This window comes from Ceratotherium simum, chromosome 21 (assembly GCF_057802395.1).
Source record: "Ceratotherium simum simum isolate JZ-2026a chromosome 21, ASM5780239v1, whole genome shotgun sequence".
Lineage (NCBI taxonomy): Eukaryota > Metazoa > Chordata > Mammalia > Perissodactyla > Rhinocerotidae > Ceratotherium > Ceratotherium simum.
The window spans coordinates 5,836,633-5,977,070 of record NC_141920.1 but is presented as its reverse complement, the minus strand read 5'-3'; the positions used below and the strand labels follow the sequence as shown (position 1 = coordinate 5,977,070).

General features: G+C 56.1%; 2 protein-coding genes and 1 long non-coding RNA gene across 8 annotated transcripts; 1 reads left to right on the top strand and 2 right to left on the bottom strand.

The window, feature by feature from the left end:
* Positions 1-12,662: 12,662 nt before the first annotated feature.
* ZBP1 (Z-DNA binding protein 1) lies at positions 12,663-24,498 on the bottom strand. Of its 3 annotated transcripts, XM_014787547.2 has the most exons (8): positions 24,198-24,493; positions 20,842-21,063; positions 20,139-20,204; positions 19,537-19,710; positions 18,093-18,260; positions 16,743-16,946; positions 15,443-15,676; positions 12,663-13,407 (listed from the first exon to the last, which is right to left on the bottom strand). In XM_014787547.2, exons 1-8 carry the CDS (start codon positions 24,286-24,288, stop codon positions 13,271-13,273), a joined length of 1,296 nt encoding a protein of 431 aa, XP_014643033.2. In that variant the 5' UTR covers positions 24,289-24,493; the 3' UTR covers positions 12,663-13,270. The 3 variants fall into 3 exon arrangements, with proteins under 3 accessions (XP_014643033.2, XP_087301214.1, XP_087301215.1); XM_087445088.1 differs by lacking the exon at positions 12,663-13,407 and having other exon boundaries at positions 15,204-15,676; positions 24,198-24,498; XM_087445089.1 differs by lacking the exon at positions 12,663-13,407 and having other exon boundaries at positions 15,204-15,676; positions 20,139-20,201; positions 24,198-24,498.
* A 21,710-nt stretch (positions 24,499-46,208) lies between these two features.
* On the bottom strand, positions 46,209-103,133 carry PMEPA1 (prostate transmembrane protein, androgen induced 1). The gene is made up of 4 exons (XM_087445087.1): positions 102,477-103,133; positions 53,719-53,873; positions 47,467-47,520; positions 46,209-47,001 (listed from the first exon to the last, which is right to left on the bottom strand). The coding sequence occupies exons 1-4, from the start codon at positions 102,583-102,585 to the stop codon at positions 46,453-46,455; spliced, it is 867 nt and encodes a 288-aa protein (XP_087301213.1). The 5' UTR covers positions 102,586-103,133; the 3' UTR covers positions 46,209-46,452.
* A 7,738-nt stretch (positions 103,134-110,871) lies between these two features.
* LOC147914176 (uncharacterized) lies at positions 110,872-131,691 on the top strand. 4 transcript variants are annotated; one of them, XR_015555547.1, is made up of 3 exons: positions 110,872-111,114; positions 112,996-113,041; positions 131,497-131,691. It is a non-coding gene; the product is annotated as an uncharacterized LOC147914176 (long non-coding RNA). The 4 variants fall into 4 exon arrangements; XR_015555546.1 differs by lacking the exon at positions 110,872-111,114 and adding an exon at positions 111,250-112,245; XR_015555545.1 differs by lacking the exons at positions 110,872-111,114; positions 131,497-131,691 and adding exons at positions 116,711-116,859; positions 117,957-118,526 and having other exon boundaries at positions 111,250-113,041.
* The last annotated feature ends 8,747 nt before the right edge of the window (positions 131,692-140,438 follow it).

Below are 140,438 nucleotides of genomic sequence, written 5' to 3'. Positions count from 1 at the left end.
AAGAGGGGCACCTGAGCTGAGCCCTGGAGCCATGTGAAGAAGCGGGAAGGGTGTCCCAGGAGAGGGAACGGCATCATGCAGAGGCTCGGAGGCCAGGGCGAGGTCCAGGCGTGCCCAGAACTGGATGCAGCAGTCCTGTCTGTCTGTCTGTCTACAGAGCTGGGGGAGGGGGAGCAAAGAGACGAGGTGGAGGGGCTGGAGGGCCAAGTTCAGGGGGCAATGGGGAGCCACTAGGGTTGCAGCAGAGGAGTGGCAGGACCGGAGCTGCATTTCTAAGTCTCCTGGGTGCTGAGTGGAGAATGGACAGAGGGGGCCAGAGGGGAGGTCAGCGGGGAGACTGCTGCTGTGTCTGGAGAAAGATGATCATGGCCAGACGGGGGGCAGCTCTGGAAGGGGGGGAACAGGTGGGTTTGAGGGTGGTATCTGGTAAGCATTGTCGGGACCCTCCCCAGGGAGACTTCTCTAGAGAGAAGCTCTGCTTGGGACCTGGGGAGGACGCGATGACCGGGGGTTGGGGACACCCAGAGCCACCTGGCTGGGCCGTTCCCTGTGCCTGGGGCACTGGGTGGGCCAAGACCCAGAAGGCCTGGTTCTCGCCCTCCGAGGGCTTCCCCTCTCACCCAGGAGGAGGTAGGACTCCCTCAGCGGGGTGGGGAGGGCAAGGAGCAGGTGGCTCAGACCCCAGCCCCCCCATCCCTCACAGGGGCACGGTCGGGCCTGCGGCCGGGGGGCTGGGATTGAGGTCCGGGCCGAGGGCAGAAAGGAGGTTTGTCTGGGCCTTGAATGTCAGCGGAGCAGAGGGCGGGTCGGGGGGGAGGGGCAGAAAAATCTCTGGGCCATCTGTGCCACGTCCAGTCCCCGGCAGGTCCCTTAGATGTCCCTGCCCAGAGCCAGAATCAGCCAGAAAAATCAGTGCTTAACCGGGTGACTCCAGCAGGGACCTCGGCCACCACGTCAGCACTGGACCGAGACCTGAGTCTCCGTAAATGCCCCAGCCTGGAGTGGAGCCCCGAGCAAAGTCCCCCGGCTGTCAGGGGGACTCAAGTCCACACGCTTGACTTTGTGGGGGCGCCTGGCAGCTGGGGCCCAAAGGGACATGAGTGAGGAGACTTTGGCGTTCACGGGGCACCCCGATCTTCCTCAGACCCGACTGGGGCCCCCCTGTAATCTGAGATGCAGCTCGGCTGTGATCGCCTCATCAGGGGATCACAAGCCCCCCGGGGGCGAGGGGACAGAACCCTCCGGGACTGGGCAGAGGGACAGGGAGGGGTCCCCCGGATGAAGGGGCGGAGGTGAGGGCAGAGCCCCTGACTTTAGGAGTCTCCGTCCAGCAGAAGGAACAGGCTGAGAGCTAGTCCCTCACTCCCGCCCGCGTGAGGTGGGAGGGACGAGGATCCCGGCACAGACGAGGAGACCGAGGCCCGGAGGGTCACTTGCCCACCTGCCGCCTCTTCCTTGTGCCTCACACAGGCCAGCAGAAACCGGCCTCGCTCAGCAGCGTGCGCTCTGCTCCCGGCTGACTTTTTCTCCTCTGATAAACGACCCTCACTTCTGCCAGGCCTGTCAGGTGTCTGGATCCCCGAGCCCCCACAGCAACCTGCGGAGTCGGTGCAGACGGGAACCCAGGCACAGAGAGGGTGCCCACTTGCCCACGGCTGCACAGCCTGGGGGACGGTTTGAACTGCTGAGGCAGCTCCGGGGCTAAGTCCCTGCCCTGGAGACACGGTGGGTGAGGACGCCTCGAATTACGCTGCAGCCCCGGGTCCTGCAAAGGGCAGAGGTCCAGAACTGCTCCTTCTCGATTCTGGGCCCCTGGCCCAACTGGCCCCGGGGTTAGTAAGACGTGAGGCACGGAGTCCAGCTGGACACAGCGGCATCAGCTCCCGGGGAGCGGGCTGCTGAATGCTGATTCCCAGGCCACATCCGCCCTACCTGGGCAGCACCTCTGGGCGAGGTGCCCTGGAGCCGGCATTTTATAGAGTCCACACTGGCATCTGAGGATGGTCAATACAGGCCCGGCCCTGGGGTGGTGCTGCCCCCGCAGAAGACAGCAAATGCCTGGGGCTGAACCCCAAACAGTGTGGGGTGGAGTTTATAAGACAGAGAGATAAATGTTGACTCAGGGAACCCCAGGGAAGGGCCTCCCCATCGTGGAGGTGGAGGTTGGCTGGGGCCTTAAGAGCCAGAGTCCAATGAGTGGAGTTGAGGGGGAGGGCACCAGAGAGGGGGCACTGCCGTGCAAAGGCTGGAGGCAAGAAGGGTATTCCTGGACTGGGGGGAGCAGGTCTGGGGACAAACGAGGGGGAAGGTGTAAGGGAGTGAAGACCCATGGGTGGGGCCAGATCTTGAAAAGCCCTGAATGACAGACCAATGGTCCAGGTTTCCAGCCCCATCAGTCACCTGTGGGAGTTCATTCACTCATTCATTCATTCATGAAATGTATATTGCATCCCTATTTGTGGGCCAGACATTGTTCTCGACACCAAGGAGACAGTGGAGGACCAGACAGATGAGATCTCTGCTCTGGTTAGCTGAGAGTGTCCTTTGGGGAGAGAGACTGTAATCGACAGAACAAGGAAATAAAACAATGGCAGTTTACCCTGGGTGCTCAGAAGGAAACAGCTCAGGAGGTGTGACAGAGTGCTGGGTGACAGGGAGGGCTTCTCTGAGGAGGACACATTTGAACTCAGAGCCTGAAAATGAGCCAAGCCAAAGAGACAGAGAAAGGAAGCCAGAGGGAGTGTGTGTGCAAAGGTCCTGGGGCAGGAAGACCTGAATAAATTCAAGGCTGGTGGGGCTGGGGCTAGGAAGGGGGACAAAAAGAGGTCAGGGGATGAAGAGGGGCCAGAGGGGCTAGGTCAGTCCTCCACACCAGGTTAGGAATAATGTTGAGGGTGGGCCAACCATGGAGAGTTTTAAGAAGGGGAGATTCTGATGAGATTTACATGAAATGCAGAATCCTGGGCCCCACCCAGACCCACTGGATTGAAATCTGCAGGGGTGGGACCTGGGAATCTGCTTGTGTAGACACAGGGGTGCTCGGGACTTTGCTGGACAATAAGATGTCATCTTGTAGGAGGGGAAAGGGAAAAGAGAGACAGAGACACAGAGAGAAAATCAGGAGAAAGTTGGAGAGAGAGACAGGCAGCAAGAGACAAGAGTGTCAGGGCTCCAGGCATGCCCCGGGTGAAGGGAGGGAGGTGCGATGGGGCAGGGGTCCCGTGGGAATGAGGCTGTCAGAGAGGGCTGGGAAGTGGCCCCTGCAGGGACTGGACGCAAAGGCACCTGAAGGTCACCTTGGGGACACACACCTCTGGGAGGACGCTTAGATGTGCAGGGTGCTCACCCCTGCCCTGCAGAGGGACTGCCAAACTTGGGGGCTGGGGGTCCATAGAGATGAGACGGAGGTCAGGAGTCAGAATCTTAAGCTCCCCCTCTGGAAGGGACCTCAGGAGCGAGCCCCGCCCCAGGGGTCCGGGCGGAGAAGCGGATCCCATGACCCCGACCCACTGCCGGTTAGTTCCAAGCTTGGGCTGCTTGCAAAAAAAGATCGGGGGCGCCACCTGGTGGCCAGAGCCGTGGCCGCGGCCCAGGTCCAGCCCAGTGTCCAGGCTGGGACCCCGTCCCCGTGGTCACCCCTGTTCTTGTAGACTTTGTAGCTACCCGATTAACACCCGTGCCCTGCAGATGAAGTGGAGACCCGATAAAGCCAAAACCAACCGACCCCTGGGATTCCGCAGCCCGAGCGCCTTTCTTCCACGGGCATCGACTGCCTCCAGGCTTCTCTCCACACATCTATGCATTTTTTAACCCAAAAAGCGAATCTCATCCCTCAGAGCTCTGTGACCCGCTGGGGTTGTTCCCCGTGCACCACCAGGTGGGTCTCTCCGAGTGAGCGAATATTCTTTTACACCATAACCTGAGCAGCTGCCCACGCACCCTGGGTGTGGCCGGGGTGACGGGGCCGAGCACCCGGAGGTGGGGTTATGGGGCAAAGGGGTCTCCAGGGCTTTTTGCTTCCCTCGAGGAAGACAATCCTCAAAGCCCTCGGCGCCATGACGGGAAGCGCGTTTGACAAATCCACATTCTGGGACAAACGTCGTGGCGCTGGGACCCAGCCCACCCCGGCCCCTGGGGGCTCTGGGGGGCAGCGGCACCCGAGGAGGCTCAACAGTCGCCCCACGACCCGCCCCAGGCTCGGCCTGGAGTTGGAGGGCCCCACTGTCCACAGTGGACACGCAAGGGTGGACTCGGTCAGAACCGTGGGGACGGGGCAGAACTGGGTTTGGTCTGGGCGGTGGGCTTGTCCTCTGAGCCTCGGCTTTCTCATCTGTGCAGTGGGCAACGCCCCAGTTTGTCATCTCACGGGGCTGTTATGAGGGCGACACGGGCGACCGCCAGAGAGCACTCCCCGCAGGGCCCAGCGTGCGGCCAGCCCGGGTAAAGACCACCCGGGGAGCCACAGGGGCGGAGGGACGAGAGCTGTGGGCCGGGCCGACTCCGCCGGCTGGCTCTCCTCACCTGCCGGAGGCGTCAGGATGCCCCTCGGAGGTCGTGGGGGCTGAGTCACAGCGTGTCGCTAAGTTACGCCACACGAGGGCCACCGCTGGCTGTCAGGGTGGCCGTGGCTGTGGGGGGAACCACGAGCACAGTGACGACAGCAGCCACGTCCACCGGTGTCCACGGAGCGCTCACGGAGTGCCAGGCAGGCTCTGGGGCTTGCCATGGAGTATCTCGTCTCCTGCCCGTTTTGCAGACGGGGAAACCGAGGCTGGGGGAGACTGAACAAGGCTTCCGAGGCTGCACATGTGGTAAGAGACGGAGGCCCGAGGGGCCAGGCCGGCTGCCCTCGGGGGGGATCGTGGGGTCGGGCTCTCTCCTCCGGGCCGGGCGGGAGGAGGCGACGCCACGCAGTGTGGCTGTGGTGTGGTGGGTGCGGGTGTGTGCGTGTGCGTGTGAGGCCGTGGGAGGGGTGCCCTGTCTGGGGGCCCGGCCCACCTCTGCCCCGGGGCTGACTGTGTGTGTTGGGGGGTCGGGGCACTGAGGTCTGAGGTGGCCGTCACTCGGGGCACGCCACAGCCCAGAGGGCGAAGCTGCTGCCCATCCAGCCTAGACCGGGGCCGGCGAGGGCCGCATGGCTTCTGACTCCGTCGTGTCCGAGCGGATGGTCAGGTTGACACTGCGGCTCCAGCGGGAGTGGGAGGAGGAGGAGGGAGGCCAGGAGGGGGAGAGGAGGCGGCAGCCCGGGGCGCGGTGTGGCGGGGGCACGCTTATCACCAGCTCATGCAGGGTCTCCTGTGGGCCGGACACGACTCACGTCATCTCGAAAACCATCCCTGAGGGTGGAATGATGGCCCCGCTTTACACACAGGGAAACTGAGGCACAGAGTATCCTCCCAAGGTCACGCGGCCGGCAAGTGGTGGGGCTGCTCTCTGAACGCGGGGTGGCCCTGGGCTTGTTCTCTTCAGCCCCACGCCGTCTCGTCGACCCGGGGCGTCCCCGTGGAGGGCCAGCGTGAGGACATGTGGGCTGACTGTGCTCAGACAGGTTGTCAGCCTTCGTGTCCTGCATGGCTCATCAGGGGGGCCCCCAACGCCAGCCCCCACCTCCCAGACCCCGGCAGGCCTTCCCAAGCACGATGGGGGCCTGCCACGTAGGAAGGTTTTCTCCCACCCCCGTGGGGGTTGTCTTCACCCTCTTTGCCCCCCGGGGCGAAGCCTAGCGGGCTCTTCCCCGGCTGTGCGACCTTGGGCAGCAGGTGGCCTCTCTGTGCCTCAGCTTTCGCACCATGTGGATGGGGTAGGAATCCCTCTCCTCAAGGACCGGAGGGAAGGACTGGGGGAGTTAGTGCAGGTAGGAGGCCAAGCCACAGCTGTTGGGGGGCTCAGGGCCGCCACGCCGCAGGAGCCGGCCTGGGGCCTTCCGGGGGGCCCAGCTTACAGGGCTGCTCCCCACGAGGGAGGAAACGCAGCCCTTGCAGGGCACAGGGGAGCCGGCCTCAGCGGGAGGGGAGACCCCGCGGCGGGCGGTGCGGGAACTTAACCGGGGCCCGTGGACGGGCTTGGGGTGCTGGCAGCGCCCCGGAACCACGCGGAGAGCGTTGTGTGGCTGCACACTTTTGGGGGAGGGAGTGGGGGGCGTCACAGCACCCCACCCCGCCTGGCCCGGGCGGGGACCCTGGAAGCGGGCACGCCCCGCCTGGTGAGCGCGGCGGCCGGCCGGCGTCCTGGTGGCCAGCAGGGGGCGCTCGGCCCAAAGCTGTGACAAGCGGAGACCGCTCCGCGGGCGGCTCGGCGGACGGAGGCCACTGGGGCCCCGGGCTCCTCTCCCTGCAAACGGCCTCCCACCACACAGACCTGCCAGAGGGGGCTGGGGGGGCGGCTCCTGTCCGTGGGGCCGCTGGGGTCTCACTACAGCTGCGGTCCATCCGTGCCCTGGGGTGTCCCGCTGGGCGCAGGCTTGGACGTCTCAGCCTGGGGGGATCCTTGGGACCACGGGGGGCTGGAAGCGGGGGGCGGTGTAAAAATACCCCTGCCCAGGCCCCACCCCTGGCCATCAGCATTGTTCGATGCTCCAGGGCCGAGAGTCACGGTGCAAGCTCTCCCTTAATCCACGATGAGCTCCATGGGAAGGTGCCGTCCTGGTTTCTGCCCATTTTACAGAGGAGGAGACTGAGGCCCAGAGGTGACAGACTGACCCCGGTTACACTCATCACACCCAGGGCTGGGATGCCAAGACCACTCGTTCCTTCATCTTGACTGCAGCTCCCTGAGGCCGGCGGGGGACCTCTGACCCCCAGAACTCCGACATCATAAGCTGGTGTTGTTTTAAATCACCTCGTCTGTGGCAATTTGTTACAGCAGCAACAGGAAACTGCCCTCCCCCCATGACAATAAAGAATGTCTCCAGACTTGTCACATGTCCCCCGAGGGGAGGATGTGGTAAAATGCGCCCCAGCGGGCACCGCTGAGCGGGTTATTCTTCACTGATTCCTCGTGCGCCCGGCGCCCGCACCCTCTGGTCCGAGCCTCGGGCAGATCCCACCGTGCACTTGACCGCCTCCCGGCCCGCTCGGCGGAGGGGGGCTGAGGCGCAGAGCCGTTCCGGGGCAGCTGGGGGTGGGTCACTCAGACGGGGAGGGCGCCACAGGACCCACCTCCAGAACCTCACAGACCCCGCATGGCGCACCCCAGGCTGCCGCCCCACCCGGCCTCCCTCTGCGCCTCCCCCCGCCCCAGGGACGCCAGGCCGGGTGTGGGGGACAGTCCAGCGAGGGGCAGCTGGGCCCCCACCCCGCCTGACACCCCGCCCTCTGGGCTTTTCCCCGCTGGGCTGCTTCTCCAGCCGCTGGTGGAGACTGAGCTGATGGTGGCGAAGGCCGAGGGTCCAGGGTGCGGGTGGGGAAGGGAATGAGTGAGTCACAGAAAGTGGGGACAGGCAGCCAGAGCCAGGCGGGTTAAGGCCCAAACAGCTTCTTCAGCAACATCTTGTGAGCACTGGCTCAGGAGCCCGGTGGCTGGAATCCAATCCTGTCTCTGTCCCTCGGGCAACTGCCTAACCTCCCTGGGCCTCAGTTTACCCCTCTGTGCAGTGGGGACCCTGAGGCTTGTCCGGGCTGTATCTCCAGTTTATTTGCCCAGGGAACCCTTATTTCACAGGCCTCTTGCAGGAGGAGTATTTTCAGGATACAAAATGCTGGTCCTGCCCGTCCGTCTTCTCATCGGATGCAGCAAGGCTGCCCGTGGGTGGTGGCATTCTGGTTTCATCCCTCCGAGGGAGGAGCCTGGTGATGTGAGTGTGCTTCTGGCCGACAGGTTTATGATCAGGGCTGGAAAAATCGGATTCAGAGTCTGGAAGGCTCAGCCCAGCATGGGCTCCACTTATCAGCTTGGGCAAGTCATTTACCCTCTGTGGTCCTCACTTCCTCATCTGCTTACGAGGAGGATTACAGGATGTTTAGAAAAAGCCTGATGCTCAGTAGGTCTACATGAGCCTGGCTCCCCAACTTCAGGGTGGGGCCCAGATTGGCTACAGCTAATGACTCTCATCCTCAAGGCCAACTGGAGATGGTGAATCCTGGGATGGTTTAGAAGCTACTTTTGTCTCCTGTGGGGATGTGAGGTCTGGAACCACAGCAGCCTCTTTGTCACCACCAGGGCAGAACTCCTTGTGGCTGGAGAGTCTCCACGTGGGGCCTGAGAAAGCTGAGTCTGTGGGAGGCCAAAGTGAGATGGAGGGAAAATAGGTCTTTGGTCACATTGTTTGAGCTGCTGGCAGGGGCCTTACCGGAAGTCTGTTGTTTACAAGAGCTAAAAAACATCCTTATATATATATATATATTTTTAGAAGTACTGCTTTTTTTAAATTCAAAAATTCCAATAGATGTGCAATATGTCCATCTACAGTTCTTAACAAATCCATAAATACATTTTTTAAAATCTCAGTTTCATTTTCCCACTTGAAATTTCATTCCCGTGTTCAGGCAGCCGCTCACCCCGGGCCAGGTGTAGTTGTTTCATTGGTTTTCTGTGAATCATCAGGCTTCAGACCCTTCGCCCCTCCCCCGCACTGAGTTCCTTTTCCCCTGGGGTCTTTCTCACTGTGCCCCTTGTTTGGGGAGAGAAAGGCTTTGAGCTGTTTTGTTGGCAGAGGTCCTTATGACCCTCTCTCTCACTGAGTATTCTGCAGGGTAGCAACGCCAGGGGGAAAGTATTTTCCTCGAGAATTCTGAAGGCGTTTCCTCTACCCTCCGGTTGCTGTAGAGCCGCCCTATGTTGTTTGAACATACTCTTTTGTATGTGACATTTTTGTTTAATCTCCAAGCCTTTTAGAATCGTCTCTTTATGCCGGGTTTTCCGAAATTTCATCACAACAGGTCCCTGGGTTGAGGATTTTGTGGTCACCTGCCAAGCGGTAGGAGGGCTTTGCCATCTAGAAATTCATGGCCCTCCATTTTGGAACTGGTTTTTTTTTGTTTTTTTTTTGATAATTCATACCCCCACTTTGTCCACACTCTCCATGTAGGAGATACAGGGCTGACTCAATGAATCCTGTAAATTCCTCGCCTCTGTTATTGTCCCCTTGTTATGGTCCATTTTATAAACAAATCTTTATCTCCTATCTGGGAAATTTTTTCTCAACATTTTCTTCCAACTCTTCTATTTTTTTTTTTTAATCCCAGCTTTCATAGTTAAAATGTCCAGGAGTTTGTCTTCGTCTTCCTAAACTTCCTTTTTTTGAGCAAACCGTTCTTGTGTCCTGGTGGAGCCGTCCTCTCCTCCTCTGGAGGGTGTTAATGACAGAGCTCTGCAGTCGTCTTCTGTTCTCTGCATTTTCTCTATTTCTTCATAATTCCCTTTTATGTTTGTTTGCTTTTTGTTGACCCTCATATTGGAAGCTTTCCTCAAATGTCTTGTGAATGTATCTTTTTAAATAAAAAAGCCAACTTGAGTAGGGCTTTCTGTAACTGACTTGTAACTAACTGGTTTGGGGAACCCTGGGAAGAAACACTCACACACCCTTCCTGAAGTGGACACCTGACTCTGGCCAGTGCAGCGTCCTTCCCTCTACTTCCTGGGGAACAGGTCCACGTGGATGACCTCACCTCCCCCCGCCATGGGGAGCACATTTGACCCCACATTAGCCAGTCAAAGTACTCCATTCTCCCTGATTGGGTCAAGGATCAGAATGTGACACATGCTCAACCAATCAGAATCTTCCCTGGGACATGCTACCAGTAGTATTTGGCTTGAAGACTTCTCTTTCTGCTGGGGTTGCTAAATTGGTAGCCCATAAGCCTTGGGTGGCTGGCAGCCACATGGAGTCTTTCAGAGAGAAGGAGAGAAAGACGCCTGAAAAGAATGCCTGAGCACCTGGATCCAGCCATTCCTGAAGCTAGGTATCTCTTGATTCCCAGTGGCATGAGCAAATAGATTCCCTTTTTTAAGCCTAGGTGAGCCAGGTTTCTGTCACTTGCAGCCAAAATGCTCCTGAATTACTCCCTAGACTCTTTTTTGCTCAAAGCCTCTAATCTTGGTTGTCTGCTAAAGCCCCACAGGTGAGGAGTCCTGTCCGGGCTCAGCCTGACACGAGTAGAGAAGCTGCGATGAGAAAATAGAATTGCATTTGTGAGCAGGTCACAGTGGTTTTGGAGAATCACGTCTAATGCATGGAGCCAATTCCTTCCCGCTGAGCCCCCGCCCAGGCCAGCTCCAGAGCTGCAAGTTCTGTGTGTACATGTCGTTCCTGGAGGGAGAGGGTGGCTGAGCTAGTGTGAGCCGAGGCCTGGGGGGTGGACAGACTTAATCATTCTCTGCTTTTGATGGTAGCTGCTTAATTTCCTTCCTGAGGAGACCAGCGTTGACCTCCAGCCTCCATTAACCGCGGGCAATGCTTTGTCAGCGTGTTTATGACAAATTAATTACACAGATGGGGAAATCGCGCAGGACAAATGAGTATTCCGGCTTGGGCTGGAGGTGGGAGCTGAGGCTGAGTTCTGAGCTGCATTCTGATCCTCCACTGACGTGGCCTGGTTAACCGCAGACCTCGGGCAAACTCTGAGGGAAGCGGTCGTTTTTCAGCTCACCACAGAGGGAAAACAACCCCAGAAACACGAACCTAACCAGATTTCAAGCCTCTTATAGCTGGTGGCATGTTTGCAAGCCGGACATCCCGTGACGGAATGATTTGGGGGCCCCAGGTCACCACGGTGGCCGAGATAGTTTTGCCCCCAGTAGGCCGGGCAATTCCAGCCTCTGGGACGAGACCCCCGCCGCCCATAATGCATCCAGCTTCCTTGCTGTGTGGACCTGCCCAGTTCTCCCCGGAATACATGCGCAGGCGGGGCTGGGCTGGTTCAGAACCCAGTGTCAGGTCCGCACGCCCAGGCCTGTGTGGCCTGGCCCCCGCTTCCCTTTCCAGCCGGCCTCCCACGTCCATGTTCTCTGTACTCTGCTTTCCACGGCCCCCGACGGCTGTGGTGCTCTGAATAGCTCGTCTTGTTCTAAGCGGCACGCCTTTGCCCTGCTGTGCCCTGCCTGGAGCACCATTCCCCTCCCACCCGAGCTCCTCCCCCGGCCAGTGTGGAAGAGTGAGCTCTAGGGTTTTCTGCCCCTGGGCAGCCTCCTGGCCCCCAGGCAGTGTCTGGGCTCCCTTGTTCCTGCTCAGGCCCCGCTGCCCGTGACCGTGCCCGCCTCTCCCACTGACTGTGCCCTGCTCCCTGAGGGCGGGGCTTTGCCTCCCTCTGTCTGCAGCCCCGGGGCCTGGCACACAGGAGGGGTCGGTGATGGGCCTGTCGGGCACACACTGGAGAAACAGAAGTGAAAGGCCAGGCCCCTGAGCCCAGTGAATCCACTGGCCGATGCTGGGAATGCAGCGGACTTCTGAGGTTCCGGCCTGTCCGGCCGCATCCCTTTTCTGGTAACTTTAGAGAACTGCCCATCTCTTGCCCCGAAGCCACGTGACTGGCCGTGGCAGACCCTCCTCCTGGTTCCAGGGATAGATCATGTGACACCAGTTGGCTAATCACAACATTCCGTTGCTGAGACTAATGAGCAGCTGGGGGATGGGCACATGACCAGAGGCATCCGACATGGCTTTTGCTATTGGGAAGAGGGGCTCTCCTTCCACTGGGCAGCTGAGCTGGTGGCATGGGGGCCTGGAGCTTCCAGGGGCCATCTTTGCCAACACAGAGGCAAGCAGAGCAGAGTTGGAGAGAGGGAGGCTGAGTCCTAAGACATTGTCTGAGCTGGATCCAGATATTCCTGAAGCAGGCTTTATGCTGGGACTTGTCTACATTAGAAGAGCCAACACGTCCCCTTTTGTGCTGGAGCAGGTCCCAGCTTTCTGTCACTCACAGCCAAATGAGTCTTGATGAATACAGAGAGACAGACAAGAACAAGGCAATGACAGGGCAGCGAGGCACAGGTTTGATGGGGAAGCACAGGAGCCCTCAGGAAGAGAGAAGAGCCACAAGCTGGACCGGGAGCTCGGGAAGCCTTCCTAGATGAGGTCATGTCTCAGCTGACACCTGCAGGCTGAGTAGTGTCAAGCTAAGGAAGGGGGTTGGCAGAGGCGAGAGGGACATGCTGCAGTGGGAAACCGAGCTGACTTCCACGCTAAGGGGACCCATTGGCTCATCTAATGGACAAGTGCAAAGATAGATCCTGCTTCAGGAATGACTGGATCCAGGAGCTCAAACAATGCCTTAAGACTCCCCTTTAAGGGACACACCGTAAGTGCTATGTGTTGGTCCAGGCACTGATCAACACGTCAGGGCACCCGCCCTAGAGACTCTCCCAGTCCAGTTGGAAAAGGAGATAAAAATTTGTTTGATGACCTTCTTTACTGAGGTTCTGTGATGAGCCAGCCCCTCCTCCCCCAAAGGAGACACTAGCCCAGCAGACATGGCTCATGGCATTGGACGCCCCTGGTCCAGTGGAGGAGACACAGCAGAGGGTGAGAAAGGCCCACCTGAGGTGTGGACGTGGCACTGGGAGGGCCAGGGGACACGTGGCTGTGTGTGTGCACGTGGAGGGCGTAAGTCCTGTCCCACAATGGTCCTGCCTGGCTGACGGCCACCTGCCTCTATCCTTCTCCAGCTTCCCTCCATCTTCCCTCCCCAAGTGGACTGGTCCCCACCCCCAATCCTTAGTTCTGGAAATGGTGCAGCGCCCACACCCCTTCTAAGGGAACTCAGACCCCCACAAGCTGAGGTCACCTGACCACAGGCTGGTTAATGACTTACGCTGGGGCCTGGATGGGAGGGGTTGGTTCTCTGGAAGTTCAGCTAAGAAATCCTGAGAGATCAGGGCCAAAGTGGGGAAGGTTCTAGAAAAGTCAAGGGGTAAAGAGGTCAGGCAGCACCATGGGCCTTGAGGAAGTCAGCCCTGAGTGAGGAGGAGAGAGTGGACCGTGGTGGAAGGCGGGCCCAGGAGGGATGGGGAGAGCCTCCCGGGCTCTGCTGGCTGGCTGAGCCCCACTCCCGCCAAGCCCCTCCTCTCGGCACCCCGAGAGTCCCCAACCGACCCCTGTCAGGCTGCCCTGGCCACCAGCAGACCCCGCCTTTGCCCGGCCCCATGCCAGGCCCACCCCAATGCCGACGCACGCTGGCCACGTGTCAGGAGTCGAGACGGTCGACAACGCCGTTTATGGAAAACACGGTGCCCAGCTCGCAGGCGATGCCGCCCGGCCTCTCTCTGCGCGAGTCGGCCCGCGGGCCGTTGGTTTTGAGCCCACTGCCCCCGGACCCCGCCCTGGGGCTCCGTCCACTCAGCGGCCGTCTTCTTCGGTTTCGGGACCCCTGCTCTCGAGACTCACAGCTTCTAGGGAGGCGGCGAGCGTGGAAACGCTGTCGCGGGCAGCCTGACCCGCGCTGTGGGGGCGCTCGCCCCCGGATGGTGCAGGAGCTGGAGGAAGAGAAGAGGTTGCCAGAGGAACGCGTGAGCCGCCTCGCCTCGCACAGCCAAGGTGGTTTGGTCCACAGGGGACTAGGCCGCTGTCCCCGGCCACAGCTGGCCAGGTGGACTGGCCTTGTCCCCATCTCCAGGTCCCCTGTCCCTTCTCGCCTGGGCCATTGCAGTAGTGCCTGCTTCCACCAGGGCCCCCCTCTGCTCTGTCCCCAAACTGTCTTCAGTGAGACCTTTAAATCGTGCACCACATCACGAGGCCCCAGCTCAGAACCCGCCAGGGGCTCCCCAGCTCGCTTCAGATGAGATCCAGACTTTTCCCCTGGGCCTCCTGGCTCTGGAGACCCGGCCCGCTCGTCGGATCCACTCTCTCCCGCTCCTTAGGCTCCTGTGCCTGATTCTCAAGACGCCTCCCTTGTTCCCACCTCAGGGCCCCTGCACGTGCTGTTCCCTCCAGCTGTCTGTCTGCCTCCTCCTTCCCCTCAGCTCAGCTCAGGTGTCACCTCCTCCGGGAGCCCTCTCTGATTGCCTGACTAAGGCAGCTCCTCCCCCGTGGTGGCCACCGCCCATCCCTGGGTTTATTACGTTTTTACAGTGCTGGTCTCTGCAATGCTCAACTGCTTCCTGAGTTGACTCTATTCTCTGCTGGACTGTGACCTCCCCGAGCGGGGACTGCATCTGTTTGCTCACGGCTCTGTCTCCAGGTGAGGGAGCGTCTGAGGGCGAGTGGGGCCTGAGGCCCCTGCTGGGCCAGCCAGGACACGGCCCTCTGGAGGAGAGGACCCTCTCCATGTCCAGGACAAGTGTCCGTGGGGGCTTCGGGCACTGGCCGACGCCGGCCAGTCCACCAGCCTCCAGCCAACTGAGGTTTCCTAGCCACTGGGGGGACTGGCGCGACTCCTCAGTCCAAATCTCAGGACGTCTGGGAGCTGAACTCCCCCTCCGAATCCTGTCTTCACACTGAAGGCAGAGGTCTCATCGTTCTCTCCTGCTCAAAGCCCCTCTGCGGCTCCCCGCGGCCGTGGGATGGACTCCAAAGTCCCTGCCGCGCCTGGAGCTGTGCTCTGGGCTCTGCTCTCCCTGCAGCAGCACACTCTGGCCACGCTCACACCCCTGCTCGTCCTGTCCCCGCCTGTCGCCCACGCGCACCGGCGCACCCTCCCCACCACCACCGCCTTGCTCTGAGCTGCGCCTGAGTCCCCGGCTCAGGCAGGAGCCTGGTCTGGGCCGAGTTGGAATCTCCTGGCTCTGCAACAGCCTGGGGCAGGGGCTGTGGCCCTGCTGCTGACTGGACCAGTGTCCGTGCTCCTCGCCTCCCTGTCGACTGTGGAGCCCCTCTCCCGAGTCTCAGGGGGGCTCACGTGACGTTTCCCAGCCCCCTTCGCAGCCAAGTGTAGCCTGAGCCCAGGAGCAGAGGTGGGCTTGGTCAAAGGGGAATGGGTGGCCCTCCGGAGCCCCCCTGCACAGATGAGGACAGAGCCCTCGGGACCACCGAGCGCCCAGGTAGAAGGCCCGAGGTCTGTGCCTCCCGCCAGCCTGGACGGCCCCCTCCACAGACGTGAGCGGGACCTGCACCTTGGGCAGGTGGGAGCCACTCTCTCTGCTGCGCAGGTCGGCCTGTGCCTGAGGTGGAGCCTCTCTCGAGGCCTGGGACAGTGATGGTGACGAGGACACTGCGCGTTGTCTGAATGCGCCTGCAGGGCCGGCACAGAGCTGAGGCCGTGTCTGCAGAGCTCACCCAGTCCCCACAGGCTCTTCTCATCCTCGCTACGAATGGGGAGACAGGCTCAGAGAGCTAGGTGACGGCTTAGCTCACTCGGCTGGAAAGATCTGACCCCACGCATTCTAACTCCAGACTCTGCTCTTTGCCGTGACCCTCAGCTGCCTCCCAGACTCCGGGAAATGAATGCAGGAAGGAAGGAAGAAAGACAGAAAGAAAGGAGGGAGGGAGGGAGGAAGGAAAGGAAAAGAAAGGTAAGGTGAGGAAAGGAAGAAAGAAAGAAAACGCGCAGGGCCCACAGGGCCCCAGGCTCACCTGCATCCTCTCCGGGCTCCCCATGGTCCCTCCTGGTGTCCCCAGGCCCTGCGGGTCCTTCTGGACCCGCTGGCCCTGGACTGGCAGTCATTCTGTTGCTGTTGCCGATGGCGGTGTCCTCAAGGAAGCATGAAGTGATCTGGACTCTCTGGACCATGTCCCCCTGGGGGTGAGGTCCTGGTTCGGGCGTTCGAATTTCGAACACAGCTTCTGGGCTGGCAGAGGTGGCAGAGACTGTGGGTCGGCCAAAGAGAGACATGCCGAGAGGGGTGTGTGAGCAGCTGGCCGGTGGCCCCGGAGCCGTGACCCCCAGCCTGGCTTCCAAGTCTTCCGTGGCCAGCTCTCCTCCCCGAACATCCCCCCAGTGGCCCACGCCCTGCTCCGTCTTTAGGGAGACTTGTCCACCCCACGGCCACCCCTCTGCACACAGTTCGCCTCCTGGGGTGCCGGCTCTCTCTGCCCCTCCCCTGCTCTGCCAGCTCGGGTCCCACCTCCTCCTGCAGCCCAGCCCCGCCGACCTGGTCCTCAGCGTCTCCCCCTGGGACTCAGTCTCTCCCTCCTCCTGCTGCCTCCTGCTCCCGATCTCTCTGCTCCCTGCTTCCCAGCAGCACGGGCACGCCGGCTCCATCTCTGGTTAAAATCTTCACGTGGCCCCCAGCTGGGTCCCTGGCCCCGACATCTCGCTCCTGCCTTTCCCCCCAAACTTGGGAAAAGAGTTGTCCACACTCAATCTCGCCTCCTCCCACTCCCCACACTCCTTCTGTCCCCTCAGGACACCACCGACCCCTTGCTGCTGGACCCCACGGAGCTCCCCAGACCTCACTGGCCTCCCTGCTTCTGGAAACTCTGCTCCTGGCCTTGCTGGCTTTCCCCCTCCTTCTCAGGCCTCTCTGCTGTCTTTCTCCCCCAGCCTGTTTCGGGATGACCAGTGCTGGGGAGGACGCAGCCCGCGCCCTCTGGTCACTGTCCACGGTGCTTAGTAGGGCACCCGGCGCTCCACTTAGGTGGCTCCTGCCCCCCACCCTCCTTAGATGCCATTCCAGCCTGGCCGTCTCCTCTGTCCTCGCTTCATCTGGCCTAGCCTTTGCCTCCCCATGCCCATTGTACAGATGAGGACACTGAGGTTTCCTGGTGGGGGCTAGGGGATGGGAACCCTGAGTGCTAACTCTAAAAGCCCCACCTGCTCTACTCTGGTATAGCCTCTGGTGGAAGGCAAGGAATTTCCCATCATTCCTCTCACTGTGCAACTAGCTGGATGGGGTGGGGTGAGGGCGGGTCTGGCCTTGTGACCCCCAGTTACCTGGGGGGCTGCCAGAGGGACTGTGGGCAGGCCCCTCCGCCGGGGGGCTGTGAAAGCTCATCTCGTTGCCATGTCCCAGCTGCACCCGTCTGAGCACAGACTTCTCTATGCGGATGTCCTGGGGGCTGCAGGCTCCAGCCAGGGGACCCTGAGTGGAGGCATCAGCTGGCGTTGTTGGTGGGAGGTGGAGGGGAGCCGCCGAGCCTGGCAGGGGACACAGCAACACGACCTCTGACCTCCACTCTCTGACCACCCCCCCACCACACACACACACACACCACACACACACACACACACACACACACATGCAAATCCTGGCTGGACAGAGGACACAGGCCTCTGAATGCTTCCTGGACACCATCGGACCAGGAATGATCATTTCAGGCTCTGGACAGGAGAGCGGGTGGACCCAGCAGGACAGGTTCCCCAGGTTTTTACGGCTGGACTGGGGGTCCCTGGGGCACTCAAAGACCCAAACATGAGCATCCTCTGCTTCCTAGTCAGTCCCCGGGGCTCATCAGGAGAAAGTCCCCTCTGGGGTTACTGTCTCTTTAATGTCCCCTGACGCCGAGCGCCCAGAGCCTCCAAGACAGTTTTATTTTTTCAGCATTTATTTTTGTGGTGACCTTCCTGGTTTTCAAGTCAAGGTAATGCTATAAAAGTTTATTGTAAAATAAATTTGAGTAGAATAGAAAGGTAAACTACTTAACAACATTAAGCAAATAATCAGACATGGGCGTGGCCATGGACTGAAGCTGGGAAATGCTGATCTAGATTCTAGAACAAAGTTCCTCATCTCACAGCTGGGGAAATGGAGGCCCAGAGTGGGGAAGGGCTCTCCTGAGGTCACAGGGAGTGTCCTGACTGTTGGGCTGATGCCCTCACTCCTGGGTCCCTTGGCTGGACACAGGTGGCCCTGCCTCTCTCGCCCGGTGCCTGGCGTGGCGTAAGCACTTGTTTGCAGGATGTATTTCATCAGAACTAGGATGCCCCTGGTAAGATGCATCCCAGTTTCTGAGATGTGAAAAAATAGTGTCTCAGAACAAATAAAATACTCCAGTGACCCCTTGTGACATTCTACTGAGGGAGAGTGAAATGAGTTGTTTCTTATGGAAAAATATCTGGTCCTGTTGAAAATGAGGCAAAAGGTATTGGAATGAAAGGAAAGCAGGAGAGATTTGATCCAGGTGCAAAGAAAAACTTCTCAGGAAGGCCACAAAGGAGGACTTTGGAGATCTGAAAGCCACCCTTTCTCCTTGGAGGGTTGAACGCCCCCCACTCCCTGCCCCCACCCAAAGGGTGCAGGTGCCCCCTAGAGGTCCCTCACCTGGTGTCTCCCAGAGGACTCACCGTTCTCCGCAGAGCCCGTCTGTCTCACTATGGTGTTCCCATGTCCGATCTGGATGCCTTCACTGTTCTCGATGGATATGTGGCTGTATGGGCCGTTCTGACAGATCATGGTGATGGGGTTTTGCTGGTAAATAACTGTGGCGGACTGATTTCTTCCTCCAGAATCCTCTGCAAAACAATATTCCACTGGACCCCTCTGTGCCCCTCTAGGGATCAGGGGCTGCCAATACCAGCTGGCAGCACCAAAATCTCCGGGGCGCTTGTTAAAGCACGGATTCCCAGGCGCCCCCCGGGGGTGCTGAGTCAGAAGGTCTGAGGCGGGACCCACGGAGGGCGTGTTTAACAAAAGCCACAGGCATCCAGAGGAGCCTGGCATGTACACCGCAGCGGCGGGTCACTCCACCTGTGTCCTCTGCCACCCCCGGAGGATAGCGGGAGCCTCACTGCTCGCCCACCCTCTGCCTTCTCCCCACGGGGCACCCACAGCCCGACCACTGTGTGCCAGGACCCCTCCTCCTTTAGGGAGGCTGCAGGGTGGCGTCCGTGGGCTGTTTCCCGCCCCCCGATAAGCTTTGTTTGGCTCCCACGGCATTTCAAAGAATCTGGATTTGTCGCCAGTATTTAAACTCCAGTGGCTGTCACACGTCGTCATTCCCGGGATGCAGAGACCCCCTTGGGCACTGCGAGCAGGGGCGTCGGCCCCACGTGGGCCAGGTGGGCACCTGCCGGGAGCTTTACCAAGTCCACAGATGGGGCCATGTTCCCACCTGTGTGGGCCCTCAGCTCTTGTGCCTTCGTGGGCCCCTTTCTCCATAAAAAAAAATGTTTAAAATTACATTTTATGACTACTTTGGGATAAAGACAAATATAATCTAGGCTGGGGTCATTATTAGCTATTTATTAGTATTATAACATTCATTGTTTCTTCTGATTTTAAGAGAAATTAGAACATTTCTGTGGACCCCTAAAAGTACCGTGGGCTCCAGGCCCTGTGCCTGCTGCCCCTAATGGATACATCGGCCCTGGGCCTCCGTCCTGCGGGTGTCTGATCCCAGCCTGGCCTTCTCTCCCAGCACTTTAAGTTGGGGCAAAGTGCTTACAGAAACTGTTAGCAAACTCCAGCTGAGCCCTGGGCTCCAGGGCTGATATGGTTAGGAGTGGGCCACCTCCCCTCCCAGCCCCTTGCCTTCTGCAACTGCAGCCTCGGGCCACGCCTCCAGGAAGCCCTCCCTGGTTACTTCCGCCAGCAAGCGCCTCCCTTCTGGAGCCCCCTTCCAGTGACCCGTCAGCAAGAGCACTGCAAGCTTCCGGGAGGGTCTGACGGGCTGGAGCAGCCACGGGGCGCAGCAGGGCGCCCCGCAAGGATATCAAGTGTCGGGTGTTGGTTTCTCTTCACAGCTCCGCCCCGGCCCTCTCCGGATGTGGGCAGCAGGCCAGGGCCCACCTGGTTGGTAAACCGCCCAGGCGCTTGTCTTCTGGTCGTAGTTCAGGAGGTGTCTGTCCCTCAGAGTGTACAAGTCGCGGTTGACGTCTTTCGTTGTCCTCATTCCCAGGGCCTGCGCGATGCTCAGGGCCTTGTGGGGCCCACTGGCTTCCAGAAACCTGTAGATCTCCTCCTCTGGGAGGCAGGATGGCGGGTGGTTAAGGAGGACCCCCAGAGTTTGAATTTGCTCCCCTGCTGACCCGCCCTGCGGCCTTGGGCAGACCCAGCCCCTCTGTGCCCAGTGCCCTCATCTGTAAAACGGGCATCACAATCATGGCCCAGGGGTTGTTCTGAGGATCAGGGACGTACATAAAGTGCTCCCCCAGTGCCTGGCACGTGGTCGGCGCACAAGGGGGGTCAACTCCTGGTCAGGAAATGACTCAGCCATTTAGCTTCTTCCACCGCGAACACTGATCTTGCCTCTGAACACTTTGTGGGGACATCGTAGGGGGCAGGGAGCATGGCGCCCGAACACTCATAGCATCTCGAGTGGGCAGGGAGAGTTTGGGGGTCAGAGGAAACGGGCCCGCGTCCCGGAGCTGAAGGGAAACCAGGATGCTTACGCCGTTTGCTGAGCTGAGGGTCAGGTGTCTCCGGAATTGCAGCCACTTCTTGCTGGGGCCTCGCTGCTGGAGAAAGAAAGATGCGTCAGGGGGCGGAGGCACAGGGGAGGGGACGAGGATCCACCAGACAAGGGTGGCCCCAGCGCACGGGCGTTCCAAACTCGGATTCTAGAGTGAACAGACTTGCCTTCAAATCCGGCCCTGCCACTTTCCTGCTGTGCAGGCTCCCTGCTAATTAACCTCTCTGGGAAGAGGGAAGAACGCCGTCTACCCACCTCTGGGGTTGGGTGCGGGCAGGGTGACCCCCGGGCTCCGCACCGGCCCCTGCGAGTACCTGACAATGGCAGCTCTTTGAAGAGCTGGAAAGGAGGATCTAGCGCAATGCTAAGTCTGTTCTGTTATTATTATCTCTATCGTCGTTGTTGTCATTACCATTTTCTGTTATTACTATTAATGTTTTACTCTGCACCTACTATGTGCTGGCACCAGGCTGAGCCCTTTGCATCTAATCCTCTCGCAACCCTATGATGCAGCCCTACTGTCATCTCCGCTGGCCAGAAAAAGAAGTCAAGGCATGATGAGGGGACCTCACGCGCCCCCAAGGGGCAGAGCCCCTGCTTGAGCCCAGGTCCGAATCGGGGCTGTCCACTGCCAGGACTCAAGCAGGGTCCGACCCCCCCCTCCCGCCCCGGAGGCAGGTTACCCTGGCAGGGCTGGGCCCGCTCTGTGGGAACCACTTCTCCAGTCTGACCCTCGCCCAGGCGCCATGTCGCGGGGCCCTCGAGGTGGACTTTCGCCTCCTCCTTCATCCGGTAGAGGACTTGGTTGAGTCTCTTCTTGGGCACTTGGCAGTCCTTGGCCAGCTGGGCAGCCTTCACCGGGGAGCCAGCACCGCTCAGCACCTGCAGGATCTTCTGCTCCAGGTCTGGGCAACGAGAGGGGCAGACAGAGAACCGAGTCCCCCCACAATCGATTCTGGGCTGGGGGGGCGAGGGAGACCCCCCGAGAGGGGTCCAGGGCAGAGACCCGAGCAGACATCCACCTCTGTTCAGTGAGGGGCACTTGGGCTGGTCAGAGGTGACCTTGGCTGGACAGCCTGGTGGCCAGAGGAGGTGCCCAGGCCTTCCGAGTGTGCTCCCCCTGTTGTGAGCGCTCGAGTGTGCTCCCCCTGTTGTGAGCGCTCGAGGGCAGGTGGGAACTCTCAGCTCTCAGGCTCAGCTCTGAGAGGTCCTCAGAGCAGAGGGGAGTGGAGGGCGGCAGGACGGGGGAGAGTGAGGCGGGAGAGCGGGGTGGGGGCGGGGGAGGGAGAGGCAGGCCTGCTGGGCTCTGAGCCCCCCAGGGAAGCTGCCCCTCCTCTGGGGCTCATCATCCATGTCAGTGGTGTCGCTATTCATCCAGCCAGAGACCCAAGAGACATTCAGAAACGGCTCTTTCTCCCTGATGCCCAAACACGGAGTCCTGGAAATCCTGTTCCTGGCTCTCCTGAGTCCCTCGTCTCCTCTTCTCCACCTCCTCTTCCCCGTTCCTCGTCACCACCTCAGGTGACAGCAATTCCACCAACTCTAGTCGGGTTCCCTGTGGTCCACTCTCCACTCGGCAGCCAGAACTGGCTCTGCCGACCACCCCGCTTCGTCTTCACCCACCTTCAACTTCCCTCCAAGTGCCAACCCGTCTGCGCTCCTTCCAGCCCCACTCACCCCTGGGCCTTTGCACATGCTGTTCCTTATGTCAGGAACACTCTTCCCCCCTCTCCACCTGTCCAGCGTCTACTTAACTTCCAGGTCTCGCTCAGATGCCATCTCCTTTGGGAAGCTGTCCCGGATGCCCTGAGTGGGTGGGGTGCTGTTTGTGTGTGGGTCCCCTGCAGAATGTCCCCCAGGATTCCCTGCTGTGACTGCCTGACTCACGGTAGTACCTTTGATGTCTAGCACAGTGCAGGGCACACAGTAGGTTCTCAGGAAATGGCCCTTGAAGGAATGAGTGACCGGGCAAATGAGTGAGTGAGTGGATTTGCCCACTCCTGGGACGGATGTCTGCCCACATGACCTGGAGCAGGGTACGGCGACTCCTCTTGGGCCTCTGTTTCCGCATCTGAGGTTAACACCCCTCAGCAGGATCTCGTGAGGCTCAAGGAGGAACTCTCCGAATGGCCCCTGCTCTGCGGACAGGGTCCCACAAGCCTCAGCCAGCTGCTCCTCCGGGGGTGAGAGGACAGGGCCGCGGGGCTGGTGAGAGCCTGTGGGCAGCAGCCCAGTCTGCCGCCAGCAAATGTCTGCCCCCAAGAACCCCGAGGGGGATGCAAAGCAGGGCCCTTCTTGGCAAGACCTGGGTCCCCTTCCGGGGCAGCAGCTGGCCTTCACCTTCTGGGTTTTTCCGGGGTCCTTGGTGGCAGCACTATTGGGGAAGGGCTAACCCACCTGACTCGACAGCTGGGCGCTGTGGCTCGCCCTGCGGTCAGGATGTTTCCATCCTTGCAATTAGAGGTGCCATTAGAACACCTGGCGGCACCCGCCCCGTCACCCCCCAAATTCTACCCCAGCAGCCAGGGGATCCCTGTCCAACTAACTACACACCTGGCTCTGCATTTCTTTTTCTGTGTGTGAGGAAGATCAGCCCTGAGCTAACATCTGTTACCAATCCTCCTCTTTTTGCTGAGGAAGACTGGCTGTGGGCTAACATCCGTGCCCATCTTCCTCCACTTTATATGGGACGCTGCCACAGCATGGCTTGACAAGCGGATCGCTGGTGCGCGCCCGGGATCCGAACCTGCAAACCCCGGGCCGCTGAAGCAGAGCGCGGGCACTTAACCCCTACGCCACTGGGCCAGACCCTGGCTTTGCCTTTCTTGAAAAGAGTTTTGATTCTTGGAAAGCCTGCCCCCGGGTAGCCTCTTCCCCTCCCTCCTCCTCCACTGCCCTGACCACAAAGGGCAAGCAGGCTTGGGGAGCAGGTGTGGGTGAAGGCCAAACCGGAAGGGCGGGGCTGGCCTCCTGCACGGAGACCTCAGTGACCGGAAGCTGTGACATGGACCAGGTGTGAGCGACAGGTTGGTAAGGAAAGGGAGAAGCCAACGGGGAAGAAGGTAGATGAGGTTACCCAGTGCCCTGGACTCCTACCTGCATGGCACCCCTCCCCGGACCCCTCCCCGGGACCTCTCCCTGGCACCCCTCCCCGGACCCCTCCCCTGCACCCCTCCCAGGACCCCTCCCAGGACCCCTCCCCAGACCCCTCCCCTGCACCCTTCGCAGGACCCCTCCCCGGACCCCTCCCCTGCACCCCTCCCAGGATCCCTGCCCAGCACCCCTCCCCAGGACCCCTCCCCAGCACCCCTCCCTGGACCCCTCCCAGGACCCCTGCCTGGCACCCCTCCCCAGCACACCCTCTTTTTCTCCTTTTTGTTCTCTGATGGCTGGTTTCCAGGGTTTGAGGCCCAGCTCTGCCACCTCCTAGCTATGTGACCTCTCTGGGCCTCAGTTTCTCCATCTGTGACATGGGAATAATAGTATCAACTTCAAAGCTTGTGAGGACTAAATGAGCTAATGATAACAAACAGAACCAAACAACCGCCCTTGCCCGCAGCCCACACTGTGGCACCCTTAGCGTCAACCGTAGAGCACGGCCGCGCTCGGTGCGCGGCTGACTTTCACTGGTGATTCTTCCTGGAGGAAAGCGTCATCTGAAGACAGAATGCTACAAGGGGAAAACACGCACATGCGCATCTTATCAAAGCGGCTTCCGCTGTTTCTCAAAATGAGTATGAGGACGGGTCAGCCGTAGGCCCTGAGTCATTCCACCCACAGGGCCCGGCGGTCTCGAGCTCATTCAGAAAATGGAAACACAATTGCGCTCACCACTGAGCATCATTGTGAAGCACACACCAAGTGTGTTGCAGGGTGCCGAGGCAGAGGGGCCCTCCGAGGGGACGCTGTGCTCTCCTCCTCGTCACTGCTGTGCTTGAGGGGACCCTGCTACCTTCGCCGTGATCTGGGCCAAGAACCAGAGAGAGAAGTACAAGTCCCACCGGGGAGCTCCCACTCTTCCTTGGAGGGAAGAAAGTACCTGTGTCGGTCGGGTCAGCAGGGGCCTCGGCCATGCCGGCAGCAGCAGCTGGGAGCCCGGGAGCCTGGGGGGCAGCGGCCTGCTCCTGCATCGCGGCCTTGAGGGTGGGCCACGGTGATGCCGGCTGTCCTGGCGTGGCCGAGCCTCGTGCTCCGGCAGCTATGAAGGAATGCCAGCTTCAACCTGGCGGTGTCAGCTGTTCACACCCCGGAAGCAGAGCCCAAGAGCCAGCCCTGACCAGCCTTCTAGAGAAAATGAAACTTCTGTGTATGGCTTTCGAGAGAAACAAAATCGAAAGTAGAACTGATGAGCAAGACCGTGCAGGCCTCCGTCTAGATATTGGTAGGGAAGAGCTGGGCTGGGCAAGACGCAGCATCCCCCAGGGCCAGGAGGCTTCCCCGACCTTCCAGGCGCCCCCACTGCCCACCTGACCCCCACACACGGAAGAGACAGCTGGCGGTGCCCTGTGAGGGATCGCGTGTGTGTCCCAGTGCATCTTTCTTTAGTGAGTGTCTACTATGTGCTCTCCAATCTTTGTGTCCCCCTGACCCATCTACAGGGTGGGGGCTGGGTCCGGCCTCTCTTCTCGGAGGGGAAATCGAGGCTCGGGTGGGTGAGGTCACTTGTCCAAGGCCACAGAGATGCTTGGGTTCTAACCCAGCCCCACCATTTACTGGCTTTGTGACCTTGGGCAAGTATGTTAACCTCTCTGTGCCTCATCTGTAAAATGGGGCTAATAAAAGTAGCCACCTCAGGAAGACTAGGGGGTTAATCCAGCTAAGCAGTCTGATCACAGCCACCAGGGCCATCTACAGTCACGAGCACGGTTGGGACCTGTTTCTGGAAAAAGGACCCATCTCTTTCATAAATCCTCAAAGGGGCTGAGCAGTTCAGAGCCTCTGTTCTCTTCCAGGGAACAGAAGGGGAAACTGAGGCCCCAGAGCTGAAGAGCTTTGGATGAGGCAGCCGAGAGGGTCAGGAGCTCAGCCCCCGAAGACCCGGACTCAGGGTCCCCGCTGCAGAGGCCTGGGAGGGCGAGCGGATGTCCTCGCGCCCTGGGGGACCCTCGCCCCAGCGTTTCTGCACCCGGAGGGGCTTGGGAACAAGGGCAGCCCTGGAAAAGGGTCCCGGAGGAGGCTCGTCTGGAAGCTGTCTCCGCAGAGCAAGCAGGACAAACCCGACGACGAGTCCCCACCCAGACCCATTAACTCCGAACCTCTGGGGCGCGGCCGAGCGCCCCAGGTGATCTCACGCCCTCTGAGGTGGAGAGCTGGACAACTCGGTAAAAACAGGAAACCACAAGGATGCTTTTGTTCCCCTTTTACGTAAAACCAAAGAATCGGGTATCTCTATATGAACTGAAAATATTAATTTTAAATGCGGGTAATTGGGGGTGTGGAGGGAGATCGTGGGGGCGCCCTCGGGGGGGGGGGGGGGCTCCTGCTGAACCCAGCGGGTGGCTTGGAGCTGTGCCGAGAGTAGCCACCAGGTGGCGCCCGCTCACCAACCGGCCCGGGGCCTGGAGCCCCGTGGGGCCTCCGCGCTGGCTCTCTGACCGTCCCTCGGACCTTCCAGCAGGAACCACCACGCCAGGAGGGCCGAGCGCCCGGGAGGTGCCGCCTGGACAAGGACTCGGCCTTGCCTTCTTCTTCAGGGCAGGTCTGATCCGAGCTTCAGCCCTGCTCCCCCAGCTGTATGTCACCACCTCTCTGAGCCTCAGTTTCCTTAATTATGAAATGGAGATAGTAAATAAGAAAAACCATGTCTATCTGACACTAGGTAGGTGCTCACAAAATTTGCGTAAGTTAGAAAATGTGATGTGAGGTGTCTCCACAATACTTTAGGGGGGAAAAAAGAGCAAGAAAGAGAAAGAAGGAACAATTTAATGCGAGTGGTTCCCCCTTCCAGAGCATTCTGTGACATGTCTGGAATTCACGGAAGCTGTGAACCTGCTGTGAGCATCTCACCACACTGAGCGGGATTCTCACTTATACAGATTTGGATTATCTTGTATTTCTCTTCTCAATTTAAGAGATTTTCAAGGTAATTTTGACTATAAGGATTGTCTTCAACCCAAATATCAGTGGCTTAAACAATACAGAGGCTTCTTTCTTTCTCCCGTAACAGTCTGGTAGGTGGTCCAGGTCCATAGTGTCGAGACCCAGGCCCCTTCTATCTTCTTGCTCTGCTGTTTGTGGCCTCTGTTCTCAGGTTGCCCTTATGTTCTAGGATGGCTGCTCAAGCTCCAGCCATGATGTCTGCATTCCTTCCAGTAGGAAGGAGGAAAGAGAAGAAGGGCAGGTACCTTTCCTTTAAGAACACTTGCAAGTTGCACACACATTCCACTGACATCCCCTGAGTCTTAGGGCCTGGCCTATCTGCAAGGCAGTCTGGGAAAGATGGTCTTTATTCTGGCCCACCATGCACCCAGCCAAAATTGGAGGTTCTATTACTTCAAAATAAGGGACAACAGATATTGGAGAATTATCTAGCTGTCCCTGCGAGGCTGTGTTGTCCCCTGAAGGAAGGAGCAAGGATACCCCTCTGTGCCTTGAGGTGTGTCCATTCACGGGGGCGTGTCTATCGAACAGGCCCGAGGCTGAGCCCCACCGAGGCCGAGATCAAAGGCAGGTTCCATACTCTCAGGACCTCCTATCCAGTGTAGAAGGTAGACGGGGACAGGGAGGGAGGGATACTGGTGCCCCCTCACTCCCCCGGGATGGGCCTCCAGGCCACAGGAGTCCCAAGATGGCGCCTCCGACCCCCAGAGCCCGAATCTCTCTTTGCTTGGAAAGCACACTCCTTTTTCATGGCTTGTGTTTTTCTGGAAACTATTAGAACTCTCCACCCAAACCCGATGATAATTACATGTTACTGATCTTGAGTCTTTAAATTTCTCTTTCTCTCTCCTTTAAAAGAGAGATATTTTTACTGCTCATTGTGTTGGCAAAGCCCAGTCTCCTTCTACCAGGCAGCGTGGATGTTATTTTCACATTTCCTCGGTGAATTCACCTCAGGGGGGGAGTGGAAAGGTCTGAAGGCACCAAATGTGGGTAATGACCTGTCTTCTGTCAGGGGCAAAGGCCCGAGAACCAGAGGTGGCCAGAGAGAGCGGCGGACGGCACGAGGTCACAAGAGCTACCAGCGGAGGGCGAGGGACACGACCAGGCAAGGGCCAGCCCCGGCCCTGCTCGCTGCCCTTCACGGCAGAGCCATTGACGGGGCTCCGCCGGTCACCTGTGTCCCCTGGAGTCAGGCAGACCAGGGCTCTGCTCCCAGAGCGAGGGACTCCTCTCTCTGAGCCTCAGTTTCTCCCTTTGACAGAGGTAATCACAGCAGCACCTTCCTCTGGGTTGTTGCAGGAGTTGAATGGGATCGTGCCCATGAAGGTGCTCACAGAACGCTGAGCGAGTCGTATCTTCGTCATATGATCCCAGCCGTCCCCTCTGAGGTAGCAAAGCCACCCCGTTTATTCATCCCGTCATTCACCAAATAATTCCTTGTGCCTTCTTTTTCCCTGGCCCCCTCGCTGGGTCCTGGCTCCGCTTTGCGCTCTGGCTGCAAAAGAGGACACACTGCCCAACCTGGGAACTGATGGGTGGCTGTGCTGAGTCCTGGTCCCCACCCCCCCAGCAGCACTGGCCACTGAAGGAGACCTGGGCAGGGGGCACATGAGTCAGGGGGTGGGCAGGGGCCAGGGCATTGAAGGCCATGGTAGAAAGCTGAGATTTTCCCCGAGGGCACAGGAAGGGCCGCTGGAGGATTGTCATCCGAGGCGAAGGGGATTGGCAAGGTGGCCCTGGGTGCTGGAGAACCATTGGCAGGAGGTGCGAAGGGGAGAGGAGATGTGGCCGCCCGGCAGCAGTGTGATGTTGGGAGAGGGGGTGTCGCCATTCCCCGGCTGTTTTTACACCATGCCTCCCCTGTCCGAACTCTTTTGAGAAAGCCTGTCCCTACGTCCCAACAAATGTTTTGAAATGAATTCCCATCTAATTTTAATTTTTATGATCGAAAGATTTTTTGCTTCCAAAATTATTTGCCTACAAGAAATTCATTTAATTACAATAGGCCACAATTTCTCCACCGAGCGTCCAGCATTCTTGAGAATTCTTGCAAAATGACAAGTTTTCACCTACAAATTTGTTTCAGATATAATGAAGTGTAATGAAATTTTTATGACGACTAAATGGAACAATTAATGAACTTGGCATAATGTTAGGTTTTCTAGACTTTTAATTAAACATTTATTGATTCCGATTTTGCAGTGTTTTTTTTTTCCCCTCAGTGTTTTGGAGCACAAAAGGCTCTTGAAGCATCCGGGGGCCCGAGGTGCTAAGACTTCTCTTCCTGGAAGGTAAAATGAGGAAATGCAGACACGTGCTCCGGGCTGGCTTCCTGCTCTCTGGCGGAATGTAGCCCCACCCCCGGCGAGCTGTGCGGTCGGCAGTGGTGGGCAGGGGTGTTTCCGAGTGTGGGAGAAGGGGTGGGGCAACAGTGAACACTTTTACATGTTAATTTGTAACTTCTTTTAATTTTAGATGGGTGGCATACTCTAAAATTCCTCCAAAGATGTTTCCCAAAAGACTTAGTGACTGAACAGCAACTGACATTTATTTAGAGTTTGCTACATACTCTATTTCCAGTGCTTTTCGTTATTTCATTGAATTATTCCAGCAATTCTATAAGGTGGGTAAGTAATATTAAATCTGCATTTTACGGACAAGAAAACTGAGAGGCAGAGAGATTGCTAAGTAAACTGGTCGAGATTGTGGAGCTAGTGAGTGGAAAAGGTGAGGTTCAAACCCAGGCTTTCAGACCCCAGAATCCAAGCTCTGAGCAATTATTTCTCCTGCTGTGAACAGGTATGCCGTCACAGCACTACAGGGTCAGAAGGAGCACATTCTGTGCTAGACAGCACTATGCTCCCAGCAGGACTTCCAGGCCTATCAGGAAAAAAAGTTGACACTGAATTGTTTTCTGAGGTTTCTTTGACTGAGTGTGCCTGTCTTAGTTCAGCTGCTGTAACAAAAACACCATAGAATGGGGGCTTGAACAACAGACACTTATCTCTCACTGGTCTGGAGGCTGGAAATGTGAGATCAAGGTGCCGGCAGATTCGGGATCTGGTGAAAGCGCTTCCTGGTTCATGGATGGCATCTTCTCGCTGTGTCCTCACGTGGCAGGGCGGGGGCAGCAAGCTCTCTCATGACTCCTGTAAGGGCACTAATCCCATCATGCAGGCCCCACCCTCGTGACCTCATCTAACCCTAATCACCTCCCAAAGGCCCCACCTCCAAATACCATCACGTTGAGGGGTGGGGTTGCAACATATGGATTTGGGGGGACACCAGCATTCTGTCCATGACTGTCCACATGGGCAGAACACTGTGACAAGTACCCAGAGGCATAGAAGCCTGCCAGGTTAGTGGAAGACAGTCTGCTATTTGAGATCTTTTTCTCATTAGCAATTTTTGTATTGATTCCATGTTAAAATGATATTTTGGATTAAAAAAAAGACGTGGTGACTGTGTGTCTGCACCTGAGCAGGCACACATAGCCCTCAACACACACGCTCTTGCACACACACACGTGCGCCCATGCACACACAGGAGCCCCTGTGCGCCCTCCTGGCAGGGAGCCCTTTCCTCCCAGGCACTCTGACCTCACCTTGACCCCACTTGAGAGATTCTTGTTCCCGAGGCTGGGCGCCCCAGGTGCACACGCTGAGGCAGAGATCTGAGCACAGGTAGTTCATTCAGGAGGTGACGCCAGGAAGCACTGGGAGGGCAGGGGGCACACGGGCCAGGGGGAGGATGGAGACTACTCCAGGGCATGCCATCAGGCAGGTGACCTCTGTGAGCAACTGAGGCTCAGGGCCAGGGGAGCCCTGGGGGCTTGTGGAGCATCACCTCAGGGCCACCCACCGAGGGTGAGGGCCCCAGGGGGTTGTCCCTGACTCCTGTCTGTTACAGGTGGACGTGGCTCCTGAGGCATCAATCCCCCAGCACTAGGCCTGCTGCGTGGTGGGCAGAGAGGCTTCCGGAGGCCAGAGAAAGCCTCGGGCAGCGGGACACAGGTGCTTTCAGCTGGAAGTTGGACCCGCGTGGACAGAAATGGAAAGGGCCAAGGGGACATGGAAGGGGCATCGATGTCATTTGCTACAAGTCTCTGCACAGGTTACTTGTCTGGGAAACTGAGGCCCCGAGGGGTTAATTAGCTGGAAAGAGACAGGGAGGATTTGAATCCAGACCCAGTGGCCGCGTGGGGGCAGAGCCAGCCCCTGAGCCCGTGCTGGGAGGCTTCCCCTGCGTCTGCCGCGCCCGTAAAGAGCAGGCAGGAGTCTAACGCCATGAATTTTAAAAATTCGTTTTTCAACTTCACTCAATCAAGTTAGATGCTTTAAAAGACAAATTTAATTATTTTGAGCTCAATAAAACCCTTTTAATAAGCTGCAGATCATGATTTCAGCCCTCGGCTGTCAGGGTTGTCAGTCATGGCAAGGAGCGGGCACAAGAGGGAAGGGCACACGAGGGGACGTGCGGGGGGGATTGGCAAAGCATGCCAGCGCGCACACACACACATGCGCACACACACACATGCGCGCACACACACGCACGCGCGCACACATGCACACACGCCACAAGACACACACACGCTGCCAAGCACACACACGCCAAGACACACACACGCCAGCACACACGCCACACACACGCCAAGACACACACACGCCAAGACACACACGCTGCGCACACACACACGCTACAAGACACACACGCCGCCGCCACACACGCTACAAGACACACACACACAGCGCACACAGACACACACGCCAAGACACAGAGACATGCCGCGCACACGCCAAGACACACACATGCGCGCACACAGACACACACGCGCGCGCGCACACGCACACGCGCGCGCGCACACACACACATACACGCACACACACACTCGTGCACACACACACATGCGTGCACACACACACGCGTACACACACACACGCGCCACACACACATGCGCGCACACACACATGCACGCACGCACACACACGCGTGCGCGCACACACACACGCGTGCACACACACACGCGCGCACACACACGCGCGCGCGCACACACACGCGCGCACACACACACACGCGCGCACACACGCACACATGCGTGCACACATGCACACGCGCGCTCGCGCGCGGATATTCATTTTACAAATTTATTTGCACATTTAAACCCATCATTTGTTCCAAACCGTTTGATCGTGAAGGTTTTATAATATTTTGTTTTATTTTTAGAAGCAGTGCTTTTCCTTCGGGACGACTGTACCAAGTGTTAAAGACAACGCGCGCCGGTTTGGCACAGACCTCCTGTGTGTGTTCTGTCTCCCCCGCTGGCTCACACGTTCTTCCTCACCGCGAACGTTCGTCTGGGCCTGCGACTGAGACAGGACGCCAGACACACAGCTGAAATCATTGCAACAAATACGGACTCAGGACCAACTCGGCGCAGTGCAACTGCGGGGCGCGCAGGCGGCCGCGCCCCAGGTGGGCGCAGCGGGGACCGCGGGGTCCGCGGCTGCGGGGGCGCCGCCCTGTCCGTGAAAAGCTTTCTTTTTTTTTTTTTTTTATAATTTTATTTATTTATTTTTTCCCCCAAAGCCCCAGCAGATAGTTGTAGGTCATAGCTGCACATCCTTCTAGTTGCTGTATGTGGGACGCGGCCTCAGCATGGCCAGAGAAGCGGTGCGGCGGTGCGCGCCCAGGATCGAACCCGGGCCGCCAGCAGCTGAGCGCGCGCACTTAACCGCTAAGCCACGGGGCCGGCCCCGTGAAAAGCTTTCTTTTTTCAGTATTAACGCATTTATTGCCTAGTGTCACGGCATCTGCCGGTTTTAGCTGCCTAGCACCCAACCCCCTTTTTCTGCTAAAAATCACCCTCATTTTCTTTTGGAGAAAGAAAATTGAATTACTTTGAGCTCAGTAAAACCCACCCCCTCCAGTCTCAGTCCACATGGCTGTAGGGGAGCCCCCTCCCCTCCAGGTCCAGGCAGGGCACGTGCCTCAAACCTGGCCAATCAGAGCCCTCTCTTCTGTGGCTGCAGTGATTGGCTCAGGGGTGGGCCGGTGACCTAAGCCAGGCCAATGGGATGCAATTCTGGGACTTTTGCAGAAAGAATTGGGAATTAATTTCTTCCCACGTGAGTTAGAGCAGTCAGGAAATGAACGTGGAGAGAAGATGGAGCCAGGGGAGGAGGGTCTGCTTGAAGGAGAGATCGGGGCAGAGATGGAGACAGCCGTCTTCCTAACGACAGGGTGTGCACGCCTGGACCTGGGGGCCGATGATCCAGCTCAGCTCCACTTGTTACTTTTCAGTTAGGAGAGTTGACATTTCCCTTTTCTGCTAAAGCCAGTCTGAGTTGGGTTTGGGTCACTTATTATAAAAAGAATTAACTTATACATAAACTTTTATTTTATCAGACAGAAAACTAGAATGTTGGATTAACTAGATCCAAGTTACCGGGTGGAATTGGGGGATGGAAAGCATTTCCGAGAGAGTGTAGGGAGGGAGAGACCCCCTCTGCCACACCCTTGGCCTGTGGCCTCTCTTGTTCCCCTCAGTCTGGGCCGATCACTATGTGATGTGTGACATTGATGTTGCGAGTTTCTTTCTTTTATCCTAAGGGGATCAAATCCCCTGTGTGCTCAGGTGTCTGCCTGAGCTGTCCATCACAAGACTGTTTATAAAGGTGAAGGAAGTACAAACAACCTAGATATCCAACAGAAGGGGACCAGTTAAATGTATTAGGGAATCTACGCAATGGAATACTCTGAAGCTACGAAAAGAAATGGGATACAGAACTGTAGTTATGGGTATGGAAAGGTGTTCATACCATATTAAGGGAAAATGTTCGTAAAGCTATAGTATGATTCCATTAAAAAATACGTAGTATGTGATTGTGTATAACACAGAAAAACGCCTAGAGAGAGTATGCATTACCTCTTAGCAATAGATAGGTGATTTGTAGTCTACATTTTCTCATTTTTTTATGCAATAACCATGGATTACCTCTGTGTCTTGTCTGCTCAGGCTGCTATAACAGAATACCACAGACTGGGGGGTTTGAACAGCAAACATTTATTTCTCACAGTTCTGGAGGCTGGAAGTCCGAGATCAGTCTGAGTGCCAGCAGGGTCGGGTTCTGGTGAGGACTATTCTTGGCTTGTAGATGACGGCCTTGCAGCTGTGTCCTCACATGGCCGAGAGAGAGAGAGAGAGAGAGAGAGAGAGAGAGAGAGAGAGATCTTCTAAGGACACTAATCCCATCATGGGGGCTCCACCCTCGTGACCTCACCTAAACCTAACTACCTCTCAAAGGCTCCGTCTCCAAATACCATCACATTGGGTTAGGGATTCAACAGAAGAATTTGGCAGGGGGTGGGAGGGAGTCGGGGGGGGCACAACACACAATTCGGTCCATAGCACTGTGTTATAAAAATAATAACAAAAATCATTTCTTTATATTGAGTGGGACTTTCCAGTGCAATGAACAGTATCTGCATAGTCACCACAATGTAAACAGCATTTACTGAATTTCAGGTTTAGAATCAACTCACAGATAAGGCACAGATGGCGGAATCATGCTACAGGGCAGAACACGAAGGTCATGGGTCTTGATAAGTGGAAGTGAGAATGGAGAGAACGGAAGTAGAACGGATGTGAGAGGAGGGTGGGGGGAGGAGGTGAGCTGAGGACCAGGCTGGGGGCACAGTGTCCTCAGCTTGCAAAATGGGGAGTCTAGAGGTGCTGTACCCGTGTAGGGAGCACAAAATAGAGGTATAGACAACAGTGCTTTAAGTCACAAAGACGGTCATAAAAGGAACCCAACATAAGAATGTTTCTTAATTGGAAAGTAGGGGAAGGCGTGTCAGTGTGCTAACTCCTCGTCTACCAAAGCAGGAAGTCAGCAGGTAACGTCTCAAATCTGGTAAACCAAATGTCTGCCAGCATAGAGGTAGAAGACTATTATTTCAGAGATGAAGCATAACTCTCAGAAGGAGGAGGTGTAAGAACCCGCTGTTGCCGCCAAGGACTGGACCGTGGCTTTGGAAGGGATGGGGCAGGGGACCTGGCTTTGGACCTGTTGTTTTACTTTGATAAAAATATAAAACATACTCAATTAAAAAAACACTTCAACACTGTCCCCGCAGGACACAGATGATGAGGGGCTGCGTCCTGCTGTTCTGGTCTGCAGCGCTCAGCAAGGACACAGGGCGGGTCTTACCCACCACGCCTGTTTCCCCAGAAGGCAACCGGGACTCAAGTTGTCTCAGAAAGCTGAGCCAGCCACGGGCAGAGCCGGGTCCTAACCCACATCTATGTGGCCCCAGGACTCCGGGGTGTGGTGGGTGAGAGTGCAAATGTCGGGGTCAGGCAGCCCTGGGTTTCCGTCCTGACTCTGCATCTGCTAGATTGTGCGCGAGCCATACCTCCCCCCGAGCCTCAGTTTCCCCATCTATAAAGTAGAGATGTTGGCTCTGCCTTCCTCCGCGGGGCGTGGATCCAGGTGCTCTTAGGGAACAGTCTCAGCACAATGCGTAGCCCCGAGCCAGCGGCTGCTGCACCTGTGAGAGGCAGTACCGCGGTGGTCGGAGCCCAGACTGCAGAGCCCCCCATCCTGGCTCAGACCACAGCTCTGCCGGTTCCCGACTGAGCGACTCTTTGTGCCGAGGATTCCTCATCTGCGAAACGTGGGTGATACTAGCCCCTCCTCATGGAGTTCGTGTGGGGGTTAAATGAGCCAGTGGTGTGTCTGAGGGCTAGGCCAGCACATGACACGTGGAATGCATTAGCTGCCGTGTCGATGGACCGGAAGACCGGCTCCAATCCTCCACCCTCCCGTGCCCTCTGCCATATGACCTCTCAGCCCCTCCCGTCAAGAGGGGGTTCTATTCCTCTCCCCTTGAATCTGGGCTGGCTGGGACTCACTTTGGCTGACAGAATGTGCCAGGTCTGAGCCTAGACTTGAAGAGGGCTTGCACGCCTCTGCTCCCTGGAACCCTGCCCAGCTGCCATGTGACTAGCCGGCTGGAGGACGAAAGACCATGCAGAGCAGAGATAAGCTGGTCCAGCGGAGGCCGTCCTGGACCAACCAATCCCCAGCCAGCCCAGCAACCGGCCACGGACACACAAGCGGGTCCCACTGAGATCAGCTGAACCAGACTGAGATCCGCAGACCTGCCTGATGGCCCCAGGCCTCTGAGATATGATGAAGGTTTGTTCTTTGAAGCACTGAGTTGGGAGGTGGTTTGTTACACAGCAACAACTTAGTGATACAGCTCTTGTTGTTCATTTTTGAGTGAATTTCCCACAATACTGTGAGGGTGGCTTTGCTGACCCTCTCTCCAGAGGCCAATGACTACCAAAGGCCCAGCCGTACCAACGGTACCTGCTACTCCCCTCCTCCAGGCCTGCCTCCCCATGGCAGAAAGGAAGGTAGAAACAGACAATCAACCATGATAGTTGGAGAATTCAATACCCTACTTCCAATAATGGATAGAACAACTACACAGAAGATTACAAAGAAATAGAAAACCTGAAAAACGTTAGGAACTAGACCTAACGGACCTATTGAGAACACCCAACCCAACCACGAAAAATACACATTCTCCTCAAGTGCACATGGAAAATTCTTCAAGATAGATCTACATGAGGCCATAAGACCAGTGTCAATAAATTTAAAAGGACTGAAATCATATGAAGTGTGCTCTCCGACTACAGTGCAATGAATAAAAAAAATATCCAGAGCTAATAAACAAGTTCAGCAGGGTTGCAGGATACAATATCGATATACTAAAGTCATCGATTCCTATAAACTAGCAATGAAAAATTCAGAAGTTAAACTTAAAAAACAATTCCACTTACAATAGAATCAAAAAGAATAAATTACTTAGGAATAAACTGAACAAAGGAAGTGCAAAACTTCTACACAGAAAACAACAGACCATCACTGACAAGAAATTAAATAAGATCTAAATAAATGGAAAGGCGTCCTGTGCTCGGGGATTGGAAGACTTAATATTGTCAAGACCGTGATATTCCCTAAACTGATCTACAGATTCGATTCAATACTTATTGAAATCCCAGCTGGCTGTTTTGCAGACATTGACAAGCTGATCCTCAAATTCACAAAGGTCCCAGAATACACAAAATAATCTTGCAACACAACAACGAAATTGGAGGATATGCACCTCTTGATTTCAAAACTTACTACAAAGTGACAGTGATAAGGACCATGCAGTACTGACATAAGAATAGACATGTAGATCAATGGAATAGAACTGGGAAATGAACCAGAAATAAACCAAGACCTTTATGGCAAATTGATTTTTGACAAGGATGCCAAGACAATTTAATAGGTAAAGAAGAGACTTTTCAACAAATAGTGCAAGGAAAACTGGATATCCACAAGCAAAAGAATGAACTTAGACCCCTACCTTATACCAAATACAAAAATTAACTCATAATAGATTGAAGACCTAAATAGAAGAGTTAAACCTATCAAATTTCTAAAAGAAACAAGTGTAAATCTGCATAACCTCGAATTTGGGCAACAGTTTCTTAAATATGACACCAAAAAACAAAAAAAAACAAACAAACAAAAAACAAGCAACCAAAGAAAAAATAAACTGTGGGCTTCATGAAAATTAAAAACTTTTGTGATGGAAAGAACACTATCAAGAAAGCGAAAAGACAACACAAAGAATGGGAGAAAACTTCTATAAACTATATTTCTGATAGGGATCTAGTATCCAGAATATGTAAATAAATATTACAACTCAATAATAAAAAGACAGATCATCCAAATAAAAAGTGGGCAAAAAGGGTGAATAGACATTTCTCCAAAGAAGAGACACAAATTCTCCATGAGCACATGAAAACATGAGCACCATCATTAGTCAATAGGGAATGCAGATCAGAACCACAGTGAGATGCCACCTCATACCTACTAAGATGGGCTTAATATAATAATTTTAAAAAAGGAAAATACCAAATGTTGGTGAGGATGTGAAGAAATTGGAATCTTCATACAATGCTGGTGGAATGTAAAATGGGGCTGCCACTGAGGAAAACAGTTTGGCAGTTCCTCAAAAAGTTAAACAGAAAATTACCACATGACCCAGGAATTAATTCCCCTCCTAGGACTGTATCCAGGAGAAATGAAAATGTATGTCCACATGAAAACTTGTGCACGAATGTTCACAGCAGCCCAAAAGTGGAAACAACCCAAATGTCCATCAACTGATGAATGGATAGACAAATGTCATATATCCACAGTGGAATATTACTCAAGTGAAAAAAAGAAAATGAACACATTGACACATGCTACAACATGAATGAACCTTGAAAATATTATGCTAAGTAAAAGAAACCAGGCACATAATATAAGAAAAAGATCACATAATGTGTGACTCAACTTACAGGAAACGTTCAAAGCAGGCAAATCTTGGAAACAGAAAGTACATTAGTGGTTGCCAGAGGCTGGGGGGAGGAGGAACAAGGAGCAAATGCTAATGGGAGCGAAGTTTCATTTGGAGGTGACGGAAATGTTCTGGAATTAGTGGTGATGGTTGCACAACGTTTCTGAATATACAAAAAGCCACTGAATTGTACATTTAAAAAAGGTGAATTTTATGGTATATGAATTATATCTCAACTTGTAAAAACAAAAAAAATAGAGAGAGATGCAGGGAACTTCTGTTTTCGGTTCTGACACGTAAACAGCCCGGAAGTCATCACTCTTATCTTTACAAGAAGAAAGAGGGGAACAAACTGAAAATCAACATTCTGACACCCCAATAGCAATGAGCACATCTAGTGCCCAGAACCGTTTTCTAACATTCTGAAATAAAAGGAACCAGGGCACCTTGGAGAAGTGGCTGGCTCTAGGACGGGGACAGGAAATATGCAGGATGAGCCTGGAACACCTTCTAGTGCTGGAAAGTAAGGACGTGCAAAAGCAAACAAACAAAAAACTCACAACGATGGGCTATGTCGAAGGAACATGGGAGCCAACTGGCTAGAACCAGAGCAGTTTGAGCAAAAAAATAAAGAAAGTAGTATTGGACTATAACCCCAAGAATAAAGTAAATATGCACGACCATATGGCTATAAATAAGTGGTTGAATGAATAAATGAGAGACAAAACTCGTACGGGAAAGAATTCCAAATACCGTATGCAGCTCCTCTGCCCTCGAGGAGGTACAGCAGACCCCCCGCTCCTTAAGTGCAGGCTGCACACAGTGACGTCCTTCCCAAGAGCACAGGCTGGAAAAGGGAGCAAAGAGGATCCTTACAACAGAGACATCTGTCAATCACGACCTCAGCGAGGAGATCGAGGTCAACATCAGCAGGGATGAGTCGTGTTGAGAGCCTGGACCCCTGATATCGCGTGATGAGACGGGCACTTCACCTCTGGGGTCTTCCTCCCCGAAACCCATCACCCCAGTCTAACCGTGAGAAAAACGTCAGAAAAGTTTCAGTAGAGGGACATCCTGCAAAATACCTGAGTAGGCCTCCTCCAGACTGCCACGGTCATCAACAACAAGGAGAGTCTGAGAGACCGTCACAGCCAAGAGGAGCTTAAGGGGACATGACGACTAAATGTCATGTGTGTCCTGGGTGGGGTCCTGGAGCAGGAAAAGGTCCTTAGGGAAAAACTAAGCAAATCTGAATAAAGTTTGCACTTTACTTAATGATAATATAACAATATTGATTCATCAATTATAACAAATATACCATATTAGTATAAGATGTAAATAACAGATGAAATTGGGTTATGGAAACTACTATCTTCTCAATTTTTATGTAAATATAAAAGCGTTCTAAAAATAAAGTCTTTTTTTAAGTTTATTTTTAAAAAAAGATGCAAAGAAGGATGGCTCTTTTTGCTGTCTTTGGTTGTGACACCTGGAGCTGCAGCAGCCACCTTGCAGCCATGTTGGGGTCCAAAGCAGAGATGAGAAAAGTTTTCTGTAAATAGTAAATATTGCAGGCCTTGGGGGCCACTTGGTCTCAGTTGAAACTACTCGACTCCACCTTTATAGCGCAAAAGCAGCCATAGACAATGTGTAACTCAATTGGTGAGGCTGTGTTCCCATAAAACTTTATTTACAAAAACAGGCAGCTGGGGCCTTGGTCCACGGGCCGTAGTGTGCTGGCCCCTGGTCTAGAGGACATATTCAAACAGCCCAGGAGCCCGGCAGGACCCTGGGGCATGGCAGAGGAGGGATCGGGGGCCCTGACACTCTCGCTTTAGAAAGAACACATTTCCTTGGTGCTTAAATCACCGTTTGCCTATTTTCTGTTTCTTGTAGCCAGAGGCCCCCAGACGATGCGAGGGTCCTGCTGCCTTATGCCTGCTGTCCCCTGTGTCCTCCTGGTGCCACTGGGGTGAGTGGGGGAGGGCAGGGGAGAGGCGGGCTCTTTCTGTTGAATGAAGAGCTGTCTCTCCCTCAGCTGGACAGCTAGCCCTTACACCTCTGTCCACCCGTCTGTCCCATGAGGGAGTTTGAGGAAGTTGGTTGAGGGGACGGTGTGGGGTGGTGGGATAGAACATCTCGACTCTTGCAAGCTGATGAGAAAGAAAGCCAGCTGACCCCTCTGTGCCTCGGTTTCCCTGTCTATAGAACAGGAGTGTTGTGAGAACGAATGTCGTTGGGAAGCGCAGGCCCCGTCACTCCTGGGAACATGTAGTTATCCCCCTAGACAATGGATATGACCCTGGCTCTGACCTCAAGCAGCTCCGTCTCCTGCGGGGGACGAGCCATGAACTCCACAAGCCATGCAGTGACTCAGTAGAGGGACACGGGGATGCACAGAGGAGGGCAACTGACCCAGGCTCGGGGCATCCTAGAAGGCTTCCTGGAGGAGGTGCTGTCTGTGTCGGGTCTTAATGCTTGAAGGAAGGTCAGGACAGTGAAGGGGTTGGAAGGAGGGGGTTCTAGGCAGAAGGAGCAGCAGCGACAGTCATGAGGGCGCACAGAGAGGGCGGGCAGGATGCTGTTTGCTGGAGCATCGGGTAGGAGCGAGGGAGAATGGAGAGGATCCGCAGGGCCTTGAGGGCCTCGATGAGGCGCCTGGGCTTCCTCTGGAGGCCACGGGAGCCGTGGAAGATTCTAAGCCCTGTCAGATTTGGGGTTGACCCGCCCCACTGCCCAGAGGGGTGGAAGGAAGGCAGGGAGGAAGTAGGGGTGGTCACCCAGGCCAAGTGGGGATGGACACAAGAGAAGTAGGAGGGTTAGGAATTTTCTCCGCCCCACACACAGGGCTGCAGGGGCAGAGGGAAATGGGGGTCCAGCAGGAGCAACCCGGAGGAGACAGCAACCACCACCGAGAACAGGAAATCCCCGTTTCTCTGGCCAGATTCCAGAAATTTCTCAGAAGGCACTGGCTGCTGGGCCCTGCGAGACGGGTGGGGGTGGGGGTGGGGGAGGAAGCCAGACCAGGTGACCTGTTGGATTGTTAGGTGACCACAGAGGTTCCCGGACCCACAAGGAGGCACCTGAGCCTGCCACCCCCATCTCAGACCTGCCAGTGTCAGAGCTTCGGGGAGGCCGGGGACGGGCTCTGCCTGTCGCCTGCGGCAAACACCAGCCTGGGGGCTGCCGAGAGGAGGGCGGGGTCTGTCCTGGTGCCCTGTGTCCGAGGCATTGGCGTGGTGCTGCCACGTGGTGGGTGTGCAGTATCCGCCTATCAGATGGGCTCTAAGTGGAACCCGAGGGCCTCCTCCTGGTCACGTTCTGATGACCTCCGTGATGGGCCCAACCACGCTGGCTTCTCAGTGTCCCCCGACCCTGTGTCGGGCCACACCACTGCCTTCCAGGCTGCTGTGCAGGGCGTGAGGGGCCGGCCTGCCCCCGGGGTGGTACAGGAGCCCCGCTAAGTCGCTAAGTCCCTAAGTCCCCTGCGGCTGCGGCTCTCTGTCTCCCCTCCTTCCTCCCTAATCTCTCTCAGCTCGCAATCTAGCCTTCCACAACCCCCTGGCCGTGTCCTCCTGTGGTGCCCGTCTGGGCTCTGCCTCTAAAACCAGCAGGTGGGTTCTTTGAGGTCAGGGGTTGGGCCCGATGCGCTGGCATCACCTCTAGCCTCCTCTGCGCCTGGCACAAGCCGAGCTCAAAAAAACACCAGAGGAGTGAAAGACGAGACCTTCCTCCCGAAACCAGCTGCCCACTTCAGTGGGGAACTTAGCATCATGCCTGGTACCTGGCAGGTGCGCCCGAGAAATACTAGCCGTGCTGATTCAGTCTTCGTTCTGGACAGACACAGTGGCGTCCCTGCAGCTGCTCTCAGAGCCAGGCGTGGGGGTGGGGGGTCTCCTTTTTGATCAGAACCCAGGACTACCCTCTCTGGGGGGAAGGCTCTGTTCTGTCCTGAGCCCTGGGGGAGGTGGTGCTGTGTGCTCAGCCCAGGGCCTGCAGACGGATCTGAAAGCTCCGAGGGGCATTCGACAGGTGGAAACCCTCCCTGGGAGCCCGTCATTAACAAGAGCAGCCAGTGTGTGTCTCTTGAGGACGTACAGGCTTTATCTCATCAGACACCAGGTACCACCACCTCCCAGACGCCGCCATCCACCCGTCTACAGACGAGGGACTGAGGGTCGGCACGGTGAGGAAGTGGAGCCAGACTATGTGCCCGCTCTCCCCACCGAGGGGTAAGGAGCTCTTGGTTTCTCCCCAAGGCTTTGTCATCGTGGAGGTTTTTCTCCACCAGAGAGGGGGACAGGTAAGGCAGGTGCGCAGAGTCCCGCCCTGATCATAGGCTCTGTGGTCCAGAGGCTCCCAAGACCCCGGGGCTGAGACCTGTGTCATCCCTGCGGAGCAGCTAGCAAACTAGCTGCTGTGGCTAGTTTTTAAAAACCTTGATCAAACATTCAAGTTGGTTCTATTTAGAGAAACAAGCGAGTTTCCACAGTGGGCACTGCGGTTTCCCCACTCAGACCCCTGGGATCCCTTTAGGGTTCTGTGAGCCCTTCCTCCTGTTTCCATGCACGTTGCTCTAATGGCTGGCACCTGGGAAGGTTTTCAGGGTCCACCTGGGGCTCGTGGGACCCTCACTGCTCCACTTTTATGATGAAGAGCCAGGAGCGTGTGGGAGTCAACCTCTCTCCCGGGAGCAGCTTGCACCCAGAGCTCCCCACAGCTCCCCTTGGGATCAGGCTGAGGCTGGACTTTGCCTAAAACCAACCCCCTGGAGTGGCTTCTCCTTCTCTGTCCTCTTTCCGATTCCCTTAACTGTCTCCCCTGTAAGCACAGCCTTGATTCATCCCTTCACACGAATCCACGCCTCAGTGTTTACTTCTGGAAGGGCCCCACCTAAGACAGTTTCTTGCAGACCTTATCAGAGCTTTCGTCATGCTATAGAGAGTAACGATTTTCCAAGAGGGAGGAAAAGTAGGCTGTTTTGCAAACTCTTTTAACCCCAATACCACCCCTTTTAGCAGAACCACCTGCCTGAGCAAGTGTTTTCACTGGGCTCCCTGAATGCTGCCTGAACTAAAACAGGGAGGTTGATGAACTTGCTCAAGGCCACACAGCAGCTTCGGGGGATCACTTCCTCCCCCCTAAAAGCATCCTGGGGTTGTTGCTGAAGGTGGTGAGGGGCAGGGGAAAGCAATGCCAAAGAAGTGAAACAGCCTCGTTCCAAAGAATTGTAAAATTTATTGTGTAAGTATTGCAGCTTTTCAGAATGTCATCATTGCCACTAATGATTATTGATACACAACAAGCGATTTCATCAGGCCAGTGGATTGGCATCCAAATACAGAGTCTCACACAGCAGCAGCACAGGCGCTGCACCCAGCGTGCCACGGAGAGTTTACAGACGTTTAACTTGAACAGAACCTGGGGGACAGGGCCGCGCAGGGGAGCGGATCCAACGCCAGGAACGTGACGTCGACTGTCGCCATCAGCATGACCCCCATGGAATCAGGCAGCACATGGGACACAGTGGGTCCTTCTGAGCTCTACAGTACAGCACGATCTGAAGCGTGGTTTCCAGAAAAACAAGACATTTTCTTTCCTAATCATTGGGATGTTTTATGGATCTGCAAGCTTTGTGTTGCATGTAGAAAAAAAAATCTCTCAAACGTGTAATTCACAGGGAAGACAGACGAGGACGGGGAATGGATTCCGTTCTCTCCCTGCCCTGGTGTTTGCTGGACGTGGGAGAGAAGTTGCCTTCAGCTCTTTGCAAAAACACTGGGCTTTGGGGGACACGGATGGCTCTTAATGCACTTTGCTAAGTCCGTCTGCATAGACCTGGGCTTTGCGGGGGAAATGACTTTCCTCGGGAGGAAATGTGACGGTTGACAAACAGGGTGACAGTGAGAGGGTTAGAGAAAGCTGAGCTCTGCCACGTCTCTGAGCCCAACCTGGTCCCCCTCCAACCAGCCACTGCCGAGGGCCTCCCTAACTTCCTACTGGAAAAAGGTGGCCTCCTGGGGGGCACTCAAAGGCTTCCCAAAGACAATGGCACGACAGCCAACATCTAAAGGAGAGACTGCACCCCCAGAGTCCTGGGGTCCAACAGAGAAACGAAGAGCTCACTCCAGCAGTAGTTTCCAGAAACACACCCCACCAGTTTTCTAGGGATGCACCCCGACTTTGACAAGCCACTCCGCCATGAACTTCTGCAGCTGTCACCGCTGGGCACGAAGCCCAGGGACTCTGCAGCATGCAGACCTGGACTGCAACAGGGAGGCGTCACCGGAGGGGCTGCTCTGCCCCCGAGAGGCTGAGGTCAGTAACCCAGCCACAGCGTCCTCCTCCTAACTGCAATACAGCACAGACAGACCACCCACTGAGCAACAAGACCCACCGGTTTGGCTCAAGAGGACCCCAGGGAGGAGCGCTTTGGCCTGGCTTTCAGCGGGCGCTGCAAGGTCCACCTCCAGGGTGTCCACCCAGATGGGAGCTAAACACAGCACTTGACGAAAGAGGCTGGAGGGGTGGGGGGGGTGCCTGACCAAGCGAGGCACATGGAGGCGGATGGCGGGACAGACTCGAGGGCGCTGGGGACGTCTGAAAAGGGGCAGCCCTTCGCAGACCGTGAGCGGCGGACCCGTCCCGGCAAGGGGGGCCTTGTCGGGGACACTCGCTCAGCGACAGGAGCCCACCGCTTCCTCAGTAAGGCACTAGGGAGACGCTGCACATAAAGGAAAGCTTTAACAAAATTTCATCTATAAATGTGTCCCTGTACCTTTCAGGACAAACTCTATTGATTTCTTTGCACGATCTTTTAAAAAAAGAGTCCTCTTCGAGAGAGAAGCCAAGTCTGGGCTGAAGACCCCCCAGAGAGGCAGGCTTTATCGTCAGGGAACAAGAACTGTCTGCCGGGCTGGTCAGTGGACACTCGGACACCACGCCCATCTGCTGGTCACCGTGTTCTTAAAATGCAGATATAAATAGAGTTCCAATGGTCAGAACTTCAGAACTGTTCTCAGGTTTTTGTTTCTCAAGTAATAAAAAAGTCACTTAAAAACAATCATTATTGCCTCTTACACCTTTCTCGCATGTTACTCTGCTGGCTGGCATTGTGCCGAAAATGAGAAAACACCTCTGTGGGCTGGAGGGGGTCACCCCATGGAATACAGCAAGTCTGCAGCGGGAGGAAGGACCACCAGCTCCAACCACTGTCCCCAGTAGGTCCCAAAGGGCCCCCACCCCGCTCTCTCTCCTGTCATCTCTATTTGCACACGCATGTGCCCACTCACACTTCTTCACCTGCACATGACCACCAAGGGGTCCCGCCGAACCCAAATCTATGCAGTAAAATCCTGGTAAACGAGAGTTGTGTCTGATCAAGATGCCTATGAAAACACAGATAAACAAACACATCAGACACGATTGTTTCCAGGGGGAAGGGAATGGAAATGTGGGAGAGGAGGTAAAGAATTCTGCTTCTAAAGCATAAAGCAAGAGTCTACGTTGGTTTGACTGTTTCTTAACCCTTTTGCGTGTCCTGGGAGAAACCTGGGCTTGTCAGCTTTTCATCTCTGGTCTTCTGTGTACTGGCCTGTTAACTGAGAATCGATACATAAAGAAAAGACAGGGACGAGGTCAAATTCCTAATACTACAGGCCCTTCCTCCACGCCAGTGGACTGCACCCACCTCAGCTGAGAAATTCACCGCCAGCTGATCGCCCCCCCAAACACCCTGCACAAATAAGCCATCTATCCCCTCTGGCGGGTCCCCGGCAGCACACACGGGGACAGGCTGCAGCTTCGAGGAGTGCCTCAGCCCCTGCCTACGGGGACTTTCATGGTTAAAAAAAGTGGAGGAAAAACTAAGCTTCCTTCAGTAACGGTTTATTTTCATTTCGGGAAAAGCAAAGCCACCACTTGGAACTTGCTGCCTCGAGTAACTTTCCTATTTCGTCTGCGATCCAAAGGCTGTTCTGGCCCAGAGGGAAAAAACGTGTCTCCTTTGGGGGGAATGTATAAGGGGGTAATAACCCATCACTAGACAGAAGCTTCCACTTCACAGGAAAGCGGTCCGTCCAGAAGCCTCTCTCCAACTTCCATGCGGAGCCCACCCTCTGCCTGACACCGACAACCACGAAATTCCGACATTTCTCCCTTAAAAGTCTCGACAGACACGATAGAAGTTTCCATCAAACGAGCACTGACATATTTATATTAAAAAATAGTGCAAAAGCTCAACATTTATATAAATAACTCTAAACCCCTGCTTTGTCATTTTTTTCTTTACAAGGTAATGCACACTTTCTGAGTTGGCACTCAAAATTGCCATTTTTTTCCTCTTCTAGCTCAGAAAACAACTTTTTTTAATAGGCCTCTTCTAATACAAAAATACTCCTGCCCTCGCACATACAGTTTCTCTTATTTTATATATATTTATATATATAATATTGCAGATCTTTAAACAAAGGTTTTGTGCAAATATGTCTTTAAAGTTAAGTGAAATCATAAACAAAAGAAAAGAAGCATTCACGCACACAGCTCAACTAGAAACAGAAAAGACTAGTGTAGGATCTTTTTTTTTTCCTCTTTTGCCTTCAAGACACAGCTCAACAAAGAAACGTGGTTTTTTGCAAGCTTCCTTAGCTTGTGCATTCAGACCAGACAGAACACGTAGATATTTATACACAGAGAGGTGGGGAGAGGATGGTACGGCCGCCTGCTCTCCTCTCTTGTCTCTTTAAGTGCCGAGTGTCGCTTTCCCCACTGCCGCCCGGCCCGGATTCCTAGAGAGGGTGTCCTTTCTGTTTATCCTTCTCTTTGCTCCAGGCGGCTGTGCTCTCCAGCGGGGCGATGTGCGCGTGGTGGAGCCGGGTCCCCTCCAGCAGGGAGGGCGGCCCGCTGCTCTGCTGATGCTGGAAGGAGGCGGACCCGGGGTAGTGCCCGATGACCTCGCTATAGGTGGGGGGCGGCCCCTCCATGCGCCCGCCACCCCCGTAGCACGTGGCGCTGATGCCCGAGTTACTGCTGGGGGGACAGGGGCCGCCCAACACGGCGCTGTCCATCAGGTCGCTGTCGAAGATGGTTCTGTTCGGGGGCGCGCGCACCGACTCGCGGTTCAGCTCCAGCTGCTGCTCGGGGTCCCGCAGCTGGAGCGTGCAGGGGCCCTGGTAGGGCGGGGGCTCCTCCCCGTCCGACAGGGAGATGGTGGGCGGCAGGTCGATCTCGTGCTGCAGGTACGGGTAGGTGGGCTGGAAGCGGTGGAAACGGCCCCGCTGGGCAAAGGGGGGCACGGCCAGGCGGTCGGAGGGCCGAGGCGGGGTGTAGACCTGCGGCTGGAGGGGCAGAGCAGAGTGAGGGGCCCCTAGAAGCGCCGCCTGAGACTGGGGCTCCGCTGCAGCGACTCTGCTCTCTGGCAACGGGAGAGGGGGCAGCAGGGTGGGCGGGAGGGGCTGGGCCCGATCGCAGGGGGCCCTGGAGCATGAACACCATCAGAGTGCAAACAGGGGCAGCCTTCGCCCTCGCCTGTCACCCATGTTGTGGGCTGCTCCCTGGGGGCAGGGAGGCTATAACCCCCTGGCAAGGGGGTCCCAGCACCAAGGACATTTCTTCAGGGAGGGGCAGAGGTGTGAGCCTGCCGTAGCTACTCTCTTCCAGCAGTGGGAGGCGCCTCGGGCCTGGTGACAGGGACCTGCTGGGCGGGGGGTCCTTGGCGTCCACTACAGCAGCCTTGGGGGACAGGCCGAGACGGAGAGCAGGGGGCGGGGGGGTGGTGGAGGGGAGGCAGCTTGGGGTCTTACCTCTGAGATTCCATTGCCTGACACGGTGCTCTCCGAGGGCCAGAGGCATCCTTCCTGGACAGGGAGGAGAGGGGCAGGGTCAGCAGGATGGACACGGGTGGGAGAGCAAAGGGTCAACCGGCTTTGACTCTGAGATCTTCCATCTGGAATTAGATCTTGCACCCATCCACGTCTCTCCATCCCCACCCGGCTACCCCGGCCCGGGCCCTGGACGTTCCTCTCGGACATGACCACAATCGCCTTGGACGTGACCACAATTGCGTCACTGGTCTCCCAGCTCCACTGCTGTCCCCTGAAAATGCACCCTCCACTCTCACTTTCCGAAACATACACCTGATGGGTGGGTCCCTCCTTCTCAAAACCCTCCAGCACCTTCCCACGTGGGGACCTTAGAATAATCCAAATCAACTCGTGAGCTGGCTGATAAGGAAGCCCGGCACGATCCAGCCCTCCCGGCCTTGACCCCACTTGCTTGCTGCGAGAAGACCTTGGGCAAGTCACTTAACTTCCACGCCGAAGCTTCTGCATCTGGAAACATGGATGATTATAGTACTTGCCTCGTGGAGTTGTTGAAGAACTTAGGGAGTCGAACATGCAAACCACCTGGAGTGCATGTGGCCCTCGGGGAGCACAGGAAAGTGCTGGGTGCCACCACCGCTCTCCCTCCAGCCACGCTGAGCCACTACCTAGCGCATCAGAGTGCTAAGTGCGAACCTCAGGGCCTTTGCACTGGCCATCCCACTGCATGGCTGGCTCTTTCTTGCTTCAATTCCAGTGCTCCCTGCAGACTTTCTCTGACACCACTGTCTAAACCCTGTCCTCCGCTATTTTCCTTCACAGCACCTGTCATACCTGTGATCATCTTGTCTACGTTTTATTGAGCTCTTTACAGTCTGTCTCGCCCTCTATATTGTGAGCCCAGTTTATAGGTGAAGAAATACAGGAGCGTAATAAGCAAAGTGCCCCAGGCAGCTGCTACGCCACAAAATAACAATTCGGTCAGTCAACCAACAGGGAGTGCGGCACCTCTTCTGTGCCAAGCTCTGGGCCAAATTTCGGCATGTAGCTGCCTCCTCACGAACTTACGCCCTCTGTTCTGAGATTCCAGGGGGGCCTGTGGCTCCCCCCAGGCATCCGGGAGGCTGGCTCTGGACCCCAGTCTGCCCTGGTGGCCAGGCTGCGTGGGCTCTGTGGGGACGACTTGGCCCCGACACCCACGTGTGAGCTGGAGCCCCAGCACAGGCTCCCTCACCCCCACCCTCTGTGGGCAGCATCCGCCCACTCAGGCCACCCGACCTCGGCCTGGGCTGCGGGTGGAGCCTGGGGAGGGCAAGCCCACCTCGCAGAGGGGCCAAGAGGCCAGGAGACAGCGTCCTCTGCAGACTCAGGGCCCTCAGCTCCCCCTGAGCTGGAAACCCTTCCCCAGGCTCCAGGGACATCTCTCAATCGATGAAAGCCTCCCCCCGCCACTGAGATTCCATTTCACAGGGTCAGGAAAGTGGGACCCCATGTGAGCATCAGTTCATCTGGGGGCAGTCCAGACACTGGCGGTGTGCAGTGACAGCCCTGGGCCTGGGGGACAGGGGCATCTTCTTTTCATTTCACAGCTTTACTGAGATGTAACTGACATATAATAAACTGCACAAAGTAGACTACTTGGTTAAGCTTTGGCATATGTATATACCAGGAAGCCATCACCACAATCAAGACAATGGACATATCCACCACCTGAAAGTTTCCCTGGGGGCGCGTTCTCCAGGAGGTCCCAGGGAAGACATTCTCACCTGCAGTCTGGGGAGGAATGGCTTGGACGGCTGCAATTTCCTGTATGGCCACTAGGGGGCTCTGTGTCTCTCCAAACTATCCCGTTAGGAACGCACTCACCCCACAAAGACTCAGGGGGTCCAGTACGTTCCAGGCACCGGGAGGCAGAGAGCAGACATGCACCCTCACTGTTAAGATGGACATCAATGGCCATTTTGTTACTGATATTAGTAATGCTGCATCAATTGCTGCCTTGGAGCCAGGCACGCTGCTAGGCTCTTCAAAGCACTGTCTCAATTCTCCCAACAAACCTAAGGCAGGCTGAGGTCAGACAGCCCAGCTGAGGTGGCCCAGCAGGTAGGAGGCAGCACTGGGGTTCAAACCCTCGCCCATCTGCCTCCAGGCCCATTCAGGCTCAGGCCGGTCCTGGCAGGCTCTGCGGCCCCCAGCACAGTGCACGTGTGTGCCAGGACGCAGATGGGGGACATCCACCCGCTCCCCATTAGTCATGAGCCCTGGGGAGGGGTAGGAGCAGCCAAGGCCAGCTCAGACGCAAGGTGACCTCCACAAGCCCTGCCTAAAACCCTCCCACGAGGCCCTCCGTCCCAGACCCTGCATGACGTAGCCAACAACCTCTTCCCCTACTACCTCCCTCGCCTTAGCCCAGGGGTTCTCCACCTGGCAGCACAGTGGCACACCCAGGGAGATTAGGAAAACACCAAGCAATGCCTGGGGCCCCCCATAGACCGAGAACCACCCACCAGCCTCATCACCCGGCTACCTCCAACTTGTGCACCTAGAGGTCACCTCCTCCTCTGGGGAGCCTTCCAGGAACCACCCACTGGGCCAGATGCCCCTCCCCCGGCTCCCACAGCATCTCAGCTCCTGTATCAGCTGGCTCTGCTGCCCTGGACGAGAACCCTCTCTCACACAGAGGCCGTGTCTTACTCACCTAGTTCCCTAATTTGGAGAAGGGCCTGACAACTCCTTCTGTCGCCCCCTCCTCTCCCTGGCACCCCAGGCTCTGTCTGGCTCCTCTTTCTAGAAGCTTCCTTGAGTTGAGCTGGTCCAGCCTGCTGATGGCTTCCCTGTCTAGACCAGGGGCCCACTGTTTCCATAAAGGGCCAGAGAGTAAAATATTTTCTGCTTTGCCGGCCAGACGGTCTGTCACACCACTGACAACGGTGCTGCAGGGCAAATGCAGCCAGAGAAGATACCCCGGGAATGGGCGTGGCTGGGTGCCAATAAAACTTTATTTACAAAAACAGGCAGCCGGCCCCCAGCCTACACCTTGACGACTCCCGACCTGCCTTTAACTTCAGACTCTGAGGCACACGCCCGCTTGACGGTTCCATGCGGCCAGATGTCACGCCTGACTCTTCCCTTAGGCTCCTCGGGAATGTTCTGCCCCATCTCAGTGAACGGGATTGCCAGCCACCAAGCTCTGCAGGCTAAACATGGGGTACTCATAAATATTTATCGAAAGAATGAAATAGTGGGTACTGGTTAGGACCCAGCCCGACGCAAGGGGCCCCGGGGGTGTTCTGGGTCCCCTGGAGGCCACAGCAATGGGCCCTGTGGGGAGCAGGAGACCCACTGAGGGCTGATTTGGGGACAGACGACGAAGCGTTGCCCATCCAAGGCCCTGGCTGAACCTCCAGTCTGGTCCCGTGCCTGCCCCACGCTGCGGTGGCCTCGCGCACAAGCCCAAGTCTCCCGAGGGAGCTGCGGGTGGGGTGGCCGACGCCGCTCGAGACACATAATCTGGGGGAATAATTAAAGGCTGCTAAGGAGAGGAGATGCAAAGCAGGGGCTGTCTGTCCAAATTGGTGCCTGAGAGCAAAGCTCTCAGCAGCCCAGACACGGGCAGGAGGCGTCCCGGTGGGGCGTGGCTGCAGCTGTCCACTGCTCACACGTGCCCCGTGTAACGGGACCTGCCTCTCCAGGTAACACTCCCCTCCCCTGCCCAGCCAGGACAAGCCCCTTCAGACCCATGTCTGTGCCATGCAGCCGTGACCATCACGCAGTATGTCCGGCTCCTGAGAGGAGCGCTGGGCGGGGAAGGCATCCCAGGGCCTGAGGGCTGCCTGCACTTGAGCTCACCCTCTGACAGACAGCAGCAGACCCTGAAAAGCAGCCCTGGCAGGACAGCCGTGCCAGGGGCGGGCCCAGCCTCAGGCAGACAGCGGCCGGGTCTGGGGCTTTCTGGGAGGTCATGGGGCCCCCAGACGCCTCAGCCGTGCCCTTTCTGGCGGGGGGTCCCCAGGGGAGCCGCCACACTTAGCCCAGGCCTACCAAGGCTCTGTGTTTACCCAGCCGGGCATCCCCGGGGGCCCGTGCAGGTGGCGGGGTAGATGGCAGGTGGGGGAGGGGGAGGGGAAGGGGGGATGACAACTTTCTTTTAGCCGCAGGTGTCCAGGAAGCAGGGCTCGAATGCTAACCTCCACAGACAGGCCTGCCTCCCGCCCCGTGGAAGCAAGGAGCCCTCATCCCAGGTCCACTGCCGTGTCCCCAGCACTCTGGGCTGACGGTCCTCGCGTGACCGCACGGGCAGGCAGGAAAAAGGCCAGCTCCACCCATTCTTCAGACGCATACACTGAGGCTCAAGGGCAAGATGAGCCCCCGGAGCACGAGCTGTTGGGCTGGTGTCTTCTCGTCTGTCCAAAGTGCCCTCGCTTGTCCCAGCATCGGAGGGAAGACAAAACGGGCCGGGGCTCTTCAAACTGCCACTTACAAGCTGCATGGCCTCAGGCAAATGTTCCTACTCTCTGAGCCCGTTTCTCCTCCCTAAACGGGGTGCCCCGGCTGCTGAAGTGGGGAAGTCTGCGAGTGCAGCAGTGGCAGGCAGGTGCGCATCGCAGGGCAGCTGGCGGCCCCGTCGTTGGGGTAACGGCAGTAAACGAACACACAGGTGAGCCGGCTGTCGAAGTCCCAGCAGTGCCCAGCGACCTCGGACACACACTGGGCCTCAGGTTGGGGGCACCTGGTGCTCCCCTCAGAAGGACCAGAGCAGCTGCTCCTTGCCCTGGCAACCTGGTGACGCGCTGAGGCCTGACGCAAGAGAGGCCCAAACCTGCCCGGGACGGGCCAGCCAGCCCGGCTTGGCTCTGCCCCGAAGCTCTGCCGCCAACCCCAGGGATCCCCCAGAGCCCAGGTCACGCCAGCACTGCCTCCTTATTCCGTCACTGTCCTCGGTGGCCAGCACACAGGGCTCAGCGAGGCGCTCCCGCCCACTGCCCCGGGCCGCCCGCCTTCTCCCTGTAATTCCCCGCCTGCCCATCAGACAGCCGCTTCTCTCCCAGACTGTTAAATTACACGTCGCAGGCATGGAGACGGAGGCCATGCAGAAAGGGACCCTGCACTCCCCTCGGTCCCTCTGCAGAAAAAGCGCCCGCGCAGGGAGAGTGCAGCCCTGGAGGCCCAGGTGAACGGAGGGGACCTGGGTGTCTAAGCTGGAGGGCAGGTTCCCACCCACCGGGAGCTGCTCCGGCTGCTCCGACGTGCCGAGTCCTGAGGATATGTGCTGGGGCTCCCAGGACGCCCAGAGAGGCTCGCGATTCTACTCACAGATCGAAACGCAGCGTTACCATTAACAGCAGGACAGTGCAACCTTTGTCCCCCTCTGCACCCCCTGTCCCCCAACCTCACTTCAGCCTTCAGAGCCCGGCCTCAGAGCCTCGCCCCGACTATCCCAGCTGAACAAGCCACCCCGGGATTCTCGGTGACAGCCCTTCGGCTTCCTTCAGAGCATGAGTGTCATCTGATTTAGGTGCTCCTGTCTGTCTAGACCCAGCCCAGCAGGCACCAGCCGATGGGACCTGCTCACAGCCATTTCCCCCCAGTGCCGGGCGGGTTCAGGCACACAGAGGGTGCTCAGTAGATATCTGCCCAGTCAGTGAAGGAATGGGTGGGTGGGTGGGTGGGTGGCTGGTTGGATGAGCGAGTAAGTGAATGGGTGAATGGAAGCACCTGCACAGCCCTGGTCAGCGGCACCTGGGCCCTCACTCGTGCTGAACCCTGAATCCTCTGGGAGACAGGGCATCGTCAGCCCCTTTCCCCATCTCGTGGAGCAGGGACTGGTCCAAGGGCAGATGGCCAGGACCCGTGGAGCTGGGGTTCAACTCAGACCCAGGAAGGGCCTTTTCCCTCGTGACCTGTCGCCTCCAAGGCGCTGTGAGTCCCTGGCCCGACGCCTGCAGAGCGCTGGCCCAGGGCAGGGCCGCCTCCCATCCGTCTGGGTCACGGCCGCAGGACTGCGGGCACCTTGCCCACCACCCTGTCCCATCAGTCCCCTGCCTGTACCCAGAACACCCTCCTCACCGCCGCCCCCCCCCCCCCGCCGCCTCCCCTGCAGCCGCTGACAGTCTCCCTGCTTTCAGTCTCGGCCCCCCAGCTCCAGGGGCACCCCGATCAGGACACACGGGCACTTCTGTGAGGGGACCCACTGCCCTGGGAGCTCAGAGGGCGGACGGGGTGGGGGGCACTCACCGAGGACAGGGCGTCTTCTCTCCTCCTGCCCTGGCTGTGCCGGCCCATGAAGGAGCGCGCTGACAGCTTGTAGTGGCTCAGCAGGCACGTGATCACCACCACCATCACCATCACCACCACCACGATGATGGTGATCTCCACAAACTCCAGCTCCGCTGTGGGACCAAGGTGGGCGCATGAGACCTCGGGGACGGACGCGGCCGGGGGCTCAGGGCCCAGCCATTCTGAGTGTTCACACCCCCCCAACACGCTCCCTCCACACGGCTACACACCCTCAACACAAAAACACCCCAACACACACGAGCCTTAACACACACCCCAACACACTTACATACCCCAACACACGAGCCCCAACACACACACACACAGCAACAAACACAAACACAGATGACACACAAACATGTACACACTACACATTTACCACACACACCACCCTCAACAGGAGTGTGCAGGGACCCCCCCTCGGTGACGAGGCCTCAGAAAAACCGCACTCCAGGGACTGCAGATGCCGCAATTCTCATTCTTTTCTTTGGTTTTGTTTTGTTATTCCCCTTGAAGGCGGAAAAAACCTCAAGTGCTAGAAGAGGAAGAAGGTTATTTTGATCCTGCCAGAGCCGGGCGGTCTCTGCTGACTCAGGCGGGTCCGTGTCGAGGCGGCTCGGCAGCTGGTCGTGGTCGGTGCCAGCAGAGCCCCCAGCAGCGGGCGGGACGCCGGCGCTGGTCCTGCCAGGGCGCTGGGCGGTGACATGGCAGAGGGGGCACCCGCCGCCAAGCTCCCCAGCCTCCCCAGCCTGAGGCCCCCGCGGGGGCAGACCACCCGCCCCACCACCCAGCACAGGAATGTGCTCCCCCCAGACCCCGAGGGCCACAGGAAGCCTCCCCACACCTGGGCACTAACAATCAATTAGCCGAGGGCTCCCCAGGGGCACAAGTTCAAGCTCAGGGCCCCTGACTCAGCTCTTCCTCCCCCGAGACAGGCAAACCGAGCAGGACGGGCGAGGGCGGGGGGAGTGGAAAGCAACAGGCAGCGTGGGGGGCGCCGAGTCAAGGGCTCTGGCCACTTGTGCTGGGCCCACCCAAACTCCAAACCCGGCGAGGGCCAAGCCCTCCAGCCCCAGCCTGTCTCCTGAGGACAGCAGTGCGTCATCCTAGGCGCACGTTACTGTTGGTCCAGCAGTGGAGGCTTCCCCACTCAGAATCAACCCCCCACATCCTCCCCGAAGCCCCGGCCACCTTCTTCCCACCCAGGCCCCCAGGACGCCCACCTCCTCAGGCCACGTCATACATCTGCCCTACGGTGCCAGTGTTCACCTAAGGCCTTTATGAGTCGGGCGAGTCTGCCCCCAGGGGACATGTGGCAATGTCTGGGGACATGAGAGGCTGTCACAACCCGGGGTGCTCCTGGGATCTAGTAGGCGGGGGCCAGGGTGCTACTCAATATCCAGCACACAGGACACCCCACAACAGACAGTGATCCGGGTGACGTGCCGAGGTCGAGACTCCCTCTCCAGGGCCGAGCATCCGGACAGGTGCTTTATTATCCCATCTGTCAGGTGAGGAAACCGAGGTCCCGAGGTCAGGGGACAGACTCTCGCAGCCCAAGGGCCCACAGCTGCTGGCTCCTCCCACTCGACTGTCCACTGGAGGTTGGCCTCTGCCCCCGTGAGGCCTCTGGGTCCCGGGGCCTTGGCGGTGGCCCGGCTGACACTGCATCCCCATCTTGCCCTGGAGGGGCCGGGAGGGAGAAGGAACTGGCTGGGGACTATGGTGAGCCTTGCCCGAGCCCCGCAAAGGCTGGGGCCCCGGGTAGTGGGAAATCGGGCAAACCTCCAATGGCCCACTGGTCACCTTCAGTTTCCCGCCAGGAGGGCGGGTGGGGCCTGGGTCAGGCAAAGGCCAGGCCTCTGACCCAGTCACTGTGGCCACACCTCCTGCCTCCCCAGACAGGCTGGTCCAGGGCCTGGGCAGCCTGGCCTGATGCCGTCGGGCCTGGGTCCTGTCTGTTAGGGCCCAGGATAAAGCCACCCATTCAGGGGACACACAGGCCTGCTTTGTGCAACACCCACGCCCGCCCTCCTCAGAGGGGCTGCGAGTCCCTCCCCAACCTCATGCACTCTTCACCCCAGTGGGGACCTCGGCCGCGGGCACCCCTCGGCCCCTCCCCTGCTGTCTCCAGGGCCCTGCCCACGCTGGCCTGGAGGAAGCGAGGTGTGTGGCTGCCTTTGGCCCTGTCCGAGGCCCTGGTGGCCTGCAGCGCCCAGGCCAGGCTGCTGCCCTCCTCCTGGTGTCCGGGGCCCACACAGCAACAGCGAGTCGGCGGCTGAGGCAGCAGGGCCAGCAGGGGCCGAAAGTGGGCAACGGGTGAGACCCCAGCGGGCCGAGTGGGTGTAAACAAGCCCCTCGCAGCTCTCCTGGCTCCCCAGGAGGGGCCGGAAGGGCAGGAGTACCTGACTTCTGGGGGCCTGTGTCCAGAGAGGGAGAGACCACTCCCAGAAATGAGCACAGGCCCCTGAAAGCACTAAAGTGACCACCCTGGTCCCTGTGCCACAAGCCCATTAGGAGACAGAAAATCCACACAGGGAGGGAAAGAAAACTCTCGGAAAAAGAGAAATGACAACTGACTTCTGGGCTACACTCTGGAAGCCAGAGGCCTGGGGTCCAGGCTGAGGAGGAGGGAGGGTCCTGAGGGCTCCTGAGACTCCGGGGCCCTGGACAGCGGCTCCGGCAGGACCCCCAGCCCCGCTCTGTGTGGCCCTGGACCTCACCTCTGAGGCCACCCCCGCTTCCCTGGTAGAGGAGGAGACAAAGGGCACCTGCCAGCAGAGCCGTGTGCAGGCGGGGTGCTCAGCACACAGGAGTGCTCCCTCAAGTGACCGTGATTAACGGGGGGCTCACCAGCACCACAACCACAGCAAAACCAGGACAGCCCAAACCTGTAAGCCCGAAGAAGGAGGGTTAAGCAGGACCGTGCTGAATACTCCAGGCCACACCCAGGCAGGGAGGCACGGGTGGGTGGGGCATTGAGGGGTGCAGGTGAGTCACCCTGACCCAGCAAGCAGAGAACACCTGGGCCAAAGAGGTCCCGAGGTCTCCACCCAGGCCTAACAGCGACCCCCACGCTGTGAGGACGCGGCTGGGTAAGCACTGATACTCTGGTTCCCCCACTGGCAGCATCGGGGGTCTCCGACGCACCCACTGAGGACTGCCTTGGCCGTGGTGAGTCCCGCCCACAGCACCCCCCATGCACTTTCACACTTAGGGTGCTGCTCCCAGGAGACACCACCTTCGGGGACAAGAACCCACTTCTCAGGGAAGCACACCATGAAGGTACCTGTTGGGAGGCGGCACAGTCCGCAGCCCCCACTCACAGGACCGGAACTGCAGGCAGCCACCCTCTTCACACAGGCTAGCGCTGTCCACGCGGGCCCGGCCCACTCCTCCCGACATCCTCTGCCTGGCCCTGTGGGCAGCCCGGGCTTCAGCATCCCTGCCTCGACTCCTCACTCCTGCTCCCACGGCAGGCATCGCTAGTCGAGCATGAGCTCCCTCCCCACCACGTCCACACAGCTCTCCAGATAGACAAGACTAGCTGAAACCCCAGCGGGTCAGGCGGCACGGCACTCGAGACAGGACAGCCCCGTGGGGCCACACCACGGATCTCTCCAGAACCTAGAAACCTTTGTGAAGCTGCCTGACCTTGAACACTGGCAATGCATTCAACAATTTTAAAAGCACTGGGCAGGCCAAAGCCCACACAGCAGGTGGCTTCGGGACTTCTGGCCAAGAGGAGCCCCAGTACACCTGCCTCAGTTTCCCCAATCTGACAGACCTCCCCTTTGCCTGAACATGAGGCCAAGTGCCCAGCGTGGTACCTGCAGGGGTGGGTCCTACCAGTGCCTCCACCCTGGTCTCGAGTCTCCCGGGACCACAGACTCGCAGCTAAAGCCTGGTCACAGACAAAGGGGGCTGAGCTGGTCCACAGCCCCCCTCACTACTCACAGCAACTGCCGAGATGACTCTAACGGCTACAACACGTGCACCGGCCCGTGCCTGCGCCTGCCGCCCCAAGTCTGCAAGGTGGTGCCGTCGCCATAGCCATTCTGCAGATGAGCAAACTGAGGCTCAGGGAGAAGCTGCCTGAGCACGCACCTAGAAAGAGCAGGGCTGGGTCCTGAACCCAGAGCCACCCCTAGAAGGGGGAAGGGCCGTGTTCTCCGCTAAATCCTCCTGGCTTCCCCAAAGCATCAGTTATGTCCCCATGCCCCGAGGACCTCTGAGAAGGCCTGGTCCTGCCTTCCGGCATCTGCCAGCTACCAGCCGAGTGACCCTGGGCACATTTACCCCCGTGAGCCCCAGGTACAACCTTGCGGGGTGGGGATGAAATAACACTGTAAGGAGCTCAGAACAGGGCAGAAAGAGTGAATGCTCCACCGTCCCCACTGTCACAATTCCCACACCCCAAAGGGGACAAAAGGCACCCCTCATCTGGGCCAAAGCCCTGGAAACTCTGAGGTGTGCCGACTTTCTGCTTGGCCCAGAGTGCCCTACTGGCCCCTGCCCCAGGGTTGTGGGTTTGGGGCAAGCTGAGTCCAAAAAGGTCATCGAGGTGGCAGCTGCACCCACGGCCACCAGGGACTTATGGGGACTTGTCCCTCCACCGAGGACCCGGCTATGAGAACAGGAGCCTTTGGGGAAAAAACCTTGAATTTCCCTCATTTTGTTCTGGGCATTAAGTCTGTCCACCGTGGAGAGGGCAGGGGAGCAGTTCGCCATTCTTTCTGGTAACTTCCCCTTGGGGGTGGGCAAGGACGTGGCAGGCCCTCTGGGGTGACCGAGCCCATCTTCCACATGCACACTAAGGTCACTCCATTTTAATTTAGCGTCCTCTTTCCTCATGGATAATCTCAAATTAACAGGTTCGTCCACCTCATTGGAGTGGCCTGACCCTCCCTTCTGTCTCCTCCTCCAGAGACACGGTCACTTTGGGATGTGTGCGCACAAGTCCCTGCTCCTCTCCCAAGCCGTGTGACACTAGACAGAGGGGCAGTGTGAACCATGCCCCCCAAATGCCAGGCACGGCCCGCATTCTGACTCCCGACGAGCATCATCTTATTGAATCCTTGCCGTCACTCTGTGATGTAGATACTAACACGACCCCCACTTTACAGATAAGGAAAGTGAGGTAGAGAGACGTGAGATGACTGGCCGAAGGCCACGCAGCCTGAGGGCCCAGACCCCCTAAGCCCGAGCTTTCAGCGCCAGGTTAGGCCAACCACCCACACCCAACGGTCCTGGGTACCACGGCCCCAGAATGTCAGAAACAGCGCGGGTTTGTGTTGAGTGGGACTTGAGCGGGAACGGTCACCAGGCTGGATGGGGGCTGGCTGGAGCATCATGCGGTCCACGAAGCCAGTATCTGCGGCCAGTGGTACCCACGCCCCCGCCTCCGTCACAGGAGGGTTGGGAGGGAACCTCGTGCCAGGCAGTCGGGGAGCTCTGGGCACCTTCCACGGCACTGCATAAAGACACTAAGAGCTGCCATCCCCTCTGCTGATACCCGGGTGCCAAGGGCCTCGCCAGGACAGGACTGCCCGCTCGAAATTCCCACAACAACCCCCAAGGTGCAGCATCGGCCCCATCCCAGGCGAGGAGCCGGCAGAGCCATCCTGCGTCTGCAGCTTCAGGCCGAGGTGCCTCACCTCCTCCCTGCAGTGGAGCCCCCCGCGGCTGGCGAAGCCAGGATGCTCTCTCAGAATACAGTTTTTTAAATAAAACTAAATTAAAATTAAATAAAATTGTGGCCTAAAAAGGAAGCCAATTATACCAAAATAGTTACCAAACTCTCAACCAGATTTGCGATGTGGGAAGCACAGACAGGATTACCTTTGTGACACGGGGACGTTACCACATTTAAGCGACCTGACAGATGTCAGTGTGACACGAACTCTGTGGTTTCCACTGGTGACCACATCACAGCTGCTGCCGACGCAGCTGTGGTTTGGAGCCCGTGTTCTGCCCGGGGGAGTCAAGGCCAAGACGCAATGCTCTTGCGTCCAAGTCCATGGCCCCGTTCTTGGTGATGGAGCCTCAACCTGAACTAAGCACAGAGCAGGAGGTTTGGGTCAAACCCGGGTTCAGCCACTTCCAGCTGTAAATGGGGAGAGGGCTGGCATAGAATTTGGTGATGTGTGCGAAGAACATGCCGAGCCCCAAGTATGGTAAGTGGGTGCAACGGTCACTAAGGTTTCTGTTAATCATCGGAGTGGCAGTGGGGCACCGGAGCTCATTCTCGCTCCTCGGCTGGAGAGCTGGGCCAGAGTCCACCTGGCTCCCGCCAGCCCACAGCAGGTTTCCAGACCAGACGACCCCTCCTCACCCACCCGCCTTGTGTCTGCTCCCAGCGCAGGGGCAGCCGGCGTGCTTCCTGGTTAACAAGCAGCCCGTGCAGGCGGCCCTGTCTGGCCTCCTGGCCGCACACTGAGGAATTAGGAAGTGGCGCTGTCTGAAATTTATGAAAATCTAATCTTGTTAGGCCTGCCTGGATGCGACCGGCCGGGGCGGGCCTCACTGTCATTCCTCGGAGCCCCAGCCTGCCTGGGGTTCCTGCCACTTCATTTACTGCCCTCCTCCCCCACCCCACCCCCACTGCATTTGAATAAGAACCCAGCTCCTTTTCCCCCCAGAATTTCAAATAAAATTGAACCAGACGTCAAAGGAGTAACTTTCTGATCGCTCCTGGTGCCATTTCAAACACCGCCGACGGCACGTTTATTCCTTAGGGGAAGACCATTTATAGGTAAAAAGATGGATCTGTCTCTCTCCGAGGTCTGGGAGGCGGGCAGCAAATCTAGGCCAGTTTTCTCACTTTTAAAAAGAGACTGCACCGCTTCCCCAGTGCTGACTCGAGTGTGCCAAGTCGGGCACCTGTGACGTGAACACATAACCCTGAGACTCTGTCCGGTGTCAGAGGAAACAAGCCACACGCTGGCTCTCAAGGGGTGGGACTGGCCCTGCACCAGGGCCTGAGGCTCCTGGCGTTGCCGCTCATGGCGGAATTTAGGGTACAGGTTAGGAACACAAGGTTTGCCCCCGAGGTACCTGGGTTCGAATCCCAGCTTTGCCACTTACTGTGACCTTAGGCAAACCACTAGTGTCCTCATCTGGGGAAAAAACGGAGGGATGACCCAGTTCCCACTTCACATGGTGTGGTGAGAACTCCACGAGGTAATCTGGAGCCAACACCTCCAGACGGGAACCGTGGAACCAAGAACTCCAGGCCCAGGCCACGCCTGCCCCCTCTCCCCACATAGAGCTGGGCTAGGGCCGTCCGAATCCACAGTGGCTGGAGAAGGCCCCCCAGAGTGCCTCCCCTCGGCCAGCGCCGTAGCTGGTGGACAGCGTAAACTGGCAGCACCTCTGTGGAGCGAAACAGCAATCGTTCAAAACTTTCAAGTGTGAATCCTAGACCAGGCAGATCAACTTCCGGGCATTTATCTCCACATGTATTTCTCCTGGGACTCCCTTTCGCTCACTCGGCTCTGACCAGGTATTCCGTAAAAGGACCAAGCACAGCCCCACCTCAGGGCCTTTGCACACGCCCTTCTTTCTGCCTAGAATGATCTTTCCCCACAGGCACAGGCTTGCCCCCTTCCCTACGTTCCGTCTCTGTTCCAATGTCATTTCCTCACCCTGTCTGAAACAGTGCTCTGCCCCACGCCCCAGGACCCACGCTCTGTGCCTGCTCCATCGTTCTCTGGAGCACTAATCCAGATGCTCTTTGTGTCTTGGCTAACCGTTCATTTCCTGCCTCTCCCTAGAGCACCAGTGTCACCAGAGGGGACTCTCTGCTTACTGTCTGTGTCCCCAGCACCAAGACAGCACCCTCCCCAGAGCAGGCACGCAGTAAATATGTTGAATAAATGGTCACCTTTGCTCTCGTGCACAGAGGAGTGTCAAGAAGGCCTGCAGGTTTGCACAAAGGGGTAAAATCCTAGGCACCACTTCAGCGTCTGCCAAAGGGGCCAATGCAGCCCCGGAAGGCACGGCCTGCAGACCTGTGTGCACTGACACGAAAAGATGCCCCAAGACAAGGAGGAGAGGCCACCAAATAGGACGAGTCCGTTTTTGTTTAAAAAAGAACATGTATACTTTAAAATAACAGTGAATTTTATGGTACATACCCACATCTATGGGTGACTCTCTGCACAGACCAGGGGCCTGCAGGACACACACGTGGTTACCCTGGGGACAGGCCCATGGAGGGGACAACCCTTCCACATAACACACACTTGTGAGTGCTCAGCATTTTCGAGCACGTGTCATGCCATTTATAGTAAAAGAGAAAAGACGTAAGGAGCATCTGCCAGCATCCAGAACAGACAGCCGCTCCCCATCATGAAGCTTCCCAGGTGGTCTCCCCGCAGAGGGCTGTCATTCGTGTCTGCAGCACTTCCGAGGGCGGCTGAGGTCAAGCCCCTCAGCCTGGGGTTGAGGGTATGAGCCCAGACATCAGGTGGCCTCTGATCGGCCCTGGGAGATTGGACGCTGCGCTGCGATCGCCCTTGGTGGGGCCAGGAGGGGGCCTGACCACCTTGCAGGTGCCCCTGGCTGAGAAGCCCAAGGTGACACCAGGAGTAGACACTCATCTCCCCCCGGGCCTGCCCTCCCCTTGCCTGCAGAGGGGGAGACGCATGTGGCCGGACATGCAGCTTGCCCTGTGAGGCAGGGCTCTCTGCCTCTCCCCAACACCAGGCTGGACTGACGGCCACTCCAGGGAGGAAGGCGTCCTCGGCCTGCATGGGGCTATCGCGCAAACGGGACGACAGAAGATAGTCCAAGCTCACGCCCTTCTCTCTGCCTGGAGGCCACTGCCAGCCTTCTCTCACCTGGCTGACGCTCTCCCTCCCTTCCTCCCCCAGGCACACACACCATGCACACACACCTGTGCACACATGCACTTCCCTGCTGGGCTTAGCCCTCCCTCTCTGGACTCTCCAGCAGGTGGGTATCCCCCACTGAACTCTTACTGTCTCCCTCCCCTCCAGTTAGGAGCATTTCAGGATGCGCACCCGGGACTCAGCTCTATAGTCCCCCCCACCAGAGCCAGACAGAAGGACCCACACTAGTCTGCCCCAGCGGAGGTGGAAGCATCTGGAAGTGCAAGGGACCATACAGAATCAAGGTGCATTAATTAGACAATAAATACAGGGCCAGGTTTATAGGATTTTGCCGATAAATCATTAACTCCACAAATCCTCTTGACGGGTACCTCGTCCTGGTTTGTGGGAGCCCTCGGGTTACAGGTGCGCTGCCTTCTGAGACCCACCTGGCAGAAGTGGGGAGCCTCATTCACTCTGGGGCTCCACCCCGCACACCCCGAGGTCATCTCTTGGGAGGTGGCCTTGGAGGGCCTGAGGCTGCGTGATGGGTGAGTGCCGGGTCTGAGAGCACGTGTGGGAACCGGATGGTGAGACGAGAGCTCCAGGGACAGCCGAGGGCCTGTCTAATCATTCTAGAACCTCGTGATGAAGCACTCCTTCAGTGGGAAAGACAAAGCAGTGCCTTTTATCTTTCTCGCTATTATCCAAATGGAAAGAACTAATGGGATTTTTTTTCTATTGTCACCGACATCGAACATCTTTAAACACCCACTGTCAGCAAAATATCCATCACCGTTCAAGAGTTATTGGCAGAATGGAGCGAAGTTGCGGGGAGAGAGCCATCTCCATCAATGGACACGTTGGAGGTGCAGTGGAAAGTTATTTAAAATAAATCAGCTGTGTTCTGTTAATTGAGGAGGAGGGAACAAACGGGGAGCGAGGGAGTCTGTCTGCGGTGGTGGTGCTGACGGCCGTAATAGTCTGGGAGGGCATTTTGGCAGCACCTATCGAAATTAAAAATGCACGCTCCCTTTCAACCCAGCAATTTTAACTTCCAGGATCTTATCCAACACAAAAATTCACAGAATGGCCTGAAAGCGTCTATGTCTAAAGACACCACTCCAGAGTTTCTCACAAAGTGAACAATCAGAGACCACCTAAATCCCACTAAACAAACCCTAGTACATCACATCATGGAATACGATGGGGCCACTGGAAAGACGCAGAAACCTACAGTACAGTTTCTCAACCTCGGCACTACTGACACTGTGAGCTGGATGGTTCTCCGTGGTGGGGGCGCCCTGCGCATCGTAGGGTGTGCAGCAGCACCCCTCGCCTCCACCCACCAGATGCCAGTAGCACCTTCACCCCTAAGTTGTGACACCAAACTGTCTCCAGACTTTGCCACACGTCCCCCGGGGAGCAGAATCATCCCTGGCTGAGAACCACTGGGCTCTAGGTCTGATGACGGATAGATGTTGGTAACTACTGTTGAGCAAAAATAATGAAATTGGAACAGTTTCATATGTAATATGGACTATATAACAGTCCATATATAACACGGACCCGTTTTCATAGCAAAAATGAGGATAAAAACCAAATTGTTAATGATGGCTACTTCTGGGAGAGGGAGACTGCACCACTTACTCTGTATTTCTATATTGTTTGCACTTTTATAACAAGCATTGATCATTTTAATTTAAAAAATCTTAATTAACAGACTAAGAAGACTCAGGCACGCGTGTACGCGAGTTTCCGAGTGCGGCTGACAACGTGACCCTCGCGCGCCCTCGCCACTCGGGAGGCCCCGCGTGCTCCTGGAACCCAGCAGATGTTTCTCTCAGTGACCGATCCTCAAGAGCCTGGTGTTCCCCGACGTGAGCCCGAGCGGCTGCGCCAGGAGAGGGGCGGGGAGCCGGGGCTCAGTCTCCAGGCCTCTCGGACACAGAGCTCCGCTCTCGAGCGGGCGCCACGACGCGGCCGGCGTTTAGCGGCTTGTCCACAGCTCCTCGTCCAGTCAGGCCATGTGTGGCACAGCCTCGGAGCGCCGGCGGGACGGGCACCATCTGCCGGGGTCTCAGCGCTGACCTGGCTGCGCCCCTGCCTTTCAGGACCGAGAGGGGCCGGGCTATGCTGGGTCTCACCCAGGGCAGAGGCGGGAGGGGGACTAATGGCTGAGGTTAGGTGTCAGGAGAGGCCGGAGAAGGTGTGAGGGCCTGGACGGGCTCCCCCACACCCTCAGGCTCCCGGCACTGAATCCGAGTCAGTCAACACGGGGCAGGATAGTCCCATGGTGAGCAGGAGCCCTGGAGCCAGACCCAACTCCAGACCAGTGGCCAGATGTGACGTGAGGGAGTTATTTCATTCTCTGTGCCTCGGTTTCCTCGTCTGGAGGAGCGGGGCAGCACGAGTGCCCACCCCGAGTCTCGCAGATGAGGCGGGCGGGGGAGCACACACTGCATGCCATGAGCAGTGCCCGGCGCACGGCGAAGTGGGCCATAAACACCAGCTGTCATTAACCGGGGCGACTGCTGGGCTGACACCCGGCCCTCTGGGCCCCCAGCCTCCCACCTTCATTGCTAATTGCCTCCTGATTGCCCGCACGTGCCTCTCAGCCTCCTGGCTGCCCCGGGAGCAGAATCTCTGCTTCCCTTATGCCAAGCCGCTGCCCAGGGTGGTCCACCTGCCCGGGCTGCCCTGTCTCCTCTTCCTGCTGCCAGTCCTCGGGGGCCCGCTTCTGCCCCAGCCCCTGAGGCCACGTCCTTCTCTGGTGTCTCTGGCAGTTCTAAGCTCTTCCATACATCTGGTACTTACTTTTGTAAATACCCCCCAGGACATCTGCTACAACTTGCAGGAAAAGGTATGTGTCACGACTGAGCCTGTCCCTGCTCTGTGTCTTCTTGTTGCCACCGCTAACTGGCCACTCCGTCAGGATGCTGTCTGCCGCTTCCTCACAGCCAGCACAAGCCTGGCCAGCTGGAGCCCTTCTGCCCAGTCTCTAAATGGTGGACTCCTCTTCATCCCTCAAAGCCCAGCCCTGGCTGCCCCAGAGCAACTTTTACATCCCACCATGGTGCCAGCCCAGGCCATTGCCACACGGGATCCCAGCTCCAAGGAAGAGAGTGTCCCCTTTACCAGTCAATCCCCAGTGTCTGGCCCACCAAGGTACTTAGGCAACAAAGAAACTAGCAGTGGTTAACACATGGTTGGCCAAGCAGCGAGGAGCCCGTTAGCTCCAGAGCAGTGTGGCAGCTCGAGGTATAAACCTGGAGGCAGCACACACCTCTCTGCTCGCTTCCCCACCTTCAGACTCCACAGCCAAATGGTGCCTGGCTCATGGACCAACGCAGGAATTTTGCAGAAAGATGGCTCTCACGGAGCCGGGCTCACAACAAACCCTACAAGTGGCAGCCACTATGGGGGTTGGTGCTAAGGGAACAACTCGCAGGGGTGGTAGTTCTCACCTGCCTTCCCAAACCCTCCACTTGAATCAGAAGGAGAGAGGTCCTTGTATTAGGGGCTGAATGTCTGTGTCCCTGAAATTCCCATGTTGAAGCCCCAACTCCCCATGTGGCTGTATTTGGAGTTGGGGCCTCTAAGAAAGTAACTGGGTTAAACGACGTCATAAGGGTGAGGCCCTGATCCTACAGGATTAGTGTCCTTAAAGGAAGAGACCCCAGAGAGCTCCTTTTCTCTCTCCACGAGCACACACAAAGGAAAGGTCACGTGAGGACACAGCGAGAAGGCGGCCGTCTCCAAGCCAGGAAGGGAGCCCTCACCAGAGACTCAATCTACCAGCCCCCGGATCGTGGAATCCCAGCCTCCTGAACCGTGAGAAAATAAATGTCTGGTTTAAGCCCCCCGTCTGATAGGGCAGCCTAAGTGCACCCACACACCTTGAACAGACAGAAGGAGCCACACGCGGAGAAACCGGCTGCAAGTTGTGGAGACAGGACACCTGCCCTGGGGGCAGACCAAGGGAACACACGCACCCCTTCAGGACAGACGCACAGCCAGCAGCCTGCCCTCCGTCTCCATGCACGACGCCCAGGGGGTGTCTGATTTTATTTTCCATGAGACGATCTCCTCTGTCATCTGCACGTGTCCTCAGGAATTCTCTAGTCCCATCCATTCATTCAAGCAGCACCTACTTACTGTGGACCTACTGTGTGCCAGGCTCTGTGCTGTGGCTGGAGATTCAGGGCCAGGCCCCCAGGAGCTGAGGCACTTTGAATCCTCCTGTGATTTCGCCTCTCTCTCTGGCAAAAGGATTCAAATCTGTGCCCCCAGAAACCTGGCTGGACTGATTTCTGGGACAGACGATCGAGATCTGAAATCTCCCATCGTTCACTCAACAATGAAGCCACAGCAGGTGCAGCCCGCACTTCCCGCGTCTCCTGCCCTGGGTCAGAGGTTCCAGTCGTCTCTGAGCTCTCCCAGCAGCTCTCCAGGAGGGGCCTGGTCCCAAGGGCCCCTACTTTAGGGACAGGGAATCTGGGGCTCAAAGAGGCAAGACGATGTGCCCGAGCTCACACAGGTTTACATGGCAGGGCCGGGGACGCGGGAGCCTGGCATCCTAACCACTGTCCTCCTCGTCACGAGGCAGATAAGAAACTCAATACAAACCCACAACCACAAACCGCCACCTCCCGGCGGCCCCGACGGCTGAAGCAGCAGAGGCCCCTCCCCCTCGGCACCTCCTCTCACCTCTCAGGAAGAACAGCAGGTGCTAAGGCCCGAGTCCGTCAGAGGCCAGACTGGGCTGGACGGTCACCTCATCATGACACAAGTGCTAACTGGCTGGTCCCGGGAACGGCCTGGGGCCCCGGCTATGATGCGGCTCAGACATTTATGTGGGACTCAGGGTCCCAAGGAGGCGCCCTGGCCCAGGATGGGGCACTCCTGCTGCGAGTTTGTTTCAGTTTTGTGGCAGAAGGTTCTAGAAAACAGCATTGGTCACGCTGACAGTCGGCCACTGAACGGACCACCTGGCCAGGTGGGGCCAAGGCTGGGAGCTCAGGTGGGGAGGGTGACGTCCCCACTGCAGCAGGGGGGAGCACGGATGTCTGTCTCTGCCTCTCTCTGAGGGCCCCAGTGTCTGGGCCTGTCTCCCATCTTTGATCGTCTGTGTCCTTCTCTCTTGGGGTGTCTGTCTGTCTTTCTGGGTGTCTCCCGTGTGTGGACTGTCTGGGGTCTAATCTGCTGACTCTGCTTGAGTCTCCTCCTCTTTTTCAGGCAGCAGGCAACACACACTCCCAGAGGGCGGTCACAGGCCTCTGGACTCCAGCCGCCTCTCCTGGCCCCCACGTCCCCCCACCCGACGGGCCAGGCTATTCCAGCCCCTGGTGTCACTTCCTTGTGAGACAGCATCTTCCAGAAGCAGAAAATCCCAAACGCTGGAAAGACCAAGGTTCTGACCAACTGTTCTCTGAGGGCAGAAGCTCATGGAGGCACCTTGGCTCCGAGATGAGGACACAGCAAAGCTGTGGGAGGCAAGTGTCCCGGCTCTGAATTCTAATCCACTAATCCACTTCCTGTACGTGTGGCTTCCGGCGGTTCCTCGGCCGCCCTGTGTCAGTGTCCCCATCGTAAAGCAGGGATCAATGACAGCGTAACCTCCCGGGACTGCTGAGGATTAACGGAACTCGCGGATGTGTACTCTCTCCCAACACCAGCTGGTACACAGCAAGGGCACAATAAAGGTGGCCGTCATTAGGCTAAGAAGCAGGCAAGGCGAGAGGGATGCGAGGACGCCAGCGCACGTATATGAACGATCTGGAGTGGCTGATACTGAGCAGGCAAATTCAATTTGTATGATAACAACTGGTGTGGAGAGGAGAAGAGAGAAACGGCTGTAAAAATTGAGAAACCAGAAGAATCCACCAGGAGACAGACCTACACGGGAACCCGAGGTGTGGCTGTGGACGGTCAAGGGGGCACCTGGCCAGGGGTCCTCTCTCCTGCCCTCGCAGGGCAGAGCGAGGAAGAGTGGCTCAGAGGCGGCTCCGGCCATGGGGACGCGTCGCCCTGCACTGTGTTCCAAAGGGAGCTGATCACCCAGACGGGGACCCTACGGGGGGGCGGGGAGGGGGCGTGGTGTCTCTCCAGGCTGTGAGGCTGGGGGAGACTGGGGGGTCATCCCTCGAGAGCAAAAGTTTTGCCTATGGGTCCTCCCTCGTCTCCACGCTTCCTCCATTGCACACTGCCCCCACCCCAGTCTATTCTGCACCCAGCAGCCAGAGCAATTTTTTAAAAACATCAGTTGAATCACTGACTCATACTCAGATTAAAAGCCTACAAGGCCCGCTCAGCCTCACGTCTGCACCTCCTGCCTCCCTCCCCTGCTCACCACACTCCAGCCACGCTGGCCTTCTGCCTGTTTCCACCCCAGGACCTTTGCACGGCCTTTCAGGGGCCTCCAGTCACCCCATCCCAAACGTACCCACCTCTCCCCTCACCCTGCGCCTCCTGATGGCCTGTCCTGGCCACGAGGGGCCATGCACCACCCAGTTACTTAGGAGCCTGGCTCTCTGTGCCTCTGCTTCTTTATCTGCACGGTGGGGCGAACAGCAGCCCTGCCCTATCGGCCTGTCTGAGGACTGCAAAGAGCCCGGGAGGCTCCCAGCAGGTAGGAAAGCCTGAGCGTTGGCGATCATGAGGAACTGTCTTCTTTATTAGTCAGCGTGCCTGTTTATGGCTGCCTTCACCTCATCAGCAGGAAAGCACCATGAGAAGGCCCTCGTCTATCTTGTTCCCCTGGTGGCTGACACCACACCTGGCACAATACGCTGCCATCAATTAATATCTGAAGGAGGAAGGAATTCACGTCCAAGGTCCACTTGCCAGGACTCACATCTCTCCCCAGAGGCCAGCGGATGCAGGGTGTTGGTGAAGTGGAGGGTCTTTCACAAAACTAAACACGCAACTACCCTACGACCAGCAACCGCACCCCTGGGCTCTCACCCCAGAGGAATGAAGACGGACGTTCACACAGAAAGCTGTGCACGAACGTCCACAGCAGCTTTATCTGGACCAGCCCCAGACTGGAAGCGCCCAGAGGCTGTGGGCGAACTAATGTGGTACACCCGTGTCACGGACCACAACTCGTGAGAGAAAGGAAGGAACTGTTGATACACAGAACAACCTGGATGGAGCTTCAGAGAATTATGCTGAGTGAAAAAAGCGAATCTCAAAAGACTGCATACTGTATGATTCCATTTATATAACATTCTCAAAATGACAAAATCACAGAGATGCACAGATTACTGGTTGCCAGGAGTCAGGGAAGGGACGGGTGGGAGGTGGGTGTGGCCGTGAGAGGGTAGAATGACGGACTGTTTTGTGTCTAGACTGGGGTGGGGGGCACACACAGCTACACGTGACGAAACTGCACAGAACTCAACATATGCACACACAGGCGCACGCACGCACACGCGCACACACAGGCGCACGCGCACGCACACGTGCACACACAAATGCACGCACACGTGCACACACAAATGCATGCACACGCGCACACACAGGCACACGCGCACACTCAGATGAGTGCATGGAAACTGAGGAACATGCACGTCTGGACGGCACCACACGTCGACCTGCTGGCTGTGGTATTCGTGCTGTAGCTACTGTATCTCTGGGAGATGCTACGGCCGGGGAAAGCGGGGCCATGTGCACAAGGGCTCTCTCTGTATTCTCTCTTACAACTGCATGCGAGGCTACAATGATCTCAAAATAAAAAGTTAAAGAAAAAGTGAAGAGTCTGGGGCCCCGGCATCTCCCTGGCAGAGGGCAACACCGGCAGCCTCAAGTGATCCCGGGGCCCAGCCCAGGCCGGGCGCTGGGGGGTGGTTACCGCAGGGGGAGGGTAAGAGCTGCAACAGAAGCCGCTCTCCCCTCCCCAGCCTCCCCCCGTCTCCGCTCACGGCACCTGCCATCTGGCTGAGCAGCCAGCCGAAAGAAACCATCTCCCGGCTGTCATCTTCCAACTTGCAGGTCTGGCTCCCAGGTTTGAAGATTAAATTCTAAACATGCTGTTTAAAATTTAGAAACAAAGCAAGAAGACTGTAAGTAACCTCCGAGCATCGGCTCCCATTGGCGTCCCCCCAGCAAGGAGCAAAGAACCTCCAACCTCTTCCCCCAGGGGAGGGAGCAGCTGTGGTTCCCCCGACGTAAAGTACTGCTGTACCCCCAATACAATCGAATGTCCCCAATACGACCTATCAAAGTGTCACTGCATCCCCAAGGTTAAGTGTCACTGTAAAGCATCAATGCATCGCCAATAAGGTGACTGCACACCCGCCGCCAGCGGCCACCTCAGGAGAGGAGTCAGGAGCCACGGGATCTTCAAACGACGTGGGCGTCTTTGAAGACACTTGAGTGTCCTCCTCTCCAATACTGCTCAGCTGTCTCCTCAGGAGAACCGAACCGAGCTGGAGAGATCCGTGACAAGTGCCCGTCCCTCCGCATCTGGGGGTCCACGGCAGCCCTGCGCTAGCCCTGCGCTAGCCCTGGAGACGTCTGCCCACCTGAGGCTCAAGTCAACTGGGGAGGGACCAACACTGAGCGAGTGGATACAGGAATAAGCAGCAGTAGCCATCGGTGCTGGGAGGATAACAGGAGGGTGATGAGCGGGGTGCGCGAGAGGGTAGGTTCCCTGGATGGGGTGTCAAGAACAGCCTCTCTGAGGAGGTGGCCTTTGAGCCGAGACCTGAATGATGAGGAAAGCTGGGGGAGGAACACTCCTGGCCGAATGAACCGCCAGTGCAAAGGCCCTGAGGTAGGAACATCTGTCCCATTCAGGTATAAGAAAGAAGACCGACGCCTGCGGGACACGTGGTGAGGGTGCGACGAGTTAGCTGCTTGGGGGCCTGGCACACGTATGTGACTTCCCGGGGGCGGCTGTGTGTGTGTGTGGGCAGAGGCAGCACAGGAAACGTGAGTTTGAAAACGATTCAGGTATCATTTTCCAAAGTGATTTTCCAAACAAGGCCACACGTCACAATCCCCGTGGAAGCTCCTTCCACACGGCATCCGGAGCCCCACGTCGTACCATGCCCATGACTGGCATCCTGCAGAGGGGGGTCCGGGGACCTGCAGGATTCGGTCTTTTTTCTAAGTGCCCTGCTGCGGATTAACCGATCTCTACCAGGCTCTCATTCCTTCAGCGGACGAACCACTTGTTCAGACCCTTACAGTGAAGGCCCGGATATACTAAAAGCACAGGCTGGAGCCTGATATTTAAACTGATTATGGCAGAAGGCGGAGGAAGCGGGTGGACGCCTGGCACCTCGAGTGGTTCAGAGATCCCTGAAGTGACTGGGGTCATGAATGAGCCTGGGAAAAACACAGGCCTGGGGTCTCCGGGCGGAGGCAGCTGGGTCAGATGCAAACAGCATGGACCAGAGAGTGGAAGGCAGTCGGTCAGAGCCACAGAGCTCCCCGGGGAAAGCCGGGTAGCCGGTGCCAGCCTCCCTGTCCCTTAGGCACTAGCCTCCCACACAGGCGACCCTGGGCGGGGTCAGCGCAACGCGCCACCCCAGAGGGTAAGGGCCACGACCTTGCTCGTCTTTGCGAGGGGGGTCTGGCACGGGGCGTGGACCTGGCTCACGCTCACCACAAGCCCAGGAACCCTGGGCGGGTGAGTGAACGGAGGAATGACTTCTGCCCGGCAGACGCCGGCGGGGGGCTTCAGCACCACGGCTTAGCCAGGCTGTGCGGAGAGCTTTAAGTGCATCCTGTCACTCGAGCCCCCACTAGCCCCGCGGGAGTCTGACAGATGGAGACGGCGGCCTGCCCACACCCACAGCTGCCCGGAGGGCAGGTCCTAGGTTAAGGCAGGTTCTTATTAGGGACGATTTTCCCCCCAGGGGACATCTGGCAACGCCTGGAGACATTTGTGGTTGTCCCGATGGGGAGGCGGTACTGCTGGCATCTGAGGGTGGGGGGCAGGGATGCTGCTAAACATCCTGTAGTGCACAGGACAGCCCCCAGAAACAAACTACCGCCAAATGCCACGAGTGCGAGGTCTAGAAACTCAGGATTAGATGAGGGCATGGTGCCTGGGATGCCACACCTGCTCGGTCAACAGGAGCCAGGCGGCCAGACGCCCCATCAGGCCCCAACACGAAGACAGCAGCAAAGACCTAAATCACGTGACCGGTCCACAGAACAATAAACCACCACCTAGTCTAAAAATTTGATTTAAAAGCAGACAAATTAGGGAAATTAGCTTGCTCACTTAACACTTGGATTGTAAGTTTCTGAAGGTCGGAGCTGCTGCAGGTACTCTGATCACAGACTCATGGCCTGTGCCAGGCACACAGTAGGCGCTTAATAAATGCTTGTGAAATGAGAAAATGAGCCAGTGAAGGGAGGAAGAGCAGCCCCTGCGTGCACGTGAGCATTGTTTACAGACCTTCTCTGGAGGACGGAAAATGAAAGCCAGCCTTCCGGGGGCCCAGGTCCCTGACAAAGGGAGGGAGAGGGTTTCTAAAATGGGATTGTCAGTCTGTAGGGAAGCCGGGGTTATGACCACTCCCAGCTTCTGCCCTTGTGCAAAGGACAGTCACTGTCCTGGAGCCCTCTGACCCAAACGCACAGGCGGCCGGAAGCTCAGGGCCTCTAGGAAGCCAGTGTTTCCATTCAGTTTTTGCAGAGAGCCACAACGGGCCAGGGCAGCCTGGAGAGCAGCCTCCGACTGCAAAGCTGTGCCCTCTGACCAGCTGGGGAACTCTGCACGACCTCCACTGCCAGTTCTCCAGGTGAAGGGCTTTCCACAAGCCCTGGGCCTGGGAGCCCCCACCCATCCACCCAGGCTCTACCACAGACAGGAGCTGAGGCTGTGTGCAGGCCCACAGCCAAGTGTGCTGTGATTGATTAGTGAGGTCTGCCCTGGGTGCCCGCAGGGCAGATATGAGACGTGTTTGTTTCCAACCTCTGGTGGAAAGGAGAAACCCCAGCCTCATTGGGATCCACCATGCCCTCCAAACCAGCTACCTGCCTGAGACCTAGAAGGCACCCTGACCCTGGCGTGGGCCTCCTTCCTGCCAGGGCAACAAAGGGTAGTGTGCAAGCTGCTCTGAGGCCCCGGTCCTCAATCCTCAATCCTACGATGTGCGGGCAAAAACCAGAGAGAAGCTACCCAGGGCTTTCTCTTCCCGAGCTACAACGCTAATAAGGATTCTAAGGGATCTGCACCAGGGTGGCCCCAGCAACGAGAAGAGAAGGGGCCCACCCAGACCTTTCACATTTTAAAACATTTTTGACTCCAAGTGTAGATTCACATACAGTTGTAAGAAATAGAGAGATCTCCAACACTCTCACCCCGTTCCCCCAGGGGTAGCATCCTGCAAACTGATCATGTGCGGCTCTCCCAGGTGAATCAGAAACTTCCTGGAACCCAGTCGGCCCTCTTCCAGGTCCCACCGCCAGCAGACCCCCACCCCCAACTTCTCCCCATCACTGGCTCCGTCTCACCCCTCAAGCCTGGGCACACGTGTTAGCACCTCTGAGAGGTCCTCTTGAACCCGCGTCCCCCCAGTACAACCACCCCAGGCACGGTCACATGACCCTGTTTTATCGCCTCCCCCGCATCCCCAGTATCTGAAACTACATCCGCTGCCCACTCCCCCACTAGAGTGTGGGCCCCGCGGGGGCAGGCACAGGTCCCCACTGTCATCCATCACCATCCATCTCCAGTGCCTTCAGTGGCACATGGCAGGAGCTCCCCTATTTGATGGAGGAACAGGCGATGGCCAATCCCCCAACGCTGGGGCCCGCCGTCTCTCCTGACATGCACAGCACATGCACATATACACGGCTACACTGGGCTGGAGGCTAGCAGAGAGTGAGGCTGCAGTGGGAACAGAGGCCTGAGCAGACTCTGAGCCTGCCTCAAAGCCAGGGGCCCAGCTCCACCGTCAGTATGCTGCAGAACCTTGGGCAAGCTGTTTCTCTCTGAGCCTTGGTGTTCTCAACCGCAAAATGGGGACATGACCCCTAAATTCCCCTGCAAATCTGAGCACAAACTCCCCACTGACCAGGGGCCCAGGTCCTAGGTCCTCCTGGAGTGTCGGGTGCCATCTGTTTGCCCAGAGGGGTCCCCCCAAATCCAGCCTCCAACTGCCCCTCCTGACAGGGGTGCTCATAGTGATGGGTAAGCGGGGCTCCTAAGCCCACAGCCCACACACTCGGAAGATGAGAGGACCCACAGATGGGGTGAAGAAGCACATCTGATCTGACGGCTGGGACCCCCACTTCTCCATTAAAAAAAATTTTTTTAGGGCCGGCCCCGTGGCGTAGCAGTTAAGTGCGCGCACTCCACTGCTGGCGGCCCGGGTTCGGCTCCCGGGCGCGGCTCCCGGGCGCGCACCAACGCACTGCTTGTCAGGCCATGCTGTGGCAGCGTCCCACATAAAGTGAGGCAAGATGGACACGGATGTTAGCTCAGGGCCAGTCTTCCTCAGCAAAAAGAAGAGGAGGATTGGCAGATGTTAGCTCAGGGCTCATCTTCCTCACACACACACACACAAACACACGCACAAATTTTTAATTCCTGTAACCGCATCACTGCCCCTCAAGGGTCCGTGTTCCCAGTCGCCAGCAGAAACCAACTCCTCCTGGAGGAAGGCGAGTTCAATGGACGAGCTATAAATATTTCTGCTAACTGCTGCCGGGAGCCAGGCTTTCTGCATGAGCAGGCCCCACTGAAAAGGAAGGCCGCTCACCAGATTTGTTTCGAATTATGAAAATAGATGTTGTCTCCCCGCCACATCTGTTTTGCCTGACAAATGAGCAGCAATTCGCCGCCTAAATAAGGCAGCCACCAAGGCCATCCTGGAACACCAGCTTCTCCAACTACTCAGAGAAGAAAAAAAAAAAAAACGCCAGGCCTCCGAGATTTGAGCTTTAAAAAGTAGACTTTTGTCAACCTCGTCTCTCAGGCTGCGGGCTCTCGGGGCGCCTGTACCCCGCCGTCCTTAAGCTCGGCTTTCAAAGCTCACAGTCCCTGGGCAAACTGAAGCCGCTCGTGTCAGAGGGAACGGGGAGTCCCTGCTGCTCTTTACAAAGAAAAAGAAGACCAGGAGACATACGACCAATTATAACAAATGCAGGAAAAAAAGCCCCCAAAACTGAAGCCGAGAGTGCATTTCTGATGTGCTGAGAAAGGCCAATTTTTGGAGGGAAATGTCAATCCTGGTGCCACGCCTTTCTCTATGCCACGCTGGCTTGGTGATGGGGTTAATATAATCATTTTCCTTTAATTACTCCAAGACAGACCCAATTACAGCGCAGACACGTCTGCCAGCCTGAGGATCTGATATTTAACAGCCCATCCTTCTTAAGGACCATTCCCGCTCGGGAACTTGGTGGAGGGAGCTGGGCCAGCGGCGTGTTCGCACGTGTTACACTTGCAGATGCTGGTTTGGTCTGTCTCTCTTTTTTTTTAAAAAAGGACTCTTATCCTCAAAATACTTTGTCCTGGATTTTTCTCCTTAGAGACGTTATGGTCATGGGGGAGCGGGGAGAAACCTCACTGACTGGAGAACTCAAATATTACACACTCAGTCACCCGGCTTCTCCCTTCCACGGAGAAGAGAATCACAGGGTTTCAAGCTAAAAGGATGAAGAGGAAAAGGCTCGGAGCCCCACCGTTGTCCAGCTCTGGGCCGCGGCTCATTGCGGGCGGCTGGACAAAGCCGGTAATAAACCCGTGCCCGGCACAATGGGAGCAGCAGTGTAACAGACCACGCGGGCCTGTGGGTTGTGTCTGTTTTGGGGGGAGAAACAAAAGGCTCAGGCCAAGAAGCCCAGAGTGTTGAGACATACTTTCTCTGTCTCCTGCAGATGAAGTGTCCCACCCCCACCCCCCGAGAGGGCAGACTGACACGCTAGATTTCTTGGTCTGGCAGAAATGAGATGCAGCTCAGGGATCCCAGGAGACGTCTGGTGGGCCGTCCGCCCCAACACCCCTCCCCACCTTTTGTGCCCCCTACCATGTAAAACCCAGAGGGCAGATTGATGACTGTGAGGCGGAGGGTGGAAATTTATGGCTCTGTAGCCGGGTCACAGCAATGACAATCGTTTCCAGGGGGAGGGGTCTGGCTGAGGGGACAGGGCACGCTGCTCCATTCGGCAGCCCCACCCCAAAGGGGAGCTCTGGCGTCTGCTTCCTCCTGGGTCTTAACATGCAGCAGGACTGTACCTCAACTCGGTGTCCTGAGTCCACTGGCTTTGTGGCTGCCCCAAGGGGAGGAGAGGCTGGGGAGACTCCCCCTCGCAGTGCAGAGTCGGCAGAAAGCACAGAGGGGCCCACGTTCCTGGTCGTCAGCAGGACGACGCCCACTTACAGGACCAGTTCCTGCCGGGATGGCGATGGGTGGCTGGGGGCCTGGGAGACCCTCTACCCCGACAGCTTGCCCCTTTCTCACTCTGGCAACATTCACCTAGTAGCTAGGGCAATGAGGTTAATTAATGCATCTATTTTGAATAACTAAAACCTCGGACCCATTCAAGTTGCCCCGATATTTTCATCCTTAAAATGCCAACCTTTGGTGTTTTTTCGTCTATGTGTGCCACCGGAAAAAAATAAGAACGCAAAAGAGCGATGAAAGTGGGGAGGGGACGAGGGGGTCTCTGCCCACCCCTCAGAGAGGAGAAAACCTGGAATGTCACTTTCTCTCTTTTTTGGTGATGGTATAAAATTAGCACAGGCAAGTAAATGTGTGATAAACACAAAGACGCTGCCAGGAGGCGAAGAGCTGTAACTCGTAACTCGAGGGAGGGAAGGATTGCTGAAGAGCAGCTTTGGGAAGGGAAGGGCGGTCAAATGGTAGGGGCAGGGGGGCGTCTGCAACCTCCCCCCTTAGTGTCCCACGACCAGAGGGAAAAGCCATCTCCCTGAGAGGGTGCATCTGCAGGACGTCCAGACGGTCATAAAGAGAACAACTAAAGAAAGAAAAAACCCTGCAAGCCGCAGTCACCCCTCGCCTCCTCCTCGCCAGGGCACCCGGCTGCAACCCTCGCGCGCTGGCGAAAAATCACAAGAACAAGAAAAGCCAGTGTGGCTCGGGGGAGGCCAGGGGAGGCCGGGCCGAAAACAGTTTACGAGCAAGTGTTTGGAAATTCTGCTCTAAACAAGCCGGTAAATGAATTCCACCTTGTCAGATCTCTCTCCCTCACGCAGACCAAATATCCCGCTGGCGTGCTGTCTAGACACAGATAACAAAGGACTTTTTACAGCGCCCAGAGACGCGCTGACAAAGTAGCCATTTAAAGATGCGGTATTGCTTTCTCCGTCTAAAACGATTTGTCAGATGGACTCAAATGAAAATGCTAAGTTATCGGTCTGGTTTGGGGTCTGCCAGTGGACGGGCGGGCGGGGGGGCGTCAGGGGGCTGGCTGCTCCGGAGAAACAGAAAACATATCATCTCAGATTGGGCTGCGCTCCAGGCTGCTCTTCAAATAGGCCTGTGAGAGGCTGACCGGCAGATAATCCTCGCTCTCGTTCTAAGAAGCCGCCTGCTGAAATGCTTCTGACACTGAGTACGGGCAGTTTTGGGGTAGCGCTGTCCACGTAAAGGGGGCGGCGAAAAGGGTTAAATTAAGACGCGTGGGGGTTGCGGGCTTGTCTCCCCCTGCCTCTGGGGCACTGGAAACAGACAGGAGAGGAGGAATCTGGTGTCACCTCAGACTTTGCATCCTGCAGGAGGGGCCCCTGACAGTGTTGGGGGTGGGCTGGCCTCAGGGGTGCGTCCCTGGGACACACTCAGTGTGACCCCCAAAGCCCCCCTAAACCAAGGATGTGCCTCTACTCAGCCAGGCCAGGTCAGAGGGAGGAAGAACCGCACCCAAGAGCTCGACAGCCCCAGCACAGGGCGCCTGCAGACCCTCAGCCAGGTCACAACCTGGGGGGACCCACAGGGCTGGGTCCCCCAGATGGGGGGCTCTGGTCTCTTCAATTAGGGATGGCCGACTTCTGGAGCAAGAAAGAAGCTGCCCAAGGAGGGGTCATTCTTTCTACCAGCCTTCGCCGCCTTTTCCACCAGGGTGCTGGCCACAGGGCCCTTCCTCTAGATGCCCGCCCCTGTTCTGACACTCGCCCGTCCCCCCTTCCTCCGTCCCTCCGTCCCTCAGATGTGTGGAAACCAGACGCTGGGGCCAGACGGACACAGATCAAACTCCGCTCCCCCCCTTTCAGGTTGTGCGGCCCTAGGCAAGTTGCCTCTCTGAGCCTCAGTTTCCCCAACTGTGAAACGGGGCCCCGGCCACCCGCCCTGAAGGGCTGTTGCGAGGGTTAAGTGCCTCCGCGTGACCCCCCCGCAAGCCCCTCGGCCCGACCAGGGAGGGGGTGCCCACTCACCCACATGCGAAGGGCCAAGCTCCGGGCTGGACAGAGGCCAGCGCTCCTCAAACAAACGCTCGGGTCAGAAGTCCCGCCGATACACGCTGTCCACACCAGGCCACCGGGAGCTCACCGTGCTGATGACATAAGCCCTCAGAGATGTCCCCCACTGGCCGTGACAGTGACCCCAAACTGCTCCAGTAAAGGGGGCTTACAGGCCACGTGTCGGAGGACTACAGGCCCGAGCTCCCCTGTGTCTGTCGTTGGTTTCCACACTCCCGTTTTTAATAAGGGCTTTTTGATGTCTGCTCCCTGTCTCTGCTCCTCCCACGGCCCACAGCCCATGGCCCGCTGTCTGCGGGCTGAACCTCTGGTGTCACCCAGACACGCGGATGGGAGGCTCTGGAAGATGGCCGCCACCACGGGGAGACGACCCTGGGATTTAGAACAAGGCTCTCTGGTCAAGGGGATCAACCGGAGGACGGGAAATGAGAGCCGCGCACGTGCCCTGTGCCTGGGGCAGGGCCGGGGCTCGGGAGGGACGGGGCACCGGAGCCGGAGGCCGGCAGCGTGCACTGCCACTTAACAGCCGGACCCCAAGGCCAGAGGGGATGCGACCTGCCCAGGGGACCCAGCCGGGACTAGAGAGAACTCAGTTACTTCCTGCACTTGCCATCTGCTCCTACACACCTGATGCCACCCAGCCGGCGACCACAGCAGGCATCACTAATCAACGACCGCACTTTCTCGGAGCCCAGGCCACGCGCGGAAGCTTCCTCTCCCCAGCAACCCAGGAAGTCTCCCCTACTCCGCCTGCCTCTCTCGATCCTGATCTGCTTCCCAAACTCATCTCAAACCACAGGCCTCCCAGATGGCTCCCCAGGCGCAAGCAGCTCTCTCCACGTTGTGGGTTCTCTGTCAGGGATGGGGATCAAGTCCCCTCATCAGGCTCCAGGACGGCCTCTGTCCCACACCAGACCCGGGCCGTCTTCCCCTCTCAGCCGTGAGCACCACGAGGTCAGGCCGGGCGGTCCAGGTGCCTCTGCAACCTCTGTCTTCACCATAACCTTGCACCCACGCTTCCCCTCCACCTGATCCAACTGCCATCACTGGGGGCCTGAACCGAGGCAAGACGCCCCTCGCTGCTCTCCCTGCCTCCAGCCTCCAGCACATTCTCTACACAACGGCCAGAGATGGGCATCACCGGGACCCTGTGACCCTCCTCTGCTCTAAACCCTTGCAGGGTTCCCCAGTCCCCCAGCGTCAGCTCCAAACTCCTCTAAGACCCGGCAGGATCAGACCCCGCCCTCGCAGCTCTGTCTGTAACGGCTCCCGCTTCCATCAGCTCAGCCACCCAGGGGCTTCGAAGGTCCCAATCGCACTTCACTGCCTGCTTTCTCTGGTCTCAGCAGGGAATGTTCATCCCTGAGATGAAGCCTTGCTTCTCCTTCCCCAAGCCTGGGCCAACAGGTCCCGTGGCCTGAGTGGGTGACGAACGCCATACGCCATCCCAATTCTGGGGGCTTCTCCCCAGCACAGCAGAGCTGGGAGGGGCCTTCTCGTGGGAACAGGCCATTCAGCAAACGACCAGCTACATCACAGCAACAAGTCTTGGGCAGAGCCGAGCTCCACCCGGCCTGTCTCCCATCCTGGGCCTCTGCCCGTGCTTTCTACCGGGGGGAGGGGGTGCCTGCATGTTCCTCCCCATTCCAAGACTGAACGATGGCACAATCGCCAACATCAAGAGTGATGCCAATGACCCCGTGCCACACAGGGAAACCCCCACACTGGTTCTCCCTGCGAGGAGTTACTGTGGCCATTCATGTCCCCATTCTGCAGATGAGGTGACCGAGGCCCTAAGAGGTTACAGACCTTGCTGGTCATGAACTGGGCCTGGAACCAGAGCATCAAACTGGAGATTGTGTGCTTCTCCTCGGCCAGCGCCGGCTCCCAGGCAGCACACACCCTGAGCTTCTTGTCATCCACCGCCATGGGACAAGGTGGCTTCGGGGTTCACATCTGAGGGATGTTTCTGTCTGCCGTGCCCTTTACGAAGCACCCAGACATCACGAGCACCCCGAGCGGCTGGAGGCCGGAAGACATGGCCCGGCTGCAACTCTTTCCACAGGGTTTCCTGGTCTCGGGCCTGGCTCTGGCCCTTGGGACCCTGCGGGCAGCCTGGCCCGGACCTACCAGCACGGACCGTGGGTTTTATTAGACGATGTCAGCTCAGCAGCTCCGGGCGCACAGGCCTGAGTGGGTGCCGTCTTGATTGAGTTTCACAGCGCATTTCTGTCGGGAGCTGCCCCATCATTATAAATCAGCGCATGTTTTGCTGGTAAGGCTGGTCACCCTCCGGGCAGGCAGGGACAATGGGCTGCCTCCTTTGAAACTGGGGCCCTGTCATCTACCCCCACCCCTTTCTTCCCCCCGGGGGAGGTTTCTTCCTGCCTTGGCCCAAACTCCACTCTCTGGGGCCACTCCCCAACCCCTGACCCTCCAGAACAAAAGAGAGCTGACTGTCTAGACCGCCAGTCTGAACGCGAGAAGGGGGCATTGTGTGACCGGGCCGGAGGCCTGGCCTCCCAGGCAGAAGGGTCGGGGTGCAGGAGGAGGGTGGCAAGCAGAGGAGTGGCTCTGGTCGGGCCCACCTCTCGGGTCCCATGCACTGCCTGTCCCTCCTGGGACAGAGATATGGCCAGAGCACAGCACTGGGGATCCTACCTGGGTCACTGCCGAGGCTGGACACACCGTCTCCAAATGAAACGCAAGGAATCCCTCGGTCGGTCACTAAAGGAGCTGATTCCCGGGAAGCTCTCAGAACAGTGCCCGGGGCCAGGCAGCATCCAGAAACGTTAGCTGTAGGTCGCGGATCAGTTTAGAAGCTTCACGCGTATTCTGGGCTACAGTGACTGTGGAAAGTCCCCAGCACGGCCCCTGGGGTCTTCCTGCCTCTGGAAGGCCTTGCTCCGCGTGGGGGAGGGACACGTTGCTGGACACGGGACCGTGGCTGCTGGCTGTGTGACCCCAGGCCCCTACTCACCCCCTCTGGGTCTCAGGGGTCCCCTGTCTGTAAGAAGAGAGGCTCGAATCAGATCTGTGGTTTTCAGACTTGTGTGACCAGCAGAAACCTTTGGTTTTGAGTGGAAGTCAGACTCGGGAGCTGGACTTTATCCTACTATCTAACGATACAGAAGCAGCACTGCTCCGGCTGATGTGGGCCCCGGAGGCGAGGGGCTGTGTCACCCACGGCAGCCAAGGTCTACCAGCACTTCCTCGGTGCCGGGCGCTGGCCGGGCCCCTGCAGACACCTGCTTACCCCCTACCTGCCTCGGCTCTGAGACAGGAACTGTGGCATCCGCCCCCTGGACAGACACGGAGCTCAAGGCCCCGAGAGGCGAAGGCACCGGCCCGTCGTCCAGGCAGCTAGGACTGCGGTGATCAGCAGACGCCCCTACGTGAGCCTCCGACCCCACCTGTCCCAGGGAGGGGACGCTGGGCAGCTGAGACAGGGCACAGACAACCTGGTGGGGACATCTCCTCACCCTCCCAAAACCTGCTGGGGGGCTGCGCCCACCTCCCCAGTGGTCGCTACCAGTCCTTTGTCAGCCACAGACACAAGTGCCCGGGGCCAGAATACACCGACCTCCTCATGATGAGATTACATGACTTCTGTCTCTGTCATTTATCAAATTCTTTGAATTTTTGTTAAATAAGGAGCACATATCACTTTTACAATCAGAAGAACCAGGCCATTTCACTGTGAAACAAGAGGGAAAAATGCTAATGGTGGAACACCTGGCCAGTGGCGCTCTGAGGGGCCACGTGGAAAGGCGCAGAAGCTGGAAACCCAGGCGAACGGGACGGCCCCAGATTCCAGTGCAGGGATCTGTCCCGGGAAACCCTCAGGGGGGGACAGAGGCTGCGAGGATGCACCACGTAGGTTCTAAGTGAAGCCCGGCCGCCCGGCCCACCGGAACCATCAGTACTGCCGGCGCCCCAGCAGATTAGGGTCCAGGACCCAGGGTTCTTGAATCTGTATCTCCCACAAGAAAACTAGGAATGCAGGCTCCTGGCTCACCCAGGTTTCCGGATCAGCACCCCCGAGGGAAAGCCGAGCAGGCTCTCTCTTTTTCAGCTCCGTGTCTGAGTTAAGAACCACTGCACCTGATAAACTAGGACGCGTCTACACCACGGGATCTGGGACAGCAGGTGACAAGGCTGATGGAAAAGGGAATCAGCAGGAGAAACGGTCCCGGCCCGCCCTATCCTTCCTGTAGGCCTTCTGACAAGCTGTGTTACACGGTCACTGATTTTCTTATTTCCTGTCCGACACACTCGAGTTTGTCTTTTTCATGGCGGGATACTTGCACAACTTTAGGATCGACACACAGTAGGTGCTCACAAAAGCTGCAGAATGAATTCATGAATGAAGGCGTGACACACTGGGGAAAACTGCCCACCAGTGAGGTCCCTAAATGAGCACAAAATTACAGCTGACACGCCCCACCCCAGCCTTCCGTGCCCCCATTAGCGTGGGACAGGGGCCCCTCCTTCCCCAGCTCTGCCTCCCCATCAGCACATCCACAGAGCGCTCCGCAGGGCTGGGCGGAGGCCCCGGGCAGGCTCTGGAGGAGGAGGGACAGACTCAGGACCAGCAGGACGCGGCCACGATGCAGGGCCGAGTCTCAACGGGGCTCCAGGCGGTGCTGGCGAGGGTGAAGGAGGAGCCCGGGGAGGGCAGGGGGCAGGCCCAAGGGGCAGAGTCTGGGGGGCCCTCTTTGCGGACAGCAGCTCCTATTCCCCAGGATCCTCTCCTGGCCCCCGGGGTGGGGCGGGGGGCACTTGTTCTCAAAAGAAATCATGATCCTGCTGTGGAAAGTTCAACAGCCAGAGTGGAGATGGGCAAGAGCCTTCAGGCCCACCCCGCCCAGAGCAGGAAAACACTGGCCCAAGGCTGCACAGCAGGCTGGGGCCAGGTGACACACGCACACAGAGGGGCTCAGACGCACCTCTGGTGCCCACAGCCTCAATTCTAATGCTAATTCTAATGCTACCCCTGCCTCCTCATCTGGGGAATGGGGAGAATAGAGCCCTGGGTGTGACAGGAGGGGTGGTACCTGTAATCTCACCGGAGAAACCTCTCCCTGTGTACACAGAGCTCCTACTCACGCCTCAAGGCCCCGACTAACTTTTCCCAGTGGAGCCAGGGGCTCCCACCCCGCTCTACCCTCCCTTCTCACAGGGAGGGCCTGGGGCGGATGCAGCTGTCAGTCCTGCAATACCAACCATGTCTTCATAACACAATAGGGTGCGTTTCTCCAGCACTGACAAGGCACTCAGCGCTGAGCTGAGCTGTATTCTCTCATGTCATCCTCACTGCGATGCTATGAAGCGGGTGACTCTGACAGTCCCCACTGGACAGATGAGGAAGCAGGCTCAGAGGGGGAGGCAGCCCCAAGCACATGCTCCTAAGTAGTGGGGGTCGGACCCAGGCCATCTGGCTCTACACCCAGCCACACTGACTGGCCCTTCTTGGGTCTGGGTCCTAAATTGCCCCCTTACTCCCGACACACTGGGTCTGGCCTCAGCGAGGACTTAACAGGCTGCAGGCATCAGGGTGCAGCCCCCTGATCAGTTCAGATCACGTGTATCCACGGACGCACGGGGGCCGGGGCAGTAACAGGCCTGGCAGGGCCAGAGGCAGGAAACCACGATGACCAGGAGAGAGGGATGGAGCCCCCAACCTCACGGTCCCTGGTGCCCCGTGTCCTCCTCCAGAAGCCCCTCCTCTGCTGAGGAGCCCGGATCTCCACCTAGCCGGCAGTGGACAGGCAGGGCCACTCTTGGCCCCAGGAGGAATTCCTTGAGGGCTGAGGCTGCCAGATGGAGAAGAGGCAGATCGGCCTCTCCCACGCGGGCTGGCGCCGCTGGCTCGGCACCCACTGGCAGGGTGGCCCGCGGAAGCCGGAGTCAGCCTGGGGCCCTCCACCCACCCCCGCCTCACCTGGACACTCTTCAGGGTGGAGAGAAAAGGCAGAACTCCCCGAGCCCTGAGCCACCATCTCTCCCAGTGACTGACAGCAGATAGGAAGGCTGATCAGATCTGTAAGGGGCCATCACTGTCCCTCGGCCAAGCCTGTAGCCCACACTCAGATAAATTAGTGGGCACGGGAGCCACACTGCTGGGGTTCGAGTCCCGGCTCTGCCACCCCAGCCACGAGACCTAAACGTCAGTGTGCACATCTGCACAATGGGACCAATGACAGTAAGTACTACCAGGGCTGGATTCCATACCACAGGGAGAGGGCTGGGCCACGTTCTTAGGGACACAACGGGGGCCGGCTAAGTGACTCTTAGGACTGTTTTCCTGGCTCTCACATCTCATCATTATCAACGTGGATTCAGTCCTCGCTGTGGGTCAGTCTCCAGGGAAGTGGTCTAACCAGACCCCCCTGGGCAGAATCAGGGCACAAAGAGAGCCAAAAGCCCAGACCAGCCCCGGAGCAGCGGAACCACGACCACACGCACCCTGGGAGCAGTCCGGCCTCCGCCTCTGCCTTCCCACCCGTGCGGCCAGGATCTCTCACACTCCAGCCAACTGCAGTGCCTCTGTGGGCCGCAATAAAAATTCCTAGACAGGTAGTCAGGTGGGGGCAGGCCCGGGACGGGAGCGAGAGGGCAGGAGCAAGCGCCTCCGCGTGCTCTCACCTGCTCTACAAGTAAGGCCAGGGGGTTGAGGGACTCGGCTCCTCACCCTTTCCTCGAGGCTCTTTAGGACCAGGTCCAGCTATCCGGCTGAACCTCCTCGGGAAGGAGCATGCCTCACCCTGGCCAGACCAACCTCACCGGGTGGGTCCCTCGGGGGAGCTCTGACACCTTGAAAGAGGTTTAATTCCAGTCTCACTGTGGGGTCTTCAAACAGCCCCCTCCACCGCCTGTCACATGCAAACTGTTTTGAAAATAGCAGAAATAAGCACTCTGCCAAACTCCAAGCCAGACAGGCAGCAGAACTTCCCTCACCGGGACATTTCCTAGCAGTGACCAGGTGAAGGTGGGGGCAACGCGGCCTGGAGAGCGCGTCAGCAGACAGCAGGTGTGACATCAGGGGCCCACGAACCCCTGGCGAGGCCAGAGCCTTTGCTTCCCACTGTGTCCCCCTCTCCCCAGAGCCAAAAAGTTACGTTAGGAGGCCAGGTAACACATCAGAGATCTATTCTGTGAAATATCAAACCATTTCAGGCACTGTAGGGCAGCTGAATTAAGGAGATTTTTTTTCCATTACAAAAAAAGTATGTAGAGATGTTAGTCAAAACACACAGAGAGATCCAGATGACACACAGCTGTGACGGGGGCAGGTCACGGACACTTGGAGCCTCAGTGCCCTCCCCTGCAAACCACGTGGGGTGCTGTGGGAGCCCAAGGGGCAAAGGCAGCTTCTCCACCATCAGCACCTCCTGAGAACAGGCGGGAGCCCGTCGCCTGCTGCAGCTGCTCTGAGCCAGGCGTCCCCAGGAAGGAGGGGCAAGTCCCTCCCCATGCGTAATTCCCCGCCCACCAACCTTCCCCTCAGCTTCCGGAGGTCTACTCGACCCCACGACCTTGATCTCATCAGAATGGAGTTGACCCCGACCTTCAAACGGCGGGGTGACCTTAGAAGGTCAAAGAGCAAAGTGCTTCCCCTCTGCAGGAGGCGCTTCGAGGCTATAATTGCTTATTAAAGACCCCTGAGGACCCCTCGGGACGGGCCTCTTCAACATCACTCAACCAGCCTTCCCGATTCCTGCCATTTCCAAATAACCGTTAAAGGAATTAAACTTCCTTAATATTTAATTTTAAATTTTAAATAGTCAATTGAGGGGCCAGCCTGGTGGCACAAGCGGTTAAGTGCTCGCGCTCCGCTGCAGTGGCCCGGGGTTCGCCGGTTCGGATCTCGGGTGCGCACCGACACACCACCTGTCAAGCCAGGCTGTGGCAGCATCCCATATAAAGTAGAGGAAGATGGGCATGGATGTTAGCCCAGGGCCAGTCTTCCTCAGCAAAAAAGAGGAGGATTGGCAGATGTTAGCAGAGGGCCGATCTTCCTCACACACAAAAAAAAAAGTCAATTGACTCACTTTTACTACTTAGCCTTGTCTTAAACAATAATATTCATGAAATCACGAATGCGCTTGTTCCATTTTTCCTAATGTACATTTAACATACATTAACCTAAGTACATAACTATTAAATACGAAATGCCCATCCACAGGCCATCTAAAATGTTCTCATGGTCTGAGTCTGTCGATTTCTCCAAACTGACAGGCAGGGCAGTTACGACATAGGCATTCCAGATCCAGCTCAGCCAACTACCAGTCGTGTGCCCTTGGGCAAGCGACTGCTGTCCTGAGCCTGCCTGTCCATCTGAAGGACGGGTCTAGTAACAGTCGCTCCCGCAGGGGCTAATGGAACACGGTGTCCGGCGCTCGGCAGGCATTCGGTAAACAAGAGCAGCAAACTCCTCGTTGTCACGTACAGCCCAAAGACGTCAGAACGCCTACTAACATGCCCATTTTACTGGGGAGGAAGTGAGGACTGGGGTCACAGAGCTGATAAATGATGGAGCCACCATTCTGAACTGGCACGCTGACTCGGGGGCCCCTCTGCTGATCATTTTCTTCTTCAGAGAATGCAGAGTCGAGGGGATAGGGACCACAGTCCGCCAGCTCCACGCTCTCCAGTGAGGGAGCCCCAACCCCCGGGACGTGCAGCCCCATTCCGAGGTCCCAGCCGTCCGTCAGCCGGCAGGAATGCGGCCTCAGCGCTCACCGCCTCTGAGTAACCGCCTCCCCCAGACATGATTCACACCTGTCTGGGGTCACCCACATCCTTCCCTCAAAGGAATGCACGCCAGGTGAGGCGGGCAGGCGGGCTGGCATGGGCGGCTGGTGGGGCTGTGCCAGGTGGCAGAGGTGTAGCCTGCTGACTCTCCAAGGGCTCTGCAGCCACCCTGAGTCCTCCGGGCTGGGGCTGGACAGATGCCCAGGTCTCGAGTACCCATTTATGGGGCCCAGATTCAGGTTACAAAACCTTTTCCCCACAGAGGCGTCTGGCATTCCATCAGACAGTCATTCCTCCAGGCTCAGTGTGGCCCTTTCACAGTCCTGCAACCCTGTTTAAACTGCAACCCCGAGGCTCATACACATAATGGAACGCTCCTCAGAAATAAAGAGGAATCACTTCTGATACACACCACACGGATGGATCTCAGAGTCAGGAGGCTGAGGGAGAGAAGCCAGACAAGAAGAGGGAACGTCCAGCAGGATTGCACTCATGCCAAGTCCTACACTAGGAAAACGTCATCTCTGGGGACTGAATCTGCAGTGATGGCCTCAGGGGGCAGGCGCAGACCGGAAGGGGCCGGGGCCTTGTGGGGAGGTGGAAGGTCCCACATCTCCCCTGGACAGCTGTCCCATACACACATCTGCACAACTCTCCATACTGCACACTTACGTCTGTGCATTCTGTGTCTGTAACTTATACCTCAATAAACATCACAGCAGGAAAACACGGTTCCAAGAGGAGGTTTAACAATCTCAGGAAGAGAAGGGACGGCAGGTGAGGTCTCTGGTCGCCGGGGTCTCTGCAGGGTCTGCCTCCCTCTCACAAGAGCCCTGCAGTTCGATTACACCCATTTCAGAGAAGAAAATCAAGAAGAGAAGACGGAGAGGAGACAGTAGGGCAAGAGATATGAGCGTGGGCTCATCTGGGGCATCAGGGACAAGAAAACCTCATGTCTGGAACATTCCACCTTTGACAGTGGGCCAGCCAGTGCCCTGTTCTGCCTCTCTGTGATTCTCCCCTCCACCCCCTGTGCCAAGAAACCCCCTCAAAGAAGCGATGTGCCACTCCCGGGGAAGGAGAAAGCCTCAAGTAAAGTCGTCAAGGACCCAGAAGGCAAAGACTAGGGGCAGCTCCAACTGAAGCCCAGGCTCAGGGCCGTGTCTGGCCAGTCACAGGGAGCAGAAAGCCAGGACACCGAGTGTGACCTGGTCCTGGTGAAATCGTGTGCCCAGCCCATGTGCCCCCACCGTTACCTGAACCAAAGACAGAAGCACACTGGCCCCCACACTGCCCACCCATCCCCAGGTAACCCCCCACCCGCGATGGCGGGTGGCCTCAGGGTGGCTCCGCTGTTACAAGCGCCTGGTCAGAACACGACAGAACGGGCGAGCCCTGCGCTGGGCGATGCCAGTGCTCACGGGCCCTGCGGTATCACTGCCCGACTCAAGGAGACACGTCCACGTGGGAGCACCGTCCCGCCCGAAGCGCCGCCAGCGGGCCGTCCCTGCGATGACAACGTTAGCAGCAGTTCTCTCTGCCAGAAGGCCTTGGGGCTGACAGGTGGCCTGGGTCCTCCCGTCCCTCACTAGACCCCGGCTCACCCACGTGCACACCTGCCGAGGGAGGCAGCACCTGGCCACACCCTGGAATCACCCAGGAGTCTGAAGAAGCCCGGCTGCCCCACTCCACCCCAGTAACTGGCCCGGGGTGTGCCTGACTGTCGAGGGTGCACAGCCCCCGGGCGGCTTTCTTCATCCAGGATTGAGAAGAGCCGAGTTTAGAAGGGGCTGGAGAGGGGCCTCTAGTCCTAATGTCCTTGGGGCTCGCTCCTCACCCCATCTCACGAGGCACCCCTCTGGGGAGCCAGGCCCAGCCCGGCACCCACTAGTCAGTGACCCCTCCTCCTTTCAGCTGCTTCCCGATACTGGACAAATTTCTGCTCTCTCCAGCCCTGAGGCCTGAGGATTGCCGCCCAGTGACCCTTTCAAGAAGCGGTGTATGTGATGAGGGACTGAATGGGACGCAGGTCCAGCTGGAAAAGCCCGCGGACAACAGCGGAGGCCTGACACCAGCCACACCCTACACTCTTACACGGGAGGCGGCTGGTTCTTCATGAAGCTCAGGGAATGGCGGGCAAAGCACAGGCTTCAGAGCCCCACAGCCCAAGTTCACATCCTGCTCTGCTCCTGGCTGGGGGACCTCCCGCACCCAGGCACGTGACACAGCTCTGCCCCCTTGTGTGCCCACGGGGCTGCCAGGAGGACGAATGAGGCCTGGTGTGCACAGTGCTCAGTGAGTGTCTGTGACTGTCAGTAGGAACAGCTGGGATTCGAAAAGCCACAATGTCACTGCAGCAAACACCAAGAAAATGACCAGAGAGACAGAGCTGCTGGGTGCTGATCCCTGAAAACTGCCGGCCTCCCAGCCTCCCCTCTTCCTTGTTCTTCCTGAACCCCACCTCCACTCGCCTGAGTCCATGGTGGGGAAAGGGGCCAGGGCTCATTCTCACTAGAGTGTGAAGGAATGCCAGCATATGCTTAGGGTAGGGCTCAAGACCTCCGGGGAAAGAGGCTGTCAAGGTGAAATGGAGGCTTCCATCACGTTTGAGTTTGTGACCCCGATTTTAAAGAAAGGCAAATGAAGTTGGCGGGCTGAGGAGTCACGTGTGGGGGCTCTTACTCCAGATCTCACTGGGAACAAGACCAGAGGCTTGGGAAGGACCCAGGCCTGACAGCTGAAGGTGGGGTGGGTCACTCCAGGTGGTGGCATGTCCTTAGAACTCACAGAGGGATGGTCCCTGACTTGTTGGGCAGCCCAGATGGCCACCACGTGACATGAGGAGTGGACGGGAGTCCTGGAGGCTGCATGCAGGAGCAACTCCTCTCCCCCCAGAAGTCCTGAGCCCTCACCGCTCCCAGCTGGCCATTTCTGTGCACAGACAACTTCCAGTTTTCCTCACGAGAGTCATCTACACCGCAATGACTTCAGCACTTGAGCCCACTCTGACCTCTGACTGGGAGTGGACATGGAGCACGACCTGGGGAGAATCTGAGCCCAGCAAGAGTGGATGCTGTGATCGATTAGCAATGTCTGTCACGGGCAGGAGGGGAGAGCTGGGCCGAACGCCAGGCACTCACCTCTGATCCACATCTTGAAAGTCACAAAGCAGCTCAATAAATCCTGGCTGGATTCTCCTCCAGCTAAAGGGTGGTAGGAGATGGGGATTCACAGATACCCGAGCCAGGCCCTCACTCACTGATGCAGAGGGCAGGACACAGCGGAGCAAGTTATGCAGACGGAGAATCAACCAGAGAAGAAACAGCCACAGGAGGAAACATTCCTCAACCAAACATAAGCAACTTTTGGGTTATGCACTTGCAGGCACGGCCTAGATTTATATGGACAACTGGAAACCAGACTCATAATTACACCTCTGGGCCATGTAGCAAGCAGTTCTAATGACCCTCTAGATGGGAGGATGGTGACAATTTTATTTAGGGCCAAGTAACTAACAAAATTAGGCAAAATCAACAGCTCCACGTGTGAATTCACACACGTCGCAGAATAATGAGACTTGACAATTGCAAACATCTAATGATCGTCATTGTTAGAGAGGTAAGAAGGGGCTCGGGAGTGGCCCTGACCCTGAGGCCTGGGTGTTTAAACTGTTCCACGGTGGACGCAGAGGACAGACTTTTCAAAAAGGCAACGTTCTCTGCATTTGTGGCTTTCGACTTGAAACTGCTCCACGTCTGATGGGGCGTCCCTGCGCGCCAGCCTGCTCCGAGATCGGGATCCATAAGCACGGCAGAGAGAGACCCCAGACAGGACTGCGTTTAGCTGTGACCCATTGTGAGGATCAGAGCAGCAGAGCCGTGTGTGAGGGGCTGCTCGGCGCCATCGCTTATATTCACCAGTGTCACTGACACCCTCTCCATCCTCTCAATACACGCACCTTTCTCCCATACCATAAATAGATTAGAAAAAACAGCTTCCTCCGACGGCTGGGACCCCGTCGGCTGCTAAGCTCAGCCCCGTGTGAATCACTCCGGCTCACCGCGACGGCGTTCTGAAATGACTGAATGATAACGGGGCGGCACAGACACCAATAAATGAATCATGCTTCCGCAAGACCAAACCTTTGGCTTTTACAGACACCAATTACAAAGTAGAGGGAAAAGAACAAAGCAATTACTCAGGGTGTTTGCGCAAAGTCGATTCATAGGCTCACAGAATTATTACCGACTAAATTGTTTTTAGGAAGGGCAATTAGAGCTGTGACCAGCTCCGACATATCAGCCTGAGGACTTGGGAATGAGCAAAAGGGGGCGGGGGCGGCCACCAAGTTCCTGCAGGGACCACACGGACCCTCCCCCGCCCCTCACTCTCTCCTTTCTTCTGGAGGGTTACTTAACTCAACGAAGTCCTTAAAATGTGCAGCCACGTGAGCAAGGCAAAGGAAGCAGGCACAGATATACTCAGTTTTAGTAAACGTCTTGGTATTAACTTTTATTCTTTACTCCTTAAGTGTCGCAGCCAGACTAGAACAGCGTCTCCCTTCTGTGATGGGGATTTTGAAACATCGTCTACAACCACCCAACTCTCACGCCGTCTCCGAACTGACATCAACTGGAAGAAATTCAGATCAAAGCTGTTTTACCTGCTATAAAACTTAGGCTGAGCAAGAAAGAGCGTTTGCTGTGGCCAAGTGCAAATTCTGAGCCTCCCTGATGGCAGTGTGGCCTCTGGGATGAATCATCCTCAGGGCGGGGGCTGACCCTGCTGGCCAGGCACACGAACCTTATCAACCTTATCGGATAGCCTGTGCAAAGTCTGCCAGCGGCCCCGCCAGGGATGTCTGACCCCAGTGGGCAAGCCGACACAGGAGAGAATAAAACCGAGCTGGCACTGGCTTACGCCCCTAGACGGCAGCCCCAGTGACCCCCCGCTGCCTGGACCATCACGGGCAAACCCAAGCTGGGCGGTGCGGGGCGGTCTCTCAGAATCTACTCTAGATGAGCAGTGGGTGACCAGGAGCATGGAGCTGAACAACCTCTTTTGGGAAGGTAGTTTGCTTTCCCCAAAATCTGCTGGAAAACTGACTCAGCTCCCCACTTCTCTTGCTTCTGAGAACACAGCCCAGGAACCCTGCCTGGGGGCACCCAGGACAAAGCCAGGGGAGGTTCAGGCTCAGTCACGGGCACATCTGCGGGAGGCGGGGGTCCCACTGTGGCCTCTGGTCGAGGGACCTCAGAGAAGCCTCCCAGTCTTGGGGACGGAACACACACATTTAAAAATATTCTGCACGTTGTAAACGTAAAATATGTAAGTATATTTTACACACACAGAGCTGTGTGGTTTTATATATAAAAGCACATATCTCTAAATTCTTAATCACTGACATCCCGACAAACCCATGGCCAGATTTCTCACTTTTACCCCCACCTCGAAAGCCAGGGATGGAGGCATCAGCTCCTGGTGCCCTTAAGGACCAGCAGAGACTCTCCCACCCCTGAAGTCGACACGACCCACATGCACCCACCCCAGCAGTGATGACAAAGCGTGACAGCTGTCATAGGCGCCAGCAGTTCAGGGAGCATCACTGCATGCTCCCAGCAGCCTGGGGAAGCCAAGGAACACCATAACTCCATCCTTCACCAACTGCTCCACCGTTTACTGAACATCAACTGCACCGCAATCATGCAGAAGTTGCATGGATCCCACCAAGACTCTGCACAGCTGCCCCCGACTTCACCACCACAGTCCACCTTAGGGACAAAAGATATGGGACAATCTCTCCAAACGTGAAAGGCAGGCGGTGTTTTGAACCCTCGTGGTCAGAGCTTTAGGTGGTATCCGTCCAGCCCGGGGGAGCCCAGCTCAGGGGCCATGGGCGCTGGGAGGCGTTTCCAGAGGACAGTGGAACTTTACAGGCTGGCTCGCTGGGGCCAGAAGCCAACTTTATCCAGCACTCAGACCCCAGAGCCACTGGGGATGTTGAACTTGTTACCAAATAATTAAAACTCTCTTTTCTGCCAGTAGAGCCATTTCCTAAACCCACTGATACAATAACAAATGATTGCAGTTGAAATATATCCTAATGAGTTTATTGCGGCACCGATTCTAAGCCAAGGGACCCCTCCTTCTTCCTCCCACTCCCACCCCAGTGAGAAACAAACACATATTAGAATTCGCTGGAACATCAGGAAATCCGATCACCACCCGACAGTGGCCACCTAACTCCTTGCAACACATGGCGGCTCAACGTCCCATCGGAGCAAAGGCAGGCTCTACCCACAGCTGCCAAACGGGTAAGACAGTGACCAAAATCACTCCAGGCCTGGAGCAAGTGTGTGCAGAAAAGAGCAGCCCTACAAATTCCCCTTGTGGGGCGTGGGGCCGGCCCTGGTCATGCATCTCTGTCATTTTGATGCTCTTAGTAGCACCAAAGAGATGACCGAGAAACCTCGACCTCAAGGGACAGCTTCGGCTGCAGGAGGGGAGGCGGCATGTCTGCACTGGATTTCTGTACCCACCCCCCCATGCAGCTTTGATGTTTCTGGAAGAGATAGTGGGCGGGAGGCTAAGGCACAGCTTCCTGCCCAAAATAGTGGAAACTTCTTGGGAGCTTCAAAACAGCACCCTGTGCCACCGGCGCTTCTCACTGCTCGGGCACCGTCCTGACAACGCGTGAGGCAGGTGCTCCCCTCCCCTCCACCTTATGGAGGGGAGCGGGGTCTCAGGAGGGATTCCACGCTGGCCCAAAAAAGGATGGTTTTCAGAGTCTATATCTTGACTATGTCCTGTGCTATCTGGAACCTTCTACGAGCCTGCCTGCCCGCTGCCCGCCCTGCCCACTTCCTTCCCTCCTCATACACATAGGAGGTACCTACAGGCTTGGGGGAGATAATGAACAAGACGGACACAGTCCCCAGACCAGAGAGAACACAACTAATGACACAGCATTCAATACTTTGTGACAGAGGCCGGCCCGGTGGCGTAGCGGTTAAGTGCGTGCCTTCCACTTCGGCGGCCCGGGGTTCACAGGTTCGAATCCCGGGCATGCACCCACGCACAGCTTGTCAAGCCATGCTGTGGAGGCGTCCCATACAAAACAGAGAAAGATGGGCACGGATGTTAGCCCAGGGCCAATCACCCTCAGCAAAAAAAAAAAAAGAAGGGTGAGGATTGGCAGTGGATGTTAGCTCAGGGCTAATCTTCCCCCCCCCCCACACACACACACACAAACAAAATACCACGTGACAGCCCTGCCAGGAGAGACCCCCGGCATGCTCCTGGAGCTGGAACAGGATGGCTGGTCTGGGAGCCCGGCGGCCGCCCTGAAACAGGCCTTGAGGGTGCCCCCGGTTTGGTTTCCTCTCAGCCCCCGTCCCTGAAATGAACTCATGTTTTCTCGTCCGTCTGCTCCCTGGAGCGGCAGCTCTCAGGGGGCAGGGTTCATCTGCTGCCCCTTGACATTCCGCAGCACCCAGTACAGCGCCTGGAACAGCGCAGGAGGTGCGGGGTGAAGTAAGTGCTGAAGGACTGAGCCCCCAATGGATGCCGTGTCCCATGTATGCCCCCATGGAGTCTAGATCTCCACAACCTCCCTCTGGCCAGGAGGCTGGCAGTGCACAGGCCCCGGACGGCCTGGAAATCACGGGGAAGGTTAACAGACACGGTCTCTCCAGAAACTGCTGCGGCCCACTCACCAAGCTCCTGCCACCACAACTCACGGTGGAGGTGTTGGGGACGCTGGAGAAAGGAGCTGAAGACAGAGACGCCAGCTCCTCATGCAGCCTGACGGGGACACGAGTGTAGGGGAGACCTTCCAGTGAAAAGACCTTCTAGGGTGCTGCCCGAGCAGACCAGGCCCGACTGTTTGCTCTAAGATTTGTCAGTGTTCTTCCCTAACGGGTGGTCCCACACGGGCCTGCCGTCTTGGGACAAAAATCTAAAACACCTCTGCAATGTCATGTCTTGCAAAATAAAATGCTGGGGCTCAGGGAGTCGGCCTGGTGTCTTGGGGAAGAAATCATGGGAGCGCTGGTGGTGGGGTCAGGGAGCTTAGGTCTGAATGCCAACAGAGCATCAGTTCCTGGCTGTGTGACCTGGAGCAAGTGTCTTACCCTCTCTGATCCCAGAGGATCTTGCATCTGCAAATTGATGATAGCAACAGCTCTCTTGCACAGTTGTTGTGAAGACTGAGAACAATGTGTCACTAGTACCTGGCACGTGATAAGCTCTCCATATCCAACTAAGGAGGGGAGTGGAAGCAAAAATCCATCAGTCACCCTGGAAACGGAGAAGAGAAGCCGTGCCGTGGCTCTCAGAAAGCCTGGGGATGCCCCAGACCTTTCCAGGCCCATCCTGGGGTGCCGAAGCCTGTGAGCAAGCCATCTGGGACTTCTCCCAGCGTGGTGACAGACACCTCCACCAGTGCCTGATGAGGCCCGGACACGACCCCGAGGTGTCACACGAGGGGAAAGTGAGGCTGTCAGTGCGTTGTCATGACTTCATGAAGGGATGCAGCCCCCCTCGGGGAGAAGGAAGGGCAGGTGCTCGGAGGAGAAGCAAAATAGGAGAGGAGCCTCCACCCCACCCCACTGCACCCACTGGGCAGGGAAAAAAAGATCAGGGTCTTATTTGGATGGTTCATCTCCCGCAAACACTTACTTGTTAAAAATTGAAATTAATTGTCAAAAACAGGAGCCTCAAACCATCACGCATTCTTGAGCTCTGTGCTCAGTGGACCTCGTGGGGCGCATCGGGATGCCAGGGTGGTGTTGACTTCACCGCCCGAGTGTTGTGCCTCATACTCTCCGCCTGGCCTCTGCCCTCCAAAGCCGGCAGTGGATGACAGGAACCCAGCCGGGGGCCCTAAGAGACCGTCTGGGGCTTCCGGGGCCAGGGGCGGGCACGCTGGGGCTTTGCCAGCTGGGTCTGCGGTGGGCCTGGCAGGGACAAGGAATGTTACACAAATAATCAATTACCTCCACTTTCAAGGTCATGGCCCCACTCGGGCCTGTTCCTTCCAACATTCCCAGCCACTGCCGGCACCCAGCCCCAGGAGAGGGAAGCCTTTTTCTGGCCAAGGCCTGTTCCTCAGGCAGGGTGCCAGCGCGTGACCGCTAGGGGATGGGATAGAGAGGGTGACTGAGTCTACTCCGCCCCCACTGTCATCACCACCTCCCACAAACACAGGACTGTACCAGACACGGGGCCACACCCCACGAGAGTCATCTCTGCATATGCTCGACATCCAGCACACACGAGCTGCTGCCGCCCCGCTTCACAGGTGGGCCGAGCGACAGCGAAAGGTGACACAGCCAGCAAGTCTCGGAGCCAGGCTGAGCCTCCATCCCTCTGGGCCTTGGTGACACTCCCAACCCACGGAAGCCCACCCAACAGACGGGGTCTGGGGGCAGTGAGGAAAAAAAGGAATTGCTAGTACTTAAAACCTAACAGTTTTACATCAAAATCTAGCTGTCCAGGTCCCTGAAACTGAAAGATATGGCCGCACAGGGCCCACATGGCAACGGTAGGCGAGCGGCAGTGGCCCCTTTGGGTGGACTCACGTCCCCAGTTCTCTGCAGCCCACCCAGAGAAAACCGAGTCTGTCCCCCTGAACCGTGCCCTCCCGGCCTCGGGGGGCCCGGCACAGTGTTCATGTCGTCTGTGATCCATGGGCACACAAAGAGGAGCGGGCATGCCAGCACACACGGCCCCCACACGTGCCCCTAACCCCGAGTGCACACACGTGCGTGCACACAACCCCTTTCAAAAAGCACAAAATGGGCCCTGGGCTTTGAGCTCCTGCTCGGCATGTGCACCACACAAGAGCCCAGGGCTGGCAGGAGTGCACCCTCAAAATTCAATTCTAAGAGTTACATCTCTTTGGGCAGGACCCCAGACCCCGAGGTACCTGCAGACATTGTCTCTGGATGAGAAATACCTGAAGAGGAAAAACCACACGGACCCTCTGTTTGGGCCCCACCACCCGTACCCTCCTCTCTAACGTTTTCTTACATTTTAACAATTGACCAAACCATAAACCCTTTTAAAAACCCTGGCCCCGGGCCAAGAGAAGAGAGGAGGTGGGGGCAGCTACGTGGGGGCACCTGGGCCTGCGGCTCTGGGACTATTGGGGGCAAGTGCATCTTGCTGCCTTGAGGACAAGCAGTTGCCACCCGGACCCCCCCCAACAGCCTCCTCTCCTGGCAGCTTCACACACCCCTTCTTCTCTTTTGAAGGGAGTGTAAATTTACACAACTTACAGAAGAGAATGTATGTATGTGTGCACTTATTTCCTTTTTCCTTTACTTACATGCCCAGAAGTGGTAACCATTCCCAACCCAAAGAGAAGCTGGCAGGAAAGGCAGGAATGGGTGGGGGCTGAGAGTGTGTGTTCACGTGTGCATGCATGTGTGCACACGGGAGTATGCACGTATGTGTATGCCTGTGTGTGTATGTCTGCGTGCATATGGGTGTGTGCACGTGTATGTGCGCTTGAGAGTCCTCGCAGGAGCAATTAGTTCCTTTCCGTCTTGACAAATGCTAAGCTCACCCCTGACCCTGGGTCACGCTGGGCGGTGTAGCTGGCTTAACCCAGACCTCCTGGGAGGCTGTGTCAACTGCCTGACCTGAGATTCCCGTCAAAACTCAACCCCTTCTTGCACTCCAACCCAAGACCCAGACAGTCAGAAAACATGTGGGTTACAAGGCCCGGCGGGGAGGGCCCACTGGGGGAAAGGGCTGGCCCTCAACACCCAGAGCTTAAACTGGATCCTGAAAAACCAGCTTTCACTGATGCCTGAGTCTCCTCTCCTAATAAATGCAAACCCAAGACGACAACTGGAAACTTCATCAATAGGGAGCCCCAATCTCTCCCGCGTGGCACACAACAGGCGCTCAATAAGGGCTGAGTGAGTGAGTGGCAGGTGCCAACTTGGAGAGCGACCACAGGCCTTTAGAGGGACTGACGCCAGAAGGGAACTGATCTGGCAACTCAGATCTGCCCTCCCGCCAGCCCCAGGCCCCCTTTCAAGAACCAATAATTGATTAAAACAGTGGTTCTGACCCAGGGGCAACATGCCCCTCAGGGGACAGCTGGCAAGGTCTGGAGACATTGGTTGTTACACCCTGGGGGCGGGGGGGTTAGAATCCTACTCCTTCCGGCATCTAGTGGGTGGAGGCCAGGGATGCTGCTAACCCCACACGCGGGACAACCTCCCACCGCCCAGGGAGGAGTTCTCCCTCCCAGACACCCCAGGGCCCAGGCTGAGATGCTCTGGATTCATCCGCGTGATAAACACAAACAGCACGTGCAGGCAAACCACCAGATTACTGGGTGTCCTGTGAGTTTCCGAAAGCCGAGTCTCCAGTGTCTGGGAATATGTGTTTGGAACTGGTTGGAGAAGAGGAATCAGCGCAGAGACTCTGGCGGTGTTAAAAAACAAAAGTGCCACTGCGGACACTGCCCGCAGGGGTGGAGGCTGGGTCCAGGGAGGGGCACCTCCCAGGGCCCTCCAGAAACGCTGTCACAGGAGCCACAGCTGGATGGCACCACGATTCAGCCTGCCCAGAGAGCACTGTTAGCCTCCACCCGCCCCCGAAAAGTCTCAAGCAGAAGCTGGGGGAAAAAGACGGGGGGAATTTCTAAGAGACGCAGCGGAACCAAAAAGAGGTCAACAAGAATGCCAGGAAAAATGCGTGCCAGGAGGAATCCTTTCCTCAAAAGTCACCACTGCGAACTCCCCGGCTGTCACCTCTGGTGGGGTGTCACCTGAGCCAGCTGTGTTTAATCCCAAGACCCCTGGCTTTTTTCAAGAATGGCATATTTTTCTGCTGGGTGTGTTTTGGGCGTTCCCATCAGACAGCATCCTTCACGCCTTGACTCTCAGGAAAGACGGGGGCCCCTGAGGTGCCTTGTGAAAGTCAAGTCAAGCCCATTCCGGATACCTGGCTCCCTCAGAGCCCTCCCAGGTGCCCCCTCCCGGGTGCAAAGGGGATGCTGCTGATTTCCTCCAGCCCCAAGTTCCAGGTGCACCTCCTCTGGGGCCCCAGTTACAAAATCAAGAGACAGGGTGTGCGCTCCACGAGAAATACCCTTGGGTCTGGGTCTAGTGTGGGTTGGGGACCTGGGGCAAAGCTTTCCATTGCCACCTCCCCTCATCTGTAAAGCGAGGGCATGAACCCTGAGCTGGCCCAGGCTCCTTCCAGGTCTGAAATTTGGGGCAACTGAAGACCACATCAGGGACCCAGCCCTTCTGTGGGGGGCGAGGAGCCACCTCTGGCACTGAAGCCTCAGCCAGACTTTGGAGGGCGGAGGCCTCATCTTGAAAGATGGCAGAATTTTATATTTCAACCGTCAAGGTCTCATTTTGCAGATGAGGAAACTGAGGCCCAGTTTAAGGGACCTACCAAGGGCAATCTCCTCTCTTACAGAAGAGGAACAGCCTGGATACTGCCCCGCAGCCCAACTGCAAATCCATCTTGAACGTTCTCCCTGCAAACCACCCCCCACACGCATCATGTGAAATACACAGTGGCCGCTATTCTTTTCCTTCTTTCCTTCTTTTTTTCCTTCCCTCCTTCCTTCCTATCTTTTTTGTATAAGGAAACTCCAGACCTGAAGGCTTGCTCATCAACCGTTTCTGGGAAATCTGATTAGCACTGGTAACAAACTGTTACATTATACCTGCATTTTAAGATCACTTCCCTCCCTGCCCTGGGCTTTCTTCCAGTAACTAGGGGGCTGTGTGTAAAAATACAGAGCATGGTGACTAATGGGCCACCCCGGGGCCAGCTGCAGGAAGCCACGGTTCCAGGGACTAACCGCGAGAGTCCCACTTGCATGCCATCTGCGGGAAGCACACAGGTCCCAGGCAACGGATTTAACACCTTGGTGTCAGCCAAAATATCGTCAGGGCTGACTCGCCCAAGGAACAAAAATAAGAATGAATTTTTAAAAAATTCCTGAACACAAAGAAAGGAGAAGAGCAGAAGGTCTGACTGTGCCTAGCCCACATAAGGATAAGTTGGATACAACGATGTAGACCCCTTATGCGGGAGGTCCCCTCACGTAGCTTTACAGAAGGGGAGGATAAGGCACTGAGGGTACTTAAGTAGCAATCCACTTAGCACTGGTGAGACTCTCTCCAAAGATGTGCGAACATATTTTAATAATATCCTCGTGCATTTCATTAGCCTCCTGAGTTCACAAAGGGCCTTTGGGAAGCAATCTGGTTTAACGCAACTCAATTCCGCAAACGCTGGCTCTGGGCAGGCTCTCCTGGCATTTCGCTGGCTTGATGCAGGGCAGCTGGGGGAGGTGGGTGTGGGGTGGGCAGAACAGGACTTTCAATTCCAGGACTAGAGGTAGTGGGCTAGGTGGATGCAAGGACCCACCACCAACCCAGCCAGCCTGCCCCAGCAGGGCCGGTCCCAGGTTATTTTTACCCCTCGAGCTCACTGTACAGGCTCAGGGGCCACAAACTGTGGTAGCCGCCTGCGGAAACTAGCTTATGAGTCACCCAGTCACTGCCCTGCTTGGTGGCGGCTGCCTCTAGGCTCCTGGTCCCAGCTGGAAGAAGGCTGGCCCTTGCAGGGAAGGGCTGTGTGGGCCCTGGCCCCAGGGGGTACTTAGGGGTGAGAACAGGGGAAACTGAAGCTCAGAGAGGCAAGCGGTTCTCCCAAAAAACGGGCAGGAGAAGAGGTGTAGGCTAGAAGGCAGACCCCAAGGGGTGCACCCCACCCAACCGAGCGAACACCTGGGGGGGCTCTGTATGACAGAAGTAGAAGAGGCTTATTCGTCTCAACTTCTGCAGGTACTGGGCGAGTCAGCGCCAAGCCTCCAACGCCCCCTCCCCACCCTGCGTCTGCGTCTCCCTTTCAGGGCAAGGCCGGCCCAAACACAGACAGCCCCAAACTTTGACTCATTTCTAACCACCGGCCCAGCCAGACTGAGCCAAGCTGTCCAGACAGAGGCTATTTATAGGTGCGTCGGGGACACAGACATTCACACAATGACACACACACTCGGGATCCACGTTCGGCCAGACCCACTAGCGCTGAGCCCTGGATTCCGACACCTGGAACACAAATGGTTCCCAGACCCCCAGAGAGGTGCACACACTCAAGAGAGGCAGCTAGACCCGGACAGAGAGAGACAGAGACGCAAAGAGACTCGGAAACACTCTCCTGGGACAGACCGCGACCCAGACACACAGACCCGCACACACCCCAGACGCACGGAAACCCACTCACACAAACCGAGACACATACCCGGAGCCCCAGACACCTCACAGGCCAGACGGCGTCTCACACGCCCGCCCCCCCCCCCAAAACCAAAGTTGATAAAGAGCCGGCCTAATTGCTCCGTCGCCACTGCCCCTTAGGGAAATAAAATGGAAACTTCACGGGTCCGCCCGCCCCAGCCCTCTCGCGCCGCACGGACCCGGGTCCGAGTCTCGGCGGGCGGGGCGCGGGCAGCGGGGGCCGTGCCAGGCTCGCAGCTCCGCGGGACAAAGCCGGGCCGGCCGCCAGCTGCCGCGAGCCGGGAGGGCGCGCCCGGGGCGCGGCGGGCGCAGCCGGGGCGCAGGGCGCACAGCCCGAGGGGGCGCGCACGGCCCGGGCCCCCGCCCGCAGCTGCGCCTCGACTTGGGGTCGGAGCCCGACGGGGCCTCCGGGGAGGGAGGCGCGGGGTCACTCACTGATCTCCATGCTCTGGAACAAAGAGCGTTTGCAGTTGCACGTGCAGGAGACATTGGGCTGCCCGGCGGCGGCGGTGGCGGTGCTGTTGACCCCCATCAAGCGGTGCATGGACGGCGCGGCGGCGCGGCCCGGGGCGCGGAGGGCACGGGGGCGGCCGGGGGGGGCTCCGGCCGGCGCCCGGCGCTCGGGCCCCGCATGCAGGAGACGCGCGGCGGGGAAGGCGCGCCCCGGCTCGCCGGGCTCGGGGCGCCGCCAAGTTCCTGGGGCGCCGCGAGACTCAGTGCGCGGGGCCGCGCTCCCCTGCGCCCCCCGGCCGCCCCTCCGCAGCCCCGGGGGCGTCGGCAGTGCCCGCGGGTGGCGTCCGGGAAATGGGCTGGCAGCCGGGGCGCGCGCTGCCGCCGGGGCTCAGCCTCTGCCGCTGGCTTCCCCCAGCCGAGCGCCTCCGCCGCCGCCGCCGCCGCCTCCTCCTCATTCAAGTCCAAGGAGATCGGGTTTCGCTCCGAGACCGCGGTCGGAGGCAGGCAGACGGTCTGACGTCAGCGCTAGACGGGGCTGCCGGTTCCCACCGCGCGGGGGCCGGGGAGGGGGCGCGCGCTGCGCCAATCCCCGCCGAGGTTCCCCCGCACCCCCTCCCCGGGCCGCGGGGCGGGCTGACGGGGAAGGGGGCGGGCTCTTAAAGGGCCAGAGCGAGGCGGGTGGCGTAGACCCGGGACCCAAGCGGCTGCGGCGGGGCGCTGCGTCCCCTCCCCAACCGGGGTCTGTTCGGAACCCCTGCCCTGCACACCTCCGATCCCCGGGGCTGTGACTCGGTACCAGCCGCACCCCGGCGCGTTGCGGGTGCGTTCCCCGGCCCCGGGGTCCTTGACCCAGGCTCGTGGGGGAAGCCTGTCCCCGCTAAAGGAGCACGAGGTTCTGGGGGCTTCGGGCAGGGGAAATTAGAGAAGCGGAGGAGGACTTCCCCAGATCACTCATTAGCTGATTTCGCAGGAAACTCCCCGCCTGCAGGTCTGCAGCCCCACGAGGCCTCTAGCCCTCTGCGCCCCTCTTCTCCCCCTCCCCCGCGCACTTTAACCCGGCCCCAAAGAGGTCGGCTGGGGAAGACTGGAACTCGCATAGACACGCCCCGGACTGCTCCGAGAAACGCCTGGGAGCCCTTGTCATGTAAATACATGTCGGGGACTTGTGTAATGTCCCAGCCGGCAGGGCCCGGGGCGAATCCACACCTATTGTCTGCTGCCCGAGGGGCCACCGGCTGGGGGGGCGCGGCTCCGGAGTTCAAAAGGGGGGGGAGGAAGTGTGGGGGTGTACTTGTATGTCATTAACTTTTAATTACACCAGTGCTACAAGAACACATTCTCCTGGTTTAAAAGATATTAAAATATTATGTAAGAGGCCCCCTCTCTGGCACATCTCCAACCTCGCAACAATTTGTTGTGTCCCCCTCCTAGACCCTTCCCTCAATCTCTGTTTATTTTACAAGCACTTTTGGATCGCCTACCGTATGCCAGAAACTCACCAAATATTAACTCAGCCCGACACCTACTCCCAGAGGCGGGAATATTATTGTCTCCATTTTACACACCCAGAAACTGGCCTGGGGGGTCGCTTGCCCCAAGCCTGGAGCCTGAGCGCAACCCCGGGGCCTGGGACATCTGCTCCCCCACCTGTTTCTAGTTCCTTAAATATCCACACATCCCTGTGGTGCCCGAAGTGTTAGTGAAGAGCAGAGGCTCCTTTTGTATTCAGGGCGGGAAGAGTGTTTAAAAGTTATTGTTATTTCCTTTTAATAGACTGGAACCAGACCAGAGTCTTGCAGAACTCAGAGAAAGCCAGTCCAGGAAGTGCGTGAGCGCTCTGGGCACAGTAATGCCTCTTGCTCTCTTTGGAGGGCAGGCAGGAAACTTTTTTGGGGGGGAGTTCAAGCTCCAGGATGATGTACTGGTCCAAGAGTGCCCAGCACAGAGGGAGGGTCAAAGGCTCTGGCCATCATTTGTTTGGGGAGAGAAGCTCACTCGTAACGCTACCGGCTGGGCCCAGAGCAGGGCCCAAGCCCAGGGACCAGGAGGGGTAATTGCTCAGAGTCTACCTGGGAGGGCTCCCCTGCTGTGGGCTGGACATTCTCGGCCCCTACCTTGAGGAGGGGTCATTTCACCAGCAGAGGTGGGGGTGGGAGTCTTGCTGTAATTTGGCCTCTGCAGCTTGGAGGAAAACCTGGGGTGGGGAGGTCCTGAGCATTCCTTGGGTGACCCTGAAAATGTTGGCTGGGCCTAGGGATGACCGAGGGTCCCACTCATTTCCTAGGCCAAAGGAGACCACCATCACTGCCCCTCCTTACAGCCATTCCTTCAGTCATTCAATCAACAAACTTTCATGAGCTCCAGCCCTCAGTGCTGGGAATTCAGTGGCACCGGGTGTGGCCCCTGCCCCCCTTGAAGTCTACTGCAGGCGATCTGGCCTCATCTGGCAGCAAGAAATCACACCTGTTGATTGTCTTGGAAATGAGGCAGCATTTACACAATGGAGGTTGGCCGGCCAGCAGGCAGAAATAACCAGTTAACTCAGTGGATTGAAAAAACAGAAAACCTACCCACAACATCGATCTCTGGTTGGTCTGTCTGGAACAGCACTGGCCACATTTATTGAGCGCCTACATTGTGACACCGCTGTTCTGATGGTGGCACCTGGGACTGGTCAGCGGTGTCCACCGTGGTTCCAGAGCTGCTTCCGCTTGGAGGCCTGATGCTTGGTGTCAGGCGTGGTGGTGGCAACTGCCTCTCCAAAGATGAGTGGGACATAGCCATGTGACCTTGGTGAGTACCTTCACCCCTCCCACCTCAGTTTCCTCCTCTCCAAAATGGGGACGCTGATGGTGCCTTCACCCGGGGTGATTGTGAGGAATGAAGGAGACGGGGCCTTGAAAGGGCATAAGAAGAGGCTGAATGCATATTGGCAGTTATGTTAGTGCATCCTCATGGCAACCCTGGGAGGGGAACTAGCATCATTTTATTTTCCCTCTGACAGATGATGGGACCGATTTCTAGCAATGAGCAATGACTGGGCCCCCGGCTAAGGTGGGCAGTAGGAAGGGACAGAATTGCTCTGGAAGAAGCATACCCTGGACTGTCCACACCCGCAGGAGGCTCCGGGTGTGCATAAGGCTGCCAGATAAATGTGAATTTCAGATAAACCATGAATAATTTTTAGTATAAGTATATCTTGTGTGATATTTGGGATAAACTTACTAAAAATTTATATGTTGCTTATCTGAAATTCAAAGGTAACTGGACATCCTGTGTTTTTATTTGCCGAATGTGGCAACCGTACGTGTGCCAGGCACTGTGGTGCTGGGAATTCAGCCAGGAGGGGACAGAGCCCACTGTCCAGCCACATGCAGAGGAGTTCACAACTCGGCGAATCTGCCCAGGATTAGTGCCAGGCCAGAGCCGAGGTCTTCATGGGCCAGTGTGGCAGTGTGGGTGCTGGAGGGTGGGCCAAAGCCCATGGCAGGGAGGCTATAAGTCAAGGAGAGAAGTTTCCTTTATTCATTCAGCAAATCTTGTGCTCCTGTTCAGTGCCAGGCTCTGTGCTGGGCACAGTGCAGCCACCAAACAAACTCCCCATCCTTGTGTGACACCATGGGGGGCGGGAGAGACCAGAGACCCACATGCAAACCCATGGCTAACCCAGATATGGGAATGATGAGCTAGAGGCCAGGCTGGTGAGCAGGGAAGCCCACCCTGAGGACGTGGCATTGCATTCACCTCATATGTACTGACCATCTACCTCGGGCCAGGTACACACCCCTGCCCTCCTGGCCTCCTATTTCTTGCAGGTGAGACAGACAACAAATATGTAAACAATAGAAGTCCAGGTGACGGTGTCAGACAGGGACCAGAGCTGGAAGGAATACAGAGGGACCTGGCCTGGATGCCACTGGAGCCCACGGGGTCAGGGTGCCTCCTTGGGGAGGTGGGACAGCGGGGAGGGAGTCCCAGGCCGTGGGCAGCAGGCGCCAGGCCAAAGCCCTAGGTGGGAGAGGCGCTAAGGGATCTTCGTAGTCCGAGGAAGTCTGGGATTTGGGACACATTTCCCAGCTGGGTTGCAGGCCGTGGGATTGTGAAATGAGTGTGTGTCCCCAGGCGACCGCTGGGCACAGGCCTTTCAGGGCCTCCAGACAGCACGTGCGTGCGGCTGTCTGCCCTGAGCGTGGGTTGGATCAGCCACAGGGGAAGCTTCAGAGAGAAAAGATCCTGTGTAAGCCAGTAAGGAGGGCTTGCTCCCAGTGCTGCGTCCCTGCCGGGCTGGGCTCCGGTGCAGGGCCGGCTTCTCGGGCCTGCGACCCATGCCGGTGCCAGGGCTCCGCGCTCGGGAGGGCCCCAAGCTTGGCTTAATGCTCTACTGTCACTGTCTTGAAATTCTTAATCATTAATAATTTTTGAACAAGGGGTCCCGCAAATTCTGTAGCCAGTCCTGCTCGGGTGCCAGGCCTGCCTTGGCAGCCAGGCGGGAACCCGGGGAAGCGAGCCTGGGTTTTGGCCGCGGCTGAGGATGGCTGGCCATGTCCTGACTGTGCCTGCTGGCCACTGTGGAAAATGCCCGGCTGAATCAACAAAGGGCCTGCTTTGACAGCGGGCAGTGGGGAAAAGGCAGATCCCAGCCCCCTTGGGTCCAGCCGTGCCCCCTTAACTCCTGCCACCCCGGACCAGCCAGACAGAGCTGCCTTTTCAGAAGCCATGCGGGGCAGCCTTATGCGGTTTAATGATCTCCCCTCCCAACTCACCACCTTTGCAAACTCCTTCCCGCTGAGTCATTTTTTCCCCCGGGTCCTGCCCGAGGTTTAATCGGCCTGTTGGCGTTCCCAGGTTAGCATCTTTGCTAACTGCATGTGTTTATTTTTTTGCGTCTTGTTTTGCTTTTAAACACTAATAAGAGCTGATGTTTATTGAACACTGCCTGTGTGCCAGGCCCTGTTCTAGCCACTTCAAATTTGTCCGTTTAATCATTCAACAAATGTGCATCGGGATCCTACACTGAGCCAGGGTTAGCTCGCTGGAGCCCCACAACAGCCCTATGAGGTCCAAGCTAATATTCCCATTTGACAGATGGGGACACTGAGGCTCTGGGACCCATGAGTGAGGGGGAGCAAGATGTGAAGGCACACTTGGGGCCCGGAGCCCGTGGGCCCGCCTCAGGGAATGGTGATCTCTGCTCCCCTCCTCCATCTTCAGCGCCTCTGCCTGGGGCTGCCCGGGTCTTCCCCACTGGACTCAAGCGACATGGGTCCCCTGGGCTCCCTGGAGGCTCCCCTGCCTCCTCCTGACTTCTGCAGGGAGGGGTGAGGCAGAAGTGGCCTGGGGAGGGGAGAGGTGAAGATCACATCAGAGAGGCCCCTCCGGGTGCCTGCTGGCAGAATCCCCCGTGGGTGACCTTGGGGGATCCTTCACCTCCCTGAAGATGTGTCTCCTCTGCCCTAAGTTCACAGTGCAGGGGAGGGATTGAGTCCTCAGCACAGGGACCAGCAGCATCAGACATGTGTGTTTGCGTGTTCCCTGTCTGTCTCCACTTGATCAGCCACCCCAGGGGGGCAGGACAGTCTGGCTTGACCCCAGCGCGTCCCCTGTGGGGTCTGGCGTGCCGCGGGCGCTTGGCAGACCTCTGTGGAGTAAATGCGTGGCGCCCCACACATAAACATACGAGTCACATTTGGGGCCACCTTCCTTACTTGCTAACAATTCCGTCGTCCCTGCTCACTCGCTCCCTCCACCCTAAACGGCTCCTTTTTCCTGGTCACCTGGATGCCTACCTAATGACAAGCTTCTAACCAAGTATCAGGAAGCCAGGAACCTGGGGCAGCGCCTACCAAGAACAAGTACTTGCCTGCCACCACAGCCAGCACCAGAAGTCTTCACCGTAAAGATGAGGGGTGTGTGTGTGTGTGTGGTCTCTGTTGTGGTTTTGTGTGGGGGTGTGTGTGTCGCATATATGTGTGGGTGTATACTGGTGTGTATTTGTGCTGGGGGTAAGTGTGTGTTGTATGTGCATATGTGTGTTGTGTTGGTTGTATCATGTGTGTTCAGGGGCTGATACAGAAGCACGGTTGAGCTCTCCAGCAGCAAGTTCCCATTTCCAGCAGGGAACTGGTTTCTACAGAGAAGACAGGGCTTTGGTAGCAAGGCGGGAGATGAGGGTTGGGCAGAAGGAAAGGACAGAAGGAAACACTAGAGCCAAATCCTGTCTTCTGACAGCTGGGTAAACTGAGGCCCAGACAGGGCCATGACTTGGCCAAGGTCAAGCTGCTGGTTCAAGGCAGAGCTGAGCCCAGATCCTCTTCCTGATTCCTGGCCCAGCCCCTGCAGGATGTTGGTACCTTAAATAGCTTAATATGTGCACCTTTCTGCCACAGGCTGAGCCTGAGAGGGGTTTGGAAGAGTCCAGATGTTTAACTCATGTCTGAAACGCTTCCAGAAAGAACTGTTCATCATTCAGGCTGATTTCACGGACCAGAAATACCCGAGCAGAAATGTTCTGTGTCTCTGTTCTCATGAAGGATACATTTACTGTTGTCAGGAGTGATTAATAATGTAAAACTGTAATTCTCAGCGGCATAAAAGGCATTTGGGGTCAGGCTGGGCCAGGCACTCTGTGGCTCGGTTGGGAGGGGACGCTAGTGAAGGAGCTGGGCGTGAGGGCCAAGGCCAGGCCAGTAGTCACAGCGGGTGTAGACAGGGCTGTGTCCGCCGGGCTCTGGGCTGGGCCAGTGGCAGGCCCCGCATCTAGCACACAGACACTGTTCCACAGGTGAGCTAGGTGCGGCACCAGGCCCTGGGGGTACACGGCCACCGTGGTGAGATTTTACCCTCTGGGGGACTCAATGACTCGTTGATCCATTTCCCAAACTTTGAATTCTGCATGCCCCAAACTGAGGTCACACAAGTGTACGCCACCACTTCTAACTGTGTGACCTTGATTGGGAAAGTTCACTAATGACTCTGGGCCTCAGTTTCCTCATCTGTAAAATGGAGATCATAAAGATACTTACTGGCTATTGGGAGGATTAAATGGGAAAACTCCTGCATGACACTTAGCATAGGGCCTGGCTAGGAACGAGCTCTTGAGAAAAGTTCATTATTATTATTACTGCATGCTCTGTGCTCCAGGAGCTCCCAGCTTCATACAAAACCCAAAGGAACCCTTGCGTCCCCTTCTTGCCTTTGGAGAAGTGAGCCCACATTGTAATTTGTTATAAATTTGTAAGTTGCTTTGTTCAGCATCTCTCACACCAGCTGGACTGTGCCCTGTGTGTCCCCAGTGTCTGTTACCAGGAACACATGCTCAGATGTCCCCAGGGCCTCCAGAATGCCAGACAAGAACTGTTGGAATCCAGAGGAATGGGGCACAGAATGTCCCCACGAAGGCGTGGCACCCAGAAAATGCCCTGTGCCTTTCCTAAGTCCTCGTGCCAGAGTTGGAGATACGGCCCCCTCCCCTCTAGGGAGCCCTGTGCTCAGAGAAGGGACTTAGGAACATGTGTCCAGGAGTTGGGTGCAAAAATGATAAAACTGACACTGCATTTTTGAAAAAGGCATGGGGTCTTGTTCTTTGCTGTATCCACAGCTCCTAGCATCAACTGGCACATATAATTGCTCAATACGTATCTGCTGAATGAATGAATGCAAGACAATTTTGCAGTGTGCATTACGCCCCCCCCAGTCCCATTTCTACCGCATAGTTTAAGGAAATAATCAGAGAACTGATTGTTAAGGACAAGAATATTGAACCTATCTTCATTTGTAAAAGCACAAATGCAATGAAATTAAGAAAAAAATAGGGTATTGGTTAAATAAAGAAGGTCAAAGATAATGAAACTGTTAAAAGCCATGTGTTCAAAGATTATTTGATGATACAGAGAAAAATCTTTTATAAAGTAAATTTTAAAATAGGCTGCAGAACCGATCTCAATTTTGTACAAATAAAATTATATTATTAGAAAAAAGACTGAAATGTGACAACATGTTAACAGTGGTTAGCTTTGTGTAATAGATTAAATGCAATTTACATTTCTCTGATATTGTTTGCTGTATTTTCTACAATGAACGTTAATTTAAAAAAATTTTGAGAAGGTTGCTTAGAAGTAAGTGAACCAACACGAGCGTTTTCTCCCCTGCGGCTCCTTTAACTCAAGTCAAGACTCCGAAGAGGCGGGGGTGCCAGACACGGCTGACGTCACGGGCAGCCCGAAATGACACAGCGGACGGGCCAATCCCAAGTTCGGATTCTGGGAGCAGCCATCCGATTGGACAGGAGTGCGGGCGGCCTCGCCCAATGGCGGAAGAGGGGCAGGAGCCGGCGGCCGCGTGGGTTTTAAATCCACGTGGTGGCGGGAGGGCGGCGGCGGCTGCGCCTCTGGGGGAGGCGCGCTGGGGGCCGTCGTTCACGCCGCCTACGGCCTTAGGCCGGGTACTCGGGGTCGCCGCGCCTGTTTGCATCAGCAGGTACCTCGTAGGATCTTGTGAGGACGTGATGGCATTCATCCATCCGACAGACGCGTACCGAGCGTCTCCTCTGTGCCAGGCAGGGCCGGGGGAGGGGGGCAAGATAGAACCCACGAAGGACGCGCTGTGAATGCCACGTTTCTGTGTAAGCATGGGCAAGTGGCCTAACCTGATCTCCCCCACTGCTCTGCTCCGTCCTAGCTCTGTCTCCCTCCAGGGACATGAGCTGCCGGGGGCGGGGGGGGCGGGGCACCCGTGTGCCTTGTGAAGGACTGCCCCATCGTTTATGTTCAATATGTACTTGTTGAATAATTATTTCAAAGACCAATTCTTAGCACAGCGCTTGCCACGTGGTAGGTTTGATAAATGGTGACTGTTCATGCAATAAAGAATCACAGCTAGTGCTGCTTACATGCCGGTTATATGGAAGGCCTTCTGGGCATTTTACTTGTATTACCTAATTTAATATTCACAAAATTACCTGTCTTCTCTAACCTAATATTTACAAAATTACAAGTCTTCTCTAATATTCCCAAAAAACAAGTTAAGTACTATTATTATTCCCATTTTACAGTTGTGGAAACAGGCAGAGGGAGGCCAGGTAACTCTTGTAAGGTTTTGTGGCTAGGAGGTGGTGGGGCAAGATTCAAGCCAGGTCTGTCTGTTTCCAGAACCCTTGGTCTTAACCACTGCACTCTCCCAACATTTATCCAGTACTCAGTCTTTCTTTTCTAAAAAAATTCTTATAAATCAGGCCTGTGCTCCTTGGAGGCGAGAGAGAAGGGAGGGAGTAATAATCAGGTGGGTGAGGCAGAGACAAGTGAGCTGGGGTCCTGTCACCTACTGCATTGCCCAGCCGTGCTGGGTGGCAGAGGTCAGAAGAGGGGTGAATAGACTAGTTGCCATTGGGGCCTCTCTTCCCATAAACAGGCCATCTGCATGCCAAGCCCTGTGCTGGGCTAGGGAGGAAGTACAGCTAGCATGACAGACCTGTCCCTGCCGTCATGGGGCTGGCAGTCTAAAACAGCGACCACTAACTAGTGACCTGTGGGCAGCCCACAAAAGAGTTTTTGGTTTTGCCTGCCTAATATTTAAAATTTTCTAAACTTTTTAACATAGGTTGCTACAGTCCCCACCCCTCCCTATTATATCACACATGTCTAGCTTTATTCATATGTGCCTGCCAGCACCCGAGTGTCTTTGTCTGCTCCCATGAAGGAAGGCCCCAGTTGGGGCCAGGCATGTGAAGACCAGCCTCCTCTGGACTGTCATGCGGGTGAGTGCTCTGGCATTCTTCGCCTTGCCTCCTATCTGTTTTGAAATCCCAGAGTCTCTACCTTGAGCCCTGAAGTCCTTCGCCTCCCAAAGCTGAAAGCCCCTCCACTGGCCCCAGATGTTGTGCAGCCCGTGGCTGGAATATCTGAAAACTCCGGTGGTGGATACCAGCTCAGAGTCAGTCAAAGCTGGGTTCGTGTCCCAGCTTCACCGCTTACCAGCTGAGTGATGCTGTGCAAGTGATAAATACCTGCCTCAGTTTCATCCTCTGCAAAATGGGGATAATAATAGTTTCCTCTTCATTGGGTTATTGTGAAGAGTAAGTCAGATGATGTGGGGAAGATGCTTGACACAGAGCAGGTGCTCACCAAATGGGCGGCTAATCTTTCTTTGGGAGGTAGCTGATATAGAACCACTGGCGCTGTAAGTTCTTCCTTATATCAAGCTGAGGTCCGCCGGCTTTGTAACTTCCATAGCTTCATGCTACTGGCAGCATAAGTGTGCTTCTCTTTGCATAGAACAGTTGTTCAGAAATTGAGGACAAAGCTAAACATCACAGCTTCCCATTCAAGACCTGCTGTGTAATTTGGGGAGCCCAGTGCACACTAAAATTGTAGAGTGTTCCTTGTTCAAAAATTAAGAATGTCAAGATGATGACAGCATAGCTCAGAGCCCCTTCTGAGGGCAGAGTCCCTTGTGACTCCCACCCCGTGCTCCCACTGGTGGTCCATGGGCATGTGTTGTCCTACAGAACCTACGTGGCTGGATGCGGTCCGCCTGGAGCAGGAGAAAGCCAGGTGAGTTTCCAGCTGGGCCTGGGGAGAGGCACCTGTGGGCGTGGTCTGGATCTCTGCAGCTCACCCTGGGAGCCTATCCTGTCACCTGTCGTCTGGCCCGGCTCTCTCCCCGTTAACTGTGTCTTTGTTATTGTGGTGGGACACATATCTAGAATAAAGTGCACAAATCCAAAGTATGCAGCTGGATGACTTTTCACGTTGTATACACTTATGTAACCGCCACCAAGATCAAGAGAGAGAACATTTCCATCTCTCTCGAAAGTTGCCTCCAGGCCCTTTCCAATCACTCCCCACCTGCCCTGTTGTGGCGGTAACCACATTCTGACTTCTTTCACTGTGGGTTTGCTTTGCCTGTTTTTGAATTCATATAAACAGGATCGTGCATGATGTGCTCTGTTTTTTTTTTCTGGTGAGGAGGACCAGCCCTGAGCTAACGTCTGTCGCCAGTCCTCTTTTTGCTGAGGAAGATTGGCCCTGGGCTAACATCCGTGCCCATCTTCCGCTGCTTTATATGTGGGACCCCGACACAGCGTGACTTGATTAAGTGGTGCGTGGGTGCGCGCCTGGGATCCGAACCTGTGAACCCCGGGCCGCGGAAGCGGAGCGCGCACACTTCACCACCACGCCACTGGGCCGGCCCCATGACGTGCTCTTTTGTGCCTGATTTTCGCTCACTGTGAAGTCTGGGGGACTCACCCTCGTCGCTGTAATCGGTGGTTTGTTCCTTTTCATCACTCTGTGGCATTTGTGACGCGCCACCATTTATCCATTCTCCTGTTGGTCCTCTTGTTGAGTTTGGTTGTTTCCGGCTGTTGGCTAGTCCAGACAGGGCTGCCATGAGCATTCTGCTGCTGGTCTTGGCGAGCCCACGGGGCCTGTGGGCACTCGTTTCTCCTGGGTCCACTGCCAGGAGTGGGAGGCTGGGGCAGAGGCAGGCCTACATTCGGCTTTAGCAGGTGTTACCTAACCGTCCTCGAGATGGGTGTGCCGGTGTGGTACAGTGTGCAGGCCCCCAGCACTGGTCTGAGACGTCCTGGTGTTTCACGCCCTCAACAACACTAGACATTGCCGCTCTTAATTGTAGCCGCTCTGGCGGGTGTCACCCTGGACTCCTGGAACTGACCTGAGGAAGCCGAGGGCCGGGATTCACACTTGCTGTTCCTTGCTGACCGCTCTCGGGACCTTCTGGACCCTGAGGCTTTGCCCACCTGCCCCAGAGCTCCCCTCCCCCTTGGGGTCACTTGCAGATTTGACAAGGGTGGGCTCTTGGACTTGGTCCACCTGATTGATGAAAACCCTGAACCGGACAGACCCCCGTGCGGGGAGAGCTCCGGCTTCCTCTCCGACAGTTCCCTGGAATTCGTCTCCAGTCTTGCACTAATCTCTCCCAACACGAGCGTCATGCAGTTTCCATTCCCACAGCTCGAACAGGAAGGTGTCTGATCTTTTTAAAGTCACACAATCTATTGGAAAACAACTTTTGGGGGAAAAAGAAGGGCAGAACAGGTGTGTGACCGTGTTAAGTTTACACAGCGATGGTAGCTTGCAGTCAAATGCCTGAATGATTAAAATATGAAAAAAAAAGCATCTCAGAAACACAACAGTAATACCCCCAACCCTTAGGGTGCGTTCACTGTGGGAGGCCCTGTGCTGGGGGCTGTATACCTGCAGCATCTGAGGGTAAACTTACCACAACCCGAGAGATTGGTATTATCACCCCATTTCACAGATAAGGAAACTGAGGCTGGAGGTTGTTTAATTGCTCGAGGTCCCAGAGCTGGTGAAGGATGGATTGACCCCGAGTCCATCTGTCCCAGATCCTCAGCTGTTGACCTTTGCACATGCTGGCTGGATCCTGATAGACTGTCCACAGCGGCCATTGGGGGCTGGTGGCTCCTGCACTGTGTCTTGCTTGATCTACAGAGTGCTTTAAATTTTTAAAAATAGTTGCTTATTTAATAATGAGGACATTTCACATAAACAAATCTGCATTTCTTTCTCTTCCTGATAAGAAATCAAAAGATTAGACCCTACTGGGTGAGCGCTGAGGAGGGGCTGTCCCCTGCAGGAGAAGATTCAGGCTCTAATTTGCCTCAGTGTCCCCACCACCCGCTCCCTTCACGGACTCTCCCAGCCTGGCAGCAGAGCATCGCCAGGGCCTGCCGCTCCGGGCTCCTGAAGGAAAAGGAAGAGACGCTGACTCTGCGTGAACCTGTGCCGGGAGGGCTCCCGGGAGTCGCTGCTTTCTTTTCTGGGCCTGGGGCAGGGCCTCCTGCAGATCTGCTCTAGATTAGCGCAGGGGAATTCCAGGATGGTCGTTTGATCGGGGAAGTGACCATTCACCCATTTTGAGAGCCAGTCTTGGCAGGTGTCATTAAGTTAAGGATCTTGAGATGGGAGATGAGCCTGGGTTATCCAGGTGGGCCCAGTGCAGTCACAAGTGTCCTCGTAAGACAGAGGCAGGGGGAGAGTTGACAGGCACAGACAAGGCCATCTGCCCTCAGAGGCAGAGACTGGAGTGACCTGGACACCAGCCAGGGAGCAATGACAGCCACCAGAGGCTAGAGGAGGCAGGGAACACATTTTCCTGGAGCCTCTGAGAGACAGCGGCCCTGCCGACTCTGATTTTGGCCCTGTGATACTGATTTCAGACTTCTGGCCTCCAGAACTGTGAGAGGAAGAATTTCTATTGTTTTAAGCCACCAAGTTTGTGATAATTAGTTAGGGCAGCCCCAGGAAACAAAAGCAGAAGGTTTGGCGCCCTGTTCTTCCAGTGTCTGGCTGGCACAGCTCCGCATTGCAGCAGCCCCTGCGAGGGGGATGCAAAAGCGAGCAGAAAATACCTGGCCCTTGTCTTTTGGGCGGCTTAAAACGACAGACATTTGTCCTCTCACAGGCAGGGTGTCAGCAGGGTTGGTTCCTTGGGGCCCTGAGAGAGAATCTGCCCCCGGCCTCTCTCCCAGCGCCTGCTGGCTGCCAGTGATCCTTGGTGCCCTTGGCTTGTAGCTGCCTCACTCCAATCTCTGCCTCCATCGTCACATGGCCGTCTTCTCTGAGGGTCTCTCGGCGTCTTCACATGGCCTTCTTATAAGGACCCCAGTGATTGGATTTCGGGCCCACCCAAATCCAGGATGACCTCATCTTAACTGGTGACATCTGAAAAGATCCTGTTTCCCGATATGGTCATGTTCTGAGGTTCCGGGTGGACATGAATTTGGGGGGACACTATTCAACCTGGTACCATCCCATTTCCCAGGAGTTACAATCTTCGGTTTCTGAAATGGGGACATAAGTCACAGTGGATAGGGACATTTAATTCCGGGCTCCTTTTCCTGGAAAAGCTGTGATTGAATAATGGCACACTGATTGCTTCTCAGAATCAAGAAAGACTGTCAGTTTTCTTTGAAGAATGCCAGAACAGCCACAACGTCAACCAGGATTTTGCGATTTATTCGTTCATTCAGTGTTCGGGCCTCTGCTGATTTGGTTATGAGCAGACAGATGCAGTTCCTGACCTTGTGGAGCACGTGGTCCAGTGATCAGAAAGGATTCCTGAGTCCCCCTGACTCTCTGCTCATCCCTCTGAGAGCAGGAGTTGTCAGGGAAACAGAAACACAAATGCCCATTCTGGACCCAATTGCAAATCTTGCCCCTACTCCTACCCCAAAGCCTGACACAGCCATCTGCGCTTCCAACCCTGCGGACCCTGGTCAAGAAGCTCACCTCTCTCCCACTGAAAACCACGTGAGGGTTGCCTTCGGTTGAGTCTGCGAGACAGACAAGGGCTCCTGTCGGCCAGGTGCCTCCAGGTGAACCAGGTGAGGAGTCATCTGGGAGAAGCAGTTGCAATCCTAGGACACTTCCCCCTGCCTTTGACTAAGTCCACACCCCTGCACGGGCGCTCAGGGTGCCCGCGACCCACTCCGCCACCCGGTCAGCCTGATCTCCTGCTTGTCGCTCTCGGCACTCAAAGCTGCAGGCCTTGGACGTGACCTGACACCTCCCACCCCAGGGCCTTTGCTCTTGCTGTTCCCTCTGCCTGGGATGGTCTGGTCTTCTCACGGCCAGCTCCTTCTCATCGCCAGGTCTCAGCACAGTCAGCTCCTCTTGGAAGCCTTCCCCCATCCCTGCTGTCCTACTCCATCACCCGATTTCTGAGGGAACGTGTCAGCTGAACTCAGGCTCCTTCCCACGGAGCAAACTGGCCTCAGAGGAGGCGTCGGAGCTCAGAGCGTGCCGCCTTCTCCTGCAGGTGGTCATTATGCCCCCGGTTTAGAGCACCATTTGCTCCGGCCCCTTTGAGTGATGTCTCCGGGTTCAGAGTGACCAGGGCAGCCTGTGCGGGGAGACGGGGAACAGCTGTCTGAGTCCAGAGGGCTGCGTGGGCCTCTCCGGCCGGGACCAGCCCTACTTGTTAGTCCAGCGAAGTTTCTACATCTAGGATCCAGCCAACAGCCGAATGGCTTTCTTGGTTTGGTATTTGGAGGCTTTTGTTGGTCCTAGAAAGGTGGGTAGACAGCGCTTCCTGTGTTTCCTGAGGGTCTGGTGCCTTTTGGGGAAGGTCTCAGTGGGCCAGTGTAGAAGCCGCACTGTGTCCACCCGCAGGACCGGTCAACGCCCCGTGTTCATGGCCAAGGACAGCCTGTCACTCTGGCTGTGGGTCCTGAAATCATTCAGTCAAATGGACTTGGGAGGGGGGAGGGAGAGAGGAGGGCGGATGGCCTCCTGGAAAGGGCGTGGGGTCTGCAGTCGGACGGGCCGGGCTGGCGTATATCAACAACAGCAATAACTAGCGGATTCAGCCTGAGTTCCTACCACAGGCTGAGCACTGTTCTCAGGTCTTTACCTGGGCTATTTCATGAGATCCTTACAAGAACCCTAGGACGTGGGCCTCATTATTGTCCCCATTTTACAGATGCAGAATCTGATGTCCAGAGGTCACAGGCCGCATATCCAGTTGGTGGAGTCAGGATTGGGATCCAGGCTGTGTGACTTTAAAGCTGGTGCTCTTGCCCATTGATGGAAGGATTTGGATTTGGAATCAGAAGACACGACTGGAGTGGGGGGATAATGATGAGGGCAACAACAACGACGGCAGTAGTAATAATGGTAGCGGCCACCTGTGAGCCTTGCTCTGAGCTGGGCCGTGGGTAGGAGCTGCACGTGCCCTGCTTTATGCAACCCTCCCACCAATTTCCCGGGAGCGGCACAGCATGGGTGCACGGAGGTGACACGTTTGGGGACTCACAGGGCAGCCCTGGGCGGCAGTTATTTTCATCTGCATTTTGCAGATGAGACAGACGACCGAGGCTCAGAGACACGAACATGCCCAGTGCCTGCCCAGCTGGGGGCTGGAGCCGGCTGCCGGTCTGGCGGGACGTGCCCATCAGGCCGCTGTGAAATCAGGCCAACAGGGAGGTGTTGGGAAGTTTTTGCAAAGATCCATCTCTTCCATTTTGTTGCTATTAAAGAGTCTTGTGTGAAATGATGTTGATCACAGAAGGTAACTTTAAAAATGTGCTTAGTGCAGTTGATGAACGGCTAACCTGTGGTGGTCTCCCCCCTCAGCCTTCATCAAGTATCCCAGCCCGTGAGTTCTGCAGGTGTGGGAGCCGCTTCTCACGGTCACCCCACCCAGGGACGGGAGCGTGAGCCCAGGTCTGGGTGAATCCACGGCTCCGCCGCCTCCCAGCCCGCAAACAAGGGAGCAGTCGCTGCACCTCCTCCGCGTCTTCAGGGGCGCGGGATGTTGCAGGGACCTGCCTTGGCAAGTTGTTGTGAAGCTGGGATGGTGAGGACGGAGATCCCATTTCCTGGCCTCACGCTAGTGCAATCCCAGGACCCACCGGTCTGACGGTAGGTCTAGAAATATCCGAAACTGACCCAGAGAAGAGGAGTTAAGAGGGAGGGGGAAGCGAGTATGTGTGTCCAGAAGGAATGCCCATGGGGTGGAAGACTGGTGATGAATGTGGAAGCAGAGAGTTTAAATTTCTGGTAACAAAAAAATAAATAAAACAAAAAACATTTGATGTACACGCACCGTGTCCCAATACTGAAATAAATAAGAGCGTAAGGGAGCTCCGAGGTGGGCTCTGGGGACACCTCTGGGCCGGGTCAAGTGAAGGCAGAAGGTGCGAGTGGCAAGTCCAGCCCCTTGCCGGGGGAGCAGCTCGCAGCATCCCTGGGTCTGATCATGAATCACTTGTTTCGAAGCTGGATCATCTCAGCTCCCCCGTGGGGCTGGTTTCCTGAGAGCCAGGACCCATCCCGCTGAGGTCCTGGGGTAAATTTGCTTCACCTCTCTGGGCTAAGTTGGCTCATCTGTAGAATGGGTGGAAAAGTTAAAATGATCTCCTGGGGTTGAGGAGGGCAAGGTCGAGACTCAGCGCTGGTCCCCCTCCCCTGGAGGGAAGGAGCTGAACCGCATTCCCTGCGGCCCCTTCCCAGCACCCTGCACAGGGCTGGGCACCCAGGGGTCAGTGGGGACAGACGGGCCTCCACTGAGGGGGATAGGAGCTTCAGATGACGATTCACAAATTCCAAGTTCTGGTCTGGATTCGGTCTCGGTTGGCAGCTGTGGCCTCCCGCAGGTGGGGGCAGCGCCATTACCCCTCTGGGTTGTTAGGGGTGAAAATTTGGTCCCCACTGCGCACGCGCTTTGACGACAAGAGACTTTGTTGTTTTCCAGCTGTATCCCCGGGTCTAGCACAGTGCCTGGCGCACGGGAGGTGTTCAGTATGATAACTTGAGTTCAGAATTAAATATGGTTCCTCTAGACCAGGGGCAGCGAATTACAGCCCATGGTCAGATCCAGCCTCTGCCTGTGTTTCAAGGGCCCGGAGCGGAGAGTGGTATTCACAATTTACACTTTTTCATAGTTGGAAAAAGGCAAAAAGAATAATGTTCTATGACACATGAAGACTATGTGAAATTCAAGCTTCTGTGTCCATAAATGAAGTGTTATTGGGACACAGACATGCCCATGGTTTGTGTGTTGTCTATGGCGGCTTTCCCGCTACGAGAGAGGTGAGGAGTTGTGACAGAGACCTTATGGCCCCAAGAACCGAAAATGTTTAGTCTCTGGCCCTTTAAGAAAAAGTCGGCCGATCCCTGGTCTGGACAATGGGTCTTGGCCTCTGCTGCCCGCTGGAGTCACCTGGGGAGCTTTAAAGATCTCGATGCCCAGCCTCGGACTCTGACTGGTCCAGGGTGCGGCCTGGGCGTAGGGATGTTCAAGAGCTCCCAGAAGGTTCTGATAGGCAGCAGGGCTGAGAACGCTACGTTAGGTGCTGGCTGCTTATGACTCCTCTGTTTTGCCATCCTCACAGCCCAGAGCATGTGCAGAGCATCGGGCACCATGGTGAGACCAGTGCCAGCTCCCCCAGGAGGGCCTGAGCCAAGCTTGCAGACTCAGACTTGTGGGGCCAGGAGGGAGCAGGAACGGGGGAAGTGGGCGGGTGAGGGAGCGCAGGCCTGTCTCATGGTCGTCTCCCTCGGCTCCAGCCAGGGTGGACGGGAGGATGCTGGCGCAGGGATGCGTCACCTGTGCCGGGCACGGCAATCTCTCCTGTCTAATGGTGCCTTGTGGGTGCGCTGGCCGTCTGAACCCATGGATGCTGGCGGTGTTGGAGCCAGCTCCCAGGTATGGGGCCTCGCTCCGTGCCCGTCCTGTGCCAGCACCTTGTACCACCCTATGAGGCCGAGAGCACCTTCCCTTTTGCTGAACAGAGAAGGCAACTTCTCGGAGGCTCGGGGAGGTTCAGTACCATGCTGAAAGCTCTCCGGTTAGTACTAGGGCCAGGATTTGAATTCTGACCCATCAGGCCCCAGAGTCCATGCTCTCAGCCGCTGCCGGAAGGCGGAGGAGAGAACCGGGCACTTGTCCGTCCCTGGAGCCCGGGGTGTCTGGTTTTTAAAATGACTAGCGAGTGTGACAGCAGCGGCAACAGCCACATCCTGCAGCTTCTTTCTTGCGAATCTTTTATTTTTGGCCTGAGGCAGCTAATGCGTGGCCAATGTATCCAAGGAAACCAGGATGCTTGGAGCAAACTGTACCAAATCTCCGTGCTAAAACCATCAGACGGCTAATTTGGGCCTCTCCAGTTATTTATTTATTTTTAGACCCCTGTGTATCATTTTACACTCTTTCCTGACAAATGTGGCATCAGACACACGGGTTCAGGGCACACGACGATGGCCTGTTCTTTCTGGGGGGGGTGCTCTCTGTTCGTCATTTGTGAGCTTCCCAAGTGAGGCGCGATCGGCTGGGTCCCCCCCTCGTGCCTCTTCTCACTCTGCCGTGGCGGATCCAGAAGTTCAGCCCCCGAGGTCTTGCTCTCATCGGGATTTCGCAGTATTTGCCTCTCGACCTTTGGGCCGGGTAACTGTCCTGTGCGCTGTGGGCTGTTGAGCAGCATCCCTGGCCTCCACCCACTGGACGCCAGTACAGTCTCCCCGGTTGTGACAAACTGTCTCCAGACATCGCCCCCACATATCTGCTCGGGGTCGGGTTGCCTGATACAATACAGGACACCCGGGTACATTTGGATTTCAGGAAACAATGAATCCTTTTTAGTATCAGCGTGTCCCAAATATATGCCTAAGTATAGTGTGAATATGTCCCATCACTGTTTGGGACATAGACTAAAAAATGATCCATTGTTTGTCAAATTTCACGTGAAGTAGTGTCCTGTGTGTTTATCTGCTAACACTGCCAACCCTAACCAGGGGGCAAAATCGCTCTGGGTTGGGAACCTCTGCTCCGGAGCCTGGGTTCTTAAGACCCACACCTCAGTTTCCTCACCTGTACAATGGGTATATTATTAGTGCCTACCTGGTCAGGGTGTTCTAGTCACTGATGGAGTAGAGGTGGTATGTGGGGAGTGCCTGGCAGACGCCCGCTGCTGTTCTTCTCTGGTCACATTGTGGGGCCTCAGCCATGTGCCTGGGCCTCCCTCCTCCTCCCGCTCTCTGCCCTGGATCTCCTGTGGGTGACTTCCTGGCCAAGGAAACACACACCGGCAAACCCTCCCACCCAGGATGGGCAGTGGGGGCCTGGCCCTGCAGCCTACAAGCATCTTTAGAAGAGACTCTTTCTCCTGGGGAACCAGCACTCGTGGCACAGACATTGGATCTTTCTGGTGTCCAGCCCTGTGCTAAATACCAGGGGAACAGTGGTGCCCAAACGCAGACCCAGGCCCTGCCTTCCAGGAGCTGGAGTGGTGTGGGGCAGTAAATGACGACTGTGACAAAAGGCTCCCTTCTCCCCCGTTCTTTGGTCCATGAGTCTGGGGTCCCTCTGACACCTCCTTCCCTGTCCCTCACTGCTCATCCCCTCCATCGGCACATCCTGTGGTTCTACCTCTATTTTTAAAAATAGCTGTATCGCGGCGTTGTTGCCATACAATAAACTGCACGTATTTGCAGCGTACAGTTTGGTCAGTCTTGACCTACGTACACAGCCGTGAAACCGTCATCACAGTCATGGCACTGAGCATCTCTGTCACCCCAGAAGTCTCCCTGTGCCCTCTGCTCGTGTCACCCCCGCCCCCTCCCGCAAAGCAGCCACTGATCTGCTTCTGCCACTATAGATTACTTTGCATTTTCCGGAGTTTTATATAAATGGAATCATACAGTATGTGCTTTTTTTGGTCTGGCTTTTTTCACTCAACATAATTATTTTGAGATTCGTGCGTGTTGTGCAGCAATAGTTCATTGGTTTTCATTTCTGGGTAGTAGTGTGTGGTGTGGACGTGCCCCAGCTCCTTTACCCCTTCACCTGTTGATGAATCTGCCTCCTTTCTACGGGGCGATTCTTTATTGAATTATAACATACACAGAAAATTGCGCCAGTCACACGTGACCAGACGAGTGAATTTTCATGAAGTGAACACACCCGTGAAACTAGTGCCCAGATGGAGAAACAGGACACGACGAGCAGAGACCCATGTCCCTTCTGGTCACTGCCTCCCTCCCCACTTTCTCTGTCGTCCTCCCTCTGTCCTTCCCTCTTTCTTTCTTCCTTCCTTCCTTCTCTGTCTTCCTTTCTCCCTCCCTGTCCCCTCATCTCTCTCTCTCTCCCTCCATCCCCCGCCCCTTCTCTCCTTCTTTCTGTGCCTCCTTGTCCCCTACTAGGCCATAACCCTCTTGAGGGATGAGATTGCATCTTACTTACCTTTGTAGCTTGGTGCCAAGAACGTCAGAGTCTTGGGCCCTCAACCGAGCTGCTCGGAAGGGTGGGCCTGTTTCCATTGGACAGGAGAGTGTTAAGTGTGAAGGCCGCCAGCCCTCCGATGTCCTTGGCGGGGAGTCCTGGTGGCGTGTCCTGGGTATGTTCTGGCCCTGGAGAGCCGAAATGCGGGGGCGCTTCAGTTTAGGTGCTGAAAATCCGGGTTACAAAAGAGGAACTCGGGATTTGGCTCTTGTCTTCGCCAAACCGGCCTCGTCGAGTTGTTTTCAGGGCGCCCCTGGTGTGCTGTGCGGCCTCCAGCGGAAGGTCAGGCTGCGCTCGGCTCTCTGCTCAAGATCTGTCCCATGAGGCCCCGCAGCAGGGTCGCCAGGTAAAATGAGGGATGCCCAGTTAAATTGGAGTTTCAGCTAAACAATGAATAATTTATTAGTATAAATATGTCCCCAATATTGCATAGGACAGACTTATACTACAGAATTCTTCTCTGTTTAACTGAAATCCAGACTTGACTGGCCATCCTGTAGTTTTGTCTGCTACATCTGGCCATCCTCTCTGGCAGAGCTGCCTCAGATGAGTCAATTAATGAGTCTGTCTTAGTTCTCTATGGCTGTGTAACAGAGACCACCAGCTTAGCAGCTTCAGACAATACACTGTCTCACCGTTTCCGTGGGTCCGGAGTCCGGGCATGCCTTACCTGGCCTCTCTGCCTCAGGAGCTCACCTGGCTGAAGTCAAGGTGTCGACTGGGGCTGTGGTGTCACCTGGAATCGGGGGTGGGGCTGGAGAAGCACCAGCTGCCAGGTGTCCTCAGGCTGCTGGTAGAACGTGTTCCCTTGAGGCTGTGGCCTCACGGCCGGTGGCTTCTTCAAAGACAGAAGGGAGGGCAAGAGCCTAGAGTGTGTCTGGTGGCAAGCCAGGGTTGTACAACACGGTGGGCGCAGAGTAGTGACGTCCATCCGCTTCCCGTGTACCGTAAGGAGGTCACAGGAGTGACGTCCCGTCCCCTGACTGTCACTTGGGGAGAGGCTGTGTAAACGACGTTGCCTCCATACCCTAGAATCAGTGCAGCACAGTCACGAGGGGCATGGCCTCTCTCTGGATCTAGACAGGTGCTGTGATTTAAGTACAGAAAGCAAGTTGTACATGCTTGGAAATGAAAAGAACTAAATGGTTTCTTACATCCACCCACCCCTAGTTATAAAGGCCATACATGCTCATGACAAAGAAAAAGAAAACAGAAAATTATAAGGAGAAAATGGAAAGAATCCAGAATCTTACTGCCCAGAAACACTACTTTTAACGTTTTGATGCGTTTTCTTCAGTCTCATTTCTATGCATATTTGCACACATGGGGATATATATATTTAACTATATACTGAAGCAAAAATAGAAGCACACTATGAATGCTGTTTAATGGCTTGCTTTTTTCCACGTGGCCGTCACAGCCTTCCATACTAATGAACAGAGGTTCATCGTCGTCTCTGCTGGCGGCAGGGCGGTCGTGTTTGGGAGTGCCAGTGGTTATTTGAGCAATCCCCTGAGGATGGACACTTAGGTTGTTTCTGGGTTTTCAGCACCGTGGACTCGATGCTGTGGAGACCACCCCTGCACATCGCCCTTCGTGTGACCATCTGATTCCTGCCAGGAGAAGCTCCCACCCGTGGAATTGCTGCCTTGAAGGGCATCCCTGAGAGGCAGCGCCTCCCAATGGTTAGAACGTGGGTCCCGGACTCAGGGGCCTGCAGGCCCACCTGGGCTCGTGCCCTCACAACCACTCGATCTGGGACACGTTCCTCATCCGCCAGTGCCTCAGTCTCCTCATCTCTAAAGCGGGAACGACAACGGACCGCGCCTCCTGAGCTGCAGGGAGGAGTCGGGGAGGGGGAGAGTACTCTGGACGGGGCTCCACAGCCAGAGGGCCAGCTGTGAGTTGCTGTTGGGATGGCGCTTGGGGCCCTGGGTACCTGCTGAGAAGTGGAGAATGAGGATGAGAGTGAAGGCTCACATACATGTTTACCCTGCACAGGGCACCGTCCCAACCCTTACGGACTCATCTAATGCTGGGACAGGCCCATTTACAGCTGAGGAGGTGAAACTCAGAGAGCGTGCTCAGACTCGGCAGCGGGTGGTTCTAGAGCCTTGATCTCTACTGCGATGCTGGAGGAGGCTCACAGGGGTAGAGGGAAGAACCGCTGTGGTTAGAGGAGCCTGGCTTCAAATCCTGACTGCCTCTTCACAGGAGCTGAGTGTTGAGTGACTGAATGAGCGTTCATAGAGGGGGTGGCGGGGGTGGGAGGAGCCCGGCAGTAAACAAGCCAACAAAAACATGACATCAAATAATGTCAGATCGGGTACTGCTGGGGAGGATGTGAAAGGGCTGGGAGAGGGGAGGAGAAGAAGGGAGGGAGCTGCTCTGGATTTGCGGGTCTGGGAGGGCCTCCCCGAGGACCAGACGTCTGGGCTGAGACCAGAAAGAGAGACGAACAAAAAGGAGCCCCCTTTGGAAAGGAGCTGGGGTGCCAGGAGCATTCTGGTACGTGCAGGGGCCTGAGGAGGACAAGCCCTTGGTGAGTTTGAGAGACTCAACAGGAAGGAGGCCTGTTCTGGAGCTCAAGGAAGGAGGAAACGTGTGCTCTTAGCATCCCCGTCTTATTGTGGGGGAAACTGAGGCACAGGGGGGTAAGTAGCTTGTCCAAATTCACGTGGCAGGTTAGTGTAGAGCTAGACTTCCAACCCGGGTGGTCCTATGCCCGATTCTGTGCCCTCAGTGAAGGGTGTAGGTGGGCTGTGCTTACTGGGCCTTGTGAATATTCAAGAGAAGCCCAAATCCTGATTTTTAAGTGAAATGATCTGACGTTTACATTTTGACAACTGGTTAAAAAATAAAATAAATTATGTGAGATGTGAATACATGTGTGGGCCATGACTTAGTGTCTTTTGCCGTCCCCTCTCTGAGCCTCTGTCCCCTAATCTGACAGTGCAGACGACACCAGTGTCCTCGTTGTAGGATTGTTTGAAGTCAGTCATAGTTACTGAGCGGGGGTCCCCAGGAGGGGGCTGTGTCCGTCCGCCCAGGGCTGAGTTTCAGCTCGTGAAATGTGGTCCCTATCACCTCGCTCCCACCACCTTGTGCAGTGACCTTGAAGAGGTCACGTTTCTAGAATGGTCCTGCCTTTGTCCAGAAACAAGGGAGTGAGAGCAATTGATCCCTCGACGTGCTTTCCACCTTCGCTTTGCACAAGGATGTGCTGCGTGCATTTAAATAGGACTCGGTAACATTCAGGGGGCAACTCCCCCGTCGCCCGCAATCCCGGTGGGAGGAACGCAGCCCCCCGCAATCCCGGTGGGAGGAACGCAGCCCCTGGGGCAAGTGCCCAGAGATCGGCGTGTGAGACCTGGAAGCATTGTTTGAAAAGTCAAACCTGGGAAACGACCTAAATGCCCTTTAATAGGGAACTGAGTGAATAACAGTACAACTGCACAGTTGACTCTGGGGAGCTATCCACAAGGGTGAGGCCAGAGCAGGGCTCAGCAAATCGCGGCCCGAGGGCCAAGTGTGGCCCACTGCCTGTTTTTGTAAATAAAGTTTTATTGGAACAGCCATTTGTTTACATATTGTCTTTGGCTGCTTTCAAGCCACAGCTGCCGAGATGAGTAGTTGCAACAGAAACCTCATGGCCTGCGAAGCCTAAAATGTTTACTATTTGACCCTTTTCAGAAAAATTTTGCTACATCAGTACACAGTGCGGTGGCAGGCTCTCCACAATTACTGCTACATGCGAAAAACACCGAAAGTGGGGCGGAGATGCACAGCAGCGTAAATAGGATGCTTTCAGTTTTGTAAAGAACAATGAAAGACAGACAGACGACATCATAGAAACACGCACACAGATGGATTTTATAGGTGCACGAAAGTCTAAAAGCACACACCACAATCTGTTAATAATGTTACCTCTGGATTTAAGTGGTAATATCCTTTATTGAGCATTAACTAGGTGCTAAGCACTGTGCTAAATCCACAGATTCTCTCACTTAATTTTACAACCAGACTTTGAGGTAGGTGCTATTCTGATGCCCTTTTTACAGATGAGAAAATGAAGGCACGGAGAGGCGAAGTCACCTGCCCAAGGTCACACAGCTTTCAAGTAGAGAGCTGGGATTTGAGTGTGGCGGAGAAGGGCAAACATTTTTTACTTTAGAAATGTCTGTATTGTGGGCAAGCATGGAAAAGATAAAAATATGATTCAGTTTTCACAATTCCGGTCAGATACCCTCTTGATCTCAGGCCCCTCTCCTCCCTCCCAGGGTGTTCTTCCAAGTGAGGCTCACGGGTGAACGTTCAGGAAGGTCTCCAGGTAGGCCCCGAGACCTGCCCTAGTCGTGGGTGAATGGCTGGGAAGCAGCAGGGTTGGGGGGCATATTCTGACCCTCCAGGTAGGAGGGGCACCCCCTTTCCTGTGGGGCCTGCCCAGCTGAGGACACATGTTTGCAGGGAAGCTGAGAGCTCACCTGTTCTGCCCAGATTTTCCAGGCATTGCGTTTCATGAGTGTTATCAAATGGTGACATTTCGGAGTGCAAGTCGTGGGGTTGTTGTTAATACTGATTTAATGGTGCTAAAATGATTAAGCATGGCAGGCTTTTAAACAATGAGGTCCATAAAAGGTGTTAATAACCTCTTAAGTGCCTTGATAATATTCCCGCCTATCATAAACTGCTCCTAATTAGGCCTCTTTGCTTCTCTTTACCCAAGGAATGAGGGAGGAGCTGGCTGGAAGGCTGGATGAGCCTTCTGGAGCCTTCTGGAACAGGGAGGGGCTGGGCCCAGTTTGGGAAAATGAAATAGCAGGGCCGGGGAACTGTGCATGCGCATGCTAAAGGAGAGCCCCCTTCAGGCTTTTCCAAAAGAGGAGCCTGGTCAAGGAGACACCAAGAATGTGGTAACGGGTGGAGTGTGGGCTCTGGGGTCTGCGAGGCCACCGGTAGCCACATCCCTGGGATGCCCTCAGCCCCAAAACCCAGACAGCTGTGACGGAGCGTGGCGGCTTAGGGCCTCGGCTGCTGCGTCGGAATCCGGCTCTGCTTCCCTCCGGCCGGGTCCGTGAGGGCAGCTGGCCTTCCTCTGCGTGTGCACACGTGCCAAATGCAAACGCCCAGCCCCTTGTTCAGAAGTTATTAAGAATTTCAAGACGGCGACAGCACAGCGTTACACCCAGTGTGGCACCCGTCTGCGCCTGGGCCGAGTGTGACTACATGGGTTGCAAATCTGTGAAGCTGGTCCCCCAACCCCGTGTCCTTAGTTTCTCCATCTATAAAATGGTCTTAGACATGTATATAATTTAAAATTTTCTAGTAGCCACATTAGAAAAAGTAAAAGGAAACAGATCACTAACTTGAATGATATATTTAAAAGTTATGTTTAACCTAATATATCCAAAATATTACTATTCTGACATAGAATCAAATAAAAAAATTATCAAAGAGATACTTTATGTTCTTTCTTTTTCGTATCAAGCTGCGGAAGGCCAGCCGGTGTTTTCCTTGCTGGCACACCTCAGGTCAGACCAGCCACGTTTCAAGTGCTCATTAGCCACGTGGGGCTCGTGGCTGCCACGCTGGATAACGCAGGTCTGAAGCAAGGGGCCAGCGCTGCATCTGGGACCTGGCAGGCACTCGTTACCTTCAGAGCAGTGTTCGTTTCCTCCTGTGTCTCGGTCTCCTTGGTACCAAGTGGGCATCCTAACGTGCGCCTGGCAGGGCCGCTCTCGACTCCCTGATGGGCGGTGCCCGGTGCGTGGCACGGTGGCCGGGAGCCCGGCAACACCATCGGGTGAAATTGCTGCCCAGCCGCGTGCCAGCTGGGTGACCTCGGGCAGGTCACACACCCACTCCTCAGCTGAGTGTGCAGAAGGCGTCTACTAACTGCATTACCTCACGGGGCTGCCGTGGGGGGGAAAGGATGACACGGTTGTTTAGTTGTCCAGCTGCTGTTTGCGTGTCTTCGTTTCCTGCTCTCCAGCGCCCTCCCCGTCTGTGACTGCCTCAGATGCTCCGTCTGAAAATGGAGGTAATGGAAGTGTCCTTACCCTCTTGTATTTTCAGCTCCCAGAACAATCCCCAGTATGCAGTAGGTGCTAAATTAGTGTTAGTTAAATAACTGAATGAATGAACGCGTGAATAAATGAATGCCCACGGGAAGGGGGGCATTTTATTGTTGTTTGGGGTTTGAAGCTTGGGAGGGGCCCGAGGGGGGAAAGGTGCAGATTTGGGACTCTGGGTAGGGACGCTGCGGCCCCTCATGCCTTTGTCTGACAGGCTCGCGGTCTCTGCTCTGTGAGGTCCCTCTGGGCCGACTCCCAAAGCCCAGAGCCTCTCAGGGTCGCCCAGCTCCACCCAGGGGAGCGCCTTCCCGGGCCGGGGCTCTGGGTCCCGGAGGCCTGCCTGCTGCAAGCTCCGAGTGTGCCGTCCTCCGGGTGGGGCCTGCAGCCTGGCCCGCGGCTGACCTCAGCGCAGAGCCCCGGCCTGTTGACTCCTGATGCACCGGGATCTCCAGGTGGGAATCATGTCAGCAGTATCGCACTTTCATGTCATTGAAGGGGAGGTGAAAAGGCAGTGCTGCCCTTCCTGCCCTCCCTCTCCAGGTCTACAGGGATGAGATCAGACCACCGACTTCGCTGGGGGCGCTCACCGCAGCCAGAGGGAGAAAGTCCTAGGGGAGGGTCTATACTCCTCCCCCTGCTTCCCGGGAAGGAACATAAACTTGTAAATGTTGGAAATATGTCGTGTGCCGGCGTTCCGCACACCTGGCTTGTTTGCACTTTACCGTCATAGTTTATGCCATAACTGGGGACCACTTATGCTACGACTTAGCCTTTTTCTTTAAAACAACTGACTTTTGGGCCAGCCCCATGGCCTAGTGGTTAAGTTCGGCATGCTCCGCTTCAGTGGCCCAGGTTCGGTTCCCCGATGCAGACCTATACCACTTGTTGGTGGCCATGCTGTGGCGGCGACCCACGTACAAAATAGAGGAAGACTGGCAACAGATGTTAGCTCAGGGCCAATCTTCCTCAGCAAAAAACAAAACAAAAAAACCTGATTTTAAAAAATTTTTATATAGCATTAAAAAAAACCTTTCTATCACTGAAGATTTTAAACGCATACAAAAGTAGCCTGAATAACATAGTACAATGTACCTATAATATATAGTATATATAATATAAAATATATTGCAATATAATATATATGATTATTTATATTATATATTTTAATATATAATTATATATATAATTTGTAATATAACATAAAATGATTTATTAAAATTTTATAGGATTGTATGTAAAATTACATATGACATACATAGAATTATTCATACAATGACATATTATATAATACAATGTAACATAATACCCATCTGCTAGCTTCAAACAATTTTGACTCCTGGCCGGTCTTGTTTCTTCCGTATCTCTCCTCACTGCCGCGACTCCAGGTTATTTTGAAGCAAATCCCAGACATCATGTCGTTTCGTCCATAAATATTTCAGGATCTGTCTCTGAAAGATTCGACTTTTAAAACTGAGTTTATCTTAAAAGTGAGCTCTATATCACCACCTTGCAAGGGAAATTGGGTCACTTTCCTAAACGATGAAAAAATACACACAAAGAGGACGAACGGGGTCAGTAACTTCTAGGTGGGCGTGGCCGGCTCTCAAGAGCTGGGTGTTCAGGTCCAGCCGGCCCTGTGGAGACGTTCTCCTTGCTGGGTCTCACGGGGAAGCCTGAAAGAGGACGGAGAGGGAAGAACCTCTGTGCAGTTTGTTGTTATTTGGCGCTGGGTCCCAGGACCCCTGTCAACCTCGCACCCACCTCTCACCCCTACCCTGAGTGATGTGGACCATGCCCAGGCGTCCTGGCTGCAGACAACGGACACCCAGAGGTAGGCTGGCTGCCAGGGAGATGCTGCTACTGAGAGACGAAGGGCAGGTGGCTGCCTGGGTTCCGATCCCGGCGTACCCCTTCCTGGTCGTGTGACCTCGGGCACAGATGAACTCCCCAGGCCTCAGTTTCCTCGTCAGTAGAATGGGAGCAAGAATAGCTTGTACCATGCATGGCTGTCATGAGGCTCAAGTGAGATATTTCAAGTAAAGTATTTACAGCAGCGACAGCAGAGTGAAATCTTTTTGTTTTTTTATTTTTATTTTTTTTGTGAGGAGAACTAGCCCTGAGCTAACGTCTGATGCCAATCCTTCTTTTTTTTTTTTGTCTTGAGGAAGAGTGGCCCTGAGATGACTTCTGTGCCCATCTTCCTCTACTTTATATGGGACGCCGCCACAGCATGGATTAACAAGCCTTGCGTCGGTGCATGCCCGGGATCCGAACCTGCGAACCCCGGGCCGCCGCAGTGGAGCTTGCGCACTTAACCTCTGCGCCACCGGACACAGTGAAATCTTAATAAACGTTAGCTGTTGTTATCATTCTTGTTGTTGTCATTGGTTTTAGCATTGACAGCTGAGGATGCCACCGGATCAATTCCTGAGTGTCCCCCTGAGCAATGGGGCCCCCATTTCCCCTCTTCTCTCACCTTCCCGGTGGGGGTATGGGAATCCCTGACGGCAGAACCTCGCCCTGGCCCCCCAGGCGTTTGGCTCCTGAATTCCTGAAACTTTGTGCCACATCTGCGGCTCCCTGAAGCCCTGAGCCCAGCCTGCAAGCCCATGAGTCACTTCTGCCTCCTGGGGAAAACCAGCCAGCCCAGAAAAACACCCGACTCCCATGGGCGTCCCCAGCTGCCGGCTTCTGGCATGAGCAGCTCCACCCCACCCCCACGCCTGCCAGACAGTCGGGCAGACTGCCAGGCCCGCACTTCACACCCGCGATGGCAGCAGACAGCCCCCACCGGCCGGGCTGCGTGCGCTGCTCTCTCTCCCCTCTCCTCCGCTGGCTTGTTTTGCTCTGGGCTGCAATTTCATTTTTAGATCCCGGCCTCCTCCCTCCCCCATCTCCCGCTTCTATTCTTAGAAAGCAAACTGGGCTGTGCTCGGCTTTGCAGTGAAGTCAGACAGGAGTTTGCCCACGTGCTCCGGCCGCCTGAGATATGGAGTTAATTAAAAAGGAGGCTCTGAGCGCCAGGTTCATTGGCCGGAAACGCAGCTGGCTGGGGCTGACTCTGCAGGGACAGATAGCTGCTCTGGTCGCGGGCCCCGTAAGGCTCAGCAGGGTGATGCTCCCGGGCTGGGGCTGCCCTGCCCGGATGGGTTAGGTCGACCGTGTGTGTTGGTTAAATATGAACTCTTCCAGCATGTTGGACTGCTGAGAGATTTTTAATTAGATAAATAAATTTTCAAGAGGTTGGGAGGAGAGCTGCCTTCAGGAGCCCAAGCTGGCTGAAATGTGCTTTGTCTGCAGAAGGAAGCTGATCTTCCTCAGTGCCAGCTGTCAGCTCAAGGGAGGGAAGGTGCAGAGAGGGAGAGGACAGAGGGAGAAATGCAGGGGAGGAAGAGGGACTTGGGGGACACTGGAGGAGACGGCTGGAGAGAGTGAGCACCTGGAAGGACAGGCAGCCCAGTAAGATGGTAAGAGTCTGGATTGAGGAGCCAGCCTGCGTGGGTTCAAAATCCTGGCTCTGCCACTTCCCGGCTGTGTGACCTCGGGCAAGTCACTTAACCTCTCTGTGCCTCCTTTTTCTCATCTGTAAAATTGTAACGTTGGTCATAATGGTACCTCTCTCTGAGTTAAGACAAATAAAGTGCTTTAGCAGCACCTGGCACCAAGTGGTGACTATTAACTAATCTGAATTTATTATCATAAACGAGACGGACGCCCGGAGCAGGGAAAAGAGAAGCAGTGGCTCCGAAGTCTGTGGGTAACGGCTCCCCCATTCAGACTGGGCCCCGCAAATCCCGATGGCACTGGGTGGAGGAGGGAGGGCGGGTCCCACCGGGGCTGACTGCTCTTGGTTCAGAAGCAGGTGAGACCAGGCAGGGGCCTCTCTAGGGCCACCACCCCACTGGCTCAAGGAGAGACAGCATCCTCTGAGGGCTCAGATGCCTCCTCCCCCAGGAAGCCCTCCCTGACCACCAACCCTTTAGCTGCCCTCCTCCATCCTCCTAGCACCCTGGCTCCCCTTGAGCACACATCACGCTGTATGATGATGCATCTTGTTTGAAGCTATACGTCTTCTTACCTAAAACATTTTCATCAGTATTTTGCAAACATTCTCATTATAAAAAGTAAGAAAACTTCAGGAGCACGGGGAGTAAAATGAGGAGGTCTTAGCGCACCTCGTCCTCCAGCGCTCCCTGCAGATCGGCGCGTGCGCTCCCTGACCTTCAGGAGGGTGAGCGTGAGTGTGTGCTGCTCTCATCTTGTTTTGTCTGTAAATGTGGTTGTACTGCGCGTATTAAGCCAAACAAGCAAGCTTCCAAACAATGTCTTGGCATCTTTCTATGACGGTGCTTATCTAACTTATTCTTTCCTTTTTAATTTTTATACATGTTTTCCTTAAACCTATGATATAGACACCTAGTAAAACAATTGTGCAAAAGGACGGAAAGTGAAAATGAAGTGTCTCTCTTTTTCCTGATGACGCCCCAGCCCCACTTCCCTTCCCCAGACGCAAGCCTGTCACTAATTTCCTGTGCCTCCTCCCGGAGACAGTCTGTGCACATGCAGGCCTCTGTGGTATCTCGATGTCCCTTTTTCCTTTGCACGTTCACGGTGGCAGACACTACACACTGCTCTCCTTGCTTGTTTTCACTTAAATCCGCACCTCGGATGATCACTCCTTATCAGTACATTGTGGGGCCCCTCATTCTTCCTGACAGTTGCATAATATTCCATTGCACAGATGGGCCGTAAGTTATTTAACACCCTAGTGATGGGCGTGGAGGTTTCAAAACACATCATTAACTTCTTTGACATTCCTCTCACCGAGAGGGAAGGTCTAGTTCCCTCCCTTGAGTGTGGGTGGGCTTGTGACAGCTTCAAATAGTAGGATATGGAGAGAGTGATGTCATCTGACTGCGCATAGGCTCTGCCCCGTTTGCTTGGACGCTGGGGCAGCCGCGCTGGGAGGAAGCCCAGGCCACGGGCAGAGCTCCCGTGAAGGTCTCGTTCCCAGTCCCAGCTGAGCCCAGCCTCCAAGTTACCCAGCCTGGGTGCCACGCACGTGAGTGAAGAGCCTCCAGAAGCTTCTCTGGCTATTGGAGTCTCCTCAGCGGAGTGCCCAGTCACTCTGGAGCGGAGATGAGCCATCCCCACTGTGCCCTCTCCAAGTTTCTGACCCACAGACTGTTAGCAAAGTAAGATGGGTGTTTTAAGCCACTAAGTTTTAGGTAATTTGTCACCCAGCAATAAATAATCAGAACAACGGGCTTTTACGTGTCCTTGCCTTCTGAATAGTTGGCCTCCTCTGAGATTCCTCAGAGCAGAGATTATCTCACTGATTTTTCAAAATTGGGGTGCAATTCACGTAATATAAAATTAACCATTTTAATTCTATAGATCAGCAGCATTTTGTGCATTCACAATGTTGTGCAACCACAACCTCTATCAGGTTCTAAAACATTTTCATGACCCCAAAAGAACACCTGTGCCCAGTAAGCAGTCACTCCCCATCCTCCCTCCCTCCAGCCCCTGGCAACCACTAATCTACTTCCTGTCGCTATGGATTTGCCTGTTCTGGGCATTTCACATCAATGGAATCACACAAGATGTGGCCTTTGGTGCCTGGCTTCTTTCACGTGGCACAGTGTGTCTGAGGATCTGCCATGTTGTAGCGTGTATCGGTACTCCATTCCTTTTTGTGGCCGAGTAATATTCCACTGTGTAGATACACTACATTTTGTTTATCCATTCATCTGCTGATGGACATTTGGGTTGTTTCTACCCTTTAGCTATTGTGAATAATGCTGCTGTGAACACGGGTGTACAAATATCTGTTTAAGCTGCTGTTTCAATTCTTTGGGTATACACCCAGGAGTGGATTTACTGGATCATATGGTAATTCTACGCTTAACTTTTTCAGGAATCGCCAGGCTGTTTTGCAGAGCAGCTGAATCATTTTACATTCCCGCCAGCAATGCATGAGTGTTCTCTGATTTCTCCACATCCTCACCAACACTTGTTATTGTCCATTTTTTTTGATTCCGGCCGTGCTAGTGGGTGCGACATGGTGTCTCACTGTGGTTGTGATTGGTGTTTCCCTAACGACCAATGATGTGAGCATCTTTTCATGTGCTCGTTGGCCGTTGGAGAGCTTATTGATTTTGCATCCCCAGGGCTTCCTCCAGGGCCAGGTGGGGGCTCAGGACTCCACACCTCTGGGCTGATGAACGAATGGGAGTGTAAACAGGGGCTTTTCTCGGCCCTCTCTCTACAATGTGCTCCTGTGGATGCACATCTCCATGTGGCCTCACACTTCCCGTGAAGTGTTTGGACGCCCTTGACATTCCAGGATGGGTGAATCTTGTTACACTGCTGTCTGTATTCGCCCCTGACTCTGCGAGGGCACCTGGAATGATCTAGAAAGCCCGCTTTGCTTGCTGACCCCCAGGCCACAGCTTAGGGCTCTGCCAACGCTGTCTGATCCCACCTGGGTCGATTGTGGTTTGGTCCAGGACAATTGAAAACAAGGGGGAGCTCCCTCCTCCCTGGCAGGAGGGTGGCCTGGAGAGAACTGCAGCCCGAGCTGTGGTCCTCCACCTGCACCCTGTGCTGTGGGGGAGCCCTGGCAGCTGTGTGTGTGGCGGGTGCTGCTCCCTGAGAGAGGGGTGGGGGAGGAGGAGGGGAGAGGAGCCCTCAGGGGTGAGGCCGGGTTCTCTGCCAGCGGCGGGCGCGGGAGGCAGCCCCACAAGACAGACGTCTTGAGCTGCCACATCTGTGTTTTAAGTGCTTTGTAATTGAGGTCTGACAAACCTGGAGTAAACTTAATTAATCTTATTTGTACAGTTTGATGAGATTTTACATATGTGTCCACCATGCAAGCATCTCCCAGAACCCTGGAAGCGACCCTCACACCCGCTCCCAGGCAGTGACCCCTCCCAGGAGAACCACGATTCTGACTGCATTGCCGTCAGTTGCTTTAGCCTGCTCCTGAACTTCACGTAGATGGAGCCACGCCCTCTCTGGTGCCCGCCTGTGTCTAGCTTCTTTTGCTCAACGTAACGTTTTTAAGCTTTCTCCACGTGTTTGTGTGCAGTGTCCCTCCACACTCCTCCTTCCTTCCTTCTTTTTATTGTCCTCCAGCCGTGGCTCTCAGCTGGGGATCGTTCTGCCCCCAGTGAACATGTGGGGGCCGTGTGGCAGTGTCTGGAGACGTTTTTGGTGGTCACAAGTGGGGAGGGGATGCTCCTGGCATCTAGTGGGGAGTGGACAATGCACAGCACAGCCCCCACAATAAAGATCTAACCCAAAATGTCAGTGGTGCCAAGGCTGGGAAGTCCCACTATACAGTATTTCAGGGCAGGATAGACTATAATCAATTATCCCATCTGCTGTTGATGGGCATTTGCGTTGTTTCCAGCTGTTACCAATGGTGCTCCTATGAGTACCTCGTGCACGTCTTTTTTTGTTTGTTTGTTTGTGAAGAAGATTAGCCCTGAGCTAACATCCAATGCCAATCCTCTTTTTGCCGAGGAAGACTGGCCCTGGGCTAACGTCCATGCCCATCTTCCTCTACTTTATATGGGACGCCAGCACAGCAGGGCTTGACAAGCAGTGCATTAGTCCAACCCTGGGATCTGAGCCTGCAAACCCCAGGCTGCCGAAGCAGAGGGTGCAAACTTAACCGCTATGCTACTGGCAGGCCCCTGTGCATGTCTTTTGATACATTCCTCTCAGGCATGTTCCTGAGAGTGGAACTGTTGCCAGGCATCCATTTAGCTTCAGCAGATCCTGCTAAGCTGGTCTCCAAAGTGGTCACGCCATTTTATACTGTCGCCACTGTAGGCAAGTTCCAGTTACTCCATGTTCCTGTCAACGCTTGGTATTGTCTGTCTTCGTAATTTTAGCCATTTGGGTGGGTGTGCCACACGTATTTTTCAGATGGGCAAGCTTCTCTTCCAGACACCTGAGTCTTCACAGAGTGCTGTGGATGTGTGTCACTTTTTGGCTGCCCAGAGTCTGAAATCCTCTCTTCCATTCGGGGAGTCACCTACATTATAAATCTTGATGGAAGGTAGGCTGTACAGATCAGATACTCACTTTCCCAGCCTCCCTTGCAGCTAAACTGTGGCTATTTCATCCTCAGAACATCGCTATGGGGTAGATCCTAATGTTAGCCTCCTCTTCAGATGACAAGACCGGGGCTCAGTGTGGCTGGGGTATCTGCTCGGGGCCACATACTGGCAGGTGGTGGAAGCTGGCAATGGACCCAGGACTGTCTGGCACCAAAACTTGTGCTCAAAAACGTTAGGATTGGAGGCCTCCGCAGTCCCACTTGTCAGTCTTCCCTTTGGAGCGATCGGGGGCTGATCTACATCCATGTCCCCAACTCCAATCCAGCATAGGCTTGTTAGATAAATAAGAGGTGTTCATGGTCTTAGGTCATCTTCACAGCCATGACTTTGGTCTCCCACCCACCATTATAGTAGAAAAGGTTGAGGGTCGCTAGGGCCCCACGGACTGTAAGTCCTTTAGGTCAGGCTCTAAGTCTGTCTTCTTCAGTGATGAATATCCCAGTGCCTGGCACAGAGTAGTTGCTCAATAAAGCTTTGCTAAAAAAGGAAAGAAACAGTTTAGCAACCTGCATAGAAGTAGAAACCCTGAACAAGACTTAAATGAAAAGAGAGACTTATTACCTGACATAACAGGATGTCCAGAAGAAGTACTTCAGGCATGTTGTGATCAAGCCTCTGGTTCCATTATGCTGCAAGTCTCTTGGCTCCGCCCTCCTCCAAACATGGGCTTTGTTTTCAGGCTGGCTTCCTTCACATCACAAGATGCTGCCAGCAGCAACAGGCTTCCTTATTCATATCCAGCAAGAGAAGGAGAGAACCTCGCCTCTCTTGGCATATAAGTCCCCCTTTCCTTGGGTCTGATTGGGTTAACAAGTTACATGCCCATTATTTAAACAGCAAGAGTTGCCTCGGGATCACTATGAGCTGAATGGCTAAATTGAACCAACTCCTGGCAAGGGAGATGGGATCACCATGATTGGCTTAGGTAGGTTAATCAGGGGCCAGCCAATTACCATATCTAGGAGGGGGTCAGCTTTCCCCAAGTTGCAGAGGGGATGGTAGATACCCAAACAAAATTCAGATTCTTTCAAGAAAGAAGAAAGGGGCAATGGTTACTTGTAGGCAGCCAATAGCGTCCACTGTGTTACTCTTTACACTGTCTTTCACTAACATGTGAGAATAAAACCACTATTCACTCATTCATTCATTTGTTCAGTTAATCAATTGAAGGCTTGTATTAGTTATCTAGTGCTGTGTAACAAATTTTTCCCAAACCTAGTGGCTTAAAACAACAGATATTTATCATCTCACCATTTCTGTGGGTCATGCTGAGCCAGGTGGGTCTGGTTCAGGGTCTCGTGAGGCTGCACTTAGGACGTCAGCAGGGGCTGCATCATCCAAAGGCTCGAGTGGGGCCAGAGGATCTGCTTCCAAGATGGCGCATACAATGGAGGTTGAGAAGCAGCCTCAGTTCCTCGCCACGTGGACCTCGCCGTAGGACTATTCGAGCGTCCTTACGACGTGGCAGCGTCTTATCCCAGACTGAGTGATCCAGGGGAAAGAGCCAGAGGGTGCTGCAGTGCCTTTCTGCCCCAGGATCTTCTGCTCTACCCCACCAGTTAGAAGCAGTCAGAGTCCCGCTCTCACCAAGGGAGAGGACTGTGGCTCCACATCTTGAAGGGGAGAGAACTCGTGGACGTATTTTCAAGCCACCACAGACTGCTCACCTCTCAACTCTTTCCATGCTGAAGTCTACAGAACAGACCTGTGCCTCCAAGCTCTCTACACTGCGGGTTGGCACCCACATCCGGTCCTCATCCAAGCCCAGGACCTTCTCTGGGTCGAGGGGCTTTCTGCTACAGGTCATCTCTGCTGACTTAGACAGCAAAAACCACAGCACCCTCCACGGGATCCTCCTGGAGACCTTCTTATTCAAGTTTGCCAAAAGGCCAGCTCCCCAGTAGGTAACTCTTGCGAGAGAGTTCTAGAGAAATTCTTTAATTAAGCACGTCCCTCGTGCCCGGTGCTGGGCACACTGACCCTCCCCCCTCCCCTGAGGGGGCATGGTCATGTCACGGAAGAGACTGGAGACGCAGGTGAGCTGGCCCACCGAGGGTCCCCTGGTCTGTGTGAGCCAAACCCGTGTTCTCTCCCCAATGTCAGTGCCTATGTGGGCAGGCTTCTGTTCAGGGGAAAATCTTCCAGAGGATTGAACTTGTTGATCCTGGGCTTCTGGAGCCCCCTCGGGGCTGGGAGGGGACGGGCTGCACATGAACCATGTTTCCATATTTGACAACATAGACGACAGCTAATGTTTGCTGAGGATGTATATTGTACCAGGTGCTGTGCGACGGTCTTTCCTGCCTCTCCTCTGGTCCTCACCTCGGTGGTCTGGTGAGTTAGACATTTCTAGAAGCCCCCGGCCAGAAATGAAGAAACTGAGTCACAAAGACGTCCAGTAATAGGCCCACCGCCTTGTAGCGGCTGAGCAGCCAAGATGGGATTCCCACCAGGTCGCCGTGAGCCCGGGCCCCGTGCTCCTGACTGCCGCCTGATAAACAGGTGAGCCTGCGGGGACCCCAGCCTGCAGCCCGGTATCCCGAGGCGGCTTCAGCACCGTCAGCGGGCGCCGCGACGAGGAGCCGACGGGCAGCGTTAGCAGGATGCAGATGGGGGAACGACGGGGAAGCGTTTGTTGTCAGCCTGTGGATGATACATCTTCAGTCAGCTCACAGGCAGAGGAAGAGGCTGCCTTCCTACACCAGGTCTGTGGTAATGACGTGACTGACAGGCCGGAGGGGGACACCATACGTCTTGTCTCCTGGTTTCTCGTTTAGCGCCCGGTGATCTATTTCACCTCTGCACACAGCAGGGGCTCCGGCTCGCACAGACAGGCAGGCGTGCTGTGCTGCACCGGGCGTCCGGGCCTCGTCTGCTCTCTGAATGGCCGGAGGAAGCAGGGCCAGAAATGACCGGCGCTGTGATGTACACATTTGCGAAGTCAGGTTGTCTTTACGGCTTCGTTCTCCATCTGGAGA

Bases quoted from the DNA above. Each gene is read 5' to 3' on its own strand.
- PMEPA1 (XM_087445087.1), bottom strand. From the start codon at position 102,585: ATGCACCGCTTGATGGGGGTCAACAGCACCGCCACCGCCGCCGCCGGG. The intron at 53,874-102,476 runs GTGAGTGACCCC...TTGGTCCCACAG, and splicing joins GTTCCAGAGCATGGAGATCA to CGGAGCTGGAGTTTGTGGAG. The intron at 47,002-47,466 runs GTAAGACCCCAA...CTGCCCCTCCAG, and splicing joins CAGGCAATGGAATCTCAGAG to CCGCAGGTCTACACCCCGCC.
- ZBP1 (XM_087445088.1), bottom strand. From the start codon at position 24,288: ATGCAGGAGCAGGCCGCTGCCCCCCAGGCTCCCGGGCTCCCAGCTGCT. The intron at 20,205-20,841 runs GTAACCTGCCTC...TTCTTTCTCCAG, and splicing joins GCGGGCCCAGCCCTGCCAGG to CAGCGAGGCCCCAGCAAGAA. The intron at 19,711-20,138 runs GTAAGCATCCTG...CCTGCCTCCCAG, and splicing joins CCCTCAGCTCAGCAAACGGC to AGGAGGAGATCTACAGGTTT.